Raw genomic sequence first — 144,179 nt, forward strand, 5'->3', positions numbered from 1 at the left:
TACGACGGGATAGCTCATAGTCGGGACATTATGCTCTAGTATTTTATCAATGTTGAACTCTTCTGTTAGTTCCTGATTTTGTGGTCAGTCGCTCTAATTTATTACACTTAGGTGACTACTTATTCGGCTCAAGTTGGCCACTTAACATGATATAATAAATAGGTCTATTCTCGACCTGTCAAGACTTTCGACTACTTTAAATTGTTAGTAATCATTGACTAGTCATTTTCGTCAATGCCTATCAGGTGTACATGTGATTTCCATTATATATTCCCACTTGTGTATGACCACCCTTACATTGCACGTTTACTAAAAAAGATAAAAATAAATAAATCCAAATTCCAGTTGTAACATCATTTTCATACACGTCTCATACCACATATAAGCTTAGTTGTCTCTATCATACATCTCAGGATAGTATTACTCCGGATGATATGACGGACTATCATTTCAGGTATTCGCAAACTCTTTAACAGTTCATAATATATATATATATATATAGTGTTGAGAATGTATATCAAGTTTCCTACTATGAAACTGTACCCACCTAGACTAAATTAAATAACAATACAATACGACGCACTCTTGCACAAATTTAAACATCGTTTCACGCCAACAAAAAGTAAATAAACATTCAAGTCATCTCGTAACATCATAAAGTAAATTAACTCCAGATATCCATTCAACCTACACATATCACAATAATGTAAAATGCATATATCACCCATCGGGTGTGATTCTGAGATTTTATTATTTTATCCATCTTTTCCTTTTTGTGGTATTAGTAATTTTTTGATATTTATCAAATCAATGTAAATTCATTTAATATAAAATCATTTTTCAAACTTTAAAATTAATTTTTATCATTTAAATTGAAAAACTACAAAATTTGGATTAAAACGAGATCCTAGCAATGACATAGAACCGAACTGATGGAAATAATTTGGTGAAATGTCCCACCAACATATAAATTGTTATAAAACACAATTAAATACATCGAACACATATATTTCTCATGAATTTAAAATAAATAAAGAAAATTATACTTTTTCAAATAAATCAAAAGATTGATAAAAATTTTAAATGCATTTTTAAAATTTACTATTATTAGAAAGAATCATAAACCCCTACTTATCTTTTATTGTTAAAAACAAAGAATGTGTATGGAAATTAAGGCAAATCAAATTTTGATGCGGCTGATTTTTTAAATGAATCTGATGATTTCAAAGATCTCAACGATGACGTTTTTTTTTTCCTTATTCTACGGAGCACAGTTTGAACTCTAAGTCGATGAAATTTTGGGATGAAACCCACTTTATGGTTTGATTAATTTTTGATAAAAAAAAATGGAGAAAAAGAAGAAGAGAGAGAGAGAGTGATGATATGGATTTGTAGTATTGACACGGACAACTTTCCCTTCTTTACTAACGGTCAATGGAGTCCTGATTGCGACGAAAATTCGTTGTAAATTGATTGAAAAACTAACGTTTTGAGTTGTCTTTTTTTTTTTACTGGTTTTTAACGCCTTGGGGAAGACATTGAAAATAAAAAAAATCTAATTCTTTTATATAAAGAAATATCGAGACGAAATTTGTATTTTTAAAGTTATTTCCAGTTTTTATGATAATTCGACTTTTCGGACTCGAAAATTGATGACTGAATACTTTATTTTTCATAATTTTTTGTTGCGGACTTAATGGTACAATCGAATTCTTCCAATTCTTTCTCTAATTTTTTTTTTACATTTTTAACCTTGTCCGACCTGAAAATTGGGGATTTACAATTTTTTCGTCTGAACTCGAATTTGAGTAAGCTTATAGGTTAAAGTCTGTTTTTCAGCAATTTTGAATTCAATATTGAAGTCAAATTTCATTAAAAGTGAACAGAAAAAAATCTGAAAGTTTTACCTTAAGTTTCACTTTCAGAATTCTCTTAAAATTCTACTATTTGATTTTCTTCGAGATATGAATAAAAAATTCAGGGTATTACACTACCATTATTTCTTCCATTACTTTTTGAAGGTTGGTAATCAATTCTTTGTGCAACTTGGTCTTTGGTATAACCTTGTTGACGTAAGCCTGAATCATAATGTTATTTTCAGGGTTTTTTACCATTAACAACTACATATAAAAGCGAGCCGAGAACGAGCAAACGCTCTCATTCTTCTCTTGCCTTAAGTAAAATAGGATGTTGACTTTGACCTTCCTACGTCGATTATATATTTATTGAGCCACAAATAACTCTTTTAACTGCTAGAAGTCTTCAACCAAGCCTTTCGGTAAGTCTTGAAACCAAGAGATGGCTTCCTATCTTAGAGTGGATGGGAACATCTTGCAGATGAGTGCATCATCCCCCTGATAAAGGATCATCAAGTTCTTATAATGCATGACATGCTCAACAAGACCCTTGGTCTTATCGAAGGAATCAAACTTCTGCATGTGGAACATTCTCAATAGTCCGACATTCTGGATCGCCTTTGTGAATGGCGATATACTTAGATCTCTGACCACCAAATGAGCAAGTAGTCCCACTTGCCCTCTCCTATTCGCAATGTCCTCTTTTCGCCTTAGCGAATCTTCCACTTCTTCGAGAGTCAGAGGGTTCGGTGGTAGGTTGTGCCCTTGGTTGACCTGATTTGGTTCCTACCACACCTTTGGATCATGATTCACAGTTTGGTGTGTGTAATCATCATTTCCCCATATGTTCTCCAACTTTGTTTTCTGTTGCTGCAACTGCCCATTTTCCCTCCTGAGGACTCTAATCTCGTCGGATTGCCGATCAATATTTTGCTGAAACTCTGCCCTAACCTGCATCAGTAGAGTTTGAAAATATTTTGCAGGGTTCTGATTTCCTTGTGCCTCATGGACCGCAAGTGCTTGGTTCTCCAAGATTAATCTCGTCATTGCAATTTTCGTTGCTTTTGTTCCAGCTCTTGTTATTGTTCCTTGTGTCTGTTATGTGTATGTTGTGTTTGCTGCTTTCGTTCCCACGGACGACGCCAATTGTAGAGGCAATTTTTGTGATTCCCTCGAGATTACTTTTCTTTCGTATGATGCACAATATTATCAGAAAACTCCTTTGTTCCCTGTTACACTGAGCCTCTGATGCCTAAGCAAGATTTAGTGAAAATCTTTTGAAATAGAGTTTTTTTGTAGAAGTATTGCGTACCTTTGATATAGGGATCCATCCTTATTTATAGAGAAAGAATTCTTTATTTACACGTTTCCAACCTTATCTCCTTTTATCATGGGATTGGAATCGTATAAGATATTCTCTCTAAGAATCCCTTTAATTTTGTTGCCCAAATCCTGAGCGAATTTTCAGAGACGGTCGGAAAAAAAGAGAATAATCCATGTTCCTAAATGACACGTAGCATTATCTCATAAGTCAGAGAATTTATTTCCCCACAAAGGGTACATTACATAGGTAGAGTTACAATAAAATAAAAATGAGCACATTCATAATGGAATGAAATGCAAATGAAAAGACTCTTGTAGTTGATGTAGTGAAAGTTAAAGATTTTATATTTTAAAGAAAGAGGCGTGATATTCTAACTCAAAAAATCTCACTTGCTTTGTACACGATGGATGTGACAAGTGCACAGAATCAGAGACCTTTTTTTCTTCGAGATACACAAAGAAAAAGATCTATGGTTATATGCATTTGCCATGTCGAATGAGTACAAATTTTCGAGTCAGGATATGTTTAATCTAAAAAGAAAAGATAGAAATAAAATGAGACTGAAAATGAAATGAATTGACGTAGTAATAAAATATATGAAGATATCACTTATTAAGATAGAGACTAAGTTTTGGAAAAGGACTTATGTTTAGTTTAAAGGAAGACGAAGATTCTGGAGACAAGGCGATCATTTACCTGATCAATTTTATGTCTTCTAATGAAGAATAAAAGTAATTTTTTAATTAAAAAATGATTTTTTTTTTATTTCAATCTTATTTGAGGACAAAATAATGTACCCTTCTTTATCAGTGAGAACGCACTTAAGATGATATTTCAATATTTTAATGCAAAAGGTGTAGATGAGACAAAGATCTTCTAAGTAACTTACATCAATTATTTACTAACGTCAAAGAGGCTCATCATTTTTCTCATTACAGATAAAAGTCCTTTAATTATATTTTATAGAATGCTCCCAAAGATAAGATCAGGGTAGAAGATTTATTTATTTATTTTTTCTTCGATGAGTTCATCTTTAAATAAATAAAAGGAAAATTATAATTTCAACTCCCTTCATACATGTATTACATATCTCAATACAAGTGTTTAGTGACGATTGAATTTGTTATGTAAGTCACAAATTTGAATTTCTACATGTTTTTTCACGTAAAAATGATTATATTTAACTGTTGAACACATGCAGAATGGTTGATATACTAAAATCAAAAAAATAAAAATAAAATATATTTAACGGATGATCCAATATAATTGTCAAAATATTTGCATATATGTTAAATTTTCATTTATTTTTTGTAAAATGCATGATAGGTGTTTTTTGTTAGATTCAATAGTTTTGCTTATTTTTTATTTGGTGGATTCTTCATAAATTGAGCATGTATTATTTAAGAAAAAATAGTTTTCAATCAAATATAAAACCGCAATAAATTCATTATTTACAAAAATATTTGAACTTTTATGATTTTGTAATTTTGCTAAATTTTCAAAAGAAAAATTCAAGCTTCTTTGGTTCGGTTTTTTTTTTTTTTTTTTTTTTCCTGGTGATATTGTGGTATTGCTTTTTTTTTTTTTCTTTTCTCTATTTTCTGTTGACATTTATCTTAGTATTCCTCATTTCTCCTACTGTTTTAAACGTCCTATTATATATAAAAATAGAGAGTTATGATTGTAACCCCAACTTTTACTTGCTACACCCCAATTCAAGATTAAAACAAAACTCTTCAAACATTACAAAGGTTTGGCTAAATTATAATCTCAACATTTAAAAAAATTATAACACGTTCAAACAATTTAAATAGTTTACAATTATAATTAGGCTTATATAACTCTTAAACCCAAAAGATATATATATATATATATATATATATATATACATATATTATATATAGGGTCACGCTCAAGGGCCAACTTTTTGGCAAAACATGGGTTAGAGGTTTTGGAATGGGCAGATTTCTGGTGAGGATGATCTCTACGGTGAGGAGATCATCCTCACCAAAAATCAGCCCATTCCAAAACTTTTAACCCATGTTTACAAGTTGAAAAATCGTGGACCGTCCATTTTTTGTAAATTATTTTTGATGGGATTAGAAGTTTTAGAATGGGCTGATTTTTGGTGAGGATGATCTCCTCATCGTAGAGATCATCCTCACCAAAAATCAGTCCGTTCCAAAACTTCTAACTCATGTTTTGAAAAATGTTTTGCCCAAAAGTTGGCCCTTGAACTATATCTATATATATATATATATAGGGTCCCGTTCGGCACCCTAAGTTTTACCACACACTTTAACAAACGCGTTTTGTCCTACATGGGTTAGAAGTTTCGGAATGGGCTGATTTTTGGTGAGGATGATCTCTATGGTGAGGAAATCATCCTCACCAAAAATCAGCTCATTCCAAAACTTCTAACCCCATCAAAAATGATTTACAAAAAATGGACGGTCCACGATTTTTCAACTTGTAAACATGGGGCTAAACATTTCGGAATGGGCTGATTTTTGGGGAGGATGATCTTCTAATCATAGAGATCATCCTCACCAAAAATCAGCCCATTCCAAAACTTCTAACCCATGTAAGACAAAAAACGTTTGTTAAAGTGTGTGGTAAAACTTAGGGTGCTGAACATTTCCCTATATATATATATATATATATATATATGGGAAATATTCAGCACCCTAAGTTTTACCATACATGGGTTAGAAGTTTTGGAATGGGCTGATTTTTGGTGAGGATGATCTCTATGATTAGAAGATCATCCTCCCCAAAAATCAGCCCATTCCGAAATGTTTAGCCCCATGTTTACAAGTTGAAAAATCGTGGACCGTCCATTTTTTGTAAATCATTTTTGATGGGATTAGAAGTTTTGGAATGAGCTGATTTTTGGTGAGGATGATCTCCTCACCATAGAGATCATCCTCACGAAAATCAGCCCATTCCGAAACTTCTAACCCATGTAGGACAAAACGCGTTTGTTAAAGTGTGTGGTAAAACTTAGGGTGCCGAACGGGACCATATATATATATATATATATATATATATATATATATATATATATATATATATATAGGGTCAGGTTCAAAGGACAACCATTTCAACACACATATAGACAACGTGTTTTGTCTTACATAGGCAAAAATATTTGGAATGGACTGATTTTTTGTGAGGATGATCTCTGTGATGAGGGGATCATCCTGGCAAAAAATCATCCAATTCCAAAACTTGTAACCCCATCAAAATTGATTTACAAAAATTGGACGGTCTATAATTTTTCAACAAAAATTGGACAGTCTAGAAGTTTCATAATGAGCTGATTTTTGGCAAGGATGATCTCCTCATCATAGAGATCATCCTCACAAAAAATCAGTCTATTCCAAGCATTTTTGCCCATATAAGACAAAACACGTTGTCTATATGTGTGTTGAAATGGTTGACCTTTGAACCTAACCCATATATATATATATATATATATATATAGGGAAATGTTCAGCACCCTAAGTTTTACCACAAACATTTTTTGTCCTACATGGGTTAGAAGTTTTGGAATGGGCTGATTTTTGGTGAGGATGATCTCTATGATTAGAAGATCATCCTCCCCAAAAATCAGCCCATTCCGAAATATTTAGCCCCATGTTTACACGTTGAAAAATCGTGGATCGTCCATTTTTGATGGGATTAGAAGTTTTGGAATGAGCTGATTTTTGGTGAGGATGATCTCCTCACCATAGAGATCATCTTCATCAAAAATCAGCCAATTCCAAAACTTCTAACCCATGTAAGACAAAACACGTTTGTTAAAGTGTGTGGTAAAGCTTAAGGTGCTGAACGGGACCCATATATATATATATGGGTCAGGTTCAAGGGCCATATGAGAAAACATATAAGAAAACTTTCGTTTTTCAAAATATGGGTTAGAGGTTTTGGATTGAGCTGATTTTTTGCAAGGATGGTCACTATGATGAGAAGATCATCCTCACAAAAAATCAGCTCAATCAGAAACTTCTAAATCCATCAAAAGTGATTTACAAATTAGTGATAAAAATTGGTAAAAAATTGACGGTCCACATTTAAATCACTTTTAATGGGGTTAGAAGTTTCAGATTGGGCTGATTTTTTTTTTGAATGATCTTCCCATCATAGAGATCATCCTCACAAAAAATCAGCTCAATCCAAAATTTCTAACCCATATTTTAAAATTATATTAACCGTCGAAAGTTTTCTTATATGTTTTCTCATATGGCCCTTGAACCTGACCCTCTATATATATATATATATATATATATATATATATATATATGGGAAATGTTCAGCACCCTAAGTTTTACCACACATTTTAACAAACGTTTTTTGTCCTACATGGGTTAGAAGTTTTGGAATGAGCTGATTTTTGGTGAGGATGATCTCTATGATTAGAAGATCATCCTCCCCAAAAATCAGCCCATTCCGAAATGTTTAGCCCCATGTTTACACGTTGAAAAATCGTGGACCGTCCATTTTTTGTAAATCAATTTTGATGGGGTTAGAAGTTTTGGAATGAGCTGATTTTTGGTGAGGATGATCTACTCACCATAGAGATCATCCTCACCAAAAATCAGCTCATTCCGGAACTTCTAACCCATGTAAGACAAAACGCGTTTGTTAAAGTGTGTGGTAAAACTAAGGGTGGCGAACGGGACCCTATATATATATATATATATATATATATATATAGGGAAATGTTCAGCACCCTAAGTTTTACCACACACTTTAACAAACGTTTTTTGTCCTACATGGGTTAGAAGTTTTGAAATGAGTTGATTTTTGGTGAGAATGATCTCTATGATTAAAAGATCATCCTCCCCAAAAATCAGCCCATTCCGAAATGTTTAGCCCATGTTTACACGTTGAAAAATCGTGGACCGTCCATTTTTTGTAAATCAATTTTGATGGGGTTAGAAGTTTTGGAATGAGCTGATTTTTGGTGAGGATGATCTCCTCACCATAGAGATCATCCTCACCAAAAATCAGCTCATTCCGAAACTTCTAACCCATGTAAGACAAAACGCGTTTGTTAAAGTGTGTGGTAAAACTAAGGGTGGCGAACGGGACCCATATATATATATATATATATATATATATATATATATATATATATATATATATATAGGGTCACGTTCCTAAGACTCATATTGAGACTCACATTGCGACACACCGTTTTGTCTTATATGGGCAAAAATGTTTGGAATGAGCTAATTTTTTGTGAGGATGATCTCTGTGATGAGGGGATCATCCTGGCAAAAAATCATCCCATTCCAAAACTTCTAACCCCATCAAAATTGATTTACAAAAATTGGACGGTCTATAATTTTTCAACAAAAATTGGACGGTCTAGAAGTTTCATAATGAGCTGATTTTTGGCAAGGATGATCTCCTCACCATAGAGATCATCCTCACAAAAAATCAGCCCATTCCAAATATTTTTGCCCATATAAGACAAAACGGTGTGTCGCAATGTGAGTCCCAATATGAGTCTTAGGAACACTGTTCATATATATATATATATATATATATAGGGAAATGTTCAGCACCCTAAGTTTTACCACACACTTTAACAAACGTTTTTTGTCCTACATGGGTTAGAAGTTTTGGAATGAGCTGATTTTTGGTGAGGATGATCTCTATGATTAGAAGATCATCCTCCCCAAAAATCAGCCCATTCCGAAATGTTTAGCCCCATATTTACACGTTGAAAAATCGTGGACCGTCCATTTTTTGTAAATCAATTTTGATGGGGTTAGAAGTTTTGGAATGAGCTGATTTTTGGTGAGGATGATCTCCTCACCATATAGATCATCCTCACCAAAAATCAGCTCATTCCGAAACTTCTAACCCATGTAAGACAAAACGCGTTTGTTAAAGTGTGTGGTAAAACTATGGGTGGCGAACGGGACCCTATATATATATATATATATAGGGAAATGTTCAGCACCCTAAGTTTTACCACACACTTTAACAAACGTTTTTTGTCCTACATGGGTTAGAAGTATTGGAATGAGTTGATTTTTGGTGAGGATGATCTCTATGATTAGAAGATCATCTTCCCCAAAAATCAGCCCATTCCGAAATGTTTAGCCCTATGTTTACACGTTGAAAAATCGTGGACCGTCCATTTTTTGTAAATCAATTTTGATGGGGTTAGAAGTTTTGGAATGAGCTGATTTTTGGTGAGGATGATCTCCTCACCATAGAGATCATCCTCACCAAAAATCAGCTCATTCCGAAACTTCTAACCTATGTAAGACAAAACGCGTTTGTTAAAGTGTGTGGTAAAACTAAGGGTGGCGAACGGGACCCATATATATATATATATATATATATATATATATAGAGAGAGAGAGAGAGAGAGAGAGAGAGAGAGAGAGAGAGAGAGAGATTCTTTTGTCACCTCAACTTTTACTTATTCTCAATCATTTGCTTTTTTTTTTTCTTTTTAAATTTTTAATTAGGGTGTAATAATTAAAATTTGGAGTGCCAATAGAATCTTTCTAAAAATGTTTCAGTTAAGGTCGTGGTTAGTACACTTGCAAGTTGATGTAAACGAAATTTTAACATAAAACAGAAAAAAAACAAAAATTAAATTAAATAGCATTTGGGAATGTGTTTTAGAAGCCCTGATGGTGAACAATTTTTTATTTTATTATTTAAATGATGATAAGTGTAAGGGATGAAGCCTGGATTTTGCCCAAGTGGGAGCAATTAAGAAGGGATTTTTTTTTGTGAGGGCAACATCTCTCACAATAATAATAGAGATAAGGTCTATGCATTATAATAATGTGCATGAGATATTATATATCATTGCTAAAGTATATCTCATCATATATCTTGAAGATGTTAGATTTGCATCAATTAATATTAATTTAGTGTATTTGAATATTGGATTGATTGATTGTCTTTTTGTATTAGTGGATGATGTTTCAATCTATATAAATCCAAATGACCAAATGTAATCAACATCCAAGAATTCTTAACAAATTTAATTGAACCTAATGGATGCAAATCTAATATCTTGGGGATATGTGATGAGATTCTCATGCACATTATTATAATGTATTCACCTTATCTATATTAAATAGCTCATAACCTTATTGATTTTGAGCATTCTTGTAGGTGAGGGTGCAACTTGGTCTAGTTCAAACTAAGAGCCAAACTAAAGCGATGGCTTTGGATTGGTTCGGTTCGGTTTGGAACAAGTTGAAGTTCGGTTCTAAGTTTAGAAAATGGAGGACCGATCAATTTTGTTCGGTTCCGATTCAAGGTTTTTATATAATCAAATCCAATCTTATACGATAAATAAATATATTCATTTATTATAAATTATTTTAGAAGTTAGCACATAGATTAATGACCTTTTGGGGATAAATTAATGATTTTTTTAATGAATAGATTAATGATATATTATATGAAATTTCATGTATATTATTTATTAATTAAAAATATGTCGTTTCCAACTAAGTTTATAGGATATGACAACCCATGAAACTAGGGGTGCAACTTAATCCAGTTCAAACCGAGAACCAAACGAAATTGTAAATTTTGGATCGGTTTGGCTCAGTTTAAATTGAGTAACAATTTGGTTTTAGGTTTAAAAAATGAAGAATCGATGAGCTCCGTTCAGTTCTTGGTTTAGACTTTGTAAATAACCGAACCAAGATGTTATTTTAAAATAAAATATAAATTTTTTTCAAAATAAATAAAACCCTAGGACGTCTCTTGCAACTTTCCCTCTTCTACTATCTCTCTCTCTATATCGTCTCTTATAACTGAGGTGTGGTTGTGACCTGTGAGTTGCTTTTCAACTCTGATGACCGATGATTTGTCTCTCTCTTGCAACTTGCAAGGCTGAGGTGCTGTTGCGGGCTGCCTCTCAACTCTAATAGGTTATCCTCTCTCTCGTCTCTTGCAAGGTTGAGGTGCAGCCTCTCAACTCTGATGAGTTCATCAAGTCCTCTCTCTCTCTCTCTCAGTCTGGTCAGTCGTAGAGAGGTTTGTGGGGACAATCGTGGTCTCCACAGTCCACACTAGCTCCAAAGCGCCTCTCTCTAACTCTAAAGCTTGTGTATTTGAAATTAAATCTGACTAAAAAGTCACATGAACAAATGCATATTTATTTCAAAAATAAGATTTAGGAAATATTAAAAAAATTATAATTATTATTTTATAAATAATTTAAGGGAAAATTTTCAAATAATTACCAAAGATTTAAAAATGTCGAAAGTGTAACTTGTGTTGACAAAGATTTTATAAAGATTTTTTTTGTTATTTTAAGTATTAATTTCGATGCCTTTCGATTTGCATTAGGTTCTTATTCATTGTAATATATAAAATCAATGGAGTGCTGTTATAATTTTAATAAGTTAACTTTACATGAGATCCTTGTCTAATTATAATATTGAAGATTAAAATGATATGTCTATAGTTTCAAATAATTAACTAACATGGTGATGGGAGTCTTGCATTTACAATTTTATTTATTTTAATTAAAAAGATTTCACTAATTTGTAAGTCTAACATAGTGATGGGAGTCTAAATATTTAGTAAGTCTAAATATTTTTTATTAAAACTATTTGTTTAAGAAGTTTTTTGGTAACTTTGGAATCGAACCGAATCATACTGAATTAAGGTCGATTTGGGTTGGTTCAGTTCTAGACAAATTCAATTCGGTTCTAGTTCCCATATAATAGAACCGACCTTGGTCGGTTCAGTTCTGATTTTGTTCTAAACTGAACCAACCCGAACCAAGTTGCATCCCTACATGAAACCAAACTAACCTTAGTTTGGTTTGGGTTGGTTCAATTCAATTTACATTTCGATTCGATTTTAATTCTTATTTAGTGGAATCTAGTTGCACCCCTACTTTTAAGGGCAAGGACCCCCACCATAATTTGTCCCTGACAAGGGTGTTCAAACTTGTAAGCTCGACTACTAGGGGTGACCCCCCCCCCCCTCCCCGCGTGGGTACATGCAGTTAGAGGTGCAACTTGGTTCGATTTGAGGTCAAATTCGAATCAAATCGACATATGTCCACTCTACTAAATAAGAACCAAAATCGAACCAAATTCCTTTGGAACCAAACCAACCCAAACCGAATTAAAGTCGGTTTGATTTGATTCGATTCTACGAATTGCCAATATTTTATAAATTATAAGTAATATTTTTTAATGAAAAAATAAACATAAAATTTTATAAAATAAATTATACATCTAACCATAAAAATTCATTAATTTATTCATAAAAGATCACTAATCTATGTCCAAACTCCTAAAATAATTCATAATAAATATTAAATACATATATAGTTATTTATTGCATAGGGGTTCGGTGCTCGGTCTGGTTCGATTTTATACAAACTTGATATAAGAACCAAATCAAATTCATCGGTTCTCCATTTTCGTAACTCGGAATCGAACTTCAAATTGTTTCAAACCAAACTAAATCACAACAAAGCTATTAGTTTGGCTCGGTTTGAACCAGACCAAGTTGCACTCCTACATGCAGTACCCTCACAAATCACACATACTAGTTACGATGGGAAAAGTTCATGTGGGTGGTCAACAAAGAGACTTAAACTCAAGACTTCTCCTTTGTTGGTAAAAGACCTAACCACTATGCCTAGCACTCATTGGTGAACAACTTAACTCTCATTTCTTGCAAAATTAAGAAGTTGAAAATTGATAAAACTGAGAAGGAGATGAGACCCATTTTGAGCTTCCCTCGTTTAATTGGTGATTCATGTATATATTTAGGATGAGACTTTGATTATGATGAATTGATGCATCGTATATCATAATAATGATATAAGTTGATGAATTGGTGGATAATTCCATCAAAGGGTTGATGTTGTAACACTATACTGATTTCGTCGACCATTTCATCATATGGTTTATGTTGTAACATCTAATAATTGTGGGAGGTAGCTTGGAAGAACATGTCTCCTTGTCACTTCAATCACCTCTAACTATGTAGTCCACCAAAGCTTGGCACTGTAAATGAGAGTGAGAGAGAGATTTGGCCATGTAAGAAAGTCAAGAAACCCCCAAAAATTCCATTCAATTATTGTGAGCTTGAGTATGCACAAATTATCCTTAATATTCAATAAATACATTTCCATTGCCTCTGTTTCGATAAGATCTTGAATTGGTCATGAGACATGAGCTTTCCAACCCAATAACTAGTAATTACACTTGATTCCAATTTGACCCATTAACACCACCACCCCCTCCTTCCAACCCAGCCAATCTATGCTGATTTTAGGCCCCACTATCACGTAAAGAAAGAGAGAGATCTCAAGCATTGGTGCATTTAATTTTCTTCGATGGCAATGTTGTTCCATCTCTTTCCTCTTCTTAGGATTATCAATTTTCGATTTCTCTTCTTGTAAATTCTATGATCACACTTTGACAATAAATATAAGAGAAATCTTGATAAAGTAATACGGTTTATCATTAAAAATCATAAATATTGTTTTTAGAATCCTCACTTAATATAAATAAAAGTGTTAACTCTTGATTCTCAAAGTTTTAACTTTCTTTGAATCATTTTCATTCGTTCGATCTTAGTTATGGCATATGTTGGTCCCATGAGATCAATTCTCTAAGTATGCTAGACATTGGACACTTGTCAGTATTTGTAAGTGTCATTTTATCTTTTTTTAATTTCTTAAATATTTTTTTTTTACATCACCAAACGTAAGTTGCGTGAATTTCTTGATTTGTAAATTCAACGATTCTCATCAGAATTATACCAGGAGACATGGATGGGTTAATTAGAAAAACAATATCCGGATCAGGGATGGGTTGATTAGAAAAAAAATATCCGGATCCGGATGCGACCCATTTCATGGCCTACTTGTGTTGTTGACAACTGACCAATAGGGACTGAGAAACTACAGCGATACCCTGATATGCATTCCAGCTTATGGAATCTTTCCTTATTTGTCATTGAAGTGGGCCCTACAAAATTGGACTTAAGAGGTATAGGTTCCCATCATTTTCTTACGACACGTATGTCGTCGTATCGTCCACGTGTCATTTTTCACGCGGTTCATCACCTCCCATCATTACCAATCACGTGATGAAACTTATCCTGAGCCCCCGTTTAGTGTCGTTTGTCCCTGGCGTTTGAAACAAACGTCGTTATCTCCCGCGTGGTATGGGCAGTGTATTATTTCCGTTAACCCATACACTGGATGTGAAAAGACTAAATTGACCCTAGACCTTTTGCTATCTAATCAAGATCAAATGATAAATTTGTCACAAATAAGTGCACTGAGTTTGATTGGTGATTTCTAACCATGGAATTTTTTTTTTCTTTATTATCATATTTTTACACAATACATGAAACCCTCTATTTTATTTTTTGTCTTTCATTTTGTACTTTTTAAAACATATCATAAGATGTCCTTGCATGTCTCGATTGCACGAAATTTTTTTGACACATGCAACAAAATATAATCTATCTTTATAAAGTAGTTAGAAATCATCAATCAAACTAATTTTTTAGGTGTGGGTCCACTAATATATGAGCAAAAACTACATTGGTCCCCTATTTTTAATGTGGTTACAATTAATTTTATTTAATTAAATAAAATTAACTCTAATAATCAATTTTTATTTCTATCTTGATCAAACTCTTGAGATCTAGATTGGAGCAAAAGATTTCATTGCTTCTTGATACATTTGATCATTTTACTTATCACATAAAAATGTGATTCCCTTATGAGAGTTTTTTTTTTTTTTATAAAAAAAAATCTCTTTGAATCACAAATTTGTGATGATAGATGCATGTACGTTGAGTTAAAAGGGGGAATGGGGGGAATGAATCATAACGTGAGTCTTCTTATTTAATGTCGTTATAGCCGGAAGGTCAACTACTTTGCATTTCTTGGATCTAACGTTCTTAGGGTTTAGACCCTCTACTCACGAGGGTTAGTTAAGTATCCTTCATGTGGGATTATTTTTGTTTTAAATAATTAAATTTAGAACTTTTTTATATTCAATCAACGGTTGAGATTCTCTGTCAAACAAACAGATGAATGAGATTAAAGGAAAATATATAAATTTTCTTAGAGATCAATTCTTGTTTTTTAAGTTAATTTTGAATCCAACAAATGAAAATTGTGTTTATATTTCTATGGGTGGCCAACAGAATATCCAACAGGGATGTTGAGTTCGGTGGCTATTCAACATCCTGGAGCACTGGATCTGATAGTGGAGCTCTGAATAAACTCCCAAAACCATTAGCTGAGTCCCAGGTATTTTCTTTTCTTTGTTCATTTACTTTATTCACTTTAACAACTTTACTAAATTACACTAATACCCTAACGATCACAATCAATCATGATTAAACGCATAGAATAGAAACTTAAGAAAGAATTATTGATAATAGAAACATATGGTTAAATCACATAAAAGTAGTGAGAAACTAATCTAATCCAGAAGCTCGAGGCCAATACCGCGTGGGAATTGTGCGGTTCGGAAAATATTTAACAGTAATTTGAGTATGAGACGAGCCCCAAAGAATGATCACTTTCAATAAATCTAAATCATTCTATTATAAAACCTTTGGGATAATTATGATGAAGAGAATATTATAATTCAAGGGTTTAAATGGCGGCTATGCACACTCCAATGAGTGAGATTTTAATGATGTAATTAAACCACGCGAACTCTAGAAATTAGGTGCAACAGAAACACCACTCTCAAATACCGATATGTATCCATCATGAACAGAAGAATATTTTATGAAATCAAATCTCTAAAGAATCATGTACTGTGATTTCGATCATTTTGATACATGAGATATAACAAGCACAATTATGATATGTCTAAAGATTTTCAAAAAATATATAAAAATTAATATTGAAGGTAAGATAGGTAATTTTCTATTATATAATATGAATTTTTTTTAAAATTTCTACTAACTTCATCGTTGAAGTGTAATTACAGAAACAATATAAATAACAATCAAAATATAAGATTAACTATCAAACTGAAAGAAAGGATAATGAAATTGAAAGAAAATTTGCATCCTCATAAATCAATTCAGATTTTTTTACCTCCATCTTTCTTACCTAACCACTTAAACTCCATCTTATCTTAAGGTTCCAAACCAATAAATACATCTATGGATTGATTAGATTCGATTATAAGGTGATGTGAAGGGAGTTATCTATAGAAAGTGTCAATAATTGATTAGTTAACAACCTTTATCAATGAATTGGGATGGTTGGTGGGGTTCATATTCTTTTCTTTCATGTCAACTACCTTTCCCTTCTCATGATTTAGAAAATTTTGAGGAACAGTTCTAGTGTAAAAAGTTATTAACCTAATCAATATCTTTTATGTTAAAATATCTACAAACAATAAGGTTAAAGATGTCTGGTTTGGGGGGTATTAAGGTCATTATCTATGTTAACCTTTCAAGAAGACTTACGTCAAGAGGCATTATAAATTATGTAACGAACTTTTAAGACAAAATCAACACATCGATTTCCGTACGTACACGTGGCGAAAATGACGTTCAAGTTAGTCACGGTCTTGAGACACGTGGAAGTTCATGAATGGACAATGGGACAGTGGGGTTACACCCTCACGTGAAACATCACGCGTGTCATTTCCTCAAACATGTTCACTTAACGCCGTCTCTGTCACTAACGGCGTTTAGCTACCTATAAAATTCACACTTCCCACACTGCTTTTTCGCTCTCAGTCAGGACTGAGAAGTGCTCTCTTCTTAGGTTTGCTCTCTTACGGTCCGGTCTATCATGACATCTGTTCTTATTCGAACCGGTTCGGAACCGGTTCTCTTCTCTCCTATTCACGATTCGCAAAAGTTTTCCAACTCTTATCACGATTCCGCCATCGGAATCTTATTTTCCGATAAGAATCAATCATCTTCTCCGAGATCTTCTCTGCATTTGGAGATCAAAAACAAGAAAAATCTTCCAAAGTACATCAGAAGAGCGTTTTCAGAAACCGACATGATCCAATCGGTTTACAAGGTCTCGAACCGGTTTTCCAAGACCGGTTCACGATCGTTTCCATCGAGAATACCAGAGGTGGATGAAGAAGATCTATTGGGAGAAAATAGTGGAAGATCTGTGGTTCTTAAGAAGAAAATTTTAGATCGGTGTAGTTCTGGAATTTTGCCGGAAAATGAGGTTTTGCCGGAGGAGATTGAGTTTTCCGGTGGAGGAATCGGAAAAGGAAAGAAAATCGGTGGCGGCGGTGACGGAGGTGATAGTGATGGTAGTTTAGGTAGTGATGGCGCAGATCAGAGCAAGATCAATGCTTATTATCAAGAGATGTTGAAGATGGATCCACAAAATCCTCTGCTTTTAAGGAATTACGGCAAATTCTTGCATGAGGTACTGTGATTCTTTGTCTCTCTTTGTTTGAATCTGAAGTTGTTGATTTTGCTCTTTGTTTGTAGATCTTTGATTTTGATCTGATCTTGTTGATTTTATTTTGTGTATCAAATTGTTGATCAATAAAGGTGGAGAGAGATGTGGTGAGAGCTGAGGAGTATTACGAGAGAGCGATATTAGCGAGTCCAGGAGACGGAGAAGTGTTGTCTCTGTACGGAAATTTGATTTGGGACACTTATAGAGATGGAGAGAGAGCTAAAACTTACTTTGATCAAGCCGTTCAATCGTCTCCTGACGACTGGTAATTGAGAATAACATATTTGATTTGTGGATCATATACTTGGTTGAATGAGTTGTGATGAAGATTTGATTTTGATTATAAAATTGTGCAGCTATGTGTTGGGATCATATGCGCATTTTCTTTGGGATGCTGAGGAGGAAGACGAAGACGAATCACAGCAAGTGAAAGCAGCATCTACGAGTGCTCCTTTGGTTCAAGTTTTTTGACTCTCTCTTTGTTCGACTGATCTAGAGATCAATCCACCAACTACCGCTACTGTGATTAACTAATTAACTAATAACCAGAGAAAAAAAACTTTAACTGTTTCTCTAAGACTAATAAGTGGGGGCGAATATAAGAAGAGAGAGAGCAAACAGGCCAAAGAAGAAGAAGATGAAAATGTTTGAATTTTGGTTGTTGTACAGTTTAATTTTAATATTATTGTCTATAAAGATTGAGGACTATTAATCTTTTCTTTCTCACCTTATCATCTCTGAATGAATAAAAGTTTATCATGAAAAATCCTAGAACTCCTTCTGAGTAATACGTTCATTTAAAACATTAATTGTTATTTTATTTTTATATTTTAGATAAATTATGAGAAATTTTTTGCATGGGATTTTAAATAATTTGAATTGACCAATCACAGGATGCAATTTGTGATGAGCGCATTTTCATTACAGTCCAGTCTTGATAAATAGTATGCCATGTGCTCAAATAATAGATTTTTTTCTTCGAATACCTATGATTTTGTAAGTGTGCTTATCATGAAAAATCCTAGAACTCCTTCTGACTAATATGTTCATTTAAAATATTAATTATTATTTTATTTTAATATTTTAGATAATAATATGTTCATTTAAAACATTAATTATTATTTTATTTTTATATTTTAGATAAGTTATGAGAATTTTTTTGCATGAAATTTTAAATAATTTGGATTGACCAATCACAGGATGCAATTTGTGACGAGTGCATTTCCATTACAGTCCTGATAAATAATATGCCATGTGCCCAAATCATAGATTTTTTTCTTTGTATACCTATGATTTTGTACATGTGTATTATTAGTTTTTTTAATATAAATTATTTTTTAAATCATATTAAATAAATTTTAATACATGCAACTTAATGTGATTGGTCAATATACGATTCAAAGAATTATTAAATTTTTATGCATAATTTTTTATTTTTTATTCATGTCATTGTGATAATTGTATTTATTTGTTTGTTTTTGTGTGTGTGTATAGATAAATTGGATTTAAACCCACGACCTAGAATTGTTTTGCAATGCATCAAACTAACAAATCTAAATTGTTGATTGTAACATCTGAACATAAATTATTGTGTGATCAATCTTGTTTACAATGATCTTGACGATTTCAGTCATAAATCTCAACAATTTGAATTTTTTTTTATTATTATTTTAAGATAAAATAAAAAAATTAGAACTCCAAAAATTAGGTTACATATAGAAACACATCCCTATCATGGGGTCTATGAATTAATTTTTTGAAGAGAAAAAAACGGATGAGGGTCACTTTTCTTTCAACCAAAGTCTCAATTTTCCTCTATGGCGTTTCTTTGCAAGTGGTTAAAGCTTTTTTCTAACCTGAACTACACAATCTTCATGTTTATCTTAGCTCACACGCATACATAGCCATTACTTTCTCAACTTTGATGATTGTAAGAAAAGATATATAAAAAAAACCCTCACTAAAAGTTTAAGAAATTCTATTATTTTATTATACAATTAGGAGGTGGCATTTGTAAAATCAATGTTTCAAAAAGTGCTTAATTATAATTTAAAATATTGATTAAAACGGTTTTAAAGATTATATAATTAAAAAAAATATTTTTATAATTGTGAAAATTAAGAGAATTATACTGTTGTAAATTACAATTTTCTTAATTTATTTATTTATTATTATTAAAATGATCGTGATTCTATTAAATTTAAAATATAAAAGTGGGGGACCTGAATTTGGTGTCATGCACGTCTAATCTGCCTTTTATTATTGTGAAAGTGATTCTTAAGGCTATGATGCTTGAATATATCTTGTAATTCAAAAATATATTTACTTGTAATTTAACATCAAAATGACGTTCTAGTATTTAGAGCATCTCGGCATCTCAAATTTTGGAATTGTCTTATATAAAAGCTTTGCAATCCAAGTATCATATGGTCTCTAAAAATTGGAATATATTAAAAGCAATGTTATAATTGACATCACTTTTAGAATATCTCAAAATTTGCTAAAGTATATTTTATGTTGGATAAAGTGTATTTTGAATTTTTTATTTATACTAAATTATCATTCAAAACATAAAAATATATTATTTTCAATTTATTTTTTATTAAATCATTATAAAAAATGTATCAATATCATTTTTTTCGATGAAGTATTAGAGAGACGTGTGTCAATATAATATTTTTTTTCCTTTATTATTTCAAAAAATAGAATTAAAAGAGATAAATATAATATTACCATTGGAGATGTTCTTAGGCATGTAATGTTTTGAAAAAATACACATGCATGTAGAAAAGGGTTAACATAACTAAATTTCAATTTTAAATTATAATATCAACTTTTTGAAAGAATGCAACCAAATGAATGAAGATTTTAGATTCTAACGAAAAGTTTCTATAATTTTAAATGGTCTCAAACTGTCTCCCAGAATGTAATTTGAGAGATTTAGCATGGCTATTTATAGTGTCGTGCTTGAGTGACCTCAAGATTGACATCGATTCACACTTTACTGACATGGAGGTGAGCACACAACCATATATGATTTTCACTCATGGGAAATGTTCAGCAACAAATATTTTGGCAAAACATTTTTCAAAACATGGGTTAGAGGTTTTGGAATGAGCTGATTTTTGGTGAGGATGATCTCTACGGTGAGGAGATCATCATCACCAAAAATCAGCCCATTCCAAAACTTCTAATTCCATCAAAAATGATTTACAAAAAATGGACGGTCCACAATTTTTCAACTTGTAAACTAGGGCTAGAAGTTTTGGAATGGGCTGATTTTTGGTGAGGATGATCTCCTCACCGTAGAGATCATCCTCACCAAAAATCAGCCCATTCCAAAACCTCTAACCCATGTTTTGAAAAATGTTTTGCCAAAATGTTTGTTGTTGAACGAGACCCTTCACTCATATATTGATGAAAAACATGTATAATTCCGTACACACCTTTACGTCAGCAAAGTGTGAATCAATGCTCATAGTGAAGTCACTCCAGCATTATCCTTCTTCATCTTCTATAAACCTCACCATAGTAGAATATTATGTGAATATTATATGAAGAAAATGTGAAAAAAGAAAAGAAAATGAAAATGAAACTAATTAATCATACGTACTGTTTGGTTCATTGTACTCTAGAAACAATCAAATGGTTATTATGAAAAAAAATAAATTATAAACTATAAAATCTTAAGAAAAAGAACCCTGATAATATGACACTCTCCTCTGACAATGCACCCCTACGCCCCCATCATAGAGTCGTAGATCATTTGCCTTAAGATACACAAGAAAAATATTTATGATTCTACATATCCCAACACAAATGATCTATGATTCTAAGAGGGAGGGAGGGAGCATCATATTATCATGACTCTAAGAAAAAGGGTTGGCGTAAAATATTATATGTTCATCGTATCTAAATATAATTAATTTTCTATGTAAACCTCACCATTGTGGAGTGGTGTTTGTATATAATGAAGAGTTCATTCCTCTTTATGCTAGTGAGAGAAAGACTTCGTCTCCACTTGGTTTTCTTGTTTAATGATAGAAACGAAAACCTTTGAGGACCCTACACCTGGCAAATGCATGCCTACGTGTCTGCAGTAGGGTTAGACCCTTTCATGCAATATCATACGTGTCAATACAATGTTCATACTTCATACATCCATACCTTTCTCAACTTTGATAGTTGAAAAGAGAAAAACAAGAGCCTTTTTGTTAGTTTAGAAATTTTATTGCACAATTCTTTTAATGGTTGTAAAAGTGATTCTAGAATATCAGAAATAGAAATAGACTTAAAATTAGAAGCGATGCAAGACTATTTCTTGTAAATTTGAAAATCTGTTTTCTAGTGTTTTTGCACTAAAGGGATGTTCTAGTCCTTAGTCATGCAATATTTTCAATAATATAATTAAATGCAGAAAATGGATAGGATTCGGGGAAAACTAGGTTGCAATTTTAGATTATACTATTAAAGTGCATGTGCTTTGCACGTGTATATATTTATTTGATAATAAATTAAAAATTATTATTTTAAAATTTTACGTTAAATTGAAGATGCACATATTTCCTATATTTTTGTCCCTCCTACTTGCAAGTAGAACATCGATGGGAGGAACAATATTAGGTTTAAGAGATGAATATCAACCCCCCCAACCCAAAAAAAATAAAAATAAATAATTAATTAATAAATAAAATAAAAAAATTGACTCTATATTCTATTTAGTATCATAGCTTGACCATGCAAATCCCCATATTTAGTGGTTACATGGTATTCTTAATCATAGCTTTCTTCGATAATTAAGGCATTCAAGTAGTATTTTTTCAATAGGAATATGGACTTCGAATTGCAGCACAAGATCTATATTTGTACGAGTTGAAAAACTTTTCCAAGAATATGTATAAAATCACCAAGGGGAGTGGAGAGTGGGGAGGGAGGGAGTGGAAGGGCACTACAGGAAAACTGAAAAATTCCACAGAAAAAAATTGACGGGCCAAGGCCCACAGATTTTAGAAACTGAATTTTGACAGTCTAAGACCATCAAAATTCTTAATGTTCCCAGATTTGACGGTTTAGAATTGTCAAATTTCTCCCATCCTTCATTAATTTGATAGTTTCAAACCATCGAAAACAAAAATTTGACAATGAAAATTTTGACACCAATTTAACTTTTTTGTCCGTCGAATTTTATGAAATTTGATGGCCCAAGGCAGTCAAATATGGGCTTTTTTCGCATAGTGGGGGTTATAACATAGATTACATATTAATCAGAAGTAACCACACATTCAAGCCCTTGTTTTCAATCAATATATGAAAATAATTCAATAACATATTCTTTATCAAGGTTAACAATGATATCATGCTTACCCCATATAAATGGACAAAAGCCAATGACCAAAGCAACGATTATAATTATTCATGACTGTTCCAGGAAAATATCTTTGCTAGAAGAAAGTGTAGAAGTTATGTAAAATCAAAAGGGAAATCATAACAACACATTATCAACTTGCATGTTAAATTAGGACTGACTTACCAAATATTGAAGAGATCTATATCACACTCAAGATCGAAAAACTTGTAGTAATGGAAAAAGTACAACAAAACCCTCTTTAGAATCTAGTAAAGTCGGAGTCACCATCACAGATGAATACTTGAAATGTGAATTTTGGTTTTTTGAATGGATCCACCAAGAGGGCTTAAAGTTTACCAACATGCAATAGAACAAAAGTAAATAAATAGAAGCAATGATAGTATAACCAAGTGCACCTCCAAGCACTTTTGCCAAGAAGGTGACATTCACCTCAAGGGCCCCTTTCTTTATTAGACGCCATTAAATAACCATATCTTAGTTTAATAGTGATTGGTAGTCAATCAAGCCATAAAGCCAATCAACAGTGACTTAACAAACCTGATTGAATTGTGTATAAGAGGATTTAGAATGCCACAACAATTAGAAGAGCAAGCACTACATGAAAACTAAAAAATTCTATATTAAAATTCGATGAGTCAAGACCCATGAATTTTAGAAACCAAAATTTGATGGTCTAGGGTCGTCGTAACTTTTGATGTTCCCTGGATTCAATGACTTAGAATTGTCAAATTTCTCCCATCCTCTATTAATTCAACAGTTTCTACTTGTTGGAAGAAAAAATTCGACAATGAAAAATTTGACGATATGGTCTGTTAACTTTAATGAAATTCGACAGCCTTGGACCGTCGAATATGAGCTTTTTTCATGTTGTGAAGTACAATGTAGTGCCAAATAATAGTGCATAACATACAGATAGATCAACATGTGTTTCACCACTAAAAATATGTTTTTATGAGGATATATTTCAGTAAAAATTTCTAAAGTGAATGTACCACTTGGCAATTCTACAAGTTTTATATGGTGAGAATCCAAATGAAAATATTCTTTATGTGGAAGACCAAAAATTACAATTAACAAAAGCTAGACAATAAAATTATGATATAGAAAAAGATGTCTTTAGATTTAAATTTATATGGAGAGTACTCATGTCATGTCAATGCTTCTATAGCATTTTGCAACCACCCCGTTAACTTGTCTAACAATCACAATCTGAAGGAGTAATAACATTTTGTTTATACAATTGAGGATACCCAATTGTATATTGTATAATTCTAAAAGAATGTATAAATTAAGTTTGAACTGTTTGAATCATATGTTTCTTTCATTGTGAATGAGCCATGTTGCGTATAATTAACTGGATTCTACGTCAACAGTAGCTTTATTGAGGCCTCAGCCTCAAGCCTATTGGAACATTTATCAGAACCTTTGGGATGCAAACTAATTGTTGTTTTAGAGCTTTGGATACCAATGATATATACATGATAAGAGACTTAATCATTGGAACAATTAGAAAAATGACCATAAAATAAGAAACCAATAGAATGTAAATTGTAGACAGAGATCTCAATAGTTTTTTACGATGTGTTTCACACATCAAATTTAAACACAAGAGTTAAGATAACAAAGGAAAGTTTGTACATGTTCTTGTTTTTTTCTCAGGAAATATATGAATTTCAAAATGAATGATGGGCCACAACCCTCTCATCTTGTTTTTCTAATCGGTATGCCTCTCATCTTCTTAATAGAGTAAAACAAAGTAATGACAAGTCTTACCCTGAGTACAACCGTACAAGTATTAATTTGTTTTGCAGCTTAAATGGCAATCTGAAACAATGAATGTTTAAAAAAAAAAAAAACAATTATGCTTCATTATTAGTCATTTATGTATTTAATTTGTCATTTACTTTTTGCTGACACAATACTTCTTCAGATGAATAATTAAATGGTCAGCATTGTAAAACTGACACTAAGAATTTAGGAGGCATAAAAAGGTAGATTAAATCTATGAGAATAGTATATCATAATAGTAAATTTTCTCATCAATGGTCTACCATACAAAATCTCAATGGAAATCCTTTCAAAATGAAGAAAGGTTTTGCCACAATACAAAAGGGAGACTAGAAATAAAAACTAGCTAAAAAGAGAGTATGTCCTCTTGATCCAAGTCCCTCTTTGTGGTTTTTATTTATTTATGGGTAAGCTGTATTTGATCCCATGACCTCAAAGTTATTTTGCAATGTATCAAACCAACTAATAAGTCACTCATGAAAAACATTAAAGTGTTTTTCATATATATCGATTAACAAAACTATATGTTCACACACACATACACACAACACAACAACAAAATAGCAAAAATTACAACAAAAAGTACAGAGAGGGAAAAAAACAAATGAAAAAGAAAATGCAATATTTACAAGAAAAAATTTCACACTTTGACAAGTGTGTTGATCAATTTCTTTTTCATGAGTTTTGAGGTCAAACCTGATATTCTTTGATCCTCTTGTTGATCTATAGATATCACTTTGTTCTTTGTAGGGGGGAAAATATAAAGAAATACACATAACAATAACAAAAGTACTAATAAAAAGAACAGAAAAAAAAGAAAGAAAAAGAAAATGCAATATTAACAAGAATAATTTTTACACATTAACAAATTTGTTGATCAATTTCTTTTTCATGAGTTTTGAGGCCAAATAAATACCAATTTGTTTTCCAAGCACTGTCCTTTTTAGATAATCTACATAAGTAAGGAGGGGAGAATACATTCTCTTTTAGGTTCTTTATGTTGTGTATGTGAACATTTTTATGAAGCTTACTTAGTAATTTGACCAAACGCCTATTAGGTATTTCACCAAACACCTATTGGGTATTTTACCAAACACCATGTATGCTACACATTCAAAGATCTTGTTTGATAATGACAATGAAAGATAATCCAACTAATAGTAGTAAATGCAAATAAGATAAACAATCACATAAAAAAAAAGAGTAAGAACACAATATTCACAACACGAGATCTTATGTGGTTCACCTGAAGATTACGTCCATGGAGGTATGAGCGTTAGAGCTCGATTTCAACATGAAAAAATGGGGTAAATCAATATAAGGATTCCCTTTATTACATAGCTTCACCTTTTTCTAAATCTCAATATTCTCAAATCTCTCAACCTCTTTTCTCTTTGATTTCTTTATTTCTTTACTCTTTTCTATAGAAAAGACTTAGACTTGAAGGTAGACTTGTTATAATAATTATAATAATAATAGAAACAAAATCCTACTTAGAAACACTATATAAATAGGTCATTTACATAAGTTATAAATCCAATCCAAATTATGTTGAACTAACAAAAAATTACACACATTTAAATCGGACCTAATTATTTTTAAGTCGTACTTCATCTTATCTTAAGGATCCAAATTAAGAAATACATCTTTTGATTGATTAGATTCGATTATAAGGTGATGTCAAGGGAGCTATCTATAGAAGGTGTCAATAATTGGTTAGTTAACAACCTTTATCAATGAATTGGGCTGGTTGGTAGGGTTCATATTCTTTTCTTTCATGTCAACTACCTTTCCCTTTTCATGATTTAGAAAATTTTGAGGAAAAGCTCTAGTGTAAAAACCTATTTACCAGATCAATATCTTTTAGGTTAAAAAGCCCTACAACAAGGTTAAAGTTGACTGGTTTGGGGGGTATTAAGGTCATTAGCTATGTTAATCTCTCAAGAAGACTTACGTCAAGAGGCATATTAGGTAATGTAACGAACTTTTAACAAGAAAAAATCAGCACGTCGATTTCCGTACGTCCACGTGGTTTAAATGTACGTCCAATTAAGTCACGGTCTATTAGACACGTGGAAGTTCTTAAATGGATAATAGGACACTATACCTGAACGCCAAAGTAGCTGCAGTAGAGTTAGACCCTCCACGTGAAACATAACGCGTGTCATTTCCTCAAATATCTTCACTTAACGCCGTCTCTATCACTAACGGCGTTTACCTAATTATAAAATTAAGACTTCCCACACGGCTTTTTCGCTTTCAGTCAGAACTGAGAAGTGTTCGCTTCTTAGGCTTTGTTCTCTTCCGGTCCGGTCTATCATGACATCTGTTCTTATTCGAACCGTATCGGAACCGGTTCTCTACTCTCCTATTCATGATTGGCAAAACATTTCCTACTCTTATCACGTTTCCGTCATCGGAATCTTATTTTTCGATAAGAATCAATCATCTTCTCCGAGATCTTCTCTGCATTTGGAGATCAAAAACAAGAAAAATCTTCCAAAGTACATCAGAAGAGCGTTTTCAGAAATAGACATGATCCAATCGGTTTACAAGGTCTCGAACCGGTTTTCCAACACCGGTTCACGATCGTTTCCATCAAGAATACCAGAGGTGGATGAAGAAGATCTATTGGAAGAAAATAGTGGAAGATCTGTAGTTCTTAAGAAGAAAAATTTAGATCGGTGTAGTTATGATCGAAGTTCTGGAATTTCGCCGGAAAATGAGGTTTTGCCGGAGGATATTGAGTTTTCCGGTGGAGGAATCGGAAAAGGAAGGAAAATCGGTGGCGGCGGCGACGGAGGTGATAGTGGTGGTAGTTTAGGTAGTGATGACGCAGATCAGAGCAAGATCGATGCTTATTATCAAGAGATGTTGAAGATGGATCCACAAAATCCTCTGCTTTTAAGGAATTACGGAAAATTCTTGCATGAGGTACTGTGATTCTTTGTCTCTATTTGTTTGAATCTGAAGTTGTTGTTTTTGTTCTTTGTTTGTAGATCTTTGATTTTGATCTGATCTGGTTGATTTTATTTTGTGGATCAAATTGTTGATCAATAAAGGTGAAGAGAGATGTGGTGAGAGCTGAGGAGTATTACGAGAGAGCGATATTAGCGAGTCCAGGAGACGGAGAAGTGTTGTCTCTGTACGGAAATTTGATTTGGGACACTTATAGAGATGGAGAGAGAGCTAAAACTTACTTTGATCAAGCCGTTCAATCGTCTCCTGACGACTGGTAAGTGGTAATTGAGAATAACATATTTGATTTGTGGATCATATACTTGGTTGAATGAGTTGTGATGAAGATTTGATTTTGATTATAAAATTGTGCAGCTATGTGTTGGGATCATATGCGCATTTTCTATGGGATGCTGAGGAGGAAGATGAAGATGAATCACAGCAAGTGAAAGCAGCATCAACGAGTGCTCCTTTGGTTCAAGTTTTTTGACTCTCTCTTTGTTCGACTGATCTAGAGATCAATCCACCAACTAGTGCTACTGAAATTAACTAATTAACTAATAACTAGAGAAGAATAACTTTAACTGTTTCTCTAAGACTAATAAGTGGGGACGAATATAGAAAGAGTGAGAGAGTAAACAGGCTAAAGAAGAAGAAGATGAAAATGTTTGAATTTTGGTTTTTATACAGTTTAATTTTAATATTATTATCTATAAAGATTGAGAACCATTAATCTTTTCTTTCTCACTTTATCATCTCCAAATGTATAAATGTTTATCATGAAAAATCCTAGTACTCCGTCTAACTAATATGTTCATTTAAAACATTAATTGTTATTTTATTTTTATATTTTAGGTAAATTATGAGAATTTTTTTTTGCATGGGATTTTAAATAATTTGGATTTACCAGGGCATTTCCATTAGAGTCGTGATAAATGATATACCATGTGCCCAAATCATAGATTTTTTTCTCCATCTATCTATGGTTTTGTGCATGTGTCATCATTAGTATTTTTTTAATATAAATTATTTTTCAAATCACGTTAAATAAATTTTAATACATCCAACATTATCTGATTGGTCAATATGTGATTTAAAAAATTATTGAATTTTCTATGCATAATTTGTTTTGTTCATATGGTTGTGATAATTGTAATGTTTGTTTGTTTGTTTGTGTGTATGTGTGCGTGAGCGCGCGTGTGTGTGGGTAAACTGGACTTAAACTCACGAATTGGAATTGTTTTGTAGTGCGTTAAACTAAGAATGTTGATCTTAACTATTTGAATCGTGAATCTTAATAATTTGACATTTTTCTATCTTGAGAAAAGAAAATATAAAAAAATTAAGGTACATAAAGAAACACAGCCCTATCATGGGGCCTATCAATTATTTTTTTGAAGAGAAAAAAACGGATGTGGCTCACTTTTCTTTCAACCAAAGTCTCAATTGTCCTGTGTGGTGTTACTTTGCAAATGGTTGAAGTTACTTTTTTATTTTATTTTTTTCCGACCTGAACTACACTACACCATCTCATGTTAAACCTCACGCTTATACATTACTTTCTCAACTTTGATGATTGTAAGAAGGAAAAATAAACAAAAAACCTCACTGGAAGTTTAAGAAATTCTATTATTTTATTATACAACTAGAAGATGGCATTTGCAAAAATCAAATGTAACAAGGACTTACTTATAATTTAAAATATTGATTAAAGAATTTTTAAAGATTATATAATTCAAAGAATACTTTTGTAATTTTGAAAATTAAGCAAATTATACTATTGTAAATTGCAATTTTCTTGATTTTTTTAAATCAAAATATTGTGCGTTTATTAAATTTAAAATATAAAGGTAGGGGCATGAATTTGGTGTCATACCACGTCTAATCTGCCTTTTCTCATTATAATAGTAAAAGTATGGTGCATTATTGCAATGGTAATAGAGCATTTCTCATCACTAGGAAATTTTATACGATACAATTTTTTATTATTGGGAAGGTGATTCTTAAGACAACAATGCATGACTATCTATATCTTGTAATTCAAAAAATATATTTACTTATGCTTTAGCATCAAAATGACGTTCTGGTACTTGGAGCATCTCTAACAATGTCTCTAATTTTAGAATTGTCTCACATAAAAGCTTTGCAATGCAAGTGTCATATGGTCTCTAAAAATTGGAATATGTTAAAAGTAATGTTATAATTGGCATCACTTTTAGAATATTTCAAAATTTGCTAAAGTGTCTTTTCTGTTGGACAAAATGTATTTTGGATTTTTTTTTTTTATATACCAAATTATCATTTAGAGCATAAAAAAAATATTATTTTCGATTTGTTTTTTATCAAATTGTTATCTAAAACGTATCAATAGTATTTTTTTTTAAATGAAGTATTGGACAAACATGTGTCAAATATGACATTTTTTTTTTTTACTTTATTATTTCAAAAAATAGAATTGAAAGAGACAAATATAATATTGCCATTGGAGATGTTCTTAGGCAAGTAATATTTTGAAAAAAAATATACATGTAGAAAAGGATTAACAAAACTAGACTCCAATTTTAGATTATAATATCGACTTTTTGAAAGAATGCAACCAAATGAAGATTTTAGATCCCAAAGACAAGTTTCTATAATTTGATTTTTACAACCCAATGAAGATTTCTGAAAGAATGCAACCAAATGAAGATTTTAGATCTTAAAGATAAGTTTCTATAATTTTAGATGGTCTCAAACAATCTCCCAGAACGTGGTTTGAGAGATTTAGCGTGACTATTCACAGTGTCATGCTTGAGTGACCTCAAGATTGACATCGATTCACACTTTGCTGACGTGGAGGTGAGCACACAACTATATATGTTTCCACTCATATATCGATGAAAAACATCTATGATTCCGTACACACCTTTACGTCAACAAAGTGTGAATCAATGCTAATATTGAAGTCACTCCAGCATTCTTCTTCTCCATCTTCTATAAACCCCACCATCGTAGAAAGAAGTGCGAATATTATATGAAGAAAATGTGAAAAAGAAAAGAAAATGAAAATGAAACTTAATAATCATACAGGCTGTTTGGTTCATTGAGCTCTAGAGAAAATAAAATGGTTTATAAAGAAAAAATTATTATAAGTTGCAATGATATCATATGAAAATAATTCAATAACATATTCTTTATGAAGGGTAACAATGATATCATGCTTACCCCCATATAAATGGACAAAAGCCAATGATCACAACAACGATTATAATTATTCATATGATTGTTCCAGGAAAATATCTTTGCTAGAAGAAAGTGTAGAAGTTATGTAAAATCAAAAGAGAAATCATAACAACACATTATCAACTTACATGTTAAATCTGGAATGACCTGCCAAATATTGAAGAGAGCTATATCACACTCAAGATCGAAAAACTTGTAGTAATGGAAAAAATACAACAAAACCCTCTTTAGAATCTAGTAAAGTCGGAGTCACCATCACAGATGAATACTTGAAATGTGAATTTTGATTTTTTGAATGGATCCAAACAAAGGACTTAAAGTTTACCAACATGGAATAGAACAAAAGTAAACATAAATAGAAGCAATGATAGTGGAGCCAAGTGCACCTCCAAGCACTTCTGCTAAGAAGGTGACATTCACCTCAAGGGCCGCTTTCTTTATTAGACTCCATTAAATAACCATATCTTAGTTTAATAGTGATTGGTAGTCAATCAAGCCATAATGCCAATCAACATTGACTTAACAAACCTGATTGAATTATGTATAAGAGGATTTAGAATGCCACAACAATTAGAAGAGCAAGCACTACATGAAAACTAAAAAATTCTATATTAAAATTCGATAGGCCAAGACCCATGAATTTTAGAAACCAAATTTTGATGGTCTAGGGTCATCGTAACTTTTGATGTTCCTTGGATTCAACGGCTTAGAATTGTCAAATTTCTCTCATCCTCCATTAACTCAACGGTTTCAATCTGTTGGAAGAAAAAAATTCAACAATGAAAATTTTGACGCCATAATCCGTTAACTTTTATGAAATTCGATAGTTTTGGACTGTCGAATATGAACTTTTTTCATATTGTGAAGTGCAATGTAGTGCCAAAGAATAGTGCATAACATACAGATAAATCAACATGTGTTTCTCCACTAAAAATATGTTTTTATGAGGATATATTTCAGTAAAAATTTCTAAAGTGAATGTACAACTTGACAATTTTACAAGTTTTACATGGTGAGAATCCAAATGAAAATGTTTAATTGGCCTGTGAATCCTGAGACTAGTCTTTGGGCTATTTGATGGTCTGTTGCATAAGGTTGTGCTGCCGTGCTTACCATGGTCATCTCTTGTAATAAACCTATTATATTGTATTCTGTTAATCCATCTATGTTCCATTCATATAGGGATTTTCCATCATATACTGATTGGGTAGTCATGCTTCTTTCTTCATATCCCATATCTATTGGAGAGGGTCTATTGTAATAGTTTGGTAAGTTTGGTCTAATTCTTGCCCTATGAATAGTGGTGGCCATATTGACTTCTTCTTGAAATTGATTTGAGAGTTGATCTAGATCAGTTATAGGCTCCTGTTGTTCATCATCTGGACTAGAATCTGTACTAGAATTGGATTCTATTTCCATTTTATTTACTACCGTAATCTCTTTTCCTTTTCCTAGATTGAGTTTAGCTAATTTCTCATTTATTTCTTGTAACATTTCTTGTTTATCTGGGATTGTTACCCTTAATTTCTCTGGTATTTCGTATGGTGTGAAAAGTGGGGTTTTGTTCTTTGTTTGATCTGTTATAACAGCCTGTTGGGCTTCTGAAGGTTTAGGACTTGAATTGTTTTCTATTCTTGTTAATTGTTCTCCAATATATAATAAAATCAAATATATGGGATATTCCTAAAATAGGACAAATAAAATCTATACATCCTCCTCCAATAAATGAAATAGTCATCCCTGTAGATAAAGACACAGTAATAGGATCACCTTATAAAACAGTAAAACCAGAAGCAGAGCCCTTAGTACCTACAGGAAAAGATATAAATAATATAATGAAACAAAATAATTACACAAATAGATACCTCAACTCTATTGGAGAACAATTAACAAGAATAGAAAACAATTCAAGTCCTAAACCTTCAGAAGCCCAACAGACTGTTATAACAGATCAAACAAAGAACAAAACCCCACTTTTCACACCATACGAAATACCAGAGAAATTAAGGGTAACAATCCCAGATAAACAAGAAATGTTACAAGAAATAAATGAGAAATTAGCTAAACTCAATCTAGGAAAAGGAAAAGAGATTACGGTAGTAAATAAAATGGAAATAGAATCCAATTCTAGTACAGATTCTAGTCCAGATGATGAACAACAGGAGCCTATAACTGATCTAGATCAACTCTCAAATCAATTTCAAGAAGAAGTCAATATGGCCACCACTATTCATAGGGCAAGAATTAGACCAAACTTACCAAACTATTACAATAGACCCTCTCCAATAGATATGGGATATGAAGAAAGAAGCATGACTACCCAATCAGTATATGATGGAAAATCCCTATATGAATGGAACATAGATGGATTAACAGAATACAATATAATAGGTTTATTACAAGAGATGACCATGGTAAGCACGGCAGCACAACCTTATGCACCAGACCATCAAATAGCCCAAAGACTAGTCTCAGGATTCACAGGCCAATTAAAAGGATGGTGGGACCATTATATCTCCGCTGACCAACAACAATACATTCTCACAAAAAATAAGACAACTGAAACGGGAGTCTTAATAAAGAATGAACAAGGACAAGACATAGGAGATGCTGTCAATACCCTCATTCTAGCTATAACAAAACAGTTCATAGGTGACCCAGATCCCTATAGAAATAGAGCCTCAGAATTATTAACAAATCTTAGATGTCCTAAACTCCATGACTTCAGATGGTATAAAGATGTTTTCCTCACAAGAGTATTACAAAGAGCTGACTGCTCACAAGGATTTTGGAAAGAAAAATTTATTTCAGGACTACCCACACTATTTGCTGAAAAAGTTCGTACAAGAATCAGATCCCTCAATAATGGTACTATACCATACGATACTCTTACATACGGACATTTAATAGCCTATATACATGAAGAAGGACTCAAACTTTGTAATGACCTTAGATTACAACAAAAATTAAAACAAGATAGAATCTCCTCCAGAAAAGAATTAGGCCAATTCTGTGAACAATGTGGGCTTCCTCCACCTTACACCTCCTCGCCTTCCAAAATTTCCAAACGTTCAAAACATTTTCGCCCCCGAAGGAGTAACATTAGTAAAAACACCACTTATCCAAAGCAACCATCTTTCTACAAGAAAACTTCAAAATACCAAAAGAAGAAACCTTTTGAACGTTCAAAACAAACAAAACAAAAGAAAAAGATACCCATATGTTTCAAATGTGGAAAAACAGGACATTACAAGAATCAATGTAAAGTAAAACAAAAAATAAATGATTTAGAAATAAACGAAGATTTAAAAGAACAATTAGAAAATCTAATGATAAACTCTGAATACAATAACACTAGTAGTAGCCAAGAAGAAATAATTGAAGAAACAGCCTCTAACTCCAGTGAACAAGAAGGAAAGAAACATTCACTACAATTTTGTAATACAACTTGTAAATGTAAATCAATAAACACCTTAACTAAAGAACAGAGAGTATTATTCGACTATATTGACAATATAAAAGACCCAGAATTACAAAAAGGATATTTACTACAGTTAAGAGAAACAATAAAGAAGGAAAAAACAAATAATACAAGATAAGGAACAACCAGAAGAACACTTTATACAAATAATTAATAAAATACAATTTCAAAAATGGTTTGTCAACATAGAACTAGTAATCAATAAAGAATTCACAATCACAATTGTCGCCTTAGTAGACTCAGGAGCAGATTTAAACTGTATACAAGAAGGTATAATACCAACAAAATATTTTGAGAAAACTACAGAAGGAGTATCAACAGCGGATGGATCAAGTCTAAAAATAAAATACAAGCTGACCAATGTTCATATCTGCAATCAAGGAATTTGTATAAACACCCATTTTATCCTAGTTAAAAACCTAACCCAGTTTGTAATCTTAGGAACTCCATTTTTAGCATTAATACAACCTTTTACAGTAGACTCAAAAGGGATAAGATGTAAACTGTTAGACCAAGACATACAATTTGAATTCATACAAGAACCCCAAGAAAAGGAACTAGATATAATAAAAAACAAAACCATAACAAAAACAATCAATTTAATAAATAAAAAGAGAAAACAATTGAAGTTCCTAAAACAAGAAATAAATTCGTTAAAAATTGAAGAACAACTAAGAGATCCAAGACTAAAAACAAGAATACAAGAATTTAAGCAAGATCTTGAAAAACAAATATGTTCCAACATACCTAACGCCTTTTGGCATAGGAAACAACATGAAGTCCATTTACCATATGAACCAGACTTCATAGAAAAGGAAATCAAAACAAAAGCAAGACCTATTCAAATGAAAAAGGAAGATCTAGAATATTGCAAAAAAGAAATACAAGACTTATTAAACAAAAAACTCATCAGACCAAGCAATTCTCCATGGAGTTGTCCTGCCTTTTATGTCAGAAAACATTCAGAAATAGAAAGGGGAGTACCCAGATTAGTAATCAATTATAAGCTTCTAAATAAAGCCCTTAGATGGATAAGGTACCCAATACCTAACAAAAAAGATTTATTAAATAGACTATATGAAGCCAATATCTTCTCAAAATTTGACATGAAATCTGGTTTCTGGCAAATCAAGATAACAGACAAAGATAGATATAAAACAGCATTCACAGTACCATTTGGACATTATGAATGGAATGTAATGCCATTTGGACTAAAAAATGCTCCAAGTGAATTTCAAAAAATCATGAACGACATTTTCAATCAATTTTCAAAATTCATAATAGTATATATAGATGATGTCCTAATATACTCAAAATCAATAGACCAACATTGGAAACATCTAGATACCTTTGTCAATACCATTAAATATAATGGATTAGTAATCTCAGCCCCAAAAATAGTTCTATTCCAAACACAGATAAAATTCCTAGGACATAATATCAAAGACGGAACAATAATTCCAATAGACAGATCGCTACAATTTGCAGATAAATTTCCTAATGAAATCAAGGACAAAAAACAGCTACAGAGATTTTTAGAAAGTCTAAATTATATAAGAGATTTTTATCACAATCTACATGTCATAGCGAAACCTTTGTTTCAAAGGTTAAGGAAAAAACCTCCAGAGTGGACCAAAGAACATACAGAAGCAGTAAAACAATTAAAACTAAGATTAAAGGAAATACCCTGTTTAAATATTCCAAATCCCCAATCATTAAAAATAGTAGAAACTGATGCAAGCGACATAGGATACGGAGGAATATTAAAACAAAGAATAGAAGAAAGAAAAGAACAACTGGTAAGATATACCTCAGGAATTTGGAACCCTACACAACAAAAGTATTCCACTGTCAAAAAAGAAATTTTGTCCATTGTTTTATGTATTTCAAAATTTCAAGATGATTTGCTCAATCAAGAATTTATTTTAAGAATAGATTGTAAATCTGCAAAATTTGTTTTAGAAAAAGATGTCAAAAATATTGCCTCAAAACATATTTTCGCTAGGTGGCAAGCTATATTATCTATTTTTGATTTCAAAATAGAATATATAAAAGGAGAAGCTAATTCTATACCAGATTTTCTTACCAGAGAATTTTTACAAGACAGACAAGATGAGTGAAAACCCATTAAAACCTAAATCCAAAAGTTCTTATGCAATGGCAACTGCCTCTCCAGCAAAGATAACCCCAGTCAATCCTCTCCAATTCGGGTCTCCAAGTAACTTATCCAACAGGTTTCAAGTCTTAGGTACCACCAGTCCAATAAAACCTTTTTCAGGATCCATAGCAACCTCTTCAACCCAAGAACAAGAATCCAGTTCTCCCTTTTCTTTAAGACCTCAATACATCTACAAGCCCAATTTAAGCCCAATAATGACACTAGAACCAGAACTAGAAAAGTCGTGCCCAAAGACGATTGCCCAGTCAATCTTTGTCAAACCAAACCATTTCATTTCTTCTGTCCATACCAAGACCCAAAAGTTCTATGAGTTTATCCTAGTAGACTCAGATTCTGCCCTTATCACCCATACTCCAGATAAGAACGATTCAAATAGGATCTCCCATTCTAAGTGCCAGATTCTAAAGATCCTTACACTCAACACCTGGGGACAAAACCCCAACACAATGAAAAAATTTTCTCAACCCTTCAATCCACAATATTACAATTACTGGGATTACCAAAAAGCCTGGTTCAACACCTTTACCTTCCAAAATGATCAATATAACCATTCCTGGTTTTTCCTATTCAACAATCAGATCAAAGTTCAATTTCCAAATTGGTTCGCAGAATGGTGGAACCAATATGGACCCATTCCAGCCATCCTCCCAGCACCAGTACAAGAAGGATTTCAATATTTCATCCAAAACTTCATGGCCCCAGACCATTTAAGCCAAACTCCCAATTTACTAACCTTCTTTGCCCAATTTTCCCTAGCATGGATTTGCTGCTGGGAATACTGCATAGGCTCAATGTCTCAATATCATCCAATACCAGCATTTTCAAGAAAATTCAAAGTCAAGTGGTGGGTAAATCTACAATTCGACAAAGCCACCAGAGCAGGAGTAACAGCCTGGTTACATAATCACCCCCAGCAATCAAGAATAACTGCACCAAGCTCTTTAGATTTCCCATTATCCAAGTCACAGTTACAATCCAAGTTGGCAGGAGCATCATCAAAAGCTGAAATGCGAAAGCACTTAATGGAAGCATTGTCCCAAGTAGATGAAGATGAAGATCCATATGAAGATTTCACACCTCTCAATGAAGATGATTGTGAGGGTGTTCTCCCTCCATGTCATTTTCCAGAATTATAAAAGTCAGACAAGGAATCAAGAAATTAGTCAAGAAGAATTTTCAAGGACCAGTCAAGAAGTCAAGAAAACCCAAGACAATCCAGCCAGAAGATCATCATCAATAATCAAGTCTCAGGAACCTTCAAGAAAGTCAAGTCAAGTCAAAAGTCAAGTCTTAATAATTATCTCTAGCGGGAAACCGCCCAAAGGCAGCCGCCCATGTGCTGTTAGAGATCAGAAGGAATCTTTGATAAAAAAGAACATTAAAATATTATATCTTCTCTAAAGAAAAGACAAGTCATCCATCCTTATCTTATCCTATACTAGTCAAAAGTATGCCCCCATTTTTCAAAAAAGCAAGAGCCAAGTGTCCAAGTGGAGGTCCCATTTCCTATCCATCTCTCAATCTTTACGTCTACTTTCAAAAAGCAATTCTGATCAATCCAAAACAAGAGCCAAGTGTCAAAATTCAAGACCAACACTATTCGGACTCCAAATAAATCATTTGAAGTCCATGCTCTATAAAAGAAAGCAGGAACTTCTTGGGCAAGCATCCGGAAAATTGCCTAAGTCCCTCTGAGTTCAGAAATCCTTCCAGCCTTCTTAACCAAGCAACCCCTTTTTGAACCAATCGTCTTTCACCAACAAACCCTTTGTCAACCATAATCCAGAGAAGAAAATATTTTAGGTAACTTTTTATCAAATATTTCCTGTCTTTTTCCTGTCTTGCTCTTACTGTTTTATATTACTGTTTTACTCTTTATAGTTTTGTAAACAAGTCTGTAAACAAGTTTGTTTAAGCATAATTTGTTTTGTTATCATGCCTCGTTATAATTTTGGTATACAAGAAAGATTAGAAATCCTAAAATTATATTATCAAGAATTATATAGTATACATACATCTTATACAAGAGAAAATAGACCAAGAGATCAAGAATATGAGGACAATTATCAAAAATTATGTGAAATCAGACAAGAATATTTAAAGTTATTATTATTATAAAATTGTTTCAAAATTTGAAGTAGAACTCACTTCCAATTAAGCCTATGCAGTATTCCCAGCAGCAAATCCATGCTAGGGAAAATTGGGCAAAGAAGGTTAGTAAATTGGGAGTTGGGCTTAAATGGTCTGGGGCCATGAAGTTTTGGATGAAATATTGAAATCCTTCTTGTACTGGTGCTGGGAGGATGGCTGGAATGGGTCCATATTGGTTCCACCATTCTGCGAACCAATTTGGAAATTGAACTTTGATCTGATTGTTGAATAGGAAAAACCAGGAATGGTTATATTGATCATTTTGGAAGGTAAAGGTGTTGAACCAGGCTTTTTGGTAATCCCAGTAATTGTAATATTGTGGATTGAAGGGTTGAGAAAATTTTTTCATTGTGTTGGGGTTTTGTCCCCAGGTGTTGAGTGTAAGGATCTTTAGAATCTGGCACTTAGAATGGGAGATCCTATTTGAATCGTTCTTATCTGGAGTATGGGTGATAAGGGCAGAATCTGAGTCTACTAGGATAAACTCATAGAACTTTTGGGTCTTGGTATGGACAGAAGAAATGAAATGGTTTGGTTTGACAAAGATTGACTGGGCAATCGTCTTTGGGCACGACTTTTCTAGTTCTGGTTCTAGTGTCATTATTGGGCTTAAATTGGGCTTGTAGATGTATTGAGGTCTTAAAGAAAAGGGAGAACTGGATTCTTGTTCTTGGGTTGAAGAGGTTGCTATGGATCCTGAAAAAGGTTTTATTGGACTGGTGGTACCTAAGACTTGAAACCTGTTGGATAAGTTACTTGGAGACCCGAATTGGAGAGGATTGACTGGGGTTATCTTTGCTGGAGAGGCAGTTGCCATTGCATAAGAACTTTTGGATTTAGGTTTTAATGGGTTTTCACTCATCTTGTCTGTCTTGTAAAAATTCTCTGGTAAGAAAATCTGGTATAGAATTAGCTTCTCCTTTTATATATTCTATTTTGAAATCAAAAATAGATAATATAGCTTGCCACCTAGCGAAAATATGTTTTGAGGCAATATTTTTGACATCTTTTTCTAAAACAAATTTTGCAGATTTACAATCTATTCTTAAAATAAATTCTTGATTGAGCAAATCATCTTGAAATTTTGAAATACATAAAACAATGGACAAAATTTCTTTTTTGACAGTGGAATACTTTTGTTGTGTAGGGTTCCAAATTCCTGAGGTATATCTTACCAGTTGTTCTTTTCTTTCTTCTATTCTTTGTTTTAATATTCCTCCGTATCCTATGTCGCTTGCATCAGTTTCTACTATTTTTAATGATTGGGGATTTGGAATATTTAAACAGGGTATTTCCTTTAATCTTAGTTTTAATTGTTTTACTGCTTCTGTATGTTCTTTGGTCCACTCTGGAGGTTTTTTCCTTAACCTTTGAAACAAAGGTTTCGCTATGACATGTAGATTGTGATAAAAATCTCTTATATAATTTAGACTTTCTAAAAATCTCTGTAGCTGTTTTTTGTCCTTGATTTCATTAGGAAATTTATCTGCAAATTGTAGCGATCTGTCTATTGGAATTATTGTTCCGTCTTTGATATTATGTCCTAGGAATTTTATCTGTGTTTGGAATAGAACTATTTTTGGGGCTGAGATTACTAATCCATTATATTTAATGGTATTGACAAAGGTATCTAGATGTTTCCAATGTTGGTCTATTGATTTTGAGTATATTAGGACATCATCTATATATACTATTATGAATTTTGAAAATTGATTGAAAATGTCGTTCATGATTTTTTGAAATTCACTTGGAGCATTTTTTAGTCCAAATGGCATTACATTCCATTCATAATGTCCAAATGGTACTGTGAATGCTGTTTTATATCTATCTTTGTCTGTTATCTTGATTTGCCAGAAACCAGATTTCATGTCAAATTTTGAGAAGATATTGGCTTCATATAGTCTATTTAATAAATCTTTTTTGTTAGGTATTGGGTACCTTATCCATCTAAGGGCTTTATTTAGAAGCTTATAATTGATTACTAATCTGGGTACTCCCCTTTCTATTTCTGAATGTTTTCTGACATAAAAGGCAGGACAACTCCATGGAGAATTGCTTGGTCTGATGAGTTTTTTGTTTAATAAGTCTTGTATTTCTTTTTTGCAATATTCTAGATCTTCCTTTTTCATTTGAATAGGTCTTGCTTTTGTTTTGATTTCCTTTTCTATGAAGTCTGGTTCATATGGTAAATGGACTTCATGTTGTTTCCTATGCCAAAAGGCGTTAGGTATGTTGGAACATATTTGTTTTTCAAGATCTTGCTTAAATTCTTGTATTCTTGTTTTTAGTCTTGGATCTCTTAGTTGTTTTTGATGGTCTAGGGTCATCGTAACTTTTGATGTTCCTTGGATTCAACGGCTTAGAATTGTCAAATTTCTCTCATCCTCCATTAACTCAACGGTTTCAATCTGTTGGAAGAAAAAAATTCAACAATGAAAATTTTGACGCCATAATCCGTTAACTTTTATGAAATTCGATAGTTTTGGACTGTCGAATATGAACTTTTTTCATATTGTGAAGTGCAATGTAGTGCCAAAGAATAGTGCATAACATACAGATAAATCAACATGTGTTTCTCCACTAAAAATATGTTTTTATGAGGATATATTTCAGTAAAAATTTCTAAAGTGAATGTACAACTTGACAATTTTACAAGTTTTACATGGTGAGAATCCAAATGAAAATGTTCTTTATATGCAAGACCAAAAATTACAATTAACAAAAGCTAGACAATAAAATTATGATATATAAAAAGATGTCCTTAGATTTAAATTTATATGAAGAGTACTCATGTCATGCCAATGCTTCTATGGTATTTTGCAACCACCCCATTAACTTGTATAACAATCACAATCTGAAGAGTAATCACATTTTGTTTATACAATTGAGAATACCTAATTGTATATTGTATAATTCTAAAAAAAATGTATAAATTAAGTTTGAACTGTTTGAACCATATGTTTCTTTCATTGTGAATAAGCCATGTTGCGTATAATTAACTGGATTCTACGCCAATTGTAGCTTTATTGAGGTCTTAGTCTCAAGCCTATTGGAACATTTATCAGAACCTTTGGGATGCAAACTAATCGTTGTTTCAGAGCTTTGGATCCCAGTGATATATACATGATAAAAGAGTTAATTGTTGGAACAATTAGAAAAATTATCATAAAATAGTTTTTTACGATGTGTTGCACACATCAAATTTAAACATAAGAGTTAAGATGACAAGGAGGAAAGTTTGTACATGTTCTTATTTTTTTCTCAGAAAATATATGAATTTCAAAATGAATGATGGGCCACAACGGTCTCATCTTTTTTTTCTAATCGGTATCCTTCTCATCTTCTTAATGGAGTAAAACAAAGTAATGCCAAGTCTTACCCTGAGTACAACGGTGCAAGTATTAATTTGTTTTGCAGCTTAAATGACAATCTGAAACAATGAATGTTTTACAAAAAAATAAAAATAAATAAATAACAATTATACTTAATTATTAGTCATTTATTTATTTACCTTGTCATTTACTTTTTGTTGAGGCAATACTTCTACAGATGAATAATTAAATCGTCAGCATTGTAAAAGTAACACTAAGAATTTAGGAGGCATAAAAAGGTACATTAAATCTATGAGAATAGTATATCATAATACTAGAGAAATAAAAAACTAAAATAAAATATTTAACCAAAAATTCACTATCTGTTGTCATGTCAAGCCTTCATGGTTGTAAATTTTCTCACCAATAGTCTACCATAAAAAATCTCAATCGAAATCCTTTAAAAATGAAGAAAGGTTTTGCCACAATACAAAAGGGAGACTAGAAATAGAAACTAGCTAAAAAGAGAGTACGTCCTCTTGATTCAAGTACCTCTTTGTGCTTTTTTTTATTATGGGTAAGCTGTATTTGATCCCATGACCTCAAAGTTATTTTGCAATGTATCAAACCAACTAATAAGTCACTTAGGAAAAACATTAAAGTGTTTTTTCCCATCGATTAACAAAACTTTATGTTCACACACACACACATACACACAACACAATAACAAAATTGCAAAAATTACAACAAAAAGTATAGAGAGGGGAAAAAAAGAAAAAGAAAATGCAATATTTACGCGAAAAAATTTCACACTTTGACAAGTGTGTTGATCAATTTCTTTTTCATGAGTTTTGAGCTCAAACCTGATAATCTTCGATCCTCTTGTTGATCTATATATATCACTTTGTTCTTTGTAGGGGAGAAATTATAAAGGAATAAACATAACAATAGCAAAAATATCAACAAAAAGTACAGAGAAAAAAGAAAGAAAAAGAAAATGCAACATTAACAAGAATAATTTTTACATTTTGACAAATTTGTTGATCAATTTCTTTTTCATGAGTTTTGAAGTCAAATAAAGACCAATTTGTTTTCCAAGCTCTTTCCTTTTTAGATAATCTACATGAGCAAAGAGAGGAGAATATATTCTCTTTTAAGTTCTTTATGTTGTATATGTGAACACTTTTGTGAAGCTCACTTAGTAATTTGATCAAATATCTATTGGGTATTTCACCAAACACCTTGTATGCTACATATTCCAAAATTTTGTTTAATAATGACAATGAAGGATAATCTAACTAATAGTAGTAAATGCAAAGAAGATAAACAACCCTATAAAGAAAATAGTAAAAACACAATACCCACAATACGAGATTTTACGTGGTTCACCAGAAGATTATGTCCATGGAGGTATGGGTGTTAGAGATCGATTTCACTATGAAGAAAATGGGATAAATCCATATAAGAATTCCATTTATTACATAGCATCACCTTCTTTTAGATCTCAATCTTCCTAAACCTCTTAACCTCTTTTCTCTTAGATTTCTTTATTTCTCTATTCTCTTATCTAGAAATGATTTATACTTGTTTTAACAAAAAAAAAAAAAAAACAAAACCCTACTTATAAACACCACATAAATTGCCTACTTATTTAAGTTACAAACCCAACCCAAATTATATTGGATTGATAAAAAAATTACACACATTTAGATCGGACCTAATTATTTTTGAGTCATACTCCAACTTATCTTAAGGATTCAAACCAAAAAATACATCTATGGATTGATTAGATTGGATTATAAGGTGATGTGAAGGGAGTTATCTTTAAAAGTTGTCAATAATTGGTTGGTTAACAACCTTTATAAATGAAGGGTCCCGTTCGCCACCCTTAGTTTTACCACACACTTTAACAAACGCGTTTTGTCTTACATGGGTTAGAAGTTTCGGAATGAGCTGATTTTTGGTGAGGATGATCTCTATGGTGAGGAGATCATCCTCACCAAAAATCAGCTCATTCCAAAACTTCTAACCCCATCAAAATTGATTTACAAAAAATGGACGGTCCACGATTTTTCAACGTGTAAACATGTGGTTAAACATTTCGGAATGGGCTGATTTTTGGGGAGGATGATCTTCTAATCATAGAGATCATCCTCACCAAAAATCAGCTCATTCCAAAACTTCTAACCCATGTAGGACAAAAAACGTTTGTTAAAGTGTGTGGTAAAACTTAGGGTGCTGAACATTTCCCATAAATGAATTGGGATGTTTCGTAGGGTTCATATTCTTTTCTTTCATGTGCACTACGTTTCCCTTTTCATGATTTAGAAAATTTTGAGGAAAAGTTCTAGTGTAAAAACCTTTTTACCTGATCCATATCTTTTAGGTTAAAAAGCTCTACAATAAGGTTAAAGTTGACCGGTTTGGGGGGTATTAAGGTCATTAGTTATGTAAATCTCTCAAGAAGACTTACGTCAAGAGGCATATTAGGTAATGTAACGAACTTTTAACAAGACAAAATCAACACGTCGATTTACGTACGTCCACGTGGCTTAAATGTACGTCTAATTAAGTCACGGTCTATTAGACACGTGGAAGTTCATAAATGGATAATAGGACACTATACCTGAACGCCAAAGTAGCTGCAGTAGAGTTAGACCCTCCACGTGAAACATAACGCGTGTCATTTCCTCAAATATCTTCACTTAACGCCGTCTCTATCACTAACGGCGTTTACCTAATTATAAAATTAAGACTTCCCACACGGCTTTTTCGCTTTCAGTCAGAACTGAGAAGTGTTCGCTTCTTAGGCTTTGTTCTCTTCCGGTCCGGTCTATCATGACATCTGTTCTTATTCGAACCGTATCGGAACCGGTTCTCTACTCTCCTATTCATGATTGGCAAAACATTTCCTACTCTTATCACGTTTCCGTCATCGGAATCTTATTTTTCGATAAGAATCAATCATCTTCTCCGAGATCTTCTCTGCATTTGGAGATCAAAAACAAGAAAAATCTTCCAAAGTACATCAGAAGAGCGTTTTCAGAAATAGACATGATCCAATCGGTTTACAAGGTCTCGAACCGGTTTTCCAACACCGGTTCACGATCGTTTCCATCAAGAATACCAGAGGTGGATGAAGAAGATCTATTGGAAGAAAATAGTGGAAGATCTGTAGTTCTTAAGAAGAAAAATTTAGATCGGTGTAGTTATGATCGAAGTTCTGGAATTTCGCCGGAAAATGAGGTTTTGCCGGAGGATATTGAGTTTTCCGGTGGAGGAATCGGAAAAGGAAGGAAAATCGGTGGCGGCGGCGACGGAGGTGATAGTGGTGGTAGTTTAGGTAGTGATGACGCAGATCAGAGCAAGATCGATGCTTATTATCAAGAGATGTTGAAGATGGATCCACAAAATCCTCTGCTTTTAAGGAATTACGGAAAATTCTTGCATGAGGTACTGTGATTCTTTGTCTCTATTTGTTTGAATCTGAAGTTGTTGTTTTTGTTCTTTGTTTGTAGATCTTTGATTTTGATCTGATCTGGTTGATTTTATTTTGTGGATCAAATTGTTGATCAATAAAGGTGAAGAGAGATGTGGTGAGAGCTGAGGAGTATTACGAGAGAGCGATATTAGCGAGTCCAGGAGACGGAGAAGTGTTGTCTCTGTACGGAAATTTGATTTGGGACACTTATAGAGATGGAGAGAGAGCTAAAACTTACTTTGATCAAGCCGTTCAATCGTCTCCTGACGACTGGTAAGTGGTAATTGAGAATAACATATTTGATTTGTGGATCATATACTTGGTTGAATGAGTTGTGATGAAGATTTGATTTTGATTATAAAATTGTGCAGCTATGTGTTGGGATCATATGCGCATTTTCTATGGGATGCTGAGGAGGAAGATGAAGATGAATCACAGCAAGTGAAAGCAGCATCAACGAGTGCTCCTTTGGTTCAAGTTTTTTGACTCTCTCTTTGTTCGACTGATCTAGAGATCAATCCACCAACTAGTGCTACTGAAATTAACTAATTAACTAATAACTAGAGAAGAATAACTTTAACTGTTTCTCTAAGACTAATAAGTGGGGACGAATATAGAAAGAGTGAGAGAGTAAACAGGCTAAAGAAGAAGAAGATGAAAATGTTTGAATTTTGGTTTTTATACAGTTTAATTTTAATATTATTATCTATAAAGATTGAGAACCATTAATCTTTTCTTTCTCACTTTATCATCTCCAAATGTATAAATGTTTATCATGAAAAATCCTAGTACTCCGTCTAACTAATATGTTCATTTAAAACATTAATTGTTATTTTATTTTTATATTTTAGGTAAATTATGAGAATTTTTTTTTGCATGGGATTTTAAATAATTTGGATTTACCAGGGCATTTCCATTAGAGTCGTGATAAATGATATACCATGTGCCCAAATCATAGATTTTTTTCTCCATCTATCTATGGTTTTGTGCATGTGTCATCATTAGTATTTTTTTAATATAAATTATTTTTCAAATCACGTTAAATAAATTTTAATACATCCAACATTATCTGATTGGTCAATATGTGATTTAAAAAATTATTGAATTTTCTATGCATAATTTGTTTTGTTCATATGGTTGTGATAATTGTAATGTTTGTTTGTTTGTTTGTGTGTATGTGTGCGTGAGCGCGCGTGTGTGTGGGTAAACTGGACTTAAACTCACGAATTGGAATTGTTTTGTAGTGCGTTAAACTAAGAATGTTGATCTTAACTATTTGAATCGTGAATCTTAATAATTTGACATTTTTCTATCTTGAGAAAAGAAAATATAAAAAAATTAAGGTACATAAAGAAACACAGCCCTATCATGGGGCCTATCAATTATTTTTTTGAAGAGAAAAAAACGGATGTGGCTCACTTTTCTTTCAACCAAAGTCTCAATTGTCCTGTGTGGTGTTACTTTGCAAATGGTTGAAGTTACTTTTTTATTTTATTTTTTTCCGACCTGAACTACACTACACCATCTCATGTTAAACCTCACGCTTATACATTACTTTCTCAACTTTGATGATTGTAAGAAGGAAAAATAAACAAAAAACCTCACTGGAAGTTTAAGAAATTCTATTATTTTATTATACAACTAGAAGATGGCATTTGCAAAAATCAAATGTAACAAGGACTTACTTATAATTTAAAATATTGATTAAAGAATTTTTAAAGATTATATAATTCAAAGAATACTTTTGTAATTTTGAAAATTAAGCAAATTATACTATTGTAAATTGCAATTTTCTTGATTTTTTTAAATCAAAATATTGTGCGTTTATTAAATTTAAAATATAAAGGTAGGGGCATGAATTTGGTGTCATACCACGTCTAATCTGCCTTTTCTCATTATAATAGTAAAAGTATGGTGCATTATTGCAATGGTAATAGAGCATTTCTCATCACTAGGAAATTTTATACGATACAATTTTTTATTATTGGGAAGGTGATTCTTAAGACAACAATGCATGACTATCTATATCTTGTAATTCAAAAAATATATTTACTTATGCTTTAGCATCAAAATGACGTTCTGGTACTTGGAGCATCTCTAACAATGTCTCTAATTTTAGAATTGTCTCACATAAAAGCTTTGCAATGCAAGTGTCATATGGTCTCTAAAAATTGGAATATGTTAAAAGTAATGTTATAATTGGCATCACTTTTAGAATATTTCAAAATTTGCTAAAGTGTCTTTTCTGTTGGACAAAATGTATTTTGGATTTTTTTTTTTTATATACCAAATTATCATTTAGAGCATAAAAAAAATATTATTTTCGATTTGTTTTTTATCAAATTGTTATCTAAAACGTATCAATAGTATTTTTTTTTAAATGAAGTATTGGACAAACATGTGTCAAATATGACATTTTTTTTTTTACTTTATTATTTCAAAAAATAGAATTGAAAGAGACAAATATAATATTGCCATTGGAGATGTTCTTAGGCAAGTAATATTTTGAAAAAAAATATACATGTAGAAAAGGATTAACAAAACTAGACTCCAATTTTAGATTATAATATCGACTTTTTGAAAGAATGCAACCAAATGAAGATTTTAGATCCCAAAGACAAGTTTCTATAATTTGATTTTTACAACCCAATGAAGGTTTCTGAAAGAATGCAACCAAATGAAGATTTTAGATCCTAAAGATAAGTTTCTATAATTTTAGATGGTCTCAAACAATCTCCCAGAACGTGGTTTGAGAGATTTAGCGTGACTATTCACAATGTCGTGCTTGAGTGACCTCAAGATTGACATCGATTCACACTTTGCTGACGTGGAGGTGAGCACACAACCATATATGTTTCCACTCATATATTGATGAAAAACATCTATGATTCCGTACACACCTTTACGTCAGCAAAGTGTGAATCAATGCTAATATTGAAGTCACTCCAGCATTCTTCTTCTCCATCTTCTATAAACCCCACCATCGTAGAAAGAAGTGCGAATATTATATGAAGAAAATGTGAAAAAGAAAAGAGAATGAAAATGAAACTTACTAATTATACAGGCTGTTTGGTTCATTGAGCTCTAGAGAAAATAAAATGGTTATTAAGAAAAAATTATTATAACTTGCAATGATATCATATGAAAATAATTCAAAAACATATTCTTTATGAAGGGTAACAATGATATCATGCTTACCCCCATATAAATGGACAAAAGCCAATGATCACAACAACTATTATAATTATTCATATGATTGTTCCAGGAAAATATCTTTGCTAGAAGAAAGTGTAGAAGTTACGTAAAATCAAAAGGGAAATCATAACAACACATTATCAACTTGCATGTTAAATTAGGACTGACTTACCAAATATTGAAGAGATCTATATCACACACTCAAGATCGAAAAACTTGTAGTAATGGAAAAAATACAACAAAACCCTCTTTAAAATCTAGTAAAGTCAGAGTCACCATCACAGATGAATACTTGAAATGTGAATTTTGGTTTTTTGAATGAATCCAAACAAAGGACTTAAAGTTTACCAACATGCAATAGAACAAAAGTAAACATAAATAGAAGCAATGATAGTAGAACCAAGTGCACCTCCAAGAACTTTTGCTAAGAAGGTGACATTCACCTCAAGGGCCCCTTTCTTTATTAGACTCCATTAAATAACCATATCTTAGTTTAATAGTGATTGGTAGTCAATCAAGCCATAAAGCCAATCAACATTGACTTAACAAACCTGATTGAATTATGTATAAGAGGATTTAGAATGCCACAACAATTAGAAGAGCAAGCACTACATGAAAACTAAAAAATTCTATATTAAAATTCGATAGGCCAAGACCCATGAATTTTAGAAACCAAATTTTGATGGTCTAGGGTCATCGTAACTTTTGATGTTCCTTGGATTCAACGGCTTAGAATTGTCAAATTTCTCTCATCCTCCATTAACTCAACGGTTTCAACCTGTTGGAAGAAAAAAATTCAACAATGAAAATTTTGACGCCATAATCCGTTAACTTTTATGAAATTCGATAGTTTTGGACCGTCGAATATGAACTTTTTTCATATTGTGAAGTACAATGTAGTGCCAAAGAATAGTGCATAACATACAGATAAATCAACATGTGTTTCTCCACTAAAAATATGTTTTTATGAGGGTATATTTCAGTAAAAATTTCTAAAGAAAAATGTACGACTTGACAATCTACAAGTTTTACATGGTGAGAATCCAAATGAAAATGTTCTTTATATGCAAGACCAAAAATTACAATTAACAAAAGCTAGACAATAAAATTTTGATATAGAAAAAGATGTCCTTAGATTTAAATTTATATGAAGAGTACTCATGTCATGTCAATGCTTCTATAGTATTTTGCAACCACCCCATTAACTTGTATAACAATCACAATCTCAAGAGTAATCACAATTTATTTATACAATTGAGAATACCTAATTGTATATTGTATAATTCTAAAAGCATGTATAAATTAAGTTTGAACTGTTTGAACCATATGTTTCTTTCATTGTGAATGAGCCATGTTGCGTATAATTAACTGGATTCTACGTCAATTGTAGCTTTATTGAGGTCTTAGTCTCAAGCCTATTGGAACATTTATCAGAACCTTTGGGATGCAAACTAATCGTTGTTTCAGAGCTTTGGATCCCAGTGATATATACATGATAAAAGAGTTAATTGTTGGAACAATTAGAAAAATTATCATAAAATAATTTTTTACGATGTGTTGCACACATCAAATTTAAACATAAGAGTTAAGATGACAAGGAGGAAAGTTTGTACATGTTCTTATTTTTTTCTCAGGAAATATATGAATTTCAAAATGAATGATGGGCCACAACGCTCTCATCTTTTTTTTCTAATCGGTATCCCTCTCATCTTCTTAATGGAGTAAAACAAAGTAATGCCAAGTCTTACCCTGAGTGCAACGGTGCAAGTATTAATTTGTTTTGCAGCTTAAATGACAATCTGAAACAATGAATGTTTTACAAAAAAATAAAAATAAATAAATAACAATCATGCTTAATTATTAGTCATTTATTTATTTACCTTGTCATTTACTTTTTGTTGAGGCAATACTTCTATAGATGAATAATTAACTCGTCAGCATTGTAAAAGTAACACTAAGAATTTAGGAGGCATAAAAAGGTAGATTAAATCTATGAGAATAGTATATCATAATACTAGAGAAATAAAAAACTAAAATAAAATATTTAACCAAAAATTCACTATCTGTTGTCATGACAAGCCTTCATGGTTGTAAATTTTCTCACCAATAGTCTACCATAAAAAATCTCAATCGAAATCCTTTAAAAATGAAGAAAGGTTTTGCCACAATACAAAAGGGAGACTAGAAATAGAAACTAGCTAAAAAGAGAGTACGTCCTCTTGATCCAAGTACCTCTTTGTATTTTTTTTTTATTATGGGTAAGCTGTATTTGATCCCATGACCTCAAAGTTATTTTGCAATGTATCAAACCAACTAATAAGTCACTTAGGAAAAACATTAAAGTGTTTTTTCCCATCGATTAACAAAACTTTATGTTCACATACACACATACACACAACACAATAACAAAATTGCAAAAATTACAACAAAAAGTATAGAGAGGGGAAAAAAAGAAAAAGAAAATGCAATATTTACGCAAAAAAATTTCACACTTTGACAAGTGTGTTGATCAATTTCTTTTTCATGAGTTTTGAGCTCAAACCTGATAATCTTCGATCCTCTTGTTGATCTATATATATCACTTTGTTCTTTCTAGGGGAGAAATTATAAAGGAATAAACATAACAATAGCAAAAATATCAACAAAAAGTACAGAGAAAAAAGAAAGAAAAAGAAAATGCAACATTAACAAGAATAATTTTTACATTTTGACAAATTTGTTGATCAATTTCTTTTTCATGAGTTTTGAAGTCAAATAAAGACCAATTTGTTTTCCAAGCTCTTTCCTTTTTAGATAATCTACATGAGCAAAGAGAGGAGAATATATTCTCTTTTAAGTTCTTTATGTTGTATATGTGAACACTTTTGTGAAGCTCACTTAGTAATTTGATCAAATATCTATTGGGTATTTCACCAAACACCTTGTATGCTACATATTCCAAAATTTTGTTTAATAATGACAATGAAGGATAATCTAACTAATAGTAGTAAATGCAAAGAAGATAAACAACCCTATAAAGAAAATAGTAAAAACACAATACCCACAACACGAGATTTTACGTGGTTCACCAGAAGATTATGTCCATGGAGGTATGGGTGTTAGAGCTCGATTTCACTATGAAGAAAATGGGATAAATCCATATAAAGATTCCATTTATTACATAGCATCACCTTCTTTTAGATCTCAATCTTCCTAAACCTCTTAACCTCTTTTCTCTTAGATTTCTTTATTTCTCTATTCTCTTATCTAGAAATGATTTATACTTGTTTTAACAAAAAAAAAAAAAAAAAAACCACATAAATTGCCGACTTATTTAAGTTACAAACCCAACCCAAATTATATTGGATTGATAAAAAAATTACACACATTTAAATCGGACCTAATTATTTTTGAGTCATACTCCAACTTATCTTAAGGATTCAAACCAAAAAATACATCTATGGATTGATTAGATTGGATTATAAGGTGATGTGAAGGGAGTTATCTTTAAAAGTTGTCAATAATTGGTTGGTTAACAACCTTTATAAATGAATTGGGATGTTTCGTAGGGTTCATATTCTTTTCTTTCATGTGCACTACGTTTCCCTTTTCATGATTTAGAAAATTTTGAGGAAAAGTTCTAGTGTAAAAACCTTTTTACCTGATCCATATCTTTTAGGTTAAAAAGCTCTACAATAAGGTTAAAGTTGACCGGTTTAGGGGGTATTAAGGTCATTAGTTATGTAAATCTCTCAAGAAGACTTACGTCAAGAGGCATATTAGGTAATGTAACGAACTTTTAACAAGACAAAATCAACACGTCGATTTCCGTACGTCCACGTGGCTTAAATGTACGTCTAATTAAGTCACGGTCTATTAGACACGTGGAAGTTCATAAATGGACAATAGGACACTATACCTGAACGCCAAAGTAGCTGCAGTAGAGTTAGACCCTCCACGTGAAACATAACGCGTGTCATTTCCTCAAATATCTTCACTTAACGCCGTCTCTATCACTAACGGCGTTTACCTAATTATAAAATTAAGACTTCCCACACGGCTTTTTCGCTTTCAGTCAGAACTGAGAAGTGTTCGCTTCTTAGGCTTTGTTCTCTTCCGGTCCGGTCTATCATGACATCAGTTCTTATTCGAACCGTATCGGAACCGGTTCTCTACTCTCCTATTCATGATTGGCAAAAAATTTCCTACTCTTATCACGTTTCCGTTATCGGAATCTTATTTTCCGATAAGAATCAATCATCTTCTCCGAGATCTTCTCTGCACTTGGAGATCAAAAACAAGAAAAATCTTCCAAAGTACATCAGAAGAGCGTTTTCAGAAACAGACATGATCCAACCGGTTTACAAGGTCTCGAACCGGTTTTCCAAGACCGGTTCACGATCGTTTCCATCGAGAATACCAGAGGTGGATGAAGAAGATCTATTGGGAGAAAATAGTGGAAGATCTGTAGTTCTTAAGAAGAAAAATTTAGATCGGTGTAGTTCTGGAACTTTGCCGGAAAATGAGGTTTTGCCGGAGGAGATTGAGTTTTCCGGTGGAGGAATCGGAAAAGGAAGGAAAATCGGTGGCGGCGGCGACGGAGGTGATAGTGGTGGTAGTTTAGGTAGTGATGGCGCAGATCAGAGCAAGATCGATGCTTATTATCAAGAGATGTTGAAGATGGATCCACAAAATCCTCTGCTTTTAAGGAATTACGGAAAATTCTTGCATGAGGTACTGTGATTCTTTGTCTCTCTTTGTTTGAATCTGAAGTTGTTGATTTTGCTCTTTGTTTGTAGATCTTTGATTTTGATCTGATCTGGTTGATTTTATTTTGTGGATCAAATTGTGGATCAATAAAGGTGAAGAGAGATGTGGTGAGAGCTGAGGAGTATTACGAGAGAGCGATATTAGCGAGTCCAGGAGACGGAGAAGTGTTGTCTCTGTACGGAAATTTGATTTGGGACACTTATAGAGATGGAGAGAGAGCTAAAACTTACTTTGATCAAGCCGTTCAATCGTCTCCTGACGACTGGTAAATGAGAATCTCTAGGAGTATTTTTATATGTTTTTTCAATCTTAACCATTCGTTTTATAGAATAACATATTTGATTTGTGGATCATATACTTGGTTGAATGAGTTATGATGAAGATTTGATTTTGATTATAAAATTGTGCAGCTATGTGTTGGGATCATATGCGCATTTTCAATGGGATGCTGAGGAGGAAGATGAAGATGAATCACAGCAAGTGAAAGCAGCATCAACGAGTGCTCCTTTGGTTCAAGTTTTTTGACTCTCTCTTTGTTCGACTGAACTAGAGATCAATCCACAAACTACCGCTACTGAAATTAACTAATAACCAGAGAAGAATAACTTTTAACTATTTCTCGAAGACTAATAAGTGGGGACGAATATAGAAAGAGTGAGAGAGTAAACAGGCTAAAGAAGTAGTAGATGAAAATGTTTGAATTTTGTTTGTTGTACGGTTTAATTTTAATATTATTATCTATAAAGATTGAGGACTATTAATCTTTTCTCTCTCACTTTATCATCTCCAAATGAATAAATGTTTATCATGAAAAATCCTAGTACTCCGTCTAACTAATATGTTCATTTAAAACATAAATTTTACCAGGGCATTTCCAATAGAGTCGTGATAAATGATATGCCATGTGCCCAAATCATAGATTTGTTTTCTTCATATATCTATGATTTTGTGCATGTGTCATCATTAGTACTTTTTTAATATAAATTATTTTTCAAATCAAATAAGTTTTAATACATGCAATGTTATGTGATTGGTTAATGTGTGATTCAAAGAATTATTAAATTTTCTATGCATAATTTGTTTTGTTCATATCGTTGTGATAATTGTAGTTTTTTTGTGTGTGTGTGTATAAATTGGACTTAAACCCACGACTTGGAATTGTTTTGCAATGCGTCAAACATTGGAACATAAATTATAGTGTGATTAATCTTGTTTACAATGATCTCGACGATTTGAATCATGAATCTCAACATTTTGATATTTTTGTGTCCTGAGATAAATAAATAAATAAAAATTAGGATACATATAGGAACACATCCCTATCATGGTTCTATCAATTAATTTTTTGAGGATAAAAAAGCGGATGAGGGTCAATTTTCTTTCAACCAAAGTCTCAATTGTGTTGTGTGGCTTTACTTTGCAAGTGGCTAAAGCTACTTTTTTATTTTATGTTTTTTACGACCCGAACTACACTAAACTATCTCATGTTAATCTTAAGATGTTTGTCAGCCTCACACGCATACATTACTTTCTCAACTTTGATGATTATAAGTAGGAAAAATAAACAAAAAAACCTCATTGGAAGTTTAAGAGATTCTATTATTTTATTATACAAGTAGAAGGTGTCATTTGCAAAAAGCACATATAACAAAAAGGGTTTAGTTATAATTTAAAATATTGATTAAAGAATTTTTAAAGATTATATAGTTCAAAAAATATTTTTATAATTTTGAAAATTAAGCAAATTATACTATTCTAAATTATAATTTTCTTGATTTTTTAAAATCAAAATGATCGTGATTTTATTAAATTTAACATATAAAAGTGGGGGCATGAATCTAGTGTCATACCACGTCTAATCTGCCTTTCCTCATTCTAATAGTAAAAGTATGGTGCATTATTGCAATGGGGGTAGAGCACTTCGCATCACTAGGAAATTTTATATGATCTAATTTTTTATTATTGTGAAGGTGATTCTTAAGACAATGATGCACGAGTATATCTTGTAATTCAAAAAATATATTTACTTGTGCTTTAGCATCAAAATGATGTTCTAGTACTTAGAGCATCTCTAGCAGCGTCTCAAATTTTAGAATTGTCTCACATAAAAGTTTTGCAATGCAAGTGTCATATGGTCTCTAAAAATTGAAATATGTTAAGAGTAATGTTATAATTGACATCACTTTTAGAATATCTCAAAATTTGTTAAATCGTCTTTTGTGTTGGACAAAATGTATTTTTGAATCTTTTTTTATATATCAAATTATTATCTAAAGCACATAAAAAAAAATATGATTTTCGATTTGTTTTTTATCAAATTATTATCTAAAACGTATCAATAGTATTTTTTTTAGATGAAGTATTGGAGAGATATGTGTCAAATATAACATTTTTTTTTTACTTTATTATTTTAAAAACTAAAATTAAAAGAGGCAAATATAATATTACCATTGGAGATGTTCTTATGCATGTAATATTTTGAAAAAAATATACATGTAGAAAAGGGTTAACAAAACTAAATTCCAATTTTTAATTATAATATCAACTTTTTGAAAGAATGCAACCAAATGAAGATTTTAGTTCCTAAAGACAAGTTTCTATAATTTGATTTTGACAATCCAATGAAGATTTATGAAAGAATGCAACCAAATAAAGATTTTAGATCCTAAAGATAAGTTTCTATAATTGTAGATGGCCTTACATAATCTCCTAGAGTGTGGTTTGAGTGATTTAGTGTGGTTATTCACAGTGTCGTGCTTGAGTGACTTCAATATTAGCATTGATTCACACCTTGCTGACGTGGAGGTGAGCTCACAACCATATATGTTTTCACTCATATATCGATGAAAAACATCTATGACTCCATATACACATCTACGTCAACAAAGTGTGAATCAATGCTAATATTGAAGTCACTCCAGCATTCTTCTTCTCCATCTTTCTATAAACCCCACCATTGTAAAATGAAGTGCAAATATTATATGAAGAAAATGTGAAAAAGAAAAGAAAATAAAAACGGAAACTTACTAATTATACGGGTTGTTTGGTTCATTGTACTCTAGAAAAAATCAAATGGTTATTAAGAAAAAATTATTATAAGTTGCAAAATCTTAAGAAAAAGAACTACGACAATATGACGTTTTCCTTTGACAAATGCACCCTTACGCCCCCATCATAGAACCGTAGATCATTTACCTTGAGATACATAAGGAAAAGATTTGTGATTTTGCATATTCCGAAGCAAATGATCTATAGTTCTGTGACGGGGTGGGGGTGGGGAGGGGGTGTAGGAGATGTTTGTTAGAAGGGAACATCATATTATCACGACTCTTAAGAAAAAGAGTTGGCATAAAATATTATATTTTCATCGTATCTAAATATAATTACTTTTCTATGCTAACTTTTTCTATATAAACCTCACCATTGTGGAATGGTGTTTGTATATTATGCAGAGTTCATTCCTCTTTTAGATAGCTAGGGTGGAGTTGGTGGGGGCAATTGCCCCCATAGAACTTTGAGACACTCCTATATTTCCAACTAATTACATATCCCTTTTGTCCCCACTCCCTCACCTCTCTCCCCATTTGCCACCACACCCTCACCTCCCTCCCCCTCCCCCTCCCCGCTTCACAATAGGGGTTAAAAGATAAACCATTTAACTCATTATATATATATATATAGGGAAGCATTCAGAGGCCCTAAAGAGAGCCAAACATTTTTCACAATAGGGGTTAAAAGTTTTGGAATGGGCTGAACATTTGTGAGGATGATCTCTATGGTGAAGAAATCATCCTCACCACAAATCAGTTAATTCCGAAACTTTTAACCCTACTTTACAAGTTAAAGAATTTTAGATCGTTTGATTTTTGTAAACCACTTTTTATGGGGCTAGAAGTTTTGGAATGGGCTGATTTTTAATGAGGATGATCTTTACATCATATAGAGCATCTTCACCAAAAATCAGCTCATTTCGAAACTTCTAACCCATCCATTGAGAAAGTGTTTGGCTCTCATTAGAATATGTTTAATCATAAAGTCATATTTTATTTAGATAATAAATATTTAATTTAAAAAAATTCATTATTTTAATTAAAATATTCAAAATCTCGGTTGTCTCAGACAAGTTTTATTGACTCGTCCGAATCATCTCATTTGTTTTGAGAGATTTTGCAAGTGTGAGGTGCCTTGTCTATTGGTCCCATTCATGGATGATACCGAGATGACTCAGCAAGTATCGGATGAGATTCAAAACCATGCCTAAAACTAAGACAACATAGACAATCTACATTAAATATTTGTATCAAACAGAATTAACCCTAACCCTAGAAACATTACAAAATTACAACCCAAAAGAAACAAAATGAAACCAATCAAATAAACTATTACGAAATAAGTCGATCCATGATCATGCACTCTTATTGTTTCTAATAAGTAAGAAAATCAGAGAAAGTAATAAAAAACAAAAGTAGTAAAGCAGATAGAAATTAATGTTATGTTTGGATTGGGGGAAATGGAAAGAAAAGAAAAACTGTGAGTTTCACTCAATTTCTCTCGTTTGGATTGTTAAGTGGGGAGAGAAAAGAAAAACCTTAGAGAGAAATAGAGGGAAAAAGGGGTAGTGTTTTTCCTTTATGTTTTTCTCCCCAATTAGAAGAATGAATACTTCTAATTTTGAACATTTATATACATATATGGGTCAGGTTCAAGGGCCATATGAGAAAACATATATAAAAACTTTCATTTTTAATAAAATTTTAAAATATGGGTTAGAAATTTTGGATTGAACTGATTTTTTGTGAGGATGATCTCTATGATGGGAAGATCATCCAAAAAAAAAAATCAGCCCAATCTGAAACTTCTAACCCCATTAAAAGTGATTTAGAATGTGGACCGTCGATTTTTTACTAATTTTTATCACTAATTTGTAAATCACTTTTGATGGATTTAGAAGTTTCTGATTGAGCTGATTTTTTGTGAGGATGATCTTTTCATCATAGTGACCATCCTTGCAAAAAATCAGCTCAATCCAAAACCTCTAACTCTTATTTTGAAAAACAAAAGTTTTTTCATATGTTTTCTCATATGGCCCTTGAACCGCCCCCTCTCTCTCTCTCTCTCTCTCTATATATATATATATATATATATATATATATAGGGGCGTTCAATGGCCAACTTTTTGGCAAACTTTTTGGCAAAACATTTTTCAAAACATGAGTTAGAGGTTTTGGAATGGGCTGATTTTTGGTGAGGATGATCTCTACGGTGAGGAGATCATCCTCACCAAAAATCAGCCCATTCCAAAACTTCTAACCCATATTTACAAGTTAAAAAATCGTGGACCGTCCGTTTTTTGTAAGCTGTTTTTGATGGGGTTAGAAGTTTTGGAATGGGCTGATTTTTGGTGAGGATGATCTCCTCACTGTAGAGATCATCCTCACCAAAAATCAGCCCATTCCAAAACCTCTAACCTATGTTTTGAAAAATGTTTTGCCAAAAAGTTTGCTAAAAAGTTTGCCCTTGATCGCTACCCATATATATATATATATATATATAACAAAAAAGAAAAAAAAATGAAGAACGAAGTTGAGAATAATTTTTTATTTTATTTTATTTTAATTTCAATGTAACTTTTGATTCGAATGTCCATTTTACAATTGTAAATATGCATTAAAGGTATTTCGAGAAGATCTATCCAGCATTGGAGTTGAAAAAACAAAACAATTAGATCACATTTATAAAAAAATGTTGAACTCGACACTAAGTGATGAGCTCGACAATGAATTAAAATGTGGAACTCGACAATCAAAAATAGTGAACTCGACACTAAGTGGTGAACTCAGCAATAAATTAAAATATTGCACTTAATAATAAAAAGTGGTGAACTTGATAATAGTAATGTTGAATTTGACAATAAAAGTGCCGAGATTGACATTGTAAAATGCATATATTATAGTTGTGAAATGGACACTTAGATCAAAAGTTACAATGAAATCTTTAAAAAAATTAGAATCTCAACTTTGTTCTTCATTTTTTTTTTGTCTCAAATTATTGAAATAAATCGAAAATATGTATTTAATTGTTCAAAATTAGAAGTATTCATTCTTCATCTGTTATTCATGATTAAAAAAAAAAATTTGTTAAAATTGATCTCAATCCCCATTGAAAATCCCAAATATGTGAAGAAGATTAGAAAATGGTAGTTTAGATATATCGAAAATATTATAACCCGAAATGAGTCTTTTGGGACTATTAAGAAAAGAAAATTTTACTAAATGAACTATTAAGATATGACACAAAACTTAAGGGCTATTTAGAAAGATTAAAACACATTCTTCAAAAGTTCAAACATTACAAATGTTTGACTTAAATTATAATCTCAACATTAGTATTGTTTATAAGTAAGATTAGGCTCATGTAAATCCTAAGCCCGAAAACTAAAAACAAAAATAAAATAAGAGAGAGAATTTTTTTTTGTTGGATCGTAATAGGTAAGAGTTGAGGTGCCAATAGCAGCTCTCTTACCTTACCATGTTCGGGCCGCGTAGCAGTCTAATAAACAACACTTCACATACACACTATCATTCTCCCAAATATGTTCCCGAATCCCGAAACGTTACGTTTGGTATCGTCTTCTAGGGTTTATTAAGTTCGAATTCTTCTTCTTTTGAACAAGTTGTTTCTTTCTGCGAGTCTTCCAATGGGAAAGAAAACGAAAGGCAAAGAAGAAGGAGCAGAAGAAGGGAAGAGAAACGGTTCATCCGACATTTTCAAGACTCTATTCGGAAGAGATGCTCCCGAAGAGCTAGGGTTAGGATTTGGTTCAAACCCTAGAAATGGTGACATTGAGATTCATAGAGAGGAGACCAATGTTGATCTTACTGCTTTGAAATTGAAAAAGAAGAGAGATAAAGGAATCAAACCTGATTTTGATGCCGAAAAGCCAGATAATATCGATGAAGATATGGAGAAACAGAAGAAGAGGAAGAGAGAGAAAGAAAAAAAACCTAATTTGGATGTTAGTTCGATGGGAAAAGATGAGGTGAAGAAGATTAAGAAAGAGAAAGATAAAAATAAGGAAAAGGAAGCAAATTTCGATGTTGTTCAGATTGGAAACAATTTGGAGAGAAACGATGAGGATGGGATTGTGGATTTGAAGAAGGAGAGGAGGAAGAAGAAGAGGAAGAGAGATGAGATTGAGGCGGAATACGAAGCGAAGAATTATGGAGTCGTTGCTAAGGTTGAAGGCCAAGAAGAGAGTAATTTGGGTAAGAGAGTTGTGGGAGAGAAGAGGAAAACTGTTGATGACCCAGCAGAGATGATAGTCTCGAAGGAAGGTTTCGATGATGAAATTAAGCTTTTGAGAACCATTTTTGTTGGGAACTTGCCTCTCAAGTTGAAGAAGAAAGCTTTGTTGAAAGAATTTAGGAAGTTTGGAGAGATTGAGTCGGTCAGGATCCGGTCTGTGCCGATCAAGGATGTGAGTTCCCATGCATTAATTTAGTTGAACTTGCTTCAAATTCTTGATTTATTATCATTTTAGTTACTAAATATTGATGCTTTTTCTCCAATTTTCTTGTATTGTTGATCAGAGCAAAACACCAAGAAAGGGTGCAATATTCAAGGGAGAAATCAATGAATCTGTTGATAGGTTTGATGTTCAATCATGTGTTCATTTTCTCTTTATGTTGAATGTCTCAGTTGGGTCTACTATGGTCACGGGTTTGATCAAGTAGAACTCAAAATACATGCCTGTATAGAGTGTTGTGTATTTTATTGTGGGGATGTCCCATCATTTTGTAATTTTCTATGATTTGGCGTTGTCGTGGTGACAAAAACATTGGTTTTGCAGTGTCAATGGATACATTGTTTTCAAAGAAGAGAAATCTGCTCAGGCTTCTTTGTCCCACAACATGGCAATGGTATGTTTTTTCCCCTTACGGGGAACCAATCAACATGGTTTGGCTTTAAACTCTGGTGTACGTTTCAATAATTTTTGGTCCCATAAAAAAAAAAAATGTCCTGATTGGTTGTTCCATTTTTGTTGGGTAATTGTAGGTGGAAGGGAATCACGTTCGTGTTGATATGGCATGTCCACCTCGTAAGAAATTGAAAGGAGAGGATGCACATCTTTATGATAACAAGAGGACTGTTTTTGTGGGTAACCTCCCATTTGATGTGAAGGTGATTTCTTCTTGTACAATATTTTCTCATTTCTAGATTCTATGAAATGTAATCTTTGTACAATTGTAGTGTCTGTAACATTCGTTTCTTTGCCACCCCAATTTTCATTACAGGATGAGGAACTTTATCAGTTGTTTTGTGGGACTAACCAATTACAATCAAGTATTGAAGCTGTTCGGGTTATCAGAGATCCTCATACCAGTGTGGGGAAGGGTATTGCTTATGTCTTGTTTAAAACACGGGTATGACTTGTAACCTCTGCAGTTCTATTTCTCAGTCATTGTCTTTGAATCCGATTACACATTCCTTATTGTTTTCTAACTGGAAAGTGTTGTGTTTTTTACTAAAATGATCCCATTTGGTAGATTATCATTATGAGTCAGACCTATGAGCTTAAATTGGGCATCACTGGATATCTGCATCATATCATGATTTCAGTTTCTGCCCGCTAGTTATTATGTTTTGCTTGTATTGGAATCGTGATAATTTCAGAATAATATCAGATATAGATGCAGATATTTTTACTCTTCAAAAAAAATAAAAATAGATGCAGATATTTTTGGATACCTGTTTCATCTATTCCCCTCGCTATCTGCCTTAGATTCTAACTTTCACATTGGGTACATTTCCTTCATCCTAGTACTATGTTGCCATTGCTCTTTGTTTGGGACTAACAAGTTGCCCAAACCACCGTGTTTTTCATTGAAAAGGTTCCATGTCACCGGGATTTTTGATTGAAATGGTACTAACCCTTTCCATATAAGTGGGAAGGTCTAAAATAGATGAATCGCCTAATTCCCGTGTTTTTTTTATTGAAAAGGCTCCTTGTTCCGTGTTTGGAGTCATAAGACCTATCCTTCCAGCTTGACACCGTTCCACTCGTTCAGGCCTTCCTGTGGAAGTCAGTCCTTTCCTTCTTTGCTTCTTGGACACCAGAAGAATGTGTACCATGGACCAGATGAGAGATCTGGAAAATAAAAATGGAAAGCCTTTTTCTTGCTTTTCTTAAATACTACTCCGTTGGGGAATACTCCTTAATGTCATCATATACTGGATGCTCGAGGCTTCCCCAATCTACAGCTGCGGCAGTTGGGAAGTTGTCAAAGCATGCTTTTCCAGGTATTCTTTCACAACTTTGATCCATGCCATTTTTGGCTTTCTCCACGTTCCCCTAGGGCCTTCAACCTGAGTTGTACTATTGGAGTGATCCTCCTTGCTGGAGCTTTTGATGGTTAGCTACATATGATGACGAAACCATTTCAAGTGACTGTTCTTTGTTTATCAGCTATTGGAGTTACTTCTAGGTTCCATTGGTAGTGCTTATTTCTATTATTGCCTCCCAGCCTCCTCAGTTTGTCAAAAAATAAAATAGAAATCACATCCTACTCATTTACACTCATTCAGTTAACATGTCTCTCTAATTGAGTTAATGTATACAAGAATCGAATGTGCAGAGCTTTTCTGTCTAAAAGCCATCAATTTTTTTTTTAAATGGGTAAGCTGGACTTGAACCCACAACCCCAAAGTTGTTTTGCTATGTGTCAAACCAACTGGGTTATGGGTCTAAGCCCTTAAGTAAGGTTTTTTTTATGGTAAGCTGGACTTGAACCCACCCACAACCTGAAACTTGCTTTGCAATGTGTCAAACCAACTGGGCTATGAGCTTGTCCAAAAGCCTGTGTTGCTATTGATATTTTATGACCTTCGGTGCTTTTTTCTTAAATGAGGAAAATAATTTTCATGGAAGTTTTAGAGAAAGATATAATTGTATTAAACCAATTATACCATCAAGCATTCTCCTTAAACTTGCATACTATATGCATGTTTTCTACTTAAGTGAGGGAGATGTGATGGCTGTTGCACGTTGATATCGTGTGCAGGATGCTGCCAACTTTGTGGTTAAGAAAAAGCACTTGAAGCTCCGGGATCGTGACCTGAGGCTTTACCATGCCAAATCAGATACAACACCTTCAAAGAAAAGAAACCCATCACCTTCATCAGCTGATGGTTTCCCTGCAAAAAGATCGGCAATTGCTTCCAACAGTGGAACATTATCAGGCAATGGTAAGGCCAAGGCTAGTCCTCTGTCATACCAAGGTTTGCGAGCGAGCAAATCTGGTATCCAAAAGAAAGATGGTTTCCGTCCAAAAAGCTTAGAGCAGGCGAAACAAAACCCAGAAACGAAAAAGAGGAGTGGGGTGGTAGGGAAAGATCGCAAGAGTAAAAGACCTGCAGTTGCTGCTAGGAAGGCGATTGCGCTGAAGGGTGGTGGTGGTGGAACTCCAAGACCACCTGGGAAGAAACGCAAACTGGAAAGCCGTACACCAGAAAGCTTCCAGCGAAACAAGAAAACTAGAAAGTAAAGGTAGTGATAAGGCTCCTTCTGGGGTGAAGTTCTCTTCAGTTATTTGCCAAATCAAAATTTTATAAAGGATTAATGGTTGTATTTGAGAGGTTCATGCTTAATCTTTTATTTAATGAAATAGTTGTGTTGTACCAAGTACTAACCAGCAAGCCTTATACAGGAGGGCAGTATTCTTTGTTTTGTTTAGATCAAAACTCAGAAGTGAACACAAAGCTACAATTTCTCAAGATGTTTTCCAATGCAAATAAATAGTAATAATTCTCATTTTCATGGCATCTATTTATTGTTATTATTATTATTTTTATTGGTAGTTTATTGTTAAATTGAAAATAATAATTTTAGCTATTCATTTTAGAGAACTGCAATTGGCACCCAACTTTTACTTATTACATCCCAATTTCTTAAATTATTTATCACTCCAACTAAAGATTAAAACACTCCAAACATTACTGAGGTTTGGCTTAAATTATAATCTCAACATTATTATAACACTATCAAATAGTTTCAGTACTTGTTAACAATTATTATTAGGCTCCAATAAAATCTTAAATCCAAAAATTAGAAATCTGGTTCAAAAATAAAAATCTTAGAGCTTCTATTGACACCCCAGTTGTTACTTATGCTTATCCATTTAGCTCTACGATTGGAAACAGTTTGACAAACCAACTACCAACTGAAAAAAGTTGGGAGTTATGAAAAACTTATTTGATAGTCATGTAAAAGTGTTGTGTTGTTTATTAATTAGTATTTGATACACCTGATGATTTTTGTTGTATTTTGATAAAATGATCAGGATGCCTTTAATGTGTATTAATGTATTGGATTGCACTGAAATAAACATATCGAACTCGATAATAATACAATTATACTAAAATAAATAAAAATTGAATATTTTAATTAATAATTTTAAAAGTAATTGATTAATGTTAATATATTAATTAGGGGTGTCAATGGATACCCATTTACCCGAAATCGAATCGGAATCGAAATCGAAAACCCCGATTCCGGTTCCCTTTTTATTGGAACTGATTAATGTCGAGTCTAATATGGAACCGAGCCAATAGGGATCGGAACCATTAGGTTCTATCTGATGGGTACTCACGGGTACCCGGAATTGATTTATTTTGTCATTTATTTTACATTATACATAATTCAAGGTAATTCTATATTTTAAAATTAATATATATGATATAAAATTCTTCAAATTTCATATAAATTAAATATTTGAGTTCAAGAAGAGTCATTTCTTTTTAAATTTATTACTTTAAAGGAAATACATTTTAATGTTTGAAAATAAAAGTCATTAAATCATCATTTTAATAGAAGAAATTTTCTATTATAATGATTTTGAAATAATTTTTTTCATTTGATTATTGAGAATCGGAACCGACAGGAACCCATGATTTTTGATGGTTCCGATTACTGTTCCACTTATTTTAAAATCGGAATCGGAACCTACAAGAATCGGAACCGATAAAATATAAAGATTATAGTTCCAAATATCATAGGAACCTAACCGGAACCGACCTATTGACACCTCTAATATTAATAACAAAAAATTCAAATTCAACAATTAATAACAAAATTTCGGCAGCATCTCTCCTAAAATATTAGCCTAATTTTTTTTAACCGAATAAAACATTATCTTCATAATTCCAAAAAATAATATTTCAACCCATGCACATGCATAACATCATCCAAATGACATCACAAAATAAAGGTCCGCTTGTCTTACTCACTAGGGGTGCACATTGGATTGGGTAAATCTAAGAACCGAACCAATCTGAAGCCTTTTGGATTGGATTGGTTCGGATTGAGCATGGTTTGGTTCGGGTACGGATTGTATATAAAAAAATCCGATTGATTTAGTTCGGTTCCGGATAAGAGGTATAATAGAACCAAACCAATCCGAGAACCGAACTAATACGAAGTATCTATTATATATGGGTCCCGTTCAGCAACAAACATTTTGGCAAAACATTTTTCAAAACATGGGTTAGAGGTTTTGGAATGGGCTGATTTTTGGTGAGGATGATTTCTACAGTGAGGAGATCATCCTCACAAAAAATCAGCCCATTCCAAAACTTCTATATTGAGTTTACAAGTTGAAAAATCGTGGACCGTCCATTTTTTGTAAATCATTTTTGATGGGGTTAGAAGTTTTGGAAGGGGCTAATTTTTGGTGATGATGATCTCCTCATCATAGAGATCATCCTCACCAAAAATCAGCCCATTCCAAAACCTCTAACCCATGTTTTGAAAAATGTTTGTCAAAATGTTTGTTGCTGAACATTTCCCTATATATATATGTTTATTTATTTAAAAATAAGAGTTTTTCTTAGTTTCATTCTTCTATTATTTATTTCTCTCTTCTTTAACTTCATCTCCTCTATTTTTTTCTAACAAAAACTCATAAAAAATATACACAAATCTCTCTCTCAACTCTCAAATGGATTAATCCATTTATAAAAAAAAACATTCAAAAAATTTGATTCCTTGTTTTTTTACGAGAACCTTTATGTCGTGTTTCTTAGATGAAATATACTAGACGAACTTAGACTTGGATTCATTATTCTATCATTTATGGATTAGTTTGCTCACTAATCCATCCAAAATACCAATTTTAAAATTGTAATTTTTTTTAGTCTCATTGAGCTTCTTCTAATTTTTAATTTATACAGATTTCAGTCAAAATTTAATCATAAAATCATTTTCATTTGAAAATATAGGCATTATTTATGATTTGATCCAAAGAGTTCCTCTTTTGAAAGAAAAAAAATATTAGTTTTTCTATTTTGAAAGTATGAGAACCGAGAACCAATCCGAATCAATCTGAACCAAGGTTGGTTTGGATTGGTTCGGTTCTATAGGATAATTGGATTGATTCGGTTCCAAATTTATAGAGCTGATTATGTTTGGTTCGATTCCAATTTTGCAGAAATCCGAACCATGTGCACCCCTATTACTCACAAGTATATACAAAATCATATATCCATCCGTCTTACACACAACCATATAAAAGTATATTCAAAATACAATAAATACAAAGTCACTTAAATAACATTGTAATAAAAAAAAAAAATGTAATGAGAATGCAGATGATCGGAGCCATAAAGACTATGCAACCCACCGATGCATAGATAATGCATTATTATTTTTCTTGAAGCATTTTTTTTGCTAGTTTATCATCAAAATCGCTCCTATCACTTTCATCTGCCCAAAGAAAAAAACCTGCATATTGCTCTACTGCAAATAATTATAACTAAATAATCGAATACTACTTATTCTTTAATTGAATGATACTTGTAGGAATATCTGCAAAATTGGGCACCTATGAAACATATGCCCTTTGGTTTGACCAAACTCATTACTCAGCCACATGAATAACGTGTAGTCGTACAATGTGCCATAAAAATCACCGGTACTAATCAACATCGAAAAACAGAAGAAAATAAACTGTAGATATATAATTCAACAATAGTAGTTATGAAAAATACAACTATAATGAACCAAATATTGTCACATGTGTTAACAAATTCAGAAACACCTACAATGCAAACTAATAATTATAATAAATAAAAGGGAAAATTATAAAATAAAATATAAAAAATATTTTTTTTTAAAGTAACAATTTTTTAGAATTTATCAAAATGAACCAAAATCAATTTTTTAAGGGTCAAATTTTTTTTCTAATTAAAAAATTAAAATTTTGACCATTGAATGGCAGAAATTTTCTTCTTTTAGATGTATATGGATTAGGATCCGTATACACATAAAGCTACTCATAAAGCTACAATGTGTTTTGTCTTATATGGGCAAAAATGTTTGGAATGGGCTGATTTTTTGTGAGGATGATCTCTATGGTGAGCAGATCATCCTTGCCAAAAATCAGCCTATTATGAAACTTCTAGCCCCATGTTTACAAGTTGAAAAATTTTAGACCGTCCAATTTTTGTAAATCAGTTTTGATGGGGTTAGAAGTTTTGGAATGGGATGATTTTTTGCAAGGATGATCCCCTCACCATAGAGATCATCCTCACAAAAAATCAGCCTATTCCAAATCTTTTTAACCATATAAGACAAAAACGTTGTAACTTTATGAGTAGCTTTATGTGTCATGTTGCATTTTTATTACAAAACTGCCCTTGAAGTTTTGAATTTGTTACCTAACATATGTTGAAATGGATTCTAATACATCAATTTTGGGCATCCAAAAACATGATCTGGTTGCACAGGATTATGGATGACAAAATGTTAAAAACTTTGGAAAAAAAGTAGAAAAAAAAAAAAAATACTTTTCACCATTGAATTTTAGTTTTAAACTTTGAAGTTCAGAAGCCATCGTTTTTCAATAAGTATGATAAAGCTCAAAACAATTTGTTTTTTCAATGTTTTCTTCTGCAAGTTTTTCCTTAAAATATGCAAGGCTGTGGTGTTAGATTTCTAATTTGATAATTCATGTGGGCCCAACATTCATTAGTAAGATTTTAAATCTTATTAACTTAGTCACCCTAGACTAATTCATATCAAATTTTCGGCCGTTTAAGACTTTAAGTGCCGTTTTATTTTTTATTTTTATGGCTGCACCTTATTTATAAAAAATAGGCTAGTGTGACTAACTTAATCAGATTTAAAATCTTACTAAGGGATATTGGGCCACATGGATTGTCAATTTAGAAATCCAACAGCCCTGCCTTGCATAGTTCATGGAAAAACTCATATGCAGAAGAAAACATTGAAATAACAAATTGCTTTGAGCTTTATCATACTTATTGAAAATGATGGCTACCGAATTTCAAAATTTAAAACTAAAATTCAATGGTGAAAAGTAATTTTTTTTTCTATTTTTTTTGTTCAAAGTTTTTAACATTTTGTCATCTATAAGCCTGTGCAATCAGATCATGTTTTTGGATGCCAAAAATTGATGTGTCAGAATCCATTCCAACGTATGTTAGGTAACAAATTAAAATTTCCAAGGGCATTTTTGTAATAAAAATGCAACATGAATATAATATATAAAATAAAATTTCGGCCATTTAAGAGCCAAAATTTTGAATTTTATATTCAATGGCCAAAATTTTAATTTTTTAATTTGGAAAAAAAATCAACCCTTAAAGGGTAAATATTAGTTCCTTTTGATAAATTCTAAAAAATTGTTATGTTTTTGGAAAATATTTTTTTAATAGGTTTTTTTTTATTATATAATTTTTCCTAAATAAAATAGTGTCAACATGTGTCAATGATTGCCACTAAAGATGACATCGGCTATTTCATGCTTTATTCTTTTGATTCTTTGTTGGTTCTGACGACCTAGTTATGGTAAAATTGGAAACTCTCGACTAGTGCTAGCCACTTTTTTCACAGGTCGTCATTCTTGAATAAGGCAAATTATTTATCTACAATGGTATATTTCTAATAAAATTAAGCAATTTTATAAAAGCAACAATATTATTTCATTTTTTTGTCTAATCTATATGAACGAATTAACTTCAATATTGGTCACTTTACCTTCAAAACCCCACAACTTCGCTCGATCACTTTTCGGAGTGAATAATGTAAATTGTTGAATATTTTTTTTTCAACTATTTGCCCATGACGTCCTATATTCTTGTAGATGATATTGATCTATTTTTAATAGACCTTATTTTTCCAAAGTGTTACACAGTTTGATAAATATGTATGTTTCCCTTCTAATATAATTAGTGACACGTCATGATATTACCATTGAGTGTATCTTGCACAAAGTCAGCCCCTATGTACTGACTGTTACTACATGACTCCCTACCTAGAAATTACCATAATAACAGTAAAAACTCATAATCCCTCCCAATATCGTGATTAAGTTCACCACATTTGGATCAAAGGTATTTGTTTCCTTAACTAAATTGACAGTATTGGTGGTATTACTATCTGAATCCATGTAACATTTATTTGAATCCATTTTAAATTAAATACAAACCAACAATCATATGTCACTATCCATATCACAGTACACAATCATATTTCACCATTCACTATGTACAACAAAAAATTTAATGAACCATAATCGACACATAAAAAACCATAATAAAATCAAACATAGAACCCTGCTACTAGTAGGGTGGAAATGAAATGTAGTCATTGTATCTTGCACCTTATTCGTACCATAATCATCAGACATAAGAAGGTATATCTTGCACCCTATTGGTTCCATATCTAGTAAATGTATATTATGTTAAAATAATCTTGCGGTAGATACCCGAGAATGAACAATTAGAAGTTTGACCGAGGCTTGTGTTGAACACAATGTCCTTAAGACAATTTTGTTCCCGCAACTTGGTGCACACGGATCAATGAACAATTGTCTCCAAGGATACAACGATCACACGTGTAAAGGCAGCACTACAATCTACACGTCTAGCAAACTGAACGCTACTGTTTATACTCTCAAAGAATGCAAATGGAAAACAGAATGTTTGCACGTTTAAACAGCAAAGAAGAAGAAGAGAAAAATTTTGAGTGAATAAAACTGAGGTCGAGATGACTTATTTATAGAAAATTAAGAGACATTGTGTCTCTTAGGAAAAGGAATATGCATGTGTGTCTCTTAGAAAAGGACAGGTGCATGTGTGTCTCTTAGAAAAAGACATGTGCATGTGTGTCTCTTAAGAGACACCCAAAGAAATCAAGGGAGGTGTCCTAAACAGACCGAACAGGCACCCATGGTGTTCTAATGGACGGTGAGGGGTGTGCCCTTTCAAAAGAAAAACGGATTTAAGCCCAGCCCAAGCCCAATACGAAAATTAGCAAAAGGGCCCGTCGCGCGCACCCACGTGAAGTCAAATTGACGAAATTTGCACCCCCCTACGTGCGCATCGTGTGCCCGCATACGCATTAAGGATATTTTGGACCAATGGATCAAATCCTTCTTGAGCCCATGAGCCCCTTGTGCGCGTGCGTGGGCTTATCCAAGTTTCTCTCTCATATACACTTAAGTGATATAAGAAGTTCTATATAAGAACTAGACAATTTTCTTATTCTCATCCGATGTGGGACTAAAGAATTTCTCTTATAAACTCAATAATCTTATAAACCACATACAACAAACCATGGCTAATAGGGGTTCTTTGGAGCTGATTTGTCATTCACCCATAATGGATTTTTGACAACTTAAAACATGAAACTATTATCTTCAAAGAGATGAATAAGTTTCCAAGTGGTCCATCCTCAAAAAACTAATGGGACCCATTTGTATCGTAGCTCAAATATCCCTACTTGGCCACAAAAATCTGGATAAAAAAAATGCAGATTTTTCCAACAATCCCTCACATGAATAAAAATGACGATAAATAAAATCGATAATATAAAACAAATAGAGTACAAATAAGAAAGATATTACATCGAAATAGGTAGTTTGTGGCTTTGATCCTTCCCTAGTAAAAATTATAGGATTTACTAGCTAAACAGTGAACACGATGTCTTGAACTGTTCAAGCTGAAGTGTAAATCTAGACAATAGAATTTACATAGTTACTTTCCTGACATAGTCGGTTCTCACGGTTGTGTTCATTTTGGCCCTGAACATTCCTGGATTCATGAGTGCTATAGAGAATTTTAGCCTTTATAAATTCTCATGGAAACGACCCAACTTCACACTTACATAGGTGATTCCTATTAAGAGTACCCTGTTGTACCCCACTTGAAAATCAAGTTATAGGCATTATTAAAAGCAAAGCTTAACCTAAAACCTGTTACAGGCAGCACCGTTACATCATAGGAGTGGATAAGAGGATTTTCCTCTTCAGTGCTACTGGTGAATCACACACAACTAGTTGTCCCATTAAACCAAGATCTTGGGATCTCCAGTCAACTAGGTTGGGTTTCCATTGTGATGATTCTTTTGTGTAGGCTTTAATCCCATTTCCCTCGATGTGCAGTATATTTGCTCTCTTGTTAAACTTTTGGTAAGTGGATCCGCGAGATTTTCCTTAGACTTTATATAATCAATGGAAATAACTCCATTTGAGAGCAACTACTTAACAGTATTGTGTCTACGACGAATATGTCGAGATTTACCATTATAAATATTATTTTGTGCCCTTGCTATCGCTGCTTGATTATCACAATGTACATAGATGGCGGGCACAGGTTTTGGCCATAAAGGAATATCTTCTAAAAAATGTCGAAGCCACTCAGCTTCTTCTCCTGCTTTATGTAATGCTATAAATTCCGATTCCATGGTAGATCGGGCTATACACGTCTGCTTAGAAGATTTCCAAGAAACGGCTGCACTTCCAAGTGTAAAAATATATCCACTTGTGGATTTTGATTATTCAGAATATGATATCCAATTCGCATCACAATATTCTTCAAGTACCGCTAGATATCTTGTATAGTGCAACCCATAGTCTAGAATATATTTTACGTATCTTAAAACTCTGACTAATGCCTTCCAGTAATCTAATCCTGGATTACTTGTATATCTACTCAGTTTGCCAACTGAGTAAGCAATATCTGGCCTTGTGCAGTTCATGAGATACATTAAACTGCCAATTATACGAGAATATTCTAATTGAGAGATACTCTCACCAGTATTTTTCTTCAAATGAAAATTAACTTCTAATGGTGTTTTAACTGGACTACAATCAAATTGATTAAATTTCTTAAGTATTTTCTCAATATAATGTGATTGAGATAATACAAGTCCTTCTGATGTTCTACTAATTTTTATCTTTAGTATAACATCAGCAACACCTAAGTCTTTCATTTCAAACTTATTAGTCAACATTTTCTTTGTTGACTTGATATTTTTGTTAGTTCCTAAAATTAACATATCATCAACATATAAACAAACAATGACATAAGCATCTTCAATACTTTTAACGTATACACATTTGGCACACTCATTTATTTTGAAACCATTTGACATCATTACATTGTCAAATTTTTCATGCCATTGTTTAGGTGCTTGTTTTAATCCATAAAGAGATTTAACAAGTCTGCATACTTTTCTTTCCTGTCCTTTGACAATAAAACCTTCTGGTTGTTCCATATAAATTTCTTCATTTAATTCACTATTTAAAAAGGCTGTTTTAACATCTATTTGATGCATTTCTAGCTTATGCAACGCTGCAATAGCTATCAACATGCGAATGAAAGTTATTCTTGTAACTGGTGAATAGGTGTCAAAATAATCCAAACCTTCTTTTTGTTTGAACCCTTTGGCAACAAGTCTTGCCTTGTACTTGTCTATGGAACCATCGGGTTTCATCTTCTTTTTGAAGATCCATTTACAACTTATAGGTTTGCTGCCTGGTGGAAGATCCACCAATTCCCAAGTATGATTCTTCATAATTGAATCAATTTCGTTATTTACAGCCTCTGTCCAATAAGGTGCTTCAGGTGTAGACATAGCTTCCTTAAAGGTTTGAGGTTCATTTTCTAGCAAAAAAGTTAGAAAATCAAGACCAAAGGACTTAGTCACTTTATGTCTCTTACTGCGTCTAGGTTCATCCTTTTTCTATAGACTTTTGGTTTATTTTTCCTTGTGAGCTAATAATTGCAATATTATAAGTTCTTTTATGAGAATTTATTATTTGTATATTTTTACAAGGAAAAATATTCTCAAAAAATGAAGTATTCCTTGACTCAATAATCGTATTTTCATGAACGTCAAGAATGTCAGATTTATGCACAAGGAATCGATATGCACTATTATTATGTGCATAACCAATGAATATACAATCAATGGTTTTTGGTCCTATTTTAACATTTTTCGAATTAGGAACCATTACCTTAGCTAAACACCCCCACACTTTTAAATATTTATAAGATGGTCTTCGACCTTTCCATAACTCATATGGAGTTTGGTCTGATTTCTTGTGAGGTATTTTGTTAAGAATATGATTTGCTGAAAGTATTGCTTCCCCCCACAAATTTTGGGATAAACCAGAACTTATTAACATAGCATTCATCATTTCTTTTAAGGTTCGATTTTTGCGTTCAGCAACACCATTAGATTGTAGGGAATAAGGAGCGGTAGTTTGGTGAATAATACCATGTTCTAAACAGAACTCACCGATGGATGCTTCATATTCACCTCCTCTATCACTTCTTACTACCTTTATCTTTTAACTGAGTTGATTTTCAACTTCATCCTTGTAATGTTTAAACATTTCTAAGGCTTCGTCTTTACTCCTTAGTAAATAAACATAACAATATCTTGTGCAATCATCGATAAAAGTAATGAAATACTTTTTCCCACCTCTTGTTTGCACAAATTTTAAATCACAGATATCACTATGAATTAATTCTAGAGGTTTTGAATTCCTTTCCACAGAATGAAAGGGTGTTTTGGTTAATTTGGCCTCCACACATGTTTCATATTTATGATTTTGATCAATATGAAATTTAGGTAATAAATCTAAATTCATTAACCTTCGCAAGGTATTAAAATTCACATGACCTAATCTATCATGCCACACATTGAAAGACTCAAGCATATAAACAGAAGAATTCTCTTTATTCATAATTGAATCTTTGGGTACAATTGTCATTACATTTAGTTTAAACAAACCATCGGTTAAATACCCCTTGCCCACGTACATCCCATTTTTAGTAAGTACAAATTTATCAGATTCAAATACTAATCTGAAACCCTTCTTACTTAGTAAAGATCCGGATACTAGATTTTTCCGGATGTCTGGTACGTGTAGCACGTCATTTAATGTAAGACTCTTCCACGAAGTAAATTTCAGCACTACCTTCCCTTGACCTTCAATTCTTGAAGTTGAAGAGTTGCCCATAAAGAGTTGTTCATCCTTTCCTGTTTTACTATATTCTGAAAATAAATTTTTGTCAGAACATATGTGTCGAGTAGCCCCTGTGTCTACCCACCATTCTTTAGTATTTCCGACTAAATTTACTTTAGATACAACTGTTGAGAGGTTGATATCAGAAACAACAGCAACAAGATTCTCTACTTCGGACAACTGGGCTTGAACCAATTTATTCTTCGATGAATCTTGGTCCTTGCGTTTGCGACAGTCCTTGGCTCGATGTCCTGGTTTGTTTCAAACAAAACATTTTCCCTTGAATTTCTTAAAGTCCTTACCTTTAGGACTCAGAGTAGAGATTTTTCTCTTTTTGTTATGAGAGTTCAACTTAGGCCGTTTAACTTCTACTACATTGGCCTTGGACTCGTAGTAGTTATTCTTCGCCCCTTTCTCACTTAGTCTGTTATCTTCCTCAATCCTTAAGCGCACTATCAAGTCCTCGAGCTTCATCTCCTTACGTTTGTGCTTTAAATAATTTTTGAAGTCTCTCCAAGATGGCGGTAATTTTTCAATTACCGATGCCACTTGAAAGGATTCACTAATAGACATGCCTTTTGCATGAATTTCATGCAGGATAATTTGAAGTTCTTGAACTTGATTGATAACTGTTTTGAAATCCACCATTTTATAATCCAAGAATCTGCCGACTACAAATTTCTTTTGTCCGGCATCTTCTGTCTTATATTTCTTGTCTAAAGATTCCCACAGTTCTTTTGCAGTGGCGATTGGACTATATACGTTATACAGTTGATTATCCAATCCATTGAGGATATAATTCCTGCATAGGAAATCAGAGTGTTTCCATGCTTCGATAGCAACAACCGTTGTGCTATCTGATTCGTTTTCCTTCAGAACAGGTGCATCTTCTTGAAGGAATTTGGCTAAGTTTAATGTTGTTAAATAAAACAACATTTTCTGTTGCCAACGCTTAAAATTCGAGCCATTAAATTTCTTGGGTTTCTCTTGGTGATTCATTTTTTCTAATCTGTAAGAACAAAATAAAAAAAAATCCGACACAAAATTATCTTAAGATTGTTAAAATAATCTTGCGGTAGATACCCGAGAATGAACAATTAGAAGTTTGACCGAGGCTTGTGTTGAACACAATGTCCTTAAGACAATTTTGTTCCCGTAACTTGGTGCACACGGATCAATGAACAATTGTCTCCCAGGATACAACGATCACACGTGTAGAGGTAGCACTACAATCTACACGTCTAGCGAATCGAACGCTACTGTTTATACTCTCAAAGAATGCAAATGAAAAATAGAATGCTTACACGTTTAAACAACAAAGAAGAAGAAGAGAAAAATTTTGAGTGAATAAAACTGAGGTCGAGATGACCTATTTATAGAAAATTAAGAGACATGGTGTCTCTTAGGAAAAGGAATGTGCATGTGTGTCTCTTAGAAAAGGACAGGTGCATGTGTGTCTCTTAGAAAAGGACATGTGCATGTGTGTCTCTTAAGAAACACCCAAAGAAATCAAGGGAAGTGTCCTAAACAGACCGAACAGGCACCCATGGTGTTCTAATGGACGGTGAGGGGTGTGCTTTTTCAAAAAAAAAACGGATTTAAGCCCAGCCCAAGCCCAATACGAAAATTAGCAAAAGGGCCCGTCGCGCGCACCCACGTGAAGCCAAATTTGCACCCCCCTGCTTGCACATCGTGTGCCCGCATACGCATTAAGGATATTTTGGACCAATGGATCAAATCCTTCTTGAGCCCATGGGCCCCTTGTGCGCGTGCGTGGGCTTATCCAAGTCTTTTTCTCATATACACTTAAGTGATATAAGAAATTCTATATAAGAAGTAGACAATTTTCTTATTCCTATCCGATGTGGGACTAAAGAATTTCTCTTATAAACTCAATAATCTTATAAACCACATACAACAAACCATGGCTAATAGGGGTTCTTTGGAGCTGATTTGTCATTCACCCATAATGGATTTTTGACAACTTAAAACATGAAACTATTATCTTCAAAGAGATGAATAAGTTTCCAAGTGGTCCATCCTCAAAAAACTAATGGAACCCACTTGTATCGTAGCTCAAATATCCCTACTTGGTCACAAAAATCTGGATAAAAAAAAATGCAGATTTTTCCAACATATTACACCATGTCAATGTAGAACAAGAGTATTACAACCTTAATATTAAATAGACATGTTCACAGAAATTGTAAAAGAGCATTACTGCCCAGTCAAAAAAATCAATCATCTCACCCTTTAACCGCTTATAATGAATAACTATTGATCGCTTCCCCATAAAAGACCTCCTTAAATTCTTTGTTCTTTATAAATATTTTCAATGCAAAACAACAGAGATCATCGTTGGGGGTTACATCTGTGAACTAGTTCAAGAGGTTGATGCAATCTTGAATACTGGATACTATAGTAATTTTTCTTAAGTAGACGTTTGAATCTGAACCACATCACATGTCTGACCAAATCGTAAAATAATAATTATCTTTTGTCTATAAGCTCGACTTTGGATTAATTCCACCTCTACGATGAACAAGTCCTGTGGGTACAGTTGGAATAGCATCACATCAATCTTGTCGACATCATCAGGAATCAAGTCCAGAGATGTATGAGACTTTGGGGTTGGGTCTCAAGGACTTAATCTAAATCCTCCTTGTCAACGTCCTCCTCGTGAGTTCCTGATGTACTCGTTGGTGTTATTCTATCATATGCAAGTAATCACATTCATTCATAATTAGGATATGTGCCTTCAAAGATGAAATCTAATTCATTTGCAAACTCCAAAGACTTCTCTCGAAATATTTAAATCTTTTTAATGATGCAATAAAAAATAATATTAAATCCTAAATTATATAAAAAGACACAAAATTCCTTAAAAATAATTAATCTAACATTACATATCTCTAGCCACCCATCCCACCACTATTTCGATATATCTAACTTGACAGTATAAGGATCATAAGCAATACTAGTATTCATATATATCTTATTCCAACATCTCCAACTGCCCTTTTGTCATTCCATTTGTTCTTCATTTGGCTTCTATCAGTCAACACCAATTCATTTTTTAAAGTGTCTCACTAGGATTTCATAGTCAATAACTTTATGTGGTTTGCTTCCTTTCTTAATTAATTCGTAGCATATATTGACTCAATCCCAAACCTTATGTTGTTTATAAAGGATTTGGCTTCAGCCGAATGAATTGTGCTCCTACATTCCATTGTGTCCAGTACCAATTATGGTGATGATTAATGTAAGATAGAATGAAAAGAAACCATAAATCCTTAAAAATATCCTGACTTGTTAACATAATTGTAAATGGTTTGCTCAAATAAATATTATAAAACCAACTCAAATTGTAACTGGTTTGCCCAAATCATGAACCACCAAATCCAAATTGTGTGATAATCGATTCAAATCGTGATCAACTGACCAAAATTGTGAACAATTGACCAAAATTGTGAACAATTAACCCAAATTGTGAGATAATCGATTAAAATATTGATTAACTGATCCAAATCCTGAAGAACCCACCCAAATCTTCAGATAATCGACTCAAATCGTGATCAACCGAACACCAATCATGAATAACGAATCCAAATCATGAGATAATCGACCCAAATTGTGACAACCAACTCAGATTGAACGAGAAGAGAAGGTTCGATTTGAGATAATCAACCCAAAGCGTGAAGCACATATCTACGATTCCCGAACTTATCACATTAAGGTAGTATATTGAGTTTGCCACGTAGGGTAGTCAGATTATCACGATACATAATATGTTGATGTGTTCGAATATAGAAAGGACATCTCATGTACAAAGTTTAAATGAGGAGGGGTATTTTGATCAATTAACCAGAGCCTTTTTTTTTTTTTCTGTCTTTGCTTCTCCCGCAAACGCACAAGCACAAATCACAGTTTAAAAAAGCGTCTTAAAAGCCACAAACGCAATAAAAGTACGTTTGAAAATCGTTATCAAACACACCCTTACCAATTTTCTTTATTTTTAACATAATTGAGTTGCCAATAACAGCTTTCTAATTTTACCATTTATGCATTTAGTTTTTGGTAATTCTATGTCAGTTTTATTGAACGCCTAATGCGATTGACAAATATCTTATTTAATGTATTATAAATGTACACCATTTAAATAATTGGGGTGATATAAAAGAATTGATGGTGTGATAATATCATTTCTGTTATTTAATTGCAGTATCATTATACTTGTATTCCACATTTGGTTATGTTAATTTTATGTATTTTGGCCAAAATGGTACTTTATTATTTTCTCTCTTCTTACATTCCTTAAGAAATAAATTTGGGAAAGGCTGATTTCCATAAAGATTCTTTGATAATTAAACCTTAATAGTGTAATTCGATGTTATGCTTTCATGAAGATAAACTACTTTAAGAAAAAAAAATTGATTAATCTCAATTAACAATCTTACTAGATGTTCTTATCAGAGTAAAGATTCTTAATGATCAAACATTAATAGTACAATTCAAGGTCATTCTTTTATGAAAATATAAGATAATTTAGAAAAATTATAGTTATGAAAATTGGAAAGACCATGAAAATTCTCTTTAAACCTTTTGAATGGTAGAAGACAACAAAAATATTATATGATTCGAATGTTAAATTGTTTCTGAACGTAACTAATCACACGTAATTTTAAAATTCTTCAATAAACGCAAATCAGTTCACACAAAATGAACACGTCCGACCACAGTCGGACCAATTTGATAATCCAATCAACGTGTTTAAGATATAGAACAAATCATTTAGTTTTTGGAAAATGGGGCTGACATGGGGCACACTTCCTTTGAACCAACCACTAGAACAAATCATAGACCAGCCACACTCATGGAAGATTCTCCATTGGATGCAGCTTTATAGTGTAATTCTTGACCTCGAAAGAGTTGCACATTGTGTTTATTTCATGCTTTTCTGTACAGAGATCGTGATATCCAATTGGTTGGCTAATGATCAGGAGATCCCACAAAAAATTGAGAGGGAATTTCCACTAAGGTTTCCTATGACTGGCTCTTGCTTATCAGTGTCGGTGTGACAGAGAGAGCCCCAATGAGGAAAAGAGTGGCAATTGCCTTGAAATCATAAAGGTCACCAAGCGATTGCAACTCTCCAAGAGCTATACCAGCCTGCAGACACAAGTGTAGGAAACAAATTTAATCTTACTGCAATCTTCCAGTCTCATGTTAAAAAGTAATTATATGGGAGCACCAAGCATCATAGAGGTTGGCAGTCAGCAATTACTTAGAGCAACTCCAACCCATGTCTCTAATTTGAACTCCAACCAATCCCTTCTCTAAAACACTATTCATTCACTTCAAAAGGTTGAAAAGTGAAAGGGACAAAAAAGGTATTTGAAACGTGCTCCATGAAAAGAGAAAGTCAAAAATAGCATTTATGGGTAAAAAAAAGAGGGAAAATCGGTATTAAAAAGGTGAATAGTGATTTAGAGAAGCTCTCTAAAATTTCTCAATATCTCTATATTTGGAGATAAGAACATTGATTTAGAGGGGTTTTCTCTGAGATAGAGACCGGTTGGAGTTGCTCTTAGGCACCAAATATGGGCTTTTCCCAATTCAATCTAGAAAAATCTGGAACAAAATAAGAAGCCAACTGGTTTGACTTTTGGACCGTATAACAGCACATTCAAGAGGTGGAACATAATTGAACATCACAGGAAGGTAAAACCAAACATGTGCAGTGAGGGGAGAAAGTACCAACACATAAGGTGCTAGCACCGCCTTGTACTCCTATCATACTAGTCATTTAAGACACAACTAAATATTTTCAGAGGGCAAGATTGTTGAGAATGATACCCTGACTGTCACATAAGCAGCTGGAATGAGTCCAATGAATGTCGCCAAGAAGAAAGTATGGTAAGGTACATCTACTATTGGTGAAGCTACATTAATGAATGTGTTCGGCAAGGTGGGGGTTACTCTTAGGAAAAGCATGTAGTTCAGTAGTCTCTTTTTTCTTTTAGCCACCTGAGAGAGTAAACAAGGCAATAAATTAGCAGATAGTAGTGAATATGGTAACAAGAGTAGTCAGCATTCACCTGGGCTTGGAAGAAACTGAGTTTGTCCGGCCAGAGTGAGGAGGCCAGGGGTCTCCCTATCAGTTTTGATAGGAAATAGCATGAAGAAGCACCAGCAGTGGCAGCAAAGACAACCAAAGCGACGCCTTTGAAGATTCCGAAAAGGGAACCAGCGAGCAAAGACATGAAAACAGTTCCTGGAATCATGAAAGTTTGCATGAAAATGTAGACTACAAGGTATCCAATGAGGACCTGCATGGTGTAGTCACTTGTGTACTCCTCAAGGTGATCCCTGTAAAAGAGAGCAACATTAGGACATGATTGTTTCCAATTATCAAGAATAAGGTTTATGAAAACTCTCGAAAAGTCATGAAGATGACAGAAACATATGTTGTCAACTGCAATGTGGGTGAAAGAGATATATATATATATATATATATATATATTTTTTTTTTTTTTTGGGGGGGGGGGGGGGGGGGGGGAGGGGGGGGGGGAGAGGAATATGAATCCTACCATCCTAAAGAGTGTTTATAAATAAAGCAGATAAAGCTTGTTACTTGATTGTGATTCTGTATATAGAAGAAACCCTACATGGCAAGTTTAGGAAAATCTATAATCTCTTTGAGTGGTCAAAGGAACACAATGTTGCATAGAAGTAGCTCGAAATATAAAATAAGAGACATGTGGTGGTAGTAAATTCTTCCCACATGCAATGAAGGCAATGACATGATGAGCATTCACGTCTTGGGTCCAAAAGCCATGTTAATTTTCCTTAATTAGCCATTGAATTACTGACTAGTTGCTTTAATTCATATCTTTATTAGTGTTCGTCATCATCCTAAAAGCTTTATCCCAAATATTTGGGGTCGGCTCCTATTTATAGTGTTGTAAAGCGTAAAAATTGAAGATAACTAATATGGAGTTTAAATGCCATTTGATTATGAACTTTACTACCTGAAGCCTTTAAAAATTCCAGGTAACCATTTCAAATATGATGAGACATCAGCTTTGGTATGGCGGAATATAGCTACCAAAATATTGTACATTAAAGTAATATCAGCATCAAAGCCTTATCTGAAGCTTTGGGGTTAGCTAAACAAATCTTGTTCCTCAATTCAATTATGTCCAGAGCAACATTGGCCTTCTATCATGGAAAATGTATAATATATTAAAATAATACAAACAATAAAAAGATTTCTAATAAATATAATAACGTAATAATATGGGAGCTACTATTTCCATGGAGGATGTTGGTATTTTGACATAACATGCATTTATGTGAATAAAATAATTGCATTAGTCTGCAAATGCATGTAATCTCCACATAAATAGTATCTACCCTGAATACTAGAAGAACACGATCAATATTTTAACCCCAAGATAAAGCATCCACTTTAACCTGTACCCGTACAAGAAGTACATAGCTCATTAACCATGTCTCCATCCATAGCCCCAATTCTATGTTTCTAAGTAAAAAATTCCAAATTTAAACATTTTACACATTGAACTACTCACAATAACTCAATCCTTCTGTCCTTGCAAATAGATGGGTAAACAATTTGGAAAGAAAATTCATGTCTTCAATGCTAAAACTAATTACAGCATTAACATACTACAGGTTCTAAATTCTGAAAATTAAACCTAAGAAGCAATCCCAATTCTAAATTCTATAGGTAGATTATGTTCTATTAACATGAACAAAATTATCTCAAAATTATATAAAATGGACAAAATCTCGAAAAGCCAGAAATCAACTATGAATCTGATACCACATTATCCACATTTCAACAACAAACCATCCAAAACAAACAGAGATCCAAAATACCCACATTTTCTACCAATTAGATATAAAAAAAAACCCTAAATTTGAAATCATTAAATTACCAAAACCTAAACCAAAATTACTTGAGAATTTGAAGATCTTCCAGACTCCGGGGCAGCTTGAGAAAGCTATAATCCGAAGCTGGCATTGTTAGGTAAACACAGAGAAGCCCTAAAATGAAGCTGAGGACGACGGCCGAAGCAATGGTTACCTCCCAAAAGGTTAGGGGAAACTTCGATTCGGTACTATTGGAAACAATTTCTCCTCTCTTCTCCATTTGCTTGTTCTGAATTCGATGAACAAATTTAAGGTTTTTGGAGAAGAGATACCAGAAATCAAAACCCTAATTTCGAATTAGGGTTTGCTTCTTCGCCTTATTGTTCTCTGTTTTTCTCTACTTGTTTGTCTCTCTGCCTGTAAAAGTCGGGAATATTTGCTGGCAGAGCAGCAAAAATCCAACCAATTTCTGTCTTCAAGTTCACGCAGAGAACGCCTTCGCATGGAGAGAGAGATAGCGAGAGAGAGAGAATATTTTTCAATTTTTAAACCTAAAAGGTTAGAATATATTTTGACACGTCAGCCACGATTGCCACGTGAGTGAGTAGGACAGCCGCTAGAAATAATTAAGTCTACGGAAACTACGGCACGTGCTTTCACACCGCGAAATTCGATGTTTTTATTAGTTAGGAACTTAGGATGGATTACGATTATCCACACATTATTTATAGGTAAAGGGTGATTTAGAAAATGGGGTTTTGTCAACATGTGTAAAGTGCAATAAGTACACCTTGAAAATTGGAGATGGATATCCATTTAACCTAAATCAAAACTGAATAGAAATAGAATATTCCGGATCCCTTTGTATTGAAATCAATTAGAGTTAAATTTAAAATGAAATCAAATTGATAGGAATCGAAATCGTTAGATTCTATCCAATAAGTACTTGTAGGTATCTGAAATCTATTTATTTTGTCATTTTTTTTATTTTTATTTAAAAAAAAATATCTATTATATAAAATTCTTAAAATTTTCATATAAATTATCAATTGAAACTTTAAATGAGTTATTCTTCTAAAAAAATTATTACTATTAAAAAAGAAAATTTTCTCTTTTAAAAAAAAAGAATAATTAATTTGCATCTTAAGTATAACAAATTTAATTAAGTTAATAATTTTGTTGATAATATGTTAATTAGTTTTATAATGATTTTGAAATATATATTTTTTTCTCATTCGATTCTTGGGAAACATAACCAATGGGTACCTGTGATTTTTGGCGTTTTGGATTTCGATTTTATTTATTTTAAAATTGGACTCAAAACCAACAAGAACCAAAATCGAACTAATATAATGATTATGGTTCTAAGTTCCTTAGGAACCGACCCATTGACACCCCTACTTGAAAATAAGGATCTGGTGGTATTTTGATATTAAATTTTTTTTCAAAGTATAGTTATTGCACTTTAACATCTGCCCTTAGGGCACACATTAACAAGACCCTTAGAAATAAGTCATACTAAACTTACTTTCAAAAATATAAGAGAAGCCCTTTCCTTACTATGATTGTGAGGAAAAAGGTGTTGCTAAACCTCATCTAAGGCCAAAAAGACATCGAGATGCATAAAAACAAACCTAGAAATTTGTTACAAATCTTGAGGACTTGTTTTGTACATCTCGAGTCCTTTTTGATGGTGGGTGAGGCTTAGTAAAGATTTTTTCCTTACTATAGTCGGGTTCAAATGAAATAACTCAAATATATTCAACTGACGTGGAATGTCTATAGAACCATTGATTTTTTTTACTTGAGATACATAATGAATAATGATTTTCAGACACCCCCTCTCACATACGCCCCCAACATGACATGTGTTGGAACCATAGATTCTTTCCTCAGGATACACACACACACACACACACATATATATATATATATATATATATATATATATATGGGGGGGGGGGGGGATGGATTATGGGACATATGTAAAAACAATGTAATAATAATAAATTTTCAAAATATGGATTAGAGGTTTTGGATTGAGCTGATTTTTAGTAAGGATGATCTCTATGATGAGAAGATCATCCTAAAAAAATCAGGCCAATTTGAAACTTCTAACCCCATCAAAAGTGATTTAGAATGTGAATCGTTGGTTTTTTACCAATAATTTGTAAATCACTTTTGATGGACTTACAAGTTTTAGATTGAGCTAATTTTTTGTGAGAATGATCTCTCATCATAGAGACCATCCTCACAAAAAATTAGTTCAATCTAAAATCTCTAACCTATATTTTGAAAAATCATTGTTTTTAGATATGTCCCATGATTTGCCCTCATATATATGGGGATATACAGTGGTGTATCCCGAGGGGAAAATTTATGATTCTAACCTATGCCCATGCTAGGGGGCATAAAAAAATCATGACCCAATGAAAATATACGGTTCTTTGCACATTTCACATCAATTGAGTGTATTTTTTTTAGTCCGTTTATTATTGTTTTTTAGTGACACCCCTCCACATTTTGGTCAGTATTAGAGACTCCCTTAAATTTTCAAAGTGATAACATGCCCTTTGACCTTGGTTTTATCTAAGAGACTGATATAGAATGAACAAAATGCCCTTTTCTTCAATTAGTTGTCAAAACCCATTGATTTTTTTTTACCCAGAAAATCTATCATTTTCCTCACAAAAATGCATCATTTTCAAGCTCTTCAACCTCAGTTATTTCTTCCCAAAAAACTGTCATTTCAAAGTTTTTTACCCAAAAACTCTTGGTTTTACTAAAAATCTATCATCTCCAACTTCTGAGAAATTATTTTAACACATTCATCACCATCAATCCATAATTTTCAATTTTGCCTTAACATTTTATAGAAAACCCTTGATTTTTCTACTCAAAACCAATCTCGTCTTCTAATTCCGACATATATTGATTGAGATTTTATATTTATAAAATATATTTTTGATTAAATACATTTTGAAATGTGTAAATATTTGGTTATTTAAGTAGAGTCAGGTGTTTTTTATTATCCATGAATGGATACACCTTTTGGTTGTTAGGAGCGGAGTTAAAATTTTCTTACAAGGGGACAAATTATGATTAGACTAATAATCAGTTTAAGAACTTGATGATGACTGTTTTGGGGGAGAAAATTGAAGGGTTTTTCATTAGAGGTTGAAAAAAAGGGTCAAAGCAATTTAGCTATTGACCTTAACCATTTAGGTTATTTATTATTAGTCTATATGAGAAGACCCAAGTCAAGGGGGCAATGTCATCAAAATTTAAAACATCATGTATCTAAAACATTCACCAAAGCACCTATGTGCCCATGCAACCTTGGTCTTCTCTCCTAGATTAACGAAAGATGACCTCAATGCCCTTGTCTTCAACTTTAATTTCTCTTTTAGAAACTAGTCATCTTCAACCTCTAAATGAAAAAATTTACTTTAAGATAAATCTACTTTAACCTTCAAACCTAAAGAATAAGATTCAAAACAACAAATTGAAAATGCGGTTTAAATTAATTTACTAAAAAAGTTTAAAAGCTTGAAGATGATTAGTTTTAGGAAGAAAAATTAAGGTTTTTGGCTATAAGTTGACAATGAGAGTATTTAGGTTATTTTTTATTTAGAAAAAATATATATATATTCAAGGTCAAATGGGTCATGTTATCGGTTTGAAAGGACAAGGGTATCTCGAATATTCACCAAAATGAAGATGGGTGTCTAAATCACCTAAAAAATATATACTACAAAAAAAAAAAAAAAAAAACTAGTTTTATGGGATGGGAAAGCAACATGATCAAAATATATTCGCAAAGTTGTCCATTTTTTTTTTCAAAAAATAAAACTCTTCAAATAGATGACTAGTTGATTAAATTGACAATTCAATGAGTTAGTCAATGACATATTAACTAATCCTGAAAAATAATAACATTTTTATCCTTTGACCTATTTTTTTTTTCTTCTTCTTTTTCAACTTTCAAATCTCAAGAAGAAGACTTTTTAGGGAGGTTGACGAAGATGATGGTTTTTGGTAAGAAACCCAAAGCATCATTGACACATTCCTTGACATTTCTCCATTTTTTTTAAGGATTTATCCAAATTAAGTCGATTGAAGCCACACCAAATAATTACAAAATTTTATCCTTAACTACTATCACTACGTCACAAACAATTAAAAACGACTAAAATTGGGGAAAAGGGTGCAACACAGTCAAAAAGGAGTTTGTCATCATTTGGAAAGCACAAAGGGGTATCTCAAATATTCATGATAGTAAGGTGTCTAAAATTGAAAGGGGGAACAAGGTAAAAGGGGCATCCTATTAATTTGAGAATAAGAGAGTGCCTCAAATGTTCACATAAGCTCAAGAAGGAATCTAAATTACCTAAGAAGGTTTTTTTTTTTTTTGAGCCCGGGGAGGTGGCAATCACCCCTTTTAGCTCTGCCCTTGTTGGTTATTCATGAATGAACATACCTATTAACTATTCATGAATAAGTATATGCATTAGTTCAAGTGTATTTATAAAGAGATACTTGAGAATCCCTTCTATCTCTATAAATAAGATTGACAAATAGGCCAAATCACTCGTGTTTTTTAAAATTCACTCAACTTTGCAAGAAATCAATTAAGCATTTTAATTTTCTAAAACTTTTAAGTTGAAAATAACATGTTGTTTCGTAGAATTCATAAGATTGTTGCTTGCAAATTATCACCACAACATTGTTGTATCATTGATGCTATTTTGTTTGTAACCAATTAACAAACTCTTCTACGAATGGGGACAGATAAAGTCTCAAAGATAATGATCTTTTCGTATATTAAAATCCCCAAGATTCTAATTTTCTTAGTTTGTAAGGCTACACTTTACTAACAATATACATATATTGTGACACTACTCTTGATACAAGTTGATTCACACAAGTTTTTTTTCCAAAAAAAAAAAAATTGAGTAAGATGACTTCGATCAAGTTAATGAGATTAGACACAATGGGCATCTTGTTCTTATGCCTTGAGATTGAGATGACTTACCCAAGTTGTCTCGAGCTCAATGGGCCGGGGTATTAAAACCATGGGAGCCATTTCTTACTCATGGCATAAAATATCTAATATAATCTCTTCATTAATTTATTTACAATGATGAATTTTAAAAGAATCAACATATTTTATTTCGTAGGTATACCTATGAAAAATTAATCTAATGGCTAGAAATCACCCATCAACATGATTTCTAATGTTTAAGTCCACAAACAGGAAGTCACCTATTAATAGGAACAACTTAAGAAATGCCATTACTCAAGCATCACGTGCAATATTGCACATGTTTTTCCCTCGGTAATAATAATTAACGAGTGATCCTTCTTCTTTCTATACAAAATTTCATCTAAATGAAGTTTAAAAAAAAAAAAAAAAGGCTGGAAAAAGATTTCATCCATTTAAAACTAACACAAGATCTGGTGTAATAGTATTTCAGAGTGAAGGAGGAAAGAACAAACTTAGGGTTTAAATATTGGAAGAAATGAAAATTATTAGAAGTAATAACATCAAGGGATAATCAAAAAGAATTTGGAAACAGCAACGACGAGGACTATTCTAAAACATAAAATTTAGATTTTATCCAAGTTAAAAACGTGTCGTTTTTTGCTGCAGCGGCTAGTGGAATCCGTCTTTGAAAACGACTGCGTAAAATCATCATTTTTTCCACAGAATCAGTCACATTTCTCTATTATGACGTAGTGAGTGACACATACGGAAAAGATAATTATAGGGAAGTGGTTGTTGTGATGCCAGCGAGGTACAAAAAGTGCAATTTTTTAGACTGCCATAACCCCACTTTCTTATTGGTCCACGTGTATTGAAAGCATCTCCAATTTATTGCACGTGCACTAATAGGAATGCGGGGTTTCTTGCAGTCTTCATGTATGTGGAACACTATGACATGAATTTGATCATTGTGGTGGCCATGAGAATAACTCTTCATCTGTCAATATTACGAATGGCGATCTTAATGTTTTTAATGTGTCATGCACATGTGCATTTCATTATTCAGTATCAAACTAAATGAAAGAAGTATTTCTTGACTTAGAAATAAACAAAGAAACAAATAAACAAGTGTTCATTTTGAGCATAAATTTTTTCAATTCTTCCTTATTAAAACTTGTCTCGTTGGGCTACTCCCACCATTATCTTAACTTCGTGTTTTTATTTTTATTTTTTTTCATTTAATGTTTTACACATGCGTGTGAAACAAAAAGGAGGGGGAATGGGACCTCTTTTTTTAAAGGAAATTCCCAAAAAGGTAAAGAAAAACTGATTTTTTTCTTCAAAACAGTGGACTATTCATTTTATTTTCGAAAATGATAAATTACCAATTTACAATTTTCGAAATTAAAATATTTTGATTAAAATGAGAAAAAATGTCTATTTCATAAAACAATAAATATTTTTCCTGTTTTAATTTTGTGTAAACAGTTTTAAAATATTATATTTATAAAACAATAAATTTGTTCCCAACTTTGACCAAAATGTTTAATTCGGAAAATGATATTTTACCATTTTCAGAATTAAAATGAAATCTACTATTTTGAAAAAATTTCAACGCATGTTTTGGTAAAATGGCATTTTTTTTAATGAAATAACCCTAGCTTAGTAGAATAGAATCCTGGTAATATGACTCACCACATGGCATACTCAATTGACTTCCTGACATGGACAAGTTCAAGAATCGTAGATCTGTACACTTCGGGATACACGGTTCCCTCGGGATACACTTTTTATGGGAAAGTGCAATTATGAATCCCGAGGCACACAGATCTACGATTCCCGAACTTGTCACGTCAAGGAGTCGATTGAGTATGCCACCTAGCGAGTCATATTATATATCATGACTCTAGTAGAATAACATTTAGGTAGTAATTTAATTGTGGGAGTCAAATTTGTTAGAAAACATAAATCCTAAGGGGAAAAGAGGGAGAATAACAAAAGAGAAATATTCTCATAATCTAATTTGTCAAACATGTTATAGAAAAAAAGAGAAAAAGGCTTACATATATGCCCAGAACTTAACATAATGTAAAAAATACTAAAATACCCTCCAATACTCTAATATCCCCCCCTCAAACTCATGATGTGGCGGCAACAAGTATCAAGAGTTTGCCAAGAAGAAAGTGAAAGTGTTGAACGGTGTGAGATTTCATGAAGAAATCAGCCAATTGCAATGAGGACGAGATGAAAGGCAAGGTGAATGTATGGTTCTGAAGATGGTGGCGTGTGAAATGACAATCAATCTCAATGTGTTTGGTGCGCTCATAAAATACAGAGTTGTAAGCAAACTGAATAGCACTCCTATTACACAGTACATAAGAGTTCGAGCAGAGAGATGAACCCCCATATATGCAAGAAACCAACGCAACCAAATTATCTCAGCAGTGATGGAGGTCATGACATGGTACTTGGCCTCTATGGAAGAACTAGAAACAACAAACTGCTTTTTATTTTTCCAAAAAGAAAGTCACCTAGAAAAACACAAATGCCCGTGGTGGACTTGCGATCGGAGGGATCACTAACCCAATCAACATTAGAATAGACTTTAAGCTTTAGAACAGTAGTGGAATGAAGCAATAAACTCTGATGTAAAGTGCCCCGAAGATATCTAAGAATGTGAAGAACAATTGTCCAATGAATAGTAGTAGGAGAGGAGACAAACTGACTAACGATATGAATTGCATATGCAATATCAAGGCGAGTGATGGTGAGATAAACTAAGCTACCAACTATAGTATGACATAGAGTTGGGTCGGGCAAGAGAAAACCATCAGAAGAAGTATACTGAGCATTAAGCTCAAGATGAGTCTCAATCGAGAATTAGTGAGGCGAGCTAATTGAATGATGCCAGATGTGTACTTGGACTAAGAGAGGAGATAGCCTTTAGGAGGTAAGGCTACCTCAATGCCAAGAAAGTAGCGTAGGGGTCCCAAATTCTTCATCTCAAGTTGGTGACGTAACTGAAGTTTAAATTGAGCAATTCCATCAAAGTCATCCACAGTCAAAATCATATCATCAACATAGAAAAGGAGAAGGATACAACCAACAGAAGTGGAACAAATGAAGAGAGCAGAATCATTAGTACTAGAGCGGAAGCCAAGTGAACTGACTACTATAGAAAACTTTGCAAACTAGGCCCGAGGTGCTTGTCTGAGACCATATAATGTCTTTCTGAGTCTGTATACCTCTATAGGATTATGGAACACTCCAGGAGGAGGGGTCATGTAAACTTCTTCGATGAGATCCCTATTTTGAAAGGTATTTTTGACATCCATTTGAGAAAGATGCCATTGAAAGGTAGATGCAACAACAATCAAGGTGCGAATGGTAGTCATTTTTGCTACGGGAGCAAAAGTTTCTTTATAATCAAAATCGTACTGGTAGGTAAGCTCTTTTGCAACTAGTCGGGCCTATTACCTCTCAATAGAACTATCAGACTTGGTCTTGATATTGTAGACCCAACAACAACCAACAGTGCTCTTGCTAAATCCCAAATCCCGGTCTTATGTAATGCAGAAAGCTTTCCATCCATAGCCTGTTGCCAAAGAGAGTCAAAACAATTTCCTTGTAGGAGCTCGATTAAGATATACTACGAATAGATGCTAAGAAGGAAGAAAAGTTAGCATAATAGCATGAATAGTCATCAATCTTGAAAGGAGGATTACGATGCACTGAGGATAGTGAGAAGGAGTAGGTTCGACATTTTCAGAATCTATTGGAGAGTCCATCAAAAGAGGAAAATTAATACCTGTAGAGGAAACAACCTTGTTTCTACGAACATAAATGTTAGGAATAGGAGTAGGTGTAAGAGTCCTAGTCTCATAAGCGAAATGGTAGTTCGAGGAGGGAAGAGGCGAACCATCAGAACCTTTAGAAGAAACCAAAAAAAAAAAAAGATGGTGATAGTGTGTGGATGAAACAATTAGTCGACAATACATCATCCTCAGAAAATGATTAATACCAATAAGATCAAATTTGGTAAAACTATGGAGCAAGTAGGAATAGAAAAGAAAGGGATGTGTTCCAAAAACACAACATGACGAGTGACAGCCCCTCGACACTCTTTTTACTATAAAGTAAAAATGGTATGAAATTGGGGGATTTTTTGAGATTGGGAGTCACCACCTAGTTTAAGTCTAGGATCCAAATTTGACTCCGAATTGGATTCGGGTCGATTTACGACTAAGAGAAAATGGGCAAGGGTTTCAGAAGGTGTTAGGCACCTAACCCGCCCAATCAAGGTGATCAATCTCTACTACGATTCATGATGTCCTAAGGTCAATAAAGGAGACTAAGGTTAAGCTAATGTCCTGGGGTTAATAGGTCCAACAATCGTCATTTTATATCAAGTTGGCTAATCAAACCATCATCATTTATATCAATTTGGCAAAATCGAATCCTATGACTATAACTTTTCAAATTAGAATTGTCCTTTTAAATCATTTTAGGAAAAATGTTGTGATCCAATTATTTTCTTAAGAGTCACGTGGATGTATCGATAAATTGATTAACGGATTAATTTCACTGCACATGAAATTGATGGGTCATCTCAATGATAATTTTTATGAAAATGAAATCCAATTTCTGTGTCATGTGCACAAAATCAGAGAGTTGACTGGCATGTCAATTTATGAAATAGAACTCAATTTTATGTGTCATGTGCACAAAAATCAGTGAGTCGACTCGCATATCACATTTATGAAATCAAAATTCAATAAAATGTGTCACGTGCCCAAAAATCAATGAGTCGATTTGAGTGTCATTTTATGAAATAAAATTCAATTTTATGTGCCACATGCACAAATCAATGAATTGACTCAAATGTCATTTTTTAATTGAAATTCATTTTTTATGTGTTGTGTGCACAAAATCAGCGACTTGACTCAAATGTCATTTTGAAATTGAAGTTCATTCTTTAGGTGCCATGTGCACAAAATCAGTGAGTTGACTCAAGTGTCATTTTGAAATTGTAGTTTATTTTTTATGTGCCATGTGCACAAAAATCAGTGAGTTCACTCGATGATTGAGTTTTTAGGGATAAGAGAATTATTTCTAGTGCCACGTGCACAAAACTCAGCGAGTTCACTCATTGGTCCTGTTTTGGGTAAAAGAAAATTAATTTCGACTACCCATGTGCACAAAATATCAATAAGTTGACTTTAACAAAATAATATTTATTTAATTGAGTCCCGTATTATTAAAAAACCAATGAGTTCATTCATTAGCTTATGAAAAATCTGAATTTAAAAACAAAAAAAATCATCAATCCATGAAAATTTGAATTACAAATTGATTACCAAGCCATGAAAATCTAAATATTGAAGTGCTCATCAATTCATATAAAATCTGAATTTTAAATTGATGAACAACTCATGAAAAATATGAATTTTGAAATCGGTCTCCAATTCGTGAGAAATCGGAATTTTGTTTTTAAATGATGAACAACCCATGAAAAATCTGAATTTTGACAGGTTCCTCAACCTAAAAATTCTAGTGAACCTACTCGAATCAAGTCATTTCTCTATTCATGCCTCGTAACTTTCTAGTATTGAATTGATTCAATAATTGGAGAATATTAATTTAAACAAATTATGGTCATATTTAAAAGAAATTGATTGAATATTGGATTTAAGAAATCCATAAAATTATGATCATGGATGCCCGAAGAACCTGCACAAGAAGAATAAAGCAATTAATGTCAATGAAGAATCAAAATCAATTTTTGAACTCACCTTATTTGAGACAAATCAAGAAGAAGAAAAATTTTCCCAATAGATTCTTAAGACGATCAAAAATTAAAAAAAAGGTGGTTGTTAGGTGTTCCTTCAAAAATTGAAAGACATGAGAAAGAGCAAGAGAGTTGCTATTGGAGTGTGTGAGATAAGATAGGGATGGAGATGGGATTATATCAAAACTTGAGGTGTGGATTTCTTTTGAATTCCTCTTCCTTTTTTTACTCTCTTGAATTTTTTGTATTCTGGTTCTTGATGTATTTGTATTAGATTTTTAGAGAAAGGAAGAGAGAATTGAGGTGAATAGAGATTTTAGATTGAGAAGTGATTTTAGAGTCAATTTTGATTTGTGAGAAAATGGGATTTATGTAGAGTTAGGGGATGATTTTTAGGGATAAAAGAATCAAACTCTAAAAATAAATGAAAATGATATTTTTTGTTTTATTTTCTTTTTGAATTTTTCAATTGTATGAGGGTAGAAATAAAATTTGTCTTAGGATTTTGGGATGTTGGTTTTGAGAATGACATGTGGAGGGTAGGTTAGCTGTAGAGTAGGATATGGTGGTGGAATAATTGAAGGAGTGATTCAAGGAATGTGTTAGGTATTGGATAATGGTTTAGGTAAAGTTGGATTTAGGATTGGTTTAGGTCCAATGGGCTTAGAGGTTGAGTTGGATTTGATTATGTTACTGATTGAATTTGAATGAGTTTGGAATAAGATTGGATTTGGTGAGGACTTGGACTTGAGGTTAAGTTAGAAATGAGGACTTGATTAGTCAAAGGATAAATGTCAATTGTGATTTTTTATTGGCTTATTAATTGATATGATTGGTTGATTAAATTAAAATTTCAATTTGATTGATCAATTGAATTAAAATTTATATTTGATTGGTTTAATTAAATTTAATTTTCTATTTAATTGTTTGATTAATTTGGATTGGTTAGATTTAAAAGTTGCATTGATTGGTTAACATTAACGATCGATGGTTTAATTTGATAATTGATTTGATTTTTAAGATTGATTTTCAATTTTAATTGTTTACTAATTTCAAAATCAGTAGATTTTAGTTCTTCTAAGTGTAGGGTCTCTAAATTTTCTCGATGCGTATGAATATTGTTTGAAATTTTATTTTCAGTCATGTTTTTCTAAGAATTGAAGTTTCTAAATAAAAGTCAAATGTCAAGGGGCATTTTCATCATTTTTGTAAATTTTTCATAAACTCCTTCATTTTCAATGAATTGGATCTCGTTAAACTTGAAATCACATTCTGAGAGTAATTGAAGTACATTCGAGACATTTCAGATGCATAGGACCCACTATGGGTATTTTCGTCATTTTGTCAAATTTTACGAATTTTATCGAGCGACTTCTTTTAGGCCCAATGTGATTTTTTTACGTCTTGATGTCACATTTTTTTTTAACATTGCGAGGTCTTTAGGTTATTGAAATGCGTGACGAACTTAAACGTACGTACTTACTAAATCAAGTGTAGTGTGTAGCGATCCTAAACATGCGTAATTTTTACGTTGAGCATGCCAAGTAAAGAAGAATGGAATCATGAGGACTAAAGAGAAAATCAGGAAAAAATACCCTTTTACAAGCTTTTAAATTTTAGCATATTTTGCACTTATCATTAGGAATCTACAACAATCGGATGACGGATCACTAGATCAAACGAATGCAAAAATGAAGTGCCTACAATGAGAGACATACAATTTTTGTGCATTGGAATCAAAACAACGATAACCCTTCTGGCCATCGTCATAGTCAAGAAAGACACATACAATAGAATGAGTCATTAGTTTAAAATGAAAGCACGTGCAACCATAGTAAAAAAAGATCAGTTCTTCTATTTATGGGATCCCAAGCCCATAAATAGAGGAACCGATCGATGATTCAGAGTACTTACTAAACTGATAGTATCGGGAGGATATGAAAGAGATGCCGACCCTGAGTCAAAGTCCTACTATCAATAGGGAGGAGGCACACCGAAATGAGACCCTATTTTCTAGTCTTCCTACGGCACTATAAGTGTGGTGCTCAACATGTGGTTTAAGAATAAAGCATGTGCAACCAAATACCTTCAACGAGTAATGATATGGGGCTTGCCCATATAACCTTTTAAAGGGAAAAATAAAAGTAAGAGCAGTAGGAATCCTATTGATTATATTAATTGCAGTGATAACTATTTCACCCCAAAACATACTAAGAACACTAGCAGAGAGAAGAAAAGAGCAAGCAGTCTCAACAATATGTCTATGTTTGCGTTTAACAACACCATTTTGCTCGAGAGTATCGGTACAAGAAGATTGATGAATAGTCCCATCAAAGGCAAGGAGATTAGAAAAATCATTAAAAGTGTATTCTCCACCCAAATCACATTGAAAACACTTAATGATAGTTGAATGTAATGTTTTAACAAGTGCATGAAAAGTGTTTAAAAAGTGAAGAAATTCATAATGATACTTCATGAGATAAACTCAACGATAACGTGTATGGTCATCCATAAAGGAAACATAATATCAAGAACTTCCTTTAGTAGCCATTGGGGTAGGTCCCCAAACATCAGAGTGAACTAAATCAAATGGAGCATAAGAAATGGAAAGACTATTATTAAAAGGTAAAACAGAAAATTTATTGAGTTTACAACCACTACAGTCAGAAATATCATGAGTTTGCAAATTTCCCATAGCACCAATGGAAGCAAAATATCTCAAACGGGAACTAGAAACATATCCAAGGTGAGAATGCCATAAATAAAAACTAAATGAAGAAGAATTAAGACGAAAATATGATAAATTGACATTAGAGGCGGCAATATCAAGTACATGAAGCTCCTCTAACAAGTATAATCCTTCCTCTTTACGACATGTCCTAATCAACTTCTGTGAATGAGGATCTTACACAGAACAAGAGGTATATATGAAATAAACAAAGTATCCAGAGTCACATAACTAACCAATAGAAATAAGATTTATAGTGAGTTGATGAATGCCATAAACATCAAAGAGAGTCAATTGAGGATGGAACCAACACCTACTATGACATAGAAGTGCCATCAATAGTTAAAACAAGAACAAAAGATGAAGAAGGAAATAAATAAGCAAATAAGGAGGAATCAAGTGTCATGTGGTAAGAGGCTCTTAAGTCAAAGACCCAGGTAGGTCGAGATATACCTACAGGAACGGATGATGACAAACCTACAAGAGTGGAAGATGTGTAATCTTGAGGCTGAGTGAAGAGGAACTTCTAGAACTGCTTTGTAAGTCATGACAAAGTAGAGGTGGAAACTCGGGAATCTCCAGATGAAGGGTACAATCATTGTGGTAGGTCCATGGAGGGAGGTAGCTATTGTAGTATAGTACTGCTTGGGCCTCGAAATAGGTTAAGGTTATTGACCTTGACTATGTAACATAGGGCATTGAGCTTTCCAATGGCTCTTCTGCTTGCAAAAATTGCACTTGTCAATGCCAACTCCTAATCTATGTTGACTTAGACCTTGTGTACGAGATGGTGGTTTAGAAGGAACTACTATAAACACTTGAGTGGGTATAGGGAGAAGTCCCTTTCCAAATTGTGACTTGAGGTGTACCTCCTCATCTAGAAGCTCATTAACTATAGAATCAACAAAAGAAGAGGGTAACAATGGAGAATGGAATCACGGAGTAGCCCAAAGTCATCACGTAGAGCGATCAAGAACAGAATAAGTGGTTGCTCATCTCTATAAGCTCAAACGATATAAGAGAAGTGGACTCAGTGAGAGCCAATTGGTCCCAAAAGTCAGTCATGATAGAATATAAGTCTTGAATGGTCTTATCTCCCTGTCCAACTATTCTAATATCTGTCTCCAATGGATATCGCTTAGCAAAGTTGGATTGGGTGTACAACTTTGCTAAGTGATCCCAAATTTCCTTGGTTGTCTCATATTTGGTTAGTTGAGTACTAATAGATTGTTTAACAGAATTGTTGAACCAGGTGATAATCTTAGAATTGTTGACTTCCCATGTAGTCAACAAATCTACATTTTTTATATATGTTCTATCAGTAGTCATGGTCATAACCCCAGTAACATATCCCCACATCTTTTTTCCTTTCAAAAAATTCTTCATCACATAACTCAAATAAAAATAATTTTTCCATCAAGTCGCACACTAATAGATTGAAGTGGATCATCTCGTTCAGTTGACATTGGCGATGCAAAAATAATGCAAAACAACTAGGTAAAGAAAAAAGACTTCGATGCTAAGAAATTCTTTAAAACAAATGTATCACGAATCTAAATCTGAATCTACTCACAAAGATGTGCCACGATTGAGTCTAGTTGAAATCAATTCAAACTAATGCTACGATCAAAAAAATAATTAATGTTGATTTGAATTCAAGAGTCAATGGAGGGCTGGATTTGCTCCCTATTCAATCATAGACCCAATGAAACAAATTTGAAGATCAATTTCAAATCGATTTGGGATAAATCTGAAGAGTACAATCAAGCTACTTCAATCAATACTGCAATATGTATGAGTAAATCAATTATGAAAACTACAATCAAGCCTACTTCAATCGATATTGCAATCGGTATTAGTGAACCGATCTGCTAAGTTGGATTGAAGGGAGTTCTTAACTGAAAAGAAGATGCAAAAGTACAAAAAAAAAAAGAGCCCTAGAATCGAACCGCTTTGATACTCTATTAGAAAATGTAAACCCTAAGGAGATAAGAGGGAAAAAAACAAAAGGGAAATATTTTCATAATCTAATCTATCGAACATGTTACAGAAAAAGAGAGAAAAAAAGGCTTACATATATGCGCAGAACTTAACATAATGTAAAAATACTAAAATATCCTCCAATACTCTAATAAAATCAAGTAAAGAGTTATGAGGGTTAAGATAAAAGGCTTCCTCTTGAATATTTTATCTTGAAATTCTTATTTTGTTTTTGAATTATATCAACACATATGGCTGAAGAGACTTTCAATGCAAAAAATGAAATTCTTCTTCTTCTTAGTTTATAATTATTAATAAATCGTAAATGGAGTAGGACTAGCTTGATTAACATAGTGAGCCTCCCAACTTTACTAGGTCACTTGGGCATTCAAATGATTATAAACAATCATTTGTATTTTATATAGAGAGATTTATGGGGTAGACCTATCTGCTACAACTTTTTACAAAACTCCTTTACGTTATCAATTTTGTTACTTGAAAAAAATCTTATTTTAGGTATCATACTACCATGACTAAATTAGTAAGATGTCAAATCTTACTAAGGGTTGTTAGGCCCCCATGGATGATCAAATTAGCAATCCAACGACATAGACTTGTAGATTTCATGAAAAAAATAGATTTATAAGAAAAAGTTCAACAAAAAAACCTTTTTGAGCTTGATTGTAGGTGTTGAAAAATGATGGCTATCGAACTCCCAAATTTAAAATTAAAATTCAATGGTGAAAATTGGAAACAAAAAATGATTTTTTTTTTCTTTTCAATTCTTAGAATTTTGTCCTTTATAAACCTGTGGCATCAAATCATGTTTTTGGATGCCACACATCCGCTCCAAGGTGTGTTAGTAACAAATTAACCCCCATGGATTTCGGCAATCCATTGACCCCTACCTTGGAGTCGTCAAAACTCCAAAGGAGTTTTTGTAATAAAAATGAAATAGTCAGGTCTGTTGGGTAAATCTCTTATATATATATAGAAAACATCTTAAGTTATCATAATTTATAGGAAACCTCCTTGATATAATTGAACTTAGACAAAATAATAATTATTCTCTTTATTGGTATACTGCTATATTTGAATGAAATCCAAAAGAAATTTATCAGATCCCCCTATTCATCATCTTCGTCCATGAACAATATTGTCAATTAATTAGTTTGATCAGAAACTTGAGATAATCCTAACATGTATAGATCGAAAAGGGATTTCATGGATGTGTGATATCTAAGTTGAAGTTACTAATATATGAGATGTTGATATTGCTTATTAGTGTCTAAACTTCCAAAATCATACTTCCTCAAACCACATTTTCTAAACAAATCATAGTCATCCTAATTGATATTGTAATAAATCCACCACTAAATGAAGTTAATGCATAATCACTAAGAGAGATCACACTTCGGTCGTCATCGCATATTTATGTTTTTCTTCTTCATCGTCATTTTCCATAGCTATTGTTTCAAAACAATAATTTTATTTGCAATCTAATCAAAGGATTTAAGGATTTAGTCCATCTTCCGAATGGACTCATTCACTAGTTGTTAATTGAGCCAATGTATCTCACTTCAACTCCAAATCCAATCAAGTTGAGTTGACTCTCTTGAGTTTTGAATCAACTCATCAACTTTTGTAACAATATTTGTAACATAGACATGTCCTTTCCGATGTAGATTGCATTTATGTCAACCACATTGTATGACATGTCCTTTTTGAGCTTGATCGTAGGTGTTGAAAAATGATGGCTATCGAACTCCAAAATTTAAAACTAAAATTCAACGGTGAAAATTGGAATCAAAAAATGATTTTTTTTTTCAATTCTTAAACTTTTGTCCTTTATAACCCTGTGGCATCAAATCGTGTTTTTGGATGCCACACATCCGCTCCAAGGTGTGTTAGTAAAAAATTAACCCCCATAAAGTTAAATTTTATGATGTGATCCCCACTCCAGGGTTTGCTTGGTAACAAACTTGATAAAGTAAGGTTTGGTGGGTAATAAACTTCATGAAGTGCGGTTCCCTTGGAGTCGTCAAAACTCCAAAGGAGTTTTTGTAATAAAAATGAAATAGTTGGGTTTGTTGGGTAAATCTCTTATATATATATAATCTATAATTTATAGGAAACCTCCTTGATATAATCGAACTTGGACAAAATAATAATAATTCTCTTTATTGGTATACTGCCACATTTGGATGAAATCCAAAAGAAATTTAGCAGATCCCCCTATTCCTCATCTTTGTTCGCAGTTGTTTGTTACCGCTTCAAAACGCGGCTTTCACTGCGTTTGCGGAGAAAAGCTGCGGTCCACTCGTAATTACCGTTTGTTAAAAACGATGTTTAAAATCTGCGTTTTGTAATTGCGTTTGGAAACGCAAATTGGAGAAGCTCGATTGAGACGCTTTTGTAATGGCGTTTGCGGGGGAATAAAACACCGAATAAACGGTTGAAGTGAAAAGACGATTTTGCCGCTGCCCCTTTACTCTATTCTCTTCGACATAACCTCCGATAGAACCTTCGATAGATCTCACCTTTCTCTCTCGATCTCACCTCTCTCTCTCTCGCTCTCTCTATCACACCTCTCTCTCTATCTTACGGTCTCTCTCTCTATCACACCTCACTCTCTATCTCACGGTCTCTCACACAGCTGCGCACAGCTGTTCGGCCTCGATCTTGCACAGATCTCTCCGTCGCGAAGCACTCTCTCTCTCTGTCGAGCCACACACAGATCTACGTGTAGTCGGAGTTCCACTTCGTCTCTTCTCTCTCGACAAACAGTAGAATCAAACCGGACTTGTGGTTCGATTTTTCTAACCCTATAAACGTGGAAGTTTCTGATTTTTTTTTTTTTAAATTTTAGGGGCTACTTTGATTATAGTTGTGATTATTATTTTGTGCAAATTTCATCTCTTCTCTCTCGACAAACAATTGCATCAAACGAGATTTTTGGTTCCATTTTTATAACCCTATAAACATGGAAATTTCTGAAATTGTTTTACCAATTTTAGGGTCTAGTTGATTATAATTTTGTTATTTAAACAAATTTCATAATTTTTTTTTATCAATTTTATTCAATTTGGTTCGATTTTTCTAACCATCTAAACATGGATCAGAATTTTTTTTTAAATCAATTTTAGGGTATAATTGATTATAGTTTTGTGCAAATTTCAGAATTTTTTTTTTTTTATCAATTTTATTTAATTTGGTTTGATTTTTCTAACCTTATAAACATGGAAATTTCAAAAAAAAAATTATCAATTTTAGGGTCTACGTGATTATAGTTTTGTTATTTAAGCAAATTTCAGAATTTTTTTTTTTATCAATTTGGTTCGATTTTTCTAACCATCTAAACATGGAAATTTCAGAATTTTATTTTTATCAATTTTAGGGTCTAATTGATTATAGTTTTGTGCAAATTTCAGAATTTTTTTTTATCAATTTTATTTAATTTGGTTTGATTTTTCTAACCCTATAAACATGGAAATTTCATATGGGTGTGTTTATTATTAATGGAAATTTCATATGGGTGTGTTTATCACTTAATAGGGTTTGGGTTTCTTAAGGGTTTATTATGTGGGTGCGTTTATTATTTACATATTCATTGTTGAATTAAATAGTCATGCATTACAATGGTTAACCTTAAGAGTTTTTGAAATTCCAATAAGGGCTGGATTCATAATGGTAGCATGATTCATAATGTAAGGTTTGCTCAAGTAAGGATTGGATTTTAGCTTTGAGCAAAAGAGTCCTTAGTGGCAGTCTCACCAAGTTTTAAAGTTTGAATATTTGAATCATGTTTGTTGGATGTTGTAGAATTGTGATGGTTTTTTTTTTAAGTTTGAACTGAATCGCCACTAATTGAGTTTTAAAGTTTGAATATTTGAATTATGAATGCTTTTCTTTATCTTACACACGCACACACACATCAATTACTGTACTCTGTATAGTCAAAGATTGAGAACACAGGGATCCCTCACCGTGGGACTAAGAACTGTGCGTTCTTCCGGCTATCTATAAGATAGCCTGACATTGCCTCCTTGTTTCTCTTTGATTATACATTGTGTAAAAATCAAAATATATATGGGATCCATCACCGTGGGACTGAGAACAGTATTTTTATTGTTCTTACTTATTTCGTTATTTTTTTTGTTTGTGAACTAAAGATTTTACAAAAGATTGATGATGAGATTGAAGTAGAATATGACATGTTTTGTTCCATGCACTACTGTTGTTATTACCATTGACAGATGGAAGATAACAATTCAAAAAGTGCGAAAGCAGATTGGACACCCAAACAACATGAAGTTTAGGTCGAGATATGCTATGAATTAGTTAAAAATGGGAGGAGACCACATAAAGTACTTGATAAGATCAGATATGAAACATTGGTGAAGGAGTTTAAAAAGATAACTGGCATTTACTATGATAGAGGGCAAATGAAAAATAAGTGGGATAGACAAAAAGGACTTTGGGGACGTTGGAATAAGATTTGCACAAATACTGACGTCTCTTATAATGTTGAGACGGGTATATTAGATGCAAGTGAGGATTGGTGGGATGGGTGGTTAGAGGTATATATATTTTTTTTACTTCTTTATTTCATTTATTTCAATTTTTTTATTTCTTTTATATATAATTTATAATTTTTATTTTTTAAAACATCATCCAAAAGATGCAATATTTTGATCGAAGCCTTTGATGTTTACGAAGCAATTAGATGTAATCTTTGGAGGTACATATGCTACTGGTAGCCGGATGTGGTTGCTTGCATCTGGTACAATGCCATTTACATCAGTAAACTAACCAGATAATCTTTGGGATGATCTAGAAGATGTCATGGAGACCTTGCCCCCGGAGTCTCAGACACCTCTACACTTTACTCTTAATGATGCTGATGAGTTAGGGGATGATGCTACCGCTATTGTACCCCCACCCACAGACCCTGTTCGACGCAGAAGTGGCGATACTCTACAACCTCAAGGTCGAAGGCAGAAGATGACTACTGCTATGCGAATTGGCCAATCATTGGAAAAGCTCGTAAATGCAGTTAACAATCAGACATCTGCTTCTATCAATCTTACTTCTATTAAGAAAGGCACTATTCAAGAGTCAATTGACCTCTTAGACCAGTTAACAGATATAACCCCCAATAGTGATCTCTATCATTTTGCGTTGAAGATGTTTATGAAGAACAAGCAATTTAGAAAGATTTTTTGTGGGTTACGATCAACAGATATTCATCTTAGGTGGTTGAGATCGAGATGACTGATTATCTGGCTGGAAGAGATTGTTAGACATTTTTTTCATGTTATTTTTATATTATGTTGGTTTTGGGATGCACCTATAGGGTGCAATATACTTGGTTACTTTTATATTTATGTTGGTTTGATGATGCACCTATAGAGTGCAATATACATTGGTTACTTTTTGCACTAATATGATGTAATATACTCTGTTAGATGGATATGTTAATTTTTGTTAGACGTATATTATATTTTCTGTTAGATGGATATTATTTGCACTATTGGATGTTTATTGTGATTAATATTGTGGATAATGAGTTTTGTTGTATGTGGTGGATATCATTTTATTGTGTATTGTAAGTTGGGTGTATATACAACTAATATAGATCCATAAACAGGTCAAATGGATTCAGATGTTAATACCACAAATATTGTTGATACGACTGATACTATGGATTCAAATGATGATACCAATAATACTGTTGGGTCAAGTGTTTTAAATATAGGCACGAGAGGAGCCATCCTAGGTTCTTTATTTTATTGTGAGAATGTCTTAGATAGGAAGGAACATAGTAATTGTCCGTTCAAGGGGATTGATTTTGTGCGGAAAACACTGAATGATAATACGATGTGCCCCTCATTGTTTAGAATGGAAAGCCATGTATTTGTGAATCTATGTTCCATTTTGGAGGAATGGGGTCTGCTAAAGATGCAACGATATATTACTATTCAATAACAAGTAGCGATGTTCCTATTGATAATAGGACATAATCAAGGATAAAGAGTAATTGCAGATCGTTTTGTTCATTCACTTGAAACGGTTAGCAAGTACTTCAACATAGTTCTTTTGGCGATTGTGAACTAGTCAATGTCCTTAATTGTACCTTCCGACTTCAATGAAGTCTCTCCGCACATCCGTAACAATCCTCGTCTTTTGCCACATTTTAAGGTAATTTCTTATATACATACACTTTAAATATATTTGTTTTATTAATGTTTATAGATTAATATAATTAAAAAAATATGTAGGGTTGTATTTGAGCGATAAACGGAACACATGTTAGTACATTTGTACCAATAGCAGATCAAATGCAATATCGATGACATAAGGGACTCACGCAAAATATAACGACAACATGTTCGTTTGACATGTTGTTCACTCATGTGGTGGTTGGTTGGGAAGGATCGGCTAATGATTCACGGGTCTTCCTTGAGACATTGAATACTTCCAATTTAAATTTTCCATATCCTCCACCAGATCTGTATTTAAAAGTTTGTCAATTATATATATTTATATTCAAGATTAGGCAATATAAATTTTTTTTGGATAATAGGTAAATACTATTTGGTAGATGCTGGGTACCCGCTCATGGAAGGTTATCTCGCACCTTACCGAGGTGTTCGATACCATCTCCAAGACTATCAGAGGTCACGGGCAAATGGTCGACAAGAAATGTTCAATCATTTACATTCTTCACTTCGGAATATGATCGAACGAACCTTTGAGGTTTTGAAGGTAAAATGACATATCTTAAAGATGATGCGTTCCTATAATTTAGACAAACAACGAAACATTATTGTGGCTTGCATGGCATTGCACAATTTTATCAAAAAACATGCGATTGTCGATGAAGAATTTGTTCGATTCGAGGAAGAATGGGCAATGGAAGAGGAAGAAAATGGGATCATTGATCAAGAATATCCAGTTCCCCCATCAGTAGGTCATCAGAGTCAACAAACAATGAAAATGCATAAGGATTCAATAACTGATGCCATTTTTACTGGCAATCATTGATGCATTTTCATATTAAATTTATTTACTTTGTATTGTAATTATAAATACTGTTATTCGATGTTGGAATAAAGATTATACTGTTTTTAATTATATTTTGAAGATTCTATGCTTATTTATTTATGTTCTTTGTGTATGATGAATAGCATTGATGGCAAATTATACGTATCCACCATGTTGTTCATGTGGTCGAGTGATGACATTAATCACAGCTAAAACAAAAGAAAATTATGGGAGGATGTTTTATAGGTGTCCATCTTGGCAGATAATATGATATTGATATTAATGTTGGGTGCATATTTATATTTGGTGAGACTGATATTAATTCATGTGTTATTTTACTTTATAGAGACATGCAGGGTCTTTTGTGTGGGCAGATGAAGTTGACATTATTAATGATAATGTTTCTCAAGATAAAGTAACGGAGTCAAATAAGAAGAATGAAAAATATATTTTGTATGCATTTGTTAGATGTATATTTTTCATGATTTTATTTATTTCAATTTTACTTATTATATTAATTATGATTATTATGTTCAAATGATATCAGAATGTAAATTAGAAGTTATGTGAATATGTTATGTATATATGATGTAATGTGAATGTTGAATTGCGTATTATGTAAGTATTTTGTTTATCAGGAAAATTTCATATGTCCATTTTTAAGAGGAGATGTTGTCGAAATTTCTGTAGAATTATAAATTTTTCTATAATTTTTTTTAATCATAAATATTTTAAAATTAATACAATTATTTTTAAAATTTTTATATAATTTTATTATATTTATACATATTTAGTTTAATTATATATTTATAAGGGTATTCTGGTAATTTTTTATGCATTTTGAGTGTTCTATCAACCTTAAGGGTATTCTGGTCATTTTATCCTAAACAGCAGATTCTAAAAATTGTATCAAACAATAATTACCAGATTCTGGTCAACAGCACAACACTTTTATGAAGCTGTAACAAACAAGTTTTTCAGTGTTTCAATTTCTGACAGCAGATTCTGACAACAGAAGTTGACAGCAGATTCAGGCAGCTAAATCAAACGGGGCCTTCATGAAAAATATTGTCAATTAATTAGTTTGATCCAAAACTTGAGATAATCCTAACATGTATAGATCGAAAAGGGATTTCATAAACGTGTGATATCTAAGTTGAAGTTCCTAATATATGAGATTTTGATATTGCTTATTAGTGTCTAAACTTTCAAGATCATACTTCCTCAAACCACATTTTCTAAACAAATCATAGTCATCCTAATGGATATTGTAATAAATCCACCACTAAATGAAGTTAATGCATAATCACTAAGAGAGATCACACTTCAGTTGTCATTGCATATTTATGTTTTTCTTCTTCTTCGTCATTTTCCATAGCTATAGTTTCAAAACAATAATTTTATTTGCAATCTAATCAAAGGATTTAAGAATTTAGTCCATCTTCCGAATGGACTCATTCACTAGCTATTAATTGAGCCAATGTATCTCACTTCAACTTCAACTCCAAATCCAATCAAGTTGAGTTGACTCTCTTGAGTTTTGGGTCAACTCGTCAACTTTTGTAACAATATTTGTAACATAGACATGTCCTTTCCGATGTAGATTGCATTTATGTCAACCACATTGTATGACATGTCCTTTTTGAGCTTGATTGTAGGTGTTGAAAAATGATGGCTATCGAATTCCCAGATTTAAAATTAAAATTCAACGGTGAAAATTGGAAACAAAAAATGATTTTCTTTTTCAATTATTAGAATTTTGTCCTTTATAACCTTATGGCATCAGATCGTGTTTTTGGATGCCACACATCCACTCCAAGGTGTGTTAGTAACAAATTAACCCCCATAAAGTTAAATTTTATGATGTGATCCCTACTCTAGGGTTTGCTTGGTAACAAACTTGATAAAGTGAGGTTTGGTGGGTAACAAACTTCATGAAGTGAGGTTCCCTTGGAGTCGTCAAAACTCCGAAGGAGTTTTTGTAATAAAAATGAAATAGTTGGGTCTGTTGGGTAAATCTCTTATATATATATATATATATATATATGGGTCCCGTTCGGCGCCTCACTCTTTACCACACACTTTGACAAACATATAGTGACCATTCGATATTACGTGAATAGACGGACGATATTGAATCTCGCAACGATTTAACGTTTAAGTTATAAATTATTGATTTATTACAGCGCCATCCTCATAATTTTTAACAATTAGTGCGACCTCCCTGTCTCATTAAAACAAAACAAAACAGAGAGTTATGTTCTCTCTCTCTCGTTGAAGAGACGCTCGTTAGGGAACCTGGAGAGAATGAAATAGTAGGAGGTAAAGCACGTACAAAACACAGACCAGCTAACCTTTAAGCCCGATGCTAATGTTGTGTTATGTGATGGTCGCAAAACCTGCAAGGGTTATTTTCCAATGTCTGGACGAGATCACATAACATAAGAACTTCTTGAGTTGTAAAGTCCTGAAATAGATTTTCATAGAACCCCTCACTATCAAACAGGATAAAAATATTTTATTACACACTGTTATGTTGTTAATCCAAACAATACCTGTTTGCCTTCTATTCTACTGATTTTTGTTTCCTGCAAAATGGAAAAAATAAAAAAGCAGTCATTCGTGCTCGAGGGTTTCAACGAAAGAGAGAGGGTTTCAAAGAGATGGCGCTCGAGAGAGAGAAAGTGAAGGAGAACTCTCTGTTCTTAATAGCGGGCTGTTTTTTAATTGTGCTAGGGAGGTGGCACTAAATATTGTAAAATCTAGGGATGGTGCTGTAAAAAGCCCATAAATCCATAACTTAAACGCAGATGCAATCTCGACCATCCAATCGCTATATATCCAACGGTCGAGCTTCTTTTGTTAAAACGACTGATAAAACAATGGGCGCTGAACGCCTCCCTATATATATATAGAAACATCTTAAGGTATGATAATTTATAGGAAACCTCCTTGATATAATCGAACTTGGACAAAATAATAATAATCCTCTTTATTGGTAGACTGCTACATTTGGATGAAATCCAAAAGAAATTTAGTAGATCCCCCTATTCATCATCTTCGTCCATGAACAATATTGTCAATTAATTAGTTTGATCCAAAACTTGAGATAATCCTAACATGTATAGATCAAAAAGGGATTTCATAGACGTGTGATATCTAAGTTGAAGTTACTAACATATGAGATGTTGATATTGTTTATTAGTATCTAAACTTTCAAGATCATACTTCCTCAAACCACATTTTCTAAACAAATCATAGTCATCCTAATTGATATTGTAATAAATCCACCACTAAATGAAATTAATGCATAATCACTGAGAGAGATCACATTTCGGTTGTCATTGCATATATATGTTTTTCTTCTTCTTCGTCATTTTCCATAGCAATTGTTTCAAAATAATAATTTTATTTGCAATCTAATAAAAGGATTTAAGGATTTAGTCCATTTTCTGAATGGACTCATTCACTAGCTGTTAATTGAGCCAATGCATCGCACTTCAATTTCAACTCCAAATCCAATCAAGTTGAGTTGACTCTCTTGAGTTTTGAGTCAACTCATCAACTTTTGTAACAATATTTGTAACATAGACATGTCCTTTCCGATGTAGATTACATTTATGTCAACCACATTGTATGACATGTCCTTTTTGAGCTTGATCGTAGGTGTTGAAAAATGATGGCTATCGAAATCCCAAATTTAAAATTAAAATTCAACGGTGAAAATTGAAAACAAAAAATGATTTTTTTTTTCAATTCCTAGAATTTTGTCCTTTATAACCCTGTGGCATCAGATCATGTTTTTGGATGCCACTCATCCGCTCCAAGGTGTGTTAGTAACAAATTTGTTGAATATTTTTAAAATAAAATAAGATTTTTGTGATTTTTTGGTTTGTTTTTCTTAAGTTAGATTTTTGAGGTTTTTGTATATATAAGGCTTAGTCCCACATTACTCATAAGTAAGAAAGTGGTGTACCTTATAAGTAATAGTCAACATAGTTAATTGTATTTGTGTTATACATTAAGGCTTTGATCAAGTACTTTGAGGTGGTACGAAGCACCACTCGTGTATGCGCACGAGTACGTACGACGTGAAAAAAGGCGATTGGGCATTTAGGGCGCATTGGACGCTTTGAGGCGCACTTTGACCTAGGTTCATCAATCTATTCAAGATAACACTAGTGGTGACCCAGGTTCTGATCAACAAAATCCTGAACCTAAGAGAAGTAAGAGACCTAGAGTTGAATGCACATTTGGACCAGACTTTCTAGTTTATCTTATTGAAAGAGATAAATATGAAGTTAAGAATATTATTAGGTTCATATTAAATGTAGAGAAAGATGACCCTCTACATTTTCTGAGGCTATGAATTCTAAAGATTCATTATTTTGGAAAGAAGTCATTAATGATGAGATGAATTCGATTATTTCTAATCAGACATGGGTTCTCTTAGATTTATCACCAGGTGTGAAACCTATAGAGTGTAAATGGATTTTTAAGAAGAAATTGAACGTAGATGAATCGATAAATAAGTTTAAAGCTAAATTAGTTGCTAAAAGCTTTAAATAGAGACACAAGATAGACTATTTTGACACTTATGTTCCAGTAGCTCGGATATCTTCTATTCGACTACTAATTTCTCTTACTTCCATTTATAAAATGGTTGTCCATCAAATTGATGTAAAAATAACATTTCTAAATGGTGATTTAGAAGAAGAAATTTATATGGAGCAATCGGAAGGTTTTGTTAAACCTGATCAAGAAAAGAAAGTTTGCAAACTTATTAAATCTCTTTATGGTTTAAAGCAAGCTCCTCTTTAATGACATGAAAAATTTGATAAAATAGTTTTATCTTATGATTTTAAAGTTAATGATGCTGACAAATGTATTTATTACAAATTTGAAAATAATGTTGGTATTTGTCTCTATGTTAATATTTGAAACTAATATTGAATGTGTGGAAGAAACCAAAAGGTTTCTATCCATTAGTTTTGATATGAAAGATTTAGGGGAGGCTGATGTAATACTAGGAATTAAAATTCTAAGGAAAGATAATGCAATGGTTTTATCTCAATCTCATTATATTGAGACAATTCTGAAAAAATATGGTCATTTTGATCATAAACCAGCCCCTACCCCTATAGATAATAGTATCAAGTTAATAAAGAATACTGGTCGTGCTAAAGCTCAACTAGAATACACTAGTGTTATTGGGAGTCTTATGTATGCTATGCATTGCACAAGACCTGACATTGCATATATAGTAGGTGTGTTATGTCGTTTTACTAGTAATCCAAGTACCGAACATTGGAATGTTGTATCTAGAATTTTAAGGTACTTGAGGGGGACTTTAGACCATGGACTACATTATTAAGGATATCCAAATGTACTTGAAGGGTACAATGATGCAAGTTGGAATAATATCGAGTCAAATTCAAAGTCTACAACTTGCTAGATCTTTACGTTAGGTGGAGCTGCTATTTTTTGGGCATCTAAGAAGTAGATTTGTATTTCAGATTTTACCATGATATCAAAAATGATAGCATTAGCAGATTCATGTAAAGAGGCAAAGTGGCTTAGAAATCTATTAATGGATATAACATTATGGAAGAAACCCACTCCAGCTATAATGATCAACTGTGATAGCCAGACAATATTGTACAAAGTTAAAAGTAAAACGTACAATGGAAAATCAAGGCACATAAGCCTTAAACACAATTTTGTGAAGTAATTACTCAAAAGTGGAGTAATTACAGTCGACTATGTGGAATCCAATAGGAATTTAGCGGATTCTTTAACTAAAAGACTTCCAAGAGATATAATATCTAAAACTTTTAAAAGAATAGGGTTAAGGTCTATAAAATAAATCAATCACCTTTGATGAGAATCCAACATTTGTCTTAAAATAGATAGACAAGGTTCAATAGGTACAAACAAGTCAAATAAGTGGTTTAGCAGGACACTAGAACTAATTTACCCCACTTTCTAAATCTAGTGTTGGTTTCTGTAAGATAAAGGATGGATGCAAATCCTTAATAAGTTCTAAAATTTTAAGTAGTGACTTGCAGAATCACTTCAAGTGAACTTACCTATATGAGTGAGGAAATCAGATCGTTTCCTATGAAAACTAGATCGTTTATAAAATCACTTATGAAAATAGGATATAGCGCTTGGTCATTAATCTACAAAGCAAATAGAACACTCAACCTCATGGAGAAAAGTATGTGTGAAGAATCTGGCTCATCTCTAAGGGTCATTGATTCAAGATACGTTCACCATAGCACCTTAACAAAGCTCTGGTTATTTATACTAAGTGAAGGTTCAAATCCAAAAGATGTTTTTCATCTATGTACTAGTCTCTACGATGATGCCAATTTTTGTAAATTGATGTATTTGTTTAATCGTTCTTTAGTTGTAAAAACTATGGAAGTTTGATCCCTATTTGGGTACGTAGGCAGCCACTTAAGTGGTGCATCTGTTTTAGTATTATATATATATTTCAATTATTTATATTTTGAAATAGTGAGGGATTTGCTGAATATTTTCAAAATAAAATAAGGGTTTTGTGATTTTTTGGTTTGTTTTTCTTAAGTTAGATTTTTGAGGTTTTTGTGTATATAAGGTTTAGTCCCACATTGCTCACAAGTAAGAAAGTGGTGTACCTTATAAGTAATAGTCAACATAGTTAGTTGTATTTGTGTCATACTTTTAAGGCTTTGATCTAGTGTTTTGAGGTGTGTGAAGCACCACCCGCGCAAGAGCACGTGCGACGTGCGAAAGGGCAATTGGGTTTTGAGGCGCATTTTGCACTTTGCATGTACACATTGTCGCGAGGAGCTGGGGAGCCTTAAAATTTTCGGGATACGAAACCATCCAACGGTTATGGTTGATCCGTCACGTATGATGGATCAAGTACGATCAACATTGCATGATCAAGTTAGTATCCGATCAGGAACCGTTCGGATACGATGGATCAAATTAATACCGGATCAGAAACGATCCGATGTGTTGGATCAAGTTAATACCCGATCAGAATCGATCAGGTGTGTTGATTCATGTTTGGTATCCGATCAGGGACGATCGGATCCGTCAGATCAAATGGCAACTGATCGGACGTGATCAGAGCCACTAGATCATATAGATTTAACTAAAAGGTATTGGTTAAAAGGCATGAGACACATACCTTCGATAGGGTGCAATCTGGATCATTAGATTTCAGATTAGACACAATCTAATGGCTATTAAACCAAGAGACGTTTAATTATGACTCTTGGTCAACAGACACAAAAATGGCTATAAAAAGTCAACTAGAATTCAAATTTCTTCACTGAAAATTTCTTTATTCTCCTCTCTCTAGGCTTAAGATCTAAGCATCATCAGTTTCTTATTTTTTTGAGTGTTCTAAACTAAATCGGATTGTACATAATTTGATTTAGTAAATTAAGTGTAAAGCTTCTTTGTATCGTGAAGGCATTTGTTCATTGATCCCTTGTATACTTTGATTCAACAAGTAGGGGAAAATATTTTTCTAAAATAGATCGAATCAAATTAGAGCCTAGAAGTTCTATCATTCCTTCATCGAATTATTTCAGTTCTATTTCTAACAAAATTAACCCCCATAAAATTAAATTTTATGATGTGATCCCCACTCCAGGGTTTGCTTGGTAACAAACTTGATAAAGTGAGGTTTGGTGAGTAACAAACTTCATGAAGTGAGGTTCCCTTGGAGTCGTCAAAACTCCAAAAGAGTTTTTGTAATAAAAATGAAATAGTTTGGTCTGTTGGGTAAATCTCTTATATATATTTATATACATAGAAACATCTTAAGTTATCATAATTTATAGGAAACCTCCTTGATATAATCGAACTTGGACAAAATAATAACAATTCTCTTTATTGGTATATTGCTACATTTGGATGAAATCCAAAAGAAATTTAGCAGATCCCCCTATTCATCATCTTCATCCATGAACAATATTGTCAATTAATTAGTTTGATCCAAAACTTGAGATAATCCTAACATATATAGATCGAAAAGGGATTTCATAGACGTGTGACATCTAAGTTGAAGTTATTAATATATGAGATGTTATTATTATTATTTTTTGCTAACCGAGTGTCCAGGCCAGCTTGCACGCACCACAACTAATCTTGGGGAGGACTACCACAGCAACCCACCGCCATGGTCCTCCAGTTAAATCATGAGAAAAATCCAAGAAGGGAATCGAACCCGTGACGTGCGCCTAACCCACATTTCACGTGCTCGCACTTACCACTTAGGCAACCCATGGGTGGGTTAATATATGAGATGTTGATATTGCTTATTAGTGTCTAAACTTTCAAGATCATACTTCTTCAAACCACATTTTCTAAACAAATCATAGTCATCCTTATTGATATTGTAATAAATCCACCACTAAATGAAGTTAATGCATAATCACTAAGAGAGAGCACGCTTCGGTCGTCATTGCATATTTATGTTTTTCTTCTTCTTCGTCATTTTCCATAGCTATTGTTTTAAAACAATAATTTTATTTGCAATCTAATCAAAGGATTTAAGGATTTAGTCCATTTCCGAATGGACTCATTCACTAGCTATTAATTGAGCCAATGTATCTCACTTCAACTTCAACTCCAAATCCAATCAAGTTGAGTTGACTCTCTTGAGTTTTGAGTCAACTCGTCAACTTTTGTAACAATATTTGTAACATAGACATGTCCTTTCCGATGTAGATTGCATTTATGTCAACCACATTGTATGGCCCGTGAAGAATATAAATGGAATAAAGTGTCATCTTCTTCTTTACCTACCCCATATACATGGAATTGTGCACATTGCAAAAAGAATAAAAGAAAGCTCCCAAATGGTCAAAATGTCATAATGCAAAATGAAGGCAGTGACAACAAATGGATGGAAATGAGAAAATTCTACTCAACCTTTTGGCAACGTTTACTTTTTTGGAATCATATTAGATCGGAATTGTCGTTGCTTCAATGAAGCTCTAAGATTCTTCTCATGGGTTGAAGTCGTGCCTCCTAACTATGGGCGGATTTACAGTGGGGGCACTTGTCCCCACTGAACAATAACAATAGATTTTAGTGGTGGATAAAAAAATCTATCACTATTACCCCCACAATTATTTTTTTTTCACTCTTAATTACCCCTACAACTATTTTTTTTCACTCTTAGTTGTCACCCACATATTTTTTAAAAAAAATTCTTGATTACTCCCACATGAGCAAAATGCTGGCTCCACCCCTGACCTAAAGCTCTCCAGAATGACCGAAACTTGTTGGGTCCGAGCTCGAAATTGGATAATTAGTAGATTGTCCAAAAGAATTAAATATGATACATGAGAAATTAACAAATGGTTTAATATCTTATGTCAAAAAAGAGTAGATCATTAGACCTATACAAAATCCACTAGGTAGATGTGTGACCGCACAACTGCATTCGCGTCTCATGATTCAACATTGAGCTAGTCTAACTTTATGTATCTGTGTGCGTGTGTGATTACAATGGTTATTGTCTTACCTCAACTTTACCTAAGACTAGGAAATAAAACTCATAACCTCTAGTACATTTATCTACTTGAATTATGTTGGCCCAATTTAATACAATAATTAAATAAGTCAATAATAACACTGTCCTTACACAATTCGCAATGGGTTGGGGTTGGGTCGATTGAGCTAATTCTAGTGTTTTACCATACCTTAATTTAGAGAGTTGCTATTATCACACCAATTTTTACTAATGCCACACCAATTCTTATGTAAATCACCAAAGAATTTCACAAAGTTGGTGTGGTGTTAGTAAAAGTTGGTTTGGCAATAATAACTCTCTTAATTTATTGGGAGCAACTTTGATCCTCGTAAATAGTAAGTTTTCTTATATTTTTTATGTTGTTTTACTATCTACTAGTCTTGAGTGGGTTGTGGAGACCCACTTTTGAGTGAGTCATACGGGTCCTTTGAATTAATAACCCGTTTAATCTGTTTTGGTAAAATACTTTTATTTGTTTCATTATGAAACAATCTTATATTAGTAGAACAACATGTAGGTGACATTTAAATAGTAATTTAGCTGTTGGGGTCAAATCAAGTATTAATTAGATAAGAAGTAAACCATATAAAAAGAGTTACAATGGCTAGGATAAAATGCTTCCTCCTAAATCTTGAGAGCTACCATTGGCATCCAAAGTTTTATTTATTACAATTCAATTAAAATAAATAAAAATCAATGGATGAAAAAAATGTTTGAATGCCAATAGAAAAATACACACACACACACACACACACTCTCTCGATCTCTCTCTCTTAGATATCTATTTGTTAGATTTAAGATTTTATATGAACCTAATCAAAATTGTGAACAACGGTTGAAATTGTTTGAATGTGCTATAATACTTTGTATTGTTGAGGTAATAACTTGAAACAAGCTTGTGCAATATTTGAATGGTGTGTTTTAATCTTCAATTAGGGTGTGATAACTAATTTAAGAAATTAGGTGTAATAATTAAAATTGGGGTGTCAATGGCAACTCAAACTCTTTCATCTTGAAATTATTATTTGTTTTCGAATTATATCAACACATAATTTAAGAGATTTTCAAGGTAAAAATGTAATTATTATTATTACAACAGAGTAGGTCTAACCTGAAACATAGTGAGACTCACAACTTTACTAAGGCACTTGTGCATTCAAATGATTATAAATAAAACAATTATTTGTACTATAGAGAGCCATTTTGAGTTATCATAATTCAAACAAAGTACTCCTTGATATAATTAAACATTCACAAAATAATAATAATTCTCGTCATTGGAATATTAATACATTTGGATGTAATCTAAAAGAATTTTAGTATTCCATCGTAGTAGTCGTCCATGAATAACATAGTCAATTAATTAATTTGTTCCAAAACTTGAAACTACGTGTATAAATGAAATTAATGCATAGTTACTAAAAGACATCATACTTTGACCACATTGCAAAGTCAAAGAGAGTAGGAGAGAGAGCGGCGGAGATCTTGTAGCACACACATGTCCTTTCAAATGTCGATGGCATCCATGTCAATCACATTGTATGGCTCATGAAGAATAAATGAAAGAATAAAGTGACATCTCCTTCTTTTTTTTACGTACCCCATTTGTATAATGATATTGTGCTCATTCCAAAAGGATAAAATGCTCCCACATAGTCAAAATATTGTGATGCCGAATGAAGTCACTGATGACGAATGGATGGACTTGTCCCATGAACCAATTCAATCTAGTCAAGCTTTTGATGGGAAGGGACCTCGGCGACGTTTACTTTTTGGGAATCAGATTAGGTTGGAATTGTTGTTGTTGTTGTTTTTTTTCTTTTTTGCTGCAATAAAACTTTAAGACTCACCTCATGAATTTACCTTTCAATTTGCAGGGGGTTGCTATTCCTAGCACCTTACAATAGCACAAAATAGGATAATTAGTGATTCCAAAAAGAATTAAATATGATAAATAAGAAATGAACAAATATAACATATTTTGTTTTAAAAAAAAAAGGGGCCACACTACCCACATATGAGTCTCACGACTCAACTGAGCTTGTTGGACTTGATCTACATACGTTCATGTACTCATCGCCTTACCTTAGCTTTACATAGGATTGGGAAATTTAACAATCATAACCTACAATACATTTCTTTACTTGGTCGATGTGGGACTAAAAAATTCACATAAGAGACTAATTTCAAAAGATGATTCAAGAAGTTAGATTTGGATATTGATTTTTCAATCATATAAATGGTTTGTCAGTTGATTAAGGGTTTAGATCTCATGTGTTTACTTGATATATGCAAGGCATGCCTTGAGATGTCATAAGTTAGACCCATGGCTCGCTCAAAGTTGGGTCTCAACAACCCACTCATGACTAGTAAATAGAGAAGCAATATAAAAAATTAGTTACTATTTAGATGGATCAAAATTCTATACCGATAAATCATTAACACTAGCTTCTAAGTTTAACTAAATTAAGGTATGGTAAAACACTAGAGCTAGTCCGACCCAACCCGCTGTGGACTAAGCAAGGGTAATGTTACTAGGCCTAAGTAATTATTGTGTTAAGTTGGACTAGGACCGATTCATGTTTAGGGTTGAGCTTGGGTTGGTATGCTAGGTCTGTTGGATCATTTTGGTATTTGTAGAGGTGATTTCATGTTACCTCTATCAACTATACAATGTAGCCCTAATGGAATGCTCATTGTTTTGCTTGTTGCTTGATAGCACTAGTGTGGTACTTGTTAAAATTCGTCCGACGATCAAGTTAGAATTTTTAGAAGAATAAAAGATTATTTAGTACTCTCCACTGTGCCCTCTCAAGCTCCGAAAGAGAAGAAGAACCCCTCTTCTCTCAATATTTCTCATATGTATAAGATTTTCCCTCTAATTTGGGTTCCTAATATCATTCCTCTAAAATCAGAATTAGATTATGGAAGATCCCATGATCCGTGAAATTACAATCGAAAATATAATCATTTTTTTTCCTGGTTCTTTAATTCTTGGGATTCTTCTTTGAACTTCGGATATCAGGTCTTCCAAACCCTTTCCATTTTTTCCCGCTTTAACATCGGAGCATGAACCTAATCTTGTCTTGTCCTGCAACTAAACAAAATTGAGCTGCATGAGTCATTTGGGTACCATTTTCGTCGAGTCTTGCCTCGCCTAACTCTTTTCTTAATCAAGATTCATGCACTTGTTCGGCTCAGACCTATTACAACTTCTATCTTCTACAATACCTTATATTATAAATGGGGGCGGTTCGAGGACGTTTAAGAAACCTGCTCAAAAATTGATGGGTGTCAATCGTTGGATTTGGGAAAAACAACGGTTTGGATCAAGTGAAACGTTAATTCAAGTCTTTTATAATATTTATAATTAATTCCAAACATCTCCCTCTTATTTATTTATTTATTTTTAAATTATAAACTCTTTCTCTCTCTCTCTCTCTCTCTCTCATCACTATCACTTCTCTCTATTGATGCAGAAAATGAGTTTACAACACATGCAATCCTCCACTATGTGTGATAGTCAAGGTTGTTTCAAAGAGTTTGATGGGGTGGGCTTTCTCCCTCCACCACCATCTTCTCTTCCTCCTAATTTTTGGATTTCTAAGATGGGTTTTCAGGATTTGAATCCTCCATTGGAGCAACATAAGAAAGGTTGGACCTTTCAGCCCTTTGATGGTAGTAAGAGCATGAATGAGAGTGATGGGGAGGAGGACTATTTTGGGAATGAGGTGAATGTGAACAAAGATGGTGAGGGAGAAGAATGTGAGATCTTTACAATAGGAAAGAAAGCTGAGAGTGGGCCGTCTAACAAGTTCTGTGCAAGAGGCCATTGGAGATCAACTGAAGATACCAAGCTCAAAGAACTTGTGTCCCTATATGGTCCTCAGAACTGGAGCCTAATTGCTGAAAAACTTGAAGGAAGATCAAGTAAATGTCAGTATGTTGGCAACATATTTAAAGGAGGAAAAAGATCAGATACATTGTTGTTAATTTTTTGTGAGTCATATTGTTGATTGCATAAAATGGGTTTTAAAAATATCTAATATTACTTGTATATATATATATTTGGAGACGGGGTTGTTCCCAATCCTCTGTTTTGAAATTTGGATCTTGATCATCATAGAATCAATGCTTTGGTTTGATGGGTATTCATGATTTTGCAGGGAAAAACTGCAGATTAAGATGGTTTTCATGACCCTGAATTTTGAAGTATTTAAACTTCATGTCAAGTGAAAGATCTAATCATTCCATTTGATCGATCAAGAGAGAGCTCGAATCATTCGAGAGAGAGACCCAGAGAGAGACTTTGAAGCCATCGTTCTCTTATCTATGATTGAGAGAGAGAGAAGAGACAATGACGAGAGATAGAGAGTGTGTGTTTATATATATATATATATATATATATATATATATATAGGGGGGCGTTCAATGGCTAACTTTTTAGCAAAACATTTTTCAAAACATGAGTTAGAGGTTTTGAAATGGGCTGATTTTTGGTGGGAATGATCTCTACGGCGAGGAGATCATCCTCACAAAAAATCAGCCCATTCCAAAACTTCTAACCCATGTTTACAAGTTGAAAAATCGTGGACCGTTCATTTTTTGTAAACTGTTTTTGATAGGGTTAGAAGTTTTGGAATGGGCTGATTTTTGGTGATGATGATCTCCTCACCGTAGAGATCATCCTCACCAAAAATCAGCCCATTCCAAAACCTCTAACTCATGTTTTGAAAAATGTTTTGCCAAAAAGTTTGTCATTGAACGCTATCCATATATATATATATATTTTAAAAATAAAAAAAGGGAGGTGTTTGGAATTAATTACAAATATTATAAAAGACTTGAATTGAGGTTTCACTCTATCCAAACCGTTATTTTTCCTAGATTCAACGATTGACACCCATCAATTTTTGAGTAGGTTTCTTGAACGTCCCTCGAACCACCCCCATTGTAAATAGCTATGTATACTTGTAGGCTGGGCTAGGCTCAAACATAGGTGCATTTTTATTACATGCACCGGGCTTGGGATAGGAATGTTAGACTCGATTAGGACACCCGAAACATTAACAACCATCCTTTCAGCCAGCTGTTATCCAAGGTAGATATGCTTTGTAAATTCTTCCCACGTGCAATTCCATCTAGGACCTATATTTCAATTAGATGACCTAGGTCAAAACTTGGTCAAAACCTAACGTCCGTTTCCACCTCCGTTACACCAACTTAACGTTGAATAACCGCCTTCGTCAGCCCGTCACGCGTTTAGTGGAGTGGAGGGAATCAGCATGTATCTCCAAAAGATGCCATGTGGAACACGCGCCATTCCACGATACCTTCTGCAACTAACCATGGTTAGTTCTCGTAACTTGGGTTAGTAACCTATAGAAGTTATTTAAACTTCATCGTCACATACGCCCTTCCATTCTCTCCGTGTCTTCGTGATTCTTCGTTTCCAAGAACAGAGATAAAAAAAAAAAAACTAATTTCGATAAGATTTCGCTATCCAGATTTCGAATCTGGGCGGTTTCGTTTCTTGTTGATTTCTGGTATGAATGTTCTTGTATTTCTGCTATTTCGTAACCCTATTTTTGAGGAGGAACGATGTCTGATCCAACGAGACGTCGCAGTATAGGTTACGCTCTTGCACCGAAGAAACAACAAAGCTTCATCCAAATTTCTTTGGTGAATCTTGCGAAGGAACGTGGTATCGATCTCATCTCGATCGACACAGATAAACCCTTAATAGATCAAGGACCATTCGATTGCATCCTTCATAAGTTGTCTGGCGAAGAATGGAGAAAGAAATTGATGGATTTTTCTTTGAAGAACCCGAATGTTCTTATAATCGATCATCCCGAAGCAATCGATCGACTTCACAATCGAATTTCAATGCTTCAGGTAGTTTCCGAATTAGATCTTCCACAGAAGAAAGAAACGTTCGGAATCCCTAATCAGATTGTGATTTATACTTCAGAGGCATTGTTGGATCCAGGAGTGTTAGAAAGATTAAAGTTCCCTGTGATTGCGAAACCCTTGGTTGCAGATGGGAGTGCAAAGTCTCACAAAATGTCTCTCATGTTCAATCATGATGGTTTTAAAAAGCTGAAACCACCAATTGTACTGCAAGAATTTGTGAATCATGGTGGTGTGATCTTTAAGGTGTATGTGGTTGGGGATCACGTAACTTGCGTGAAGCGGAAGTCGTTGCCAGATGTTTCAGAGGAGAAATTGGGGAGTTTGGAGGGTCCTTTATCCTTCTCGCAGATTTCAAACATGACGACTCAGGAACGGATTGATGATAACTATTATGAGACAATGCATCTTGATGAAACCGAGATGCCTCCACTTAGCTTCATTACAGATCTTGCGAGAGGGTTACAACGGGCAATGGGGTTGCATCTTTTCAACTTTGATGTCATTAGGGATGTTGGTGCGGGGAACCATTACCTCGTAATTGACATTAATTACTTCCCAGGATATGCCAAGATGCCATCATACGAAACAGTTTTGACGGATTTCTTTTGTGATATTGTTCTTCAAAGGCCGAAAGAAGAGAACCTAGAGACAGATGTTGATTGTACGAAGCTGCGTAGTTGTGACAAGGAAGAGAGAAAGCTTGTAAGCAATACTTGTGGTGATGAGGACGATGGTGGCCTTCCAGTTTCTCCTGTTATCAACACATGAACTGCAATTCTACTTCTTGAGCACTTGGAAGGTACAATTCTACTTCTTGCAGATGGTTGGTTGAATAAATAGGTTGAACGATTTGGGTATCTGCCTCTCGACAGCTTTGTTTGATGTCTCATGTTGATCTTGTATATTCTGCCACTAGGGTAGAGATTGGTATTTCTCAAATTTCTTGAATACTCGAATTTCGAGGGAGGTCTAAAAGATGTTGAGAACGATATTGGTACCTTCAATGATAATTTATTTTTTGTTCTTCTGCTTGCATATGATTGGGCCGGAAGTACTTATATTTTTCTGTATTGATGGATTTATTCAATTGTTGACAACCAATTAACGTGATGGCATGATGGTTCTACTGCTTACTTTTTGGTCCATCCCCTATATTCTACCATTATATGAGGATTAATACTATATAAATGTGAAATTAAATCTGTTTTTTTTTTTTTTTTACATTTTCTTTGCTATCTGTTTTGAATTTTTGATGGACTTGACATTTTTTTTGGCCAATGATATGCTATACGTCTGATAACATGGTCTGCATGGATTAAATCTTATCATCTTGGTTCATTATACGAACTATGGTTTCAAACAAGGGGGGTGGGGCTTTAGTTTAACAGAGAATATTATGATTCTGGATTATGTAAGAGGGTTGTCAATGGATGTGCTTATTGGTTTTATTCTGTACATTACTTGTCTATTCTATCATATAACGGGAAGATTCTTTCACAACGGTTATTTTGTATGTTGTCCTGGCCACTTGTTATCTTCCTAATGAAATCCTTATCTTTCTAAAAACTACTGAACGGACTATATGACGTGTAATAATATGTCTGAAGGGTAAAAATAGAATTTTATTGTCATTAAATTAAATAAGAGAAAGCATAGGCTCTTCTAGTGGTTTGGGGGTCGTAAGGTCGTATTAAGGTTTATTGCCTTTATTTTTATTGTTATTTTTATCATTATAATTTGTTTCTTTTGGTGGGTAAATTATCATATTATCACATATTTATTGCACTTAGTCCTTAGGATCTGTCATATGGTTGCCATTGTGCATTTCTTTCCATAGGAGCTGTTGTATGTGGCCTTTCCTATCAACTGGAATTTGATAATAGATTTGGGGATATACATTGTAGGAAGAAGATGTTAAGGAAAAATATTTCCTAGATGAATATCAAGATTTTTCATGGAGTGTGTGGGGGTATAGTAAGGAAAGATAGAAGGAATATTGCTCCTTGTCTAATAAGGAAATGGGAAGCAACCCTGTAAGAAAACAAATGGAGAAGTATGAACCAAGAAAGGTTTTGGGTGGATGGATTTTTCAATGGAGGAGTACAATAAAGATTTGTGTCTCAATTGTAGGTTCTAGTCTAAGTTGTTTATGGAACCATTATCTTGTAGATTGAAGTTGGAGGGATTCAATTTTGATAAACTATCATTGAGAAAGCAATTTGTTGGAGCATTTTCTAATGAAGAGTAGATCTTGCTTTCCATATGGAAGAATTCGATGGTGATAACGTTCTAGATCCAAATCATTTTCTTATAACTTTCTTTTAGACTTGTTGGAAAATCATTGATGGGGGTCTTCATGGAAGTAAGCACAAATTACTTTCTAGGTTGGAGATGTAGTAGGCATTGCTTTTGTTGCCCTTATTCTTAGAAAGGATGGGAGCACAACTTTTGAAGATCATTGACCTTTCAGTCTGGTGGGAAGCAAGCACAAGTTACTTACAAAAAACTAAAATAAAAAACATAAGCACAAATTAATTTACAAGGTGTTTGCTTTTGGTCCGAGAAAGATTTTGGGTTCAATCATCCCCCTCAAGGTACTTTTGTTAAAGGTAGGTATTTTTTATATGAGTGCTCATTGCTTATAGTTGGATTATCTCTAGAATTCTCGAGCATCATCCATGCATTTTGTGTGAGGTATGTACGTTGGAGACTTATGATCATGTGAATTGGTAATTCTTGGATTGTATGTTGAGGAACATGAGTGTAGGAAATGGATAAGAGTTTGTTTATTGACTATTTCTTTCTAGACTTTTGTTAATAGATATTTGGCTTGCTTTTTCACAGATTATAGAAGCATGAAACAAATTGATCCATTATTTCCATTTTTATTTATTTTAGTTGTGAAGATGTTAAGCCAATTCGTCCAATGGACCATAAGAATGCTCATTGTTTATGCCATCATTGGTTTGAAAATTACTTGATACCCTTTTTAGGTCTTCCAACCATTAGTTGAGATACTTAAAATGTGCTCTTTGGTGTTTCATGGTGGTATTTGCATTGCACATAAATCAAAGGGTGTGTCTTTTTGGGGGCCGTGGTGGGATATATTTGTTTGATTTAATGAATTGTTTAGTTTCCAACACAAAGTAATTTGCATAATTCCATAAGGAACGAAATACATATCTAAAGAATACATATCTAAAGCTAAAGGTTTGATGATCGAGAGGCAAAGGGCTATTATAAGATGATCTATTACATGTGTTGACGAAGGGTGACTATAATTGAGAATTTTTTTAAAAAGATACAAAATGTCTAAGAAAGATTTAAGAGAGGGTTAAGTGAGGAATAAATAGGGTGGGAAAGATGTTTACAGGCTTCCATGAATAGAGATTGGAATCAATGGAAGAGTCTTGATTTTTTGGTTTTTTGTGAAGTAAGTCAATTTATGAGGTAATACAATTACTTAGATTGGGTGTTTAGATTTCTAAGTTAATTTCCCATACAGAGTAAAGAATCAACGATAAATGTTGAGAACAGATCTACTTCACAAATATATACTCGAGGGTATTGAAGCAGAAATGAGGGAGGTTAGTAGATCCATGGAGATTGAAGCCAAGAAGTTCTTCAAAAGGTGCTGGGTATAGAAGTTAAGGAGACTGGGAGACGATGGGAATCGTGTTTGAGTCTGTCGATGAATGAGGGAGCTTGGCTTTAGAGGTTGTTAAAAGAAGCACGGGAGAAAGATAGTTTTTCAAAAGAAAAGGTCTTGCAAGAGGGAAGCACTCTCTTGGAAACTAGGGACAACAAAAATAGGGGTGGAAGGTTCCTCAAGATTCAGAGATTCTCCAATAGAAGAAGAACTATTGTTGTCGTTTTTCCAGAAGGAAAAGTTGGTAATGGCTGGGGGGAAGTAAGATAGTTTTTCAAGAGAAAAGTTCTCGCAAGAGGGAAGCACTTTATTGGAAACTAGGGACAAAAATAGGGGTGGAAGGTTCCTCAAGATTCAGAGATTCTCCAATAGAAGAAGAACTATTGTTGTTGTTTCTCTAGAAGGAAAAGTTGGTAATGGCTGGGGGGAAGTAAGCTTGCGAATAAAAAATCTTTTGGGATCAGAGGTAAAAATGTTGGATTTGGAGGTGTGAAATACCAATTGTCACGGCCGTATTCTTTCGAATCGGGGTTGTGCGGTACAAGGGGTGTCAATCCACTTACAAACCTGTAAAAATGATCCTATACGACAAATGTAACTAGCACACAAGTAAACGAGGCAACACGAGACAAAGTCCGGAGGCAACTTTATTGATATAATATTTGATTACACGGGGTAGCGCGTTACAAAAGCATAAATGTGTGTTACAAAGCAATAGATGATCCTATGACACGCGGGACTTCCACGCTGCTGTGCTTGAGGGCTTCAGTCAACGTGTGTGTAGGCCGAGGATTGGGAAACACTAGACACTAGTCAGACCTTGATCCTTAGTGGACGGAGTTTGTTTTCAAAGGTAGGAGTGTCTTTTACATGCTAAAGGATGACAGGGTGAATATGGTTTCTAGTAAACACTCTAAAGAAACATTAGGAATCTCGGGTAGAAAGTGGTTAAGCGAGTCTCCTATTGAGGAAGGTGTGAAGGGGTTGAAGGAGAAGGATCAGTATTCTATGGGCATTTACAAGGGGTTTGGGAAATAGAGGTGGGTTGTGTGTGAAGCTATCTCCGAAGACTTCAACTGGGATGAGTTGGTGAGAATATGCAAGCATGCTCTAAATGATGACTCCTCTCAACAGGAAGTTGCTTAGTTGGGGTTCAAAGAAGAGAGTTTTTATGCTGAACAATAGGGTGGAGGCATTGATCATTAAAGATCTTCGAGATGTGGGTATTGGTAAGGTGATTGTTTTGCTAAGATCTTGGTTTGCTGATGTGATTACATTAGATTAGAGTTGTAGGATTGCTAGAACTTGGGTAAGAGTTTTGGGTATTCCCCTTCATCTTTGGGATGCCTACACTTTCAAGCTGATTGGGAAACAATTGGGGGACTTAGCAAAGGTGGATAGAACGAGATGGTAGGAAGAACTATCTTTTACCAGGCTTAAGGTCAGATTTCCTCTCTGGAAGATTAAAAGAACTTTGGATATGTTCTTCAGGGGCTTCAAATTCAGGGTGGGAATTCTTATCGAAGACTCTTCTTTAGCTATCCAAGAAAGCTTCAGTAAAGACAATAGGAAGAGAAGTTAAACTCGTCGAGAATGTGGATATAGATTATTTGGCTGTGGATAACATAGCGGAGTTATCGAATCAAACTTGATAGCATCAAATCTGTGTGAAGATCGCGTACAAGGGAAACAACAACTCCAAAATTCAAATTTGAATGTGCGTCCTAGTAATCTTACCTGGGGATTACATTTGGATCGACATGATTGTGCTTTGGAGAAGTCAAACCCACCTAGCAGGTTTGATTATAGGATTAGTCGATGTGTTCACTAGGTCAAGCTTCAGTGAAAACCAGAAGTAGTAGGGGGTATTGCATCATGTGTGAGGCTACATATAAGTATGGTCGAGAATCGGGTTATGGGTCAAATTAATAATTTGTTTCTTGAGTCCATTTCTGAGTTGCTAAAGGACCAAGTAATTGCCCTAGTGGGCCAAAATTTGGGCTCTGAAAGTCCAGTTACTGAGAGTATGCACGATCGGGATTTAACAAATTTCGGGGCCCATATGATTGTTGAAAGGGGCCTAGGCTAAAAAGCCCTTGTGAGGTAAGCATTGGAGAATCCATTCAACAGAAAGATTTCTCAGATGCCAAAGGCTTCCATCTAGAATTTAATATCGCTAGATTGGGGGGTCATGCTCAAGAGGATTCTACGATAGCCAACATAGAGGACAGGGCAGAGAAGGAAATCTCGCTTGAGGAGTTCGTGACAAAGATAAGTGAATTATCCCACAGGTTCAATCGAGTTCGTCAGGCAAGTGAGCAAGGATCTTCTATGGAAGAAAAGGGTAAACTAGGTTGAGGGTCATACCAATCACGGTGGTTTGGGATAGCTTACGATATGATCTTTGGAGGAATCAGGATCAGTCGCTCTTTTTAGGGGCCTCGAGCATATCGATTATTGGGAAGGTTAATTGGGGTAAATCTAAGAGAAAAGGTACTTCCAACTTATTCTTGCTTTCGTTTTTTTATTGTTTGCCCCCTCTTTGCAATTCCTTCTTTGTTCTTTGTAAGGGCATTAGTTCAGCTTCTTTTTACATTTCCTGTGAGTTATCTTTGGTTCCTGTGCTTTTTGTTTTTTTTGTTTTTGTCGATAGGTCTCAAGTTCCTCTAGTTTTGAACCACTCCATCTAGAATTGTGACTTTGATCAACTTGAGGAAAGTTTGAGGAAGAATAGGGGAGTTGATTATCTGATATCCCTAGATTTGTCCTTGACTCAGATTCAGAGAGGAATCGTTGACAAACATACAAAAGGGCATAAGGTATTGTATTGACAAAGTTGCAGCCTAAAGCATGGAACAAGTAGAGGATTGTTGGTCTAGGACGGAATTGGAGACACTAGATTGGTTAGCTAGTTGGGCTTTGAGTTTGGTGGGGGAATTTGGAATCATGCTAGAGATAGGAGTGTTCTCTTATTTAAGGGTGGTATTCGGGGATCTAAATGACAGAGCTATTTTGGAAGATGAGATGTATCATATTGGTAGGTATAGGGGGGGGGGGGGCTATGAGCTATCTAGATAGTCAAGAAATTAATACTTTTAGGGACGGGCTTTCAAATGAGTTAGTCGTGGTGGTGCCTGTTGAAACCGTGAAGAGGCTGCCAAGGCCAAGGTTGTTGGAAGTGGTGGAGTAAGGTGGTTGGTTATTCATTTGTTTTGGGTTCTAGTTCAGGTTAGTAATGATGTTTAGTATTTTATCTTGGAATGTAAGAGATTTGGGGGATAGGAAGAAAAGGGCGGCTGTGACAGCTTTCATCATGGCAAAGAAACCAATTGTAGTAACTTTCCAAGAATCGAAATTAGCTCAGTGTGATGAGAAGATTATTAATGAGCTTTGGAAGGGGGACATTGGTTGGGAGTATCTTCCAGCCTTAGGCTTAGCCAGGGGTATAATTATGATGTGGAATAAGGATTTTATTCAGTTGGCAGAGATTATTGTGGGGATTTTTTCCAGTTCTATTCTATGTAGTTGTGTCAATGAGGACTTTCAGTGGGTTTTCTAAGGCGTTTATGGGCCTACATTGAGAATGGAGAGATACCAGTTTTGGGAGGAGTTGGGGGATGTGGTGGGGTATTGGGCCAAGACGGGGGTCATCGGGGGTGATTTCAACATTGTCAAATTTAGTTATGAGAAGAATAGGGGGTCGAGAATCACAAATGGTATGAGAGAATTCAACGGATTTGTGAATAGGTTTGCTCTTATGGACTTTCTTTTAATGGGCAGACGGTTCACGTGGTTTAATAATTAAGAGCTTCCTAGGATGTCTCGTATAGATAGATTTTTGGAGGATAGTTTGTGGGAAGAAAATTTTCAAAATGTGGTTCATTCAACTGCAAGCAGTCTAGTCTCCGATCATATGGCCAATTTTTCTGGAGGTGGGGCAACCAATAACAAATTGTTACCTTTTAAGTTCGAGAATATGTGGCTTTTGCACCCAAATTTTTGTTAGCTTGTCAAGAGTTGGTGGAGTGAATGCTTGGCCTTAGGAAATCCCGGGTTTGTGTTTAAGAACAAGCTTAAATTTTGAAAGATAAGCTGAAGGTGTGGAACAAGGAGGTCTTTGGTAAGGTTGACGTGAGAAGGGAGGAGATCCTACAAGATATAGATATTTTAGACGCCAAGGAGGAAGATGGGGTATTATCGATAGAGGAAAAGGTAATAAGGACCGAGTTGAAATTGGAGTTTCAAAGAGTGGCATTGATGGGGGAAATTAATTGGAAACATAAGTCGAGGATCAAATGGATTGAAGAAGGTGATACTAATATAATTTTTTTTCACAAAATGCGAACTTCCATAGAAAAAACAACTCAATTAATAATCTTTCTATCAATGGGGTCGTCGTGGAAGGGGAAGAGGAAATTAGGAACTGAGTTGTTGATTATTATGGTGAGTTGTATAAGGAAAAGGAGAGTAAGAGACTGCGCCCTAATAATTTAGAGTTCAACACCTTAGATCAGGAAGATAGGGAGTGGTTGGAGAAACCGATTGAGGAGGTCAAAGTGCGGTCTGTCATCTCCTCCATGACCGGGGATAAAGTACCGGGTCTGGATGGATTTTTTATGGCTTTTTTCAAGGATTGTTGGGAAATAATCGCAGATGATTTCATGAAGGTGGTGAGGGAGTTACAAGAGATGAATTGCTTGGATTATGGTCTAAATAGCACATTTGTGGCTTTAATCCCCAAAAAAGTGGGAGCAATAGACTTTTGGAGATTTTAGGCCAATCAATTTGGTGGGATCAATGTACAAAATAATATTTAAGGTATTAGCAACAAGATTGAAGGAAGTCCTTAATAAGTTAATCGATTCAAAACAAGGGACTTTCATTAAGGGGAGACAAATTCTAGATGGAGAGTTAGTGGCTAATGAGTGTATAGATTCTAGGTTGAAGTACAAAAAGTCGGGGCTTATAGGGAAAATTGATATGTAAAAGCCTACGATCTTGTGAATTGGGATTTTTTTGGAGTACCTGATGAGGAGGATGGATTTTGACTCGAAGTGAGCAGGGTGGATTATGAAGTGTGTCACGACGGTTTCCTTCTTAGTCTTGGTTAATTGGAGTCTGATAGGTTATTTTAGGGGGTTGAGGGGTTTGAGACGGAGACTTATTATCTCCCTTCTTATTTTTAATTGTGGCAGAGGTGTTGGGGAGACTATTTAACAAGGCAATTGAGTTAGGAAGGTTACTGGGTTTTAGAGTCCACTACGAGGGCCCTTTGGTCTCTCATTTTCAATTCGCAAATAAGACCCTAGTGTTTTTGGAGCATTCTAAAGAGCAAGTGAGAGTTCAACAAGTGTTACTTTGTTGTTTTGAGGCAATTTCGGGCTTGCATACTAACTTACAACAAAGTAAATTGTTCGGGGTTGGTGAAGTGAATAATATTTCGGTGCTAGTAGCTACTTTGGGGTGTAATAGCGACACCTTTCCTTCTTCCTATTTGGGTTTGCTCCTGGTGTTCATTATAGCAGTAAGAGTATTTGGGAAGGGGTTATAGAGATGTTAGAAAAGAAGTTTGAGCATGTGGAAGGCTAGATATCTCTCTAAAGGAGGTAAGGTCACTCTGAATAAAAGCACTATGTCTAGCATCCCGATTTATTTTCCCTCTCTTTTCTCTTTACCCAAGTTTGTGGAAGTGCGGTAAAAAAACTCATGAGGAATTTTTTGTGGAATGATAGAAATAAGGGAAGGAAGTATCATCATCTTGTGAATTAGAAGTTGGTTTCCGCTTCTAAGAAAAATGGTGGGTTGGGAATTAGAGGCTTAAGAATAACTAACAAGCCTTTTTGGGGAAGTGGCTTTGGAGGTTTGAGGAGGAGAGAGGGAGTTTGTGGAGAAGGGTAATCAAGGTTAAGTATGGGTACAACAGATTTGGTTGGTCGAGGCTAGGGGCACTTACGGCTGTAGTGTGTGGAAAGGTATCTTAAAGGGTGTTGGATCTTTTTGAAAGGGGTTATAGATATAGAGTGGGGTTGGGGGATAGGATTAGGTTTTGGGAGGATAAGTGGTGTGGTGAGTTGTGTCTATCTTTTCAATACCCTTCTTTGTATGCTTGCTCTTTGAAGAAAAACTGCTCAATGAAGGACTGCATGGTTAGAAATGGAATTATTCTCTTGATATCTGGGTTTCAAGAGGAATTTCAATGATTGGGAGATTATAGAGGTCTCATCTCTTTATGTTCTTCTAAACTTTTTCCAATTTAGGGAGAACGAACATGACATGAGGGATTGGTTCAAGGCTAAGGATGACTTTTTTTGGTTCGCTCTTTTTACAAGTGCTTGCTTCCCCATTTTGTAGTTGCTTTCTCTACCTCCATTATTTGGCATGCCTTTGTTCCGTCTAAGATTTCCTTTTTTGTGTGGTTTGCTTCCTTAGGTAGAATCCTAACATTAGATAATCTTGTTTCCTAGGGATGGATTACTTCGAATTTTTTTCCCTTGTGCATGTGTATGGGGAATTGGTGAATCATATCTTAATTCATTATCCTTTTTATATGAATATTTGGATGTTCTTCTTGTCTCGATCCTAGATGGATTGGGTTTTGCCTCACTCTTTCTTTTCTCTTTTGGAAGGTTGGACCTTCAATATCTTCTCTTAGAAGAAGACATCTTTGGGCTATCCTCCCTTTTGCCATAGCTTGAGGTCTTTGGAAGGAGAGGAACTATAGGGTCTTCCAGAGTAAGGAAAGAGTTCTTCCCATGCGGTGCTGTTGGGGAGTTTGGGTCTCCTTTACCTTTGGTCTAAGCTAAGCAAAGGATTTCGAGGGTTTCTCTTTCGAAGATTTTGTTTTTAGATGGGATGCTAGTTATAATTCTTAGTTCTTGGTCTTGTATTTGCCCTTGGGCTTTTGTTTGTTTGATTTTTCTATCATTGCCTGTTGGGGGGCCATCTCAACCTCCTCTTGTTCCTCTTTTCTTATCAATAAAATTGTATTACTTATCAACAAAAAAAAAAAAAAAATTACTTAGATCAATGATGTAAAACAATTAAAAGTGGAAGAATATCCATCCAATCTTTTTTATTTAGAGAACAAAATACCTAATGAATTAATTTGGTGGGTATCGTGAAAGAGGAGGACCCCAAACGGATATATTGACATCATTAAGGAGGCGTGTTTCCCATTGAGGCTATACTCTTAATGTTAGCGATTAAAAACAAAGTAAAGAGGTAGAATCTCCACACTCCTCTTTGACTTAAAGAAATAGAGTACCTAGTGAGTGAATTTTATGCGTATCAGTAAAGAAAATAACCTCTGGGGATGTCTCCCTAAGATTGGAGGCGTTACTAACTGGAATTCAAGGACATGGACATGAATATCTTAGGCAAGTGGTTATGGAAGGCTTGTGGAGGCAAGAGAAAACTTATTGAGAAAAATGTGATTCAGGGTAATTATGATTGCCAAAATCTTTTATTAGATGGGATGGTAATATCCCTTTTAAGTATTATATGTGGAAAGGTATTTCCTGAATTTATAAAAATTCATTATTGAGTGCCATTTTTAGGTGCGCTTTGGTGATTTGGTAAGGTTTTGGGTGCACTTTTGGTCGGGTGATTTGGGTGCACTTTTGTGTTGCATATCCAGCTCTAAAACACATTTGTGTTATATTGCATCATCATGGCAAAAGATTTTGGGATTTGGAAGTTGTGTATTGAAACATAGAAACAACTGGGAACTTGGAAGTGTGGAATCCCTCTTTGGATTCTTATGTTGAGAACCGTCAATGGGGTCAACATCAAATGGGAGTTTGGCTTGGGAACTTGACTAGGCTGCTTTTCGTTGTATCGTTCTTTTAAATGAGATAATACTCAGGTTAAAGATCTTTCCCTCCAGATTGGATTGGAGTTCTTGCATTGCATTTAGTGCAGCCTTGCCATGCAGTGTGGTTTTGCTTTGTTGCTGTTGGAACTGTTCTTTCGGCTTGTTGGAATGTGTTGGACACTTGGACTAATCCCAAAGTCATTGTTTAATATTTTTGTTAACTGGTCTAGCAATACCTTTTCTAATATAGGAAGACCATATAAAGTGTTTTCTGTTCACTGTTCATTGGGTGATTTGGGAAGGAAAGGAAGCGTTCCATTTTCTAGAGTAAAGAATTCGATCAACTTGGCCCTGCTTCGTACGTCGTAAATCACTGTAAAATGCAAAACTTCCATTCACAGTGTTTTGCAATTACAGGCAACAACGGGCTTTTTCGACTTTTTTTGATCTCATGCTTGGTAATCTCTCCCACAATCTCTGTAAAATTTGGTGGGTGCTTGGCTGACAAAGAAAATGCAATTAATAACATTTCATCTTCCCCACATGAATGAAATTACAGAAATGAACTCAAATGAGAATCTAAATTCTAGAAAAAATTGGAAACCATGAAAATCCATATTATTTACCTAGAAAGGATTTTGAAGATAAGTCATATTAGGCAGTTGATCAGACCGTTCTTGTTACTAGATCCAAAGAATCAAACTACAGATTTAAGGAAAAAAAAGTAATACCCTAGATTTTAAAAAATAAAATTCAAAAGCAACCAAACAAAACCAAGTTCCAAGTTCAAAACCGAACAAAATCCTGTTCCGAAGTGATTCTACCAACGTTAACAAGTTAACAATACATGATTTCAAGCTCAAGAAACAACACCAAGATCCAGAATTATTCTCCCAACAAAAACAAGATCATAGAATTTTAAGTCCAAGAAACAATAAGAAAATCCATTTCAGGCAAAAATAGTGAAAATCCCTCTTACAAATCCTTCCCGACCACCACAAAAAGCTAGATTAACTAATCGCATCTTTTACTATTCAAACTCCAATAATCATTAGAAACAATTGAAATTAACCCCAACCAAACACCTACCTCATGTATATATAAGCTTGCAAAAGGGAGCAACCCCAACCAAACACCCACCCCATGTGTATAAGCCTCTAATAGATAGAGAGAGATTTGGGAAGAGAGGGAACTTGCTCATTGGAGGTGAAACGAGAGAGATTGGGATAGAGAATAAGGGTGTGAAATGAGAGATTGGGAAAAAGAGTTTTATGAGGTTTTGCAGAGGATTTTTGCATGCTAAAGAAGCCAGTCTTTTTCTCTCGTTCTTACCTTGTTTGACAATGGATCATGGGCAGACCCACATGTTAATGATACTACCATGCACTTATTTTTCCTAGAACTCCAGTTTTTTTTTACCATTATGGCCCTTTATGGCGTTTTGCATGCATAACAAGCAGGGCCCATGGGGTTGAAGATCAATATAACTATGTATTTTTGGTCATACATCATCTCTATGTTTAGGCCACTCCATTATTGGGATTTTGTTTTTAGGAGGCAAATCATTTATGGTTTGTGTTGCTCCATTTTTTTTCTCTCTGGTATGAGATTGGAGTGGGGTTCCCCTCATTTGGTCGTTATTTTTGTATTTATTACTTAGTTCTGGGCAATTGCTCTTAATCTTAATGTACAAGTGTGTTACCATAGGTTAAGTGGCCGGATAAAAAAGTATAAAAAGTTGTATTTCTTATATATGAGTTGCTTTGGAAGGGATGTAACTTAGTAGCAGATATAAAGGTTTTGTGGGATGAAGAAGCTGGATCTATTAGAAAATGAAGGAGGTTATCAAAGTGAAAAAGTCATTTAGTAAAGGGGGAATGGCGATTCTCGATAGGCCATTGAAGATGATATGTTCAATTACAAGAATTGACAAAGGACTAGAAAATGGAAACACTGAAAAAGGTGTACAAATGCTAAAAAGGGAGCAAAAAATGGGCTGGAGGGGACTAGAAAGGATGAGAAATTTACAAACTTTTGTGAAGAGAGAAAGTCGAAAATCAAAGACTAAAGATTATGTCAGATGCATTACCTAGCAAACAAGATCATATTTGATATGCATTGTGGGATGAAGTAGCCAAATTTATTGGAAGTGAAAGAGGTTCTTGGTGAATCAAATTGGAAAAGTCACTTGGGAAAATGAGCTAAAGCTAAGAAAATGGATATGGAAGGGATATATTGGTGAGGGATGAAGTGGAATTGAACTAAAGCTAAAAAATTGATGGGAAACAAAGCAAGCGACGGACATGTTTGCCTCTATGGCGAGAGAAGTGGGAGAGAGATTGATGGAGCCTCAAGACTTCCCTTTAGATCTTCATGCCATAATCCATAATGATAGGAGAGGCAAAGTGTATTACAGACAGTAGATTGGGCCTTTGTGTGTTTTTGTATTATCTGTATTGCTTCCCTGTATTTCTTATTTTGTAGCCTTGTTGCTGCCTAGTGTGATTAGCCAAATATAGTCAATTTGTAAGCCTCTAGGCCTTTGTTTTCTTATTAATATAGTTGGCTGGGGGTTTACTTAAGCCCTCGATTACCTTCCAAAAAAATTTGATGGATACAAGTTTTGGTATAGAAGAAAAGTTAGGAATAGAAATGATATAACATTTTAACTCCCCGCGTTACCTTGTGATAATTTTGTCCTCAGTTAGACACCAAGTTAGACACCATGTGGGCCTGAGGTTTTGTTTTTCCTATTACAAGAAAATGCCTTGTCACAAGTTTACTACGGTTTGCCACTTAAGAGGCAAACACAACTCTTATACGTGAGCGATGTGGGACTAATCCTCTCACCCCAAGACTTGTGCATCCTGCAGGGCTGGGAATCCATGGGCCTGGCCCTTTCTCCCCCTTTTAGGAACACACGTTCTCATGTGACCAAGCGATCCCCCCACCACGCAGGGGTCAGGCTCTGATACCATCTGGAACGCCCCCTTGTGACAATTTTGTCCTCAGTTAGACCCCACATGGGCCTAAGGTTTTTTCTTTCCTATTACAGGAAAAAGCCTTATCTGTGGTATCAGAGTTACGTAGCGGCGCGATATTGTCCTCCTTGGTCTATTGGGCCGGGAATCCATGGGCCTTGCCCTTTTTTTTTTTATTGGGTGGAAAGAAAAGAGGAATTATGTTTTCGAGGGTAAAATTCTGATCAACTCTAGTGTAAAAATTTAAGAGAACTATGTGGTTTTCTTTATCCATCATCTCTATATTTTGGATTGTTCTTCCATAGTTTGTGGTGGTTCTATTGTTTTTGTTTTGTCTGAGATGGACTTTGGAGGAGGTTTTCCCCCATTTTATTATCGCTTTTCTGTGTTATTTCTTAGTTTTAGGTTATTGTTCTAACTCTCTTACTCTTGTAATGTAATGATGCCGAAGACTACTGGTATGGATTCAAAGAGGAAAAAACAATATTTCTTAGGTATAATTTGATCAATGAAAATAGATGGGACGAGTGCCTGATCGAATTGATCGGGTCATGTAGGAACAAGGTTCAAGTCTAGCGGTCTGTTAGGATGCCTCAGCTGCATACATCACTGCACTTCCACTTGACACCTATTGTAATGATAAACGGCTCGTCTCACCATGACCTTCTCTTGGATTCTCAAACTTTTGTCGCTCATCATGCTAAAATGGAAGAGGTGTTTTTGATACATTATGCAAAACAATCGGATTTTCGTCGAGATCTAATCAAAGGATCCACGCGCGCTCAAAGACGCAAAACAGTTATTTGGGAGCTGTTTCAAACAAATGTGCATTCCCCGCTTTTTTTGGACAGAATAGACAAAACTTTTTTTTTTTCTTTTGATATCTCCGGAATGATTAATCTCATTTTTAGGAATTGGGAACTTAGGTGTTTTTTTCTACTGAAAAGTAAATTAGTGGCATGTATTGAAGGTGATTGGGATAACTTCTTGGGATTACAAGAGCAGACCAACTGTTCGGTGGAACATTGTTTGATTCGCAACGAGATTACTTCTTGGGATTTGGCTTTCAAGAGGAATTTCAATGACTGGGAGATAATTGAGATAATATCTCTTCTAGATCTCCTAAATTCTATCCAATTCAGGGAGAACGATTAGGGATAAGAGGGAATTGATCAAGGCTAAGGATAAGAGATTCTTACTCCGTTCCTTCTACAAATCTTGATTTCTTTCATTCAAAGTATTTTTTTCACTGAATCAATCATTTGATCTGCTCTTGTTCCTTCCAAGGCTCATTCATCGTGTGGCAACCCTCCTTAGGGAAGATTCTCACCTTGGATAACTTGATCTCTTGTGGTTGGAATACACCAAATTTTCTCCCTTTGTGCATGAGAGATGGGGAATTTGGTAATCACTCCTTAATTCATTTCCCTTTCTTCTAGTGTATCTGGATGTCCTTTCTTACCCGCTTTGCCTCAAACTTTCATTTTGCTTTTGGAAGGGTGGACTGTTAATATCTTATCTCTTAGGAAAAGGCATCCTTCTTCTATTCTTCCTTTGGCCATTGCTTGGGGTGTTTGGAAAGAAGAAACAAGAATGTGTTCCAGGGGCAAGGAAAGTACGTCTCATGCGTGGTCTTGGAGATTTTGGGTTTGCTTTACCTTTGGTTGAAGTTAAACCAGAATTTTTTGAGGGTCTCATTTGAGGATTTTGTATTCAAATGGGATTCTATTTGTGATCCGTAGTGGTGTGTGGGTGTTCTTTTGCTTCTTTGGTTTCTTGTTCTCATTGTTTTTTCTTTTGTTTTCTTCTTGAGGGCTAACTCAGCCTCCTCATCTGTATTTTCATTTTCTCTCTTAATAAAATTTTACACTTATCAAAAAATATTGAAGGTGAATGGGATAAATTAGCCAAATGTATTAAAGAGTGAGAGGGGTTCTTGGTGAATCGAAGGAAAAAGTGTCACATTTGTAAGTTTTTTTTGTTGAAACCATCATGTTCAAAAGGCCCATTAAAGACAAAGGTGGTTTATTACAAAAATTGAGAAAAAGGACTAGAATGAGGTAAGTCTTGAAAAGTTACAAAAATGCTAAAAAAGAGCAAAAACAAGTGAGGACTAGTGACACATATTAACGATGATGCCCAGTTTTTCCTGGTGACAAATGATGATATTGGCGGATTGTGGATGAGTTATTTTTGAATGTTATAACACAATAAATCATGTATTAGGGGTGGGAATTTCTTTGGAGAAACTGTTGATTAGGTCTTTAGGACTTATTTGGCATTCCAATACAGATGTGGAAATGCATTTTACAAATGTATTGTCATAGTGATCTAAGTTCAGTAATATTTTTATGTTGCAGTAGATAAAAAAAATGAGTCTTTTTATGCAACAAAGCATACATTCACAAGTGCTCCAAGTATAGGGGCATCAAACGTACGAGGCTTTGGGAGGATTTTTGGTGTGGTGGTTCCTCCATAACATTTCCACTTTATGATTAGTGTCAATCTTGGAATCAAAATCACACAATAGAATTTGATGGTGGGAACCTGAGTGGAGTGTTTTTAATTATATTTTTTCTTTAAAATGATATCATCCCCAAAGTTAGAGATCTTTCCCTTCCAGCCTGGGCCGTGGCTCTCGCATTCCATCAAAGGTGGCCTTCATTTGTGTTGTCATTTTGCTACATAGTTGTGGGAAGTACTACTTTCAGCATGTTGGAATGTATTGGATTAGTCCCATAAGTCAGTGTTTGGTTTAGTAATACCTTTGTGTGAGTGGTAGTACCAAAGATGTGTGATCAAAACCCCACCTTCCCTTGTTCATTAAAAATGTATCATATGGAGGAAAAAAGTGTTGTTTTTAAGAGAGTGAAGAATCTGACCAACTCTATGGCGTAGAAGGCCAAGATAACTCTATGTATTTGTTGGTCATTCATCAATCTCTATATTTATGGTATCCATTTTTATGATTTTTTCTCTAGGTGTGTAAAAATCATATATGGGTTGTGCTGGTCCTATTGATTTTTTTTGTTGTCTGATATGTAGAAGAAGTAGCCAAATATATTGGAAAAAAGAAATAGGTTCTTGGTGAATCAAAGGGAAAAGTCACTTAAGATAGGGAAGCTTTTTGGTGGAATGATGATGTTCTAAAGGCTGTCAAGTCCAAAAGAAGGGTAAGGTGAAGGACTAGAGGAGGTGAGAAAATTGTTTAACAATGGAATCGATTGAGGAAAACTTCAAAAAGGTGTTAAAATGCTAAAAAAGGGAGGCAAAAAGAGGGGTGAAGCAAAGGACTAGAGGAGGTGAGAAAGAATTAACAAAAGAATAGATTGAGGAAAACTTCAGAATGTATAAAAATGCTAAAAAGGTACACAAAAGAGGGGTAGAGTGAAGGAGGACTGGAGAAGAGTAGAAACTTAAGACCATGTTGTATGCATTATACCTCTAAAAGATCAAATTAGATGTGCACGAGGGGAAATGAATTATTTCCTTCTGGTGACAGAAGGAAGATTATTGAGGAAATGTGAATGAATTATTTTCCATTGTTTTTTTTTTTTTTTTGGTGGTAAAGTGTGTGCGGGGGATCAAAACTCTACCTTCACCTGCTTACCTATAAAAAAAAGAAAATGTTATTAAGTGAATCTACTTAGGAAGCGTTGAAGCCCAACTGCTTTTACTGGCCTTAGAACCTGATGGTAATCCAATTGAGATATGGAAATTCATATGAAAATCACAAGGTTAAATCACCTAGTTCAATTATGTTTTGACGTCATAAAAATGGAAGAACGGAGAAAATGTATTGTGGAACTATCGACATTGTGAAACTATCGAAGAGTGATTTCTAAATGAATTTTTCAATCATTTTCAACAAATATTTTTCTTGATCCAAAAATAACAATTTAGCGTTTCTATTTTTAGAAATCGTTATAAAAGTACATAGGTGGCTTTACCCATATTTGTAATTTCAAATTTGATAATTTTTGTAGATTTTAACATATTAAGAAAATTTGATGCTAACAATATATCATCTATATAAAGAGATAAAATAACAAATTTCATCCAGATTTTTTCAGATATATACACAGCGATCTAAGGGACTGACTAAATATCCTATATTTTGGGAAATTTCAAATAGCATTGCCTAGAGAATTGTTTGAGTTCATGCAAGGACTTTTTTAATTTATAGACTTTCTTCTCATTTCCTTTTACCTAAAAACCTTCGAGTTGGTCCATGTAGATATATATTTTTTTAAATTCTCCATTGACAAAAAATGTTTCGACATCTAACTGATGTAATTCTATACTAGGCAAGCTACTATAACCATGAGAATCCTTATAGATATTAATTTCGTTATTGGCGAATATGTATCTACAAAGTCTACACTGGATTGTTGAGTATCATCCACTTTTATTTTTTTTTTTTGAAGATCCACTTAAAACCAATGACTTTCTTGTTGGTAGGTAGATCTATAAGTCCCTAAACTTTGTTCTTTTCTATTGAATTCAATTCATCTTTCATTACTTCAAGTCATTGATTTGAATCATTTAGATTCATTTCCTCTTTCAAATTCTTTGGATTATTTTATAATCCTAATACATTTTCATCTACTTGAAAAGCGTAATTGTGTTTAAATATTAATGATGGTTCCTTGGTCTTTTATTTCTCCCACTATTATTTTGATTATATTAGAATTTGAATATAAGGTTTCAACATTTCTCCCACTATTCTTAACTTGAGAATCGAAAATATCTATAGATCATTTGAGATTGACTCTTGTTCATCCAAGAGTTGTATTTGATCTAATTGAGTAATAAGATCAGTAGGTTTTAAGAAAATAACATCTTTGCTTTCTATTAATCCTTTATTTTTATAGAATAATCTATAACCACTTCCATTTTCAGCATATCCTATAAATTTGCATTCCCAAGTTTTAGGACTTATTATCAGGTTTCAAACCTGTTTAATATTCATATAGAGTTAGTGACTTTTACTTTGGTTTTACTCTGTTAATGATGTAGGCTATTTTGGAGATAGCTTCTCCTCAAAAATGTAAAGGCAAATTAGCATGAGCCATCATTGATCTGGTTATATCTACCAAAGTATGATTATGCCTTTTTGATACTTCATTCTGCCGTGGTGTATATGACATTGTATACAAATATTTTATGCCACTTTTCGTGCAGAAATTATCAAAAGCTTTAATATCACCACCTCTATCACTATTCAAAGTTTTAATTTTTCTATCTACTTGAAGTTCAATTTCAATTTTGAATTCCTTGAACTTTTCAATTGTTTCAGACTTGTGTCTTAACATATATATATATATATATATATATATATGAATGACCGTATCTTTAATGGTCATCAGTAAATGTAATGAGATATTCCATTTTTCTATGAGATTTTACTCTTAGAGGTCCACAAATATCGGAATGAATAATATCAAGTAAATCCTTCGGTTTCCAATGCTTTGTAAATGATTTTCTAGTCATTTTACCTCCAATGCATGATTCACAATTCTAAAAATCTATTGGATTAAGATTGGGTATAAACCTATATTACTCATACGGTGCATTTTATCTTTTATTGATGTATCCTAGTCTTACGTGCTAAAGATAATAATTATTCAAATTATTATTAGAGATAAAAGAGTAATCTAAAGTACCAATTTTATTAATATTTCAATTAAATACAAATTGTCCAATAACTTTCACCTAATAATTTGGACATCAATTTTCTTCATAATTACACCACCCGACATAAAATGTACAGAGAAACCTTTCTTATCGAGCACAACTGAAATAAGATTTCTACTAATATTGGGTGCAAACAACACATCAATGAAAGTAGTTTTCTCCAACAATATTTATTTTATATGTGCCTTTGCCCAACACATCACAATATGTTTTATTACCCATAAAAATGTGATGTTCCCCCAATTAGGGGCAGATTTAGAGTGGGGGCACTTGCCCCATAAGAATTTTCAAACCTTCTTTGGAGTAATGAACTATTGCTCTCCCAATTTGTTTTACACTCTTTGTGGGGGCACTTTTAGTAGATGCCTATTTTCTACAAAATTGACAGGTTAAATCCAAAATACGAAAGGAGAACTCCTTGGGGATTTTAAAGCAAATTTGTCAAAAAAAAACAACAAAATTGTTGGAATGAAATTTTGTTCTGGCCGTGGGTTACCCTTGGCCAGGTCAAAATTTTGTTCTAACCGTGGGTTACCTTTGGACAGGCCAAAAACTTTGTGTTGGCTTTGGGTTATTACCTAAAAACTTGGCAAAATTTTCTCTAGTCGTGGGTTACCTTTGGCAGGTAAAATTTTCCCTAGATCGTAGGTAAGTTACGAATCATAACTTTTTGCGAATTTAAAACTTGAAAATTGATATTTTAGACATAAAACTCACGATTTTGCTAACAAGTCTTGCGACTCTCTTATCTTAAATCGAACATGGAACCTACCAACTATTTGAGAATGATATAACGATATTAGGGAATGATCAAATGCCTCGGGCCCTAGTTTTCTCAACTTGAACCGATATTTTACTAATGAAAATCTCAAAGTTCGGTGGATTCAATCTATGTCTACGGATGAAAGGGTAGATGGGTTGGTGAGAACATGCTAGGATTTGTTTTATTCTTGTATGATGTAGAGGTGAAGTGGGTTTTAATTGAAGCTATGATCGAGTGTTGAATGGATTCATACGTGTTTCAATTCGAAGAATATGAGCTCACACCAATTATCGAGGAGTTCGAGAAAATCTTCAGGTTAATACTTCTCTAACAAGATAGTCATTTTGCCCCTTTGACCTAGCTATTGGAATGAGGTAGTCTAATTTCTTGGAATTTGTCGTCCTCAAGTAGAGAAGTTAGATGAGAATTCTATTTTGGTTTGGTTATAAAAATCTTTTATCTTTGGACACATTTTCGGGTGTTGTTAAATCGGATATCCGATTAAGGAACTTTGATGGTGATGAACCAAATCTGGTTATTTTGGGAAGATAACCTAGTGGATCTCTCATTGGTAAGTATAATCATTTAAGTTCACAAAGGTAGCCGGCTAGCTCCAATGATTTTAGCTGTGAGCTTTAACAGCTTATGCTGCTTAGAGAAGTTGCTTTTTCTCTAGATGTGCACTCTTTTACAGGTAAAAATAAAAATACATTTATTTTATTTTTCATAAGATTTTATTTTTCTAAATTTTTATGGAATTTTGGTTTAAAAATTTTGTGTTAATTATTATTTGATTACGTCCTTATTCGGATCCAGCTTTGGCTTTACAATCATCTCTCCTCTGTTGAGGCGATTGAGCGTCATTTCTTTTATAACACCTATTTAGTCTCCTTGATGTCGACGAGAGAGTATCCCCTCTTTGGAGTTGGGAAGGATAATTAGTATGCTTATCTTCAGTCTATCGATGAAAGCATGATTAGATGGGTAGATTCTTTCCAACATTCTACTCAACCATCTCTATCTTTTAGTAACTCTCGTTTCTTAGTCTTGATTGGTTTGTCAAGGTCTAGTCATTATTTCTTGTTTAGAGTCCTCTGTCAGTATGGTCATATTCAGGGACTCCATTGCCCTGAGGACTTTTGTGACTTGATCGGAGATTTTGACTCTTTAAACGTCTGTTTGCGAGATCAGCTTTATAGGCTTTAAAAGAATGTGGAGATCTTATCTTTGCTTATCAGGATTTTGTTCGCTACCAATCCTGGCTTAGAGATTTGATAGGTGGTTGTCTTGTTCTTATTCCTGGTCCACGCCTTGGTTTATGTGTTTTTTGCATCCACGACTGTTGTTTTGATAAAAATTCTAGATTTTTTCTCATTAGCCAAAAATATAAAATTTGATATTTTAAATTTTTTTTGGATTTTTAAATTTGTAAAATAAACTAAAAGAGGACAAGTAAATTATTTTTAGTTTGCAAAGTTATTCGAGTCAGGCAAAGTTAGGACATAGGTAAGTTAAGCCTGAACATCTTGTAGTCATCGAAGTAAATGGTCAATCAGATAATATGAACTCATTTGCAGCTTCTCTTTGATCCTTTAGACTCATCTCTTAAGTCAAATAGGTTCGTATTTGGGTTAAGGTGAATGGTTTATGTAGAGAAATGCGATTGGATTGGTTGATGGTATCCGAAAAAACTCTTAGCAGGTTTTATTTATTTATTTGATTTATTATTCCAATATGACCTTTTGTGCTTGTTAAACTTTCCACCAAGTCTTATTTTCTATCCCTTTTTGCACATCAATGCCCTTTTTTGAGTTTTCATCATATCGATAGTTTTTTCTCTTGCCACAAATGATATTTTTATTTACAACACCCTTTTAGGTTTTCATTATGCCCTTTCAGACTGTTCTATGTTCTATATTTTATTAACATTACAAAATAAAGTGGATACAAAGACTGAAACTCATACAAAATCCCAATGACTAATGGTTTGGCTATTCAAGTTGAGTTAGTAGATCAGAAACTTTACAACTACTATTTTGATTATTCGATCTTACTTCTATTCTTATTTAGTTGTATTTGCTTTTGAATATCCTATCTGATCTCCCCTCTCGCGTCTTCCAGCGACTCTTGTGACTTGGGATTCGAGATAAGATATAAGACAAATGCTTCTTTATTGCTCCTAATTACTTCCTTCTATTGTTAACGTCATCTGCATTATGTCATCACCAACTAGTTGACTTTATGATTTTACTTTTGACCCTTTACCTGATCAGAAAGGACTTCTATTTGGGTTTTAATGTAAGTTATGGCTAAGGGTTTAAAAGAAAAGAATATAAAAAGAAACTCAAAATAGGTGTTACTAGGTATGAAGAGTGTGTGTGGGAGGGGTGCCCTTATTGGTTTCTTAAAACTACTATTTTGTTAGAACTCTCAATTCTATTATTCACTCGACTTTCTCTTAGTCTTTGAAATGCGAGTTGAGCTCAAAATTGAAAATTCTGGCTTTCGTGTATATATATATATATATATATATATATATATAT

The 144,179-nt window shown here is 33.6% G+C and overlaps 8 protein-coding genes across 8 annotated transcripts; 6 read left to right on the forward strand and 2 right to left on the reverse strand.

The window, feature by feature from the left end:
• The first annotated feature begins 16,917 nt into the window (after window positions 1–16,917).
• Window positions 16,918–28,490, forward strand: LOC147391559 (uncharacterized). The gene is made up of 6 exons (XM_086459082.1): window positions 16,918–17,593; window positions 17,722–17,894; window positions 17,986–18,091; window positions 27,012–27,719; window positions 27,848–28,020; window positions 28,119–28,490. Exons 1-6 carry the CDS (start codon window positions 16,991–16,993, stop codon window positions 28,231–28,233), a joined length of 1,878 nt encoding a protein of 625 aa, XP_086315208.1. The 5' UTR covers window positions 16,918–16,990; the 3' UTR covers window positions 28,234–28,490.
• A 16,361-nt stretch (window positions 28,491–44,851) lies between these two features.
• Window positions 44,852–46,311, forward strand: LOC147391560 (uncharacterized). The gene is made up of 3 exons (XM_086460255.1): window positions 44,852–45,540; window positions 45,669–45,841; window positions 45,940–46,311. The coding sequence occupies exons 1-3, from the start codon at window positions 44,926–44,928 to the stop codon at window positions 46,052–46,054; spliced, it is 903 nt and encodes a 300-aa protein (XP_086316381.1). The 5' UTR covers window positions 44,852–44,925; the 3' UTR covers window positions 46,055–46,311.
• Window positions 46,312–52,805: 6,494 nt separating this feature from the next.
• LOC147391561 (uncharacterized) lies at window positions 52,806–54,287 on the forward strand. Its single transcript, XM_086458369.1, has 3 exons — window positions 52,806–53,476; window positions 53,605–53,777; window positions 53,923–54,287. The coding sequence occupies exons 1-3, from the start codon at window positions 52,874–52,876 to the stop codon at window positions 54,035–54,037; spliced, it is 891 nt and encodes a 296-aa protein (XP_086314495.1). The 5' UTR covers window positions 52,806–52,873; the 3' UTR covers window positions 54,038–54,287.
• Window positions 54,288–60,156: 5,869 nt separating this feature from the next.
• On the forward strand, window positions 60,157–64,335 carry LOC147391562 (RNA-binding (RRM/RBD/RNP motifs) family protein). The gene is made up of 6 exons (XM_086458368.1): window positions 60,157–60,989; window positions 61,102–61,160; window positions 61,362–61,431; window positions 61,568–61,693; window positions 61,807–61,935; window positions 63,574–64,335. Exons 1-6 carry the CDS (start codon window positions 60,210–60,212, stop codon window positions 64,054–64,056), a joined length of 1,647 nt encoding a protein of 548 aa, XP_086314494.1. The 5' UTR covers window positions 60,157–60,209; the 3' UTR covers window positions 64,057–64,335.
• An 8,184-nt stretch (window positions 64,336–72,519) lies between these two features.
• LOC147391563 (uncharacterized) lies at window positions 72,520–75,846 on the reverse strand. Its single transcript, XM_086459083.1, has 4 exons — window positions 75,150–75,846; window positions 74,703–75,098; window positions 73,044–73,477; window positions 72,520–72,582 (listed from the first exon to the last, which is right to left on the reverse strand). The coding sequence occupies exons 1-4, from the start codon at window positions 75,844–75,846 to the stop codon at window positions 72,520–72,522; spliced, it is 1,590 nt and encodes a 529-aa protein (XP_086315209.1).
• Window positions 75,847–79,556: 3,710 nt separating this feature from the next.
• Window positions 79,557–83,274, reverse strand: LOC147391564 (putative membrane protein At4g09580). The gene is made up of 4 exons (XM_086460036.1): window positions 82,830–83,274; window positions 80,946–81,216; window positions 80,704–80,874; window positions 79,557–80,016 (listed from the first exon to the last, which is right to left on the reverse strand). Exons 1-4 carry the CDS (start codon window positions 83,021–83,023, stop codon window positions 79,891–79,893), a joined length of 762 nt encoding a protein of 253 aa, XP_086316162.1. The 5' UTR covers window positions 83,024–83,274; the 3' UTR covers window positions 79,557–79,890.
• Window positions 83,275–118,425: 35,151 nt separating this feature from the next.
• LOC147391565 (transcription factor MYB56-like) lies at window positions 118,426–119,053 on the forward strand. The gene is made up of 2 exons (XM_086459084.1): window positions 118,426–118,757; window positions 118,984–119,053. The coding sequence occupies exons 1-2, from the start codon at window positions 118,426–118,428 to the stop codon at window positions 119,051–119,053; spliced, it is 402 nt and encodes a 133-aa protein (XP_086315210.1).
• Window positions 119,054–120,228: 1,175 nt separating this feature from the next.
• Window positions 120,229–121,768, forward strand: LOC147391566 (inositol-tetrakisphosphate 1-kinase 1-like). Its single transcript, XM_086458760.1, has one exon. The coding sequence runs from the start codon at window positions 120,419–120,421 to the stop codon at window positions 121,499–121,501; it is 1,083 nt and encodes a 360-aa protein (XP_086314886.1). The 5' UTR covers window positions 120,229–120,418; the 3' UTR covers window positions 121,502–121,768.
• Window positions 121,769–144,179: the final 22,411 nt, after the last annotated feature.

Source organism: Akebia trifoliata, chromosome 11 (genome assembly GCF_017979445.1).
Source record: "Akebia trifoliata isolate Shusen 1 chromosome 11, ASM1797944v1, whole genome shotgun sequence".
NCBI lineage: Eukaryota > Viridiplantae > Streptophyta > Magnoliopsida > Ranunculales > Lardizabalaceae > Akebia > Akebia trifoliata.

Coding starts and splice junctions, on each gene's coding strand:
- LOC147391559 (XM_086459082.1), top strand. CDS start 16,991: ATGACATCTGTTCTTATTCGAACCGGTTCGGAACCGGTTCTCTTCTCT. Junction 18,092..27,011: donor CGAGTGCTCCTTTGGTTCAA/GTTTTTTGACTC, acceptor TTACCTAATTAT/AAAATTAAGACTTCCCACAC. Junction 28,021..28,118: donor CAATCGTCTCCTGACGACTG/GTAAGTGGTAAT, acceptor AAAATTGTGCAG/CTATGTGTTGGGATCATATG.
- LOC147391560 (XM_086460255.1), top strand. CDS start 44,926: ATGACATCTGTTCTTATTCGAACCGTATCGGAACCGGTTCTCTACTCT. Junction 45,541..45,668: donor ACGGAAAATTCTTGCATGAG/GTACTGTGATTC, acceptor TGATCAATAAAG/GTGAAGAGAGATGTGGTGAG. Junction 45,842..45,939: donor CAATCGTCTCCTGACGACTG/GTAAGTGGTAAT, acceptor AAAATTGTGCAG/CTATGTGTTGGGATCATATG.
- LOC147391561 (XM_086458369.1), top strand. CDS start 52,874: ATGACATCAGTTCTTATTCGAACCGTATCGGAACCGGTTCTCTACTCT. Junction 53,477..53,604: donor ACGGAAAATTCTTGCATGAG/GTACTGTGATTC, acceptor GGATCAATAAAG/GTGAAGAGAGATGTGGTGAG. Junction 53,778..53,922: donor CAATCGTCTCCTGACGACTG/GTAAATGAGAAT, acceptor AAAATTGTGCAG/CTATGTGTTGGGATCATATG.
- LOC147391562 (XM_086458368.1), top strand. CDS start 60,210: ATGGGAAAGAAAACGAAAGGCAAAGAAGAAGGAGCAGAAGAAGGGAAG. Junction 60,990..61,101: donor GGTCTGTGCCGATCAAGGAT/GTGAGTTCCCAT, acceptor ATTGTTGATCAG/AGCAAAACACCAAGAAAGGG. Junction 61,161..61,361: donor ATCAATGAATCTGTTGATAG/GTTTGATGTTCA, acceptor TTGGTTTTGCAG/TGTCAATGGATACATTGTTT.
- LOC147391563 (XM_086459083.1), bottom strand. CDS start 75,846: ATGAATCACCAAGAGAAACCCAAGAAATTTAATGGCTCGAATTTTAAG. Junction 73,478..74,702: donor AGTATCCGGATCTTTACTAA/GTAAGAAGGGTT, acceptor CTTTTTTGCTAG/AAAATGAACCTCAAACCTTT. Junction 72,583..73,043: donor TCAAAGGACAGGAAAGAAAA/GTATGCAGACTT, acceptor TATAATTGGCAG/TTTAATGTATCTCATGAACT.
- LOC147391564 (XM_086460036.1), bottom strand. CDS start 83,023: ATGGAGAAGAGAGGAGAAATTGTTTCCAATAGTACCGAATCGAAGTTT. Junction 81,217..82,829: donor GAAGATCTTCAAATTCTCAA/GTAATTTTGGTT, acceptor TCTCTTTTACAG/GGATCACCTTGAGGAGTACA. Junction 80,875..80,945: donor TCAGTTTCTTCCAAGCCCAG/GTGAATGCTGAC, acceptor TTACTCTCTCAG/GTGGCTAAAAGAAAAAAGAG.
- LOC147391565 (XM_086459084.1), top strand. CDS start 118,426: ATGGGTTTTCAGGATTTGAATCCTCCATTGGAGCAACATAAGAAAGGT. Junction 118,758..118,983: donor GGAAGATCAAGTAAATGTCA/GTATGTTGGCAA, acceptor ATGATTTTGCAG/GGAAAAACTGCAGATTAAGA.
- LOC147391566 (XM_086458760.1), top strand. CDS start 120,419: ATGTCTGATCCAACGAGACGTCGCAGTATAGGTTACGCTCTTGCACCG.